Source organism: Somniosus microcephalus, chromosome 9 (genome assembly GCF_052327205.1).
Source record: "Somniosus microcephalus isolate GS21.2 chromosome 9, FLI_Smic_1.0, whole genome shotgun sequence".
NCBI classification, from domain to species: domain Eukaryota; kingdom Metazoa; phylum Chordata; class Chondrichthyes; order Squaliformes; family Somniosidae; genus Somniosus; species Somniosus microcephalus.
Window position 1 is genome coordinate 214,763,789 of NC_140995.1, and position 144,179 is coordinate 214,907,967.

Sequence of the window (144,179 nt, forward strand, 5' to 3'; positions counted from 1 at the left end):
TCATTTGCAGGTGGCAGGACTTTGTTGTCTCAGGTCTGGGGCAACTTTTACCAGGCCTAACCACAGCTGTGGAAGTTTGGAGCCTCACACACTTCTCCAGTGTGACCTCCTGCGAGACCCCTCACACAAAAACACACAACTGATGGCATTTTTACAAAAGACACAGCATTTCACCCAAGTGACTACCCTTGTGACTATTTGTGCTTTATTTTCCTCTTACGCGGGCTCCTACGTAGTGTTTCCCCTGTGGCCTCAGCAAATGTGGAGGCCCCTTGCTCACTTTCCTGCTGCTCCTGTCTCGACACCTTTGGCGGGCGTCCTCTGGGATGGCGAGCCTGTGAGGGCTCGTCGGCAGTCTGCTGCTCCTGCGGCTGTGCAGGGGTTGAGACGTCTATCTCCGTTGGGTGTGGACTCCAGCGGGGCTCTGACCGAGGGCTCTGCAGTGGCATGGAAGTGTGAGTGCTTGGAGAGGAGCCCCCACTTCCTTGAGGTCTGCCACCAATCTCCCTCTCATGGGCCAGGTCCCCCTCAGTGCCTGCAAGTGGCTTGAGAGCAGCTTGCTGCACATCCGGGGAGCCTTGGGGACCCGTATCTACAATGGCAGTCCTACTCAGAAGGACTTCCATGAAGGTCTGGTTTCTCTGTTCAATAGATGCCCATCACTCCTCAAGAGATGTCATTCTATTCTGAACACTCACCATGTTTACCATACCCTGGCGACTAACCTCCTCCATGGCCGTAGCCCTCCTCTCCTCTACTGTAGCCAGCCTTACCACGGAGGCAGCAATCGTTTCCACGTAGGTAGCCATCCTTTCAGTGTTGATGCGTTCATGCGCCACTGACTCCACAAAGGCTCTGCTCATGTTCACTATGGACTCCTCCATTCGCTCCACACTCGCAACGACCCTGGAGACAAAACCTACCAGAGACTCCTGCATCTGTGCATGGAGTTCCATCACCTCTGATCTTACGGATGGACCCAGAAGCAGAGGGTCGACATGCAGCTGAACCGAGCTGGCAGAGTCCTGCGCCCTCCGATGAGGACTCTCCACTGCTGTCCCTGTCTCCACAATCTGCTGATGCTCACTTGTGAGCTGTGATACACCAGGTGACAACTCTACTCTATGTCCCGAAGGTCCCACCGAGGTGTGAGTGTCTGCGCTGGTGCTGGGTGCACTTATTTCTGCTGATGCTGCACCCTCAGAGGTTGCAGATTCCTCTGAGGAGTCTGGAAGCTCAGGCTCTTCCTCCTGCACAGTGGGGACGGGGGCTCTCGATGGTCCTGTGGGGGAGTCAAGGAAAAAGTTAGAGATGTGATGCCAAGGTTACATGCACATTGCATTTTGCAGATGATCATAAGTCCATATGATGTAGCTTCAGAATCATTGTCAGCGACTCATGCAATGCCAATGAGAGAGATGGAAAACTATTCTCTCACCAGCTTGCGGGGATGCTCCTGCCTGTCCTTCCCCAATGTCCACATCTCGGTCAGCCCTGGCAATCTCCAGGACGCCTTCCTCCCAGGGGGTGAGCAGGGCTAATGAGGGCGGCCCTCCTCCTGAACTGGCTCGCTCTCTCCAGTTGTGAGCTCTCTTTTCCTGCAATGAGGGAGACAAGTGGAGGTTGAGTGAGAATGAAGGAGTGAGTGCAGAGATTGCATAGCATAGATACTTAGAAGGAGACAAAGATGGAGTGAGGTTGCAATACCAAGGGCCCTCCCTGTGTTGTGTTCAAAGCATCAGAGTGAGAGGGAGTGTGAGGGCTGCATGGTGGCATAGTTCTGTGAATGTGAGCATAGAGAGAGAGGGAATGGGTAAGGGTGCATGGATGTGAGTGTCTAGTGGAATGTGCAGGAAGAGATTGCTAAAGCTGAGTGCTGGTGAGGAAAGGCAATGGGGATCAGATTGAGGGTGATGGAAACATCATACAGTACTTACTTTTCCAGTGCGAAGAAGGTCATGGAATCTTTTCCTGCACTGCAACCACGTTCTTTGTGTAAGCCCCAAGGAGTTGACTTGACCTACCACCTCTAGCCACAAAGCCTTGGTCTGGCTGGGAGGCCTCTTCCTCCCTGAAGAAGGGAAGAGGACCTCCCTGTGGGCCCTAGCACCATCCAGTAATGCCTGTAGTGAAGCCTCATCAAATTTGGGGGCCGATCTGGCCCTCCCGCTGGCCGTTCCTCCTGCAGGCTCCTGTGCCATCTTAATGTTGAAGGTTGGAAGCCTGCAGAGGAAGCAAAGCTTGCTGTGGACCTTAAAAGCAGCAGCAATGATGACGTCATATTCTGTGACTTTCTGACTGGAAATACTCAATTGCCAAGGCTTCCCACACGCTGGAAATCAATTGGCCAATTGAGTTAAAATTACATCAATCTCATAGACCCATTTACAATCGTGTCGGAATCACTAAATTCGGGGAACCCACCAATTTCCCGCACCTGAGATAAAATCGACCCCTTGATGTCTCTAAGCCATAGTCGTACAGAGAAATAAACACAATTAATGTGCATTTCCTCTGGGTAGAGACATGACCATCATCAAACCTTTCGTTCTTGTCTCTCTCTACAAATTGTGAAGGAAAGCTCCCAAGATCATTATAGGCCTCTAGTCATGCACAGTGACCCCCAGAAATGAGATAGTTCCTACAAAAGTTCCAGATGGCCAATCTGTTTACCATTAAGCATGTAACTATTCATCTTAGCCCCATTGTCCGTTTCCTTATCTTAAGACTATCTCGTTTCTTAATGTATTGAAAAAAAGAAATCAACAGGTACGAATCACACATCCTGCACCTCAGCAGAAAATAAGCAGCAGTCAGCTAAATTGTACACTGATACATTAAACCCTAAAGCATCCTGGGAATGAACAATTTAACCATTTCATAATTTCTAACCACAATACAAATCTACAAGCTATTTATAAGTAAAATAAAAAATAAAAACTTTAAATCATATGAGATTAAACCAAATCCTAATCCTACATATATATGTATAGAGTATCTCACAACACGAACTGCAGCCATTCAAGAAGAAGGCCCACCACCATAAGGGCAACCAGGGATGGGAAATAAATGTTGGCCTTACCAGCGATGCCCACATGCAGTGAATTATTTTTTTTAGTAGTAGTTTCCAAACAAACTGGCCAATGGCAATGCAAGAAGAAGTCCTATGCAGAAGTTGATGTTGCTGATTGCAACACTCAGAATGAATAGCTGTTTCTGTTTTTGTTAGATCCGTGTGTTAATGGAGACACAGAATGCAGGAGTTGATTTAACAAGTGTTTACTGAACAAAGTCTGGAGGTGAACTAACAACACAAGGCGCTACACAGGCTTATATACCCGAGTGGTCACTACTGGTACTACAGTATACAGGGGCTTCAAAAACATAGTTCCTCTTAAAGGTACATACACTACAATTCCTCCCCTTTTAGATAAATAGTACATAACATTTTAAGTAATCATTAAATAACATTTTTACAAGAACAATCATATACACATTTGCTGAAGTTACTCAATTACAAATTCCGTCTCTCTGGAGGCTTCCTGACTCGGTCCAGATAACACCTCGATGGTGTAGTAGGTTCTTTTGGCAAGGTCGATTCAGCTTCAATGCTAGTGTTGGGTTCATCTGGTTCCAGTATCACCGGATTGGAGGTAGATACTATGGGTATCTCTGCTTCATCACTAGGCGTATAGAGTTGTGGTGTAGGTTGTCCTTTTTCGGATGACTCTATGATCTGGTCAGCATGGCGCCTTATTATGCTTTCTCCAATGTCCACGGTATACATCAGCGGTCCTAGTCGTGTGCAAATAGTTCCAGGCTGCCATTTCTCGGTACGGTAGTCCCGGGCCAAAACTGGTTGACCTATCTGGAAGGTTCTAGTTGGCCTTTCATTCATGCTTTGAAATTGCCGGTTCTCTACGCCCCTTCTGACGTTTGGCTTGACCAAATCCAGCCGGCATCTTAGTCTTCTATTGAAAAACATCATGGTGGGGGTTTGGTTTGTAACCACATGTGTTGCATTCCAGTATGCAAACAAGAAGTTATCTACCTTATGTTGTAGATTTATGTCTTCATTACCCATGCCCTTTATGGCCTTCTTGAAGGTCTGGACAAACCTTACAGCCAATCCATTTGTGGCGGGATGGTATGGGGCGGACGTGTAGTGCTTAACCCCATTGTTTTTAAGAACTTCCTGAATCCTTCGGATACAAATTGCGGTCCATTATCAGAACAGATCTGTTCAGGCAGCCCATTCCTGGCGAATATGGTCCTTAATACTGTGATGGTTTTTCCCGTGGTGGTGGAGGACATCTTTATTACCTCCGGCCACTTGGAGTGTGCATCCACCGCGATTAAGAACATTGAGTCCATAAATGGACCAGCAAAGTCGATATGTACCCTTTGCCATGGAGATGAGGGCCACTCCCATGGATGTAGAGGGGCTTGTGGTGGGGCGTTTTGGACCTTCTGGCATCCTAGACAGCTCTTGGTCATTTCTTCGATGTCTCCATCGATACCTGGCCACCACACAAACGCTCTGGCTAAGTTCTTCATTTTCACTCCACCCAGATGCCCCTCGTGAAGCTCCTTTAGCACTCTATCCTTGAGTTTGGGTGGAATCACCACTCTGGATCCACACATCAAGGTTCCTCGGCACACTGACAGCTGTTCTCTTCTTTGCGAGAATGCTGGCAACAGTGGTTCGCCATGTGCTGGCCATCCCTTCACCGTTAAATCATAGACTCGTGAGAGAGTCGGGTCATTTCGCGTTTCCTTTTCAATGGTAGAATTTGTCACCGGTAGACATTCCACTATGGTCGAGTGGAATATCTCCACTGTGTCCACTGTAGGCGCCTCTTCCACCGTTGGCAACGGTAGGCGCGATAACCCGTCAGCATTCCCATGCTGTTTTGTTCCTTTGTACTCTATGTCATATTGGTGTGCCCCTAGGAAAAGGGACCACCTCTGTAGCCTTTGCGCTGTCATAATGGGAACACCCTTTTTAGGGTTGAATATGGAGACGAGGGGTTGATGGTCAGTCAACAAGGTAAACTTTTGTCCGTGTAGGCAATGGTTGAATTTCTTCACCCCCCACACCAGGCTGAGTGCCTCCCTGTCGATCTGGGCATAGTTACGCTCAGCTGAGTCCAATGAGCGTGACGCAAAAGCTATCGGCCGCTCCGAGCCATCAGGGAATCTATGCGATAATACCGCTCCCACGCCGTAAGGGGATGCATCGCACGCCAGTCTGATTGGCAGTGATGGGTTGTAATGAGCCAACACTTCCCTGGACGTGATCAAGCCTTTGCATTTATGGAAGGCACGTTTACAGTCTTCGCTCCATTTCCAAACTACTCCCGTTTGTAGCAGTGCGTTAAGCGGGTGCAGAACCGTCGACAAGTTTGGTAAAAATTTATGATAGTAATTTACTAATCCCAGGAACGACCTTAATTGTGAGACATTTTCAGGCGCTGGGGCCTTTACGACCGCTTTAATTTTTTCAGGTGACTTATACAACCCTTCTTCGTTAATGACATGGCCACAATATGATATTTGTTTCTGGAAAAATTTGCATCTGGGGCGATTTGCTCGTAGGCCCCGTTCTCTCAGCCTCGTGAGCACCTGCTCCAAGTTGGCAAGGTGCTCATTGTCGTTTTCTCCTGTTACAAGGATGTCGTCTAGGTAGCATTGAGTCCCCGGAATCCCTTGCAGGACTTGCTCCATAGCTCTTTGCCAGATAGCCGGAGCTGATGCCACTCCGAAAACCAGTCGATTCTACTGGTACAGACCTTTGTGTGTGTTTATCGTGAGATACTTTTTAGAGGCCTCCTCAACCTCCATCTGTAGATATGCCTGTGCTAACTCAATTTTGGTGAAACGTTTCCCTCCGGATAGTGAGGCGAAAATATCTTCTATCCTCGGAAGAGGATACTGTACCATGTGAAGAACCGGGTTTACAGTCACCTTGAAGTCCCCACAGATGCGAATTTTTCTCTGTTCTTCAGATTTATCATTATTCAACGTTTTCTTCATGACCGGGATGATGGGTGTTGCCCACTCGCTCCAATCTACCTTGGATAACACGCCTGCTTTTTCCAAATTCTCCAGCTCTGCCTCGACGGCTGGACGAATTGCGTATGGCACCGGCCTTGCCTTAAAAAACTTGGGAATTGCCGCATCTTCCACTTTTATTGAGGCGGTGGCGCCTTTCAGGGTTCCTAGTTCCTGTTGAAACACTTCTTTGGCGTTAGCCAAGATTTCTTTTAATCGTCCAGGTATGACGTCATCATCGTTTTTTTTCTTACTGGTCACCGTCAGTGCCTGAATGGAGTGCCAGTCTAAACGTATCTTTCTGATCCATTCACGTCCCAACAACGGTGGACCACCATCTTGCAGAACGTATAAATACAACTTCTGTATTTCCTTGCCGTTGTATACAACAGGCACCCTTATTTTCCCTCTGGGGTATACTTTCTGCCCCGTATATGTCTTCAAGACAATGGATGTGTCTTTCAAAGGTATATGCGGAAATAGCCGCTCGTAATCCCGTCGACTCATGACGGTCAGAGCTGATCCTGTATCTAGCTCCATTTTGACTGGGGACCCCGCTATCGTGAGGGTAACCCAAATGGTCTGGTAATCTTCTTTGGCAATTACATTATGTAATTTGAGACAGCTTAGTCTCTTGTTTCCGGAGTCGCTATCGCTCTTCTGGTCTTCGGAGCTACTGTCCGTCATCATTTGTACCTTTCTGTACTTTTCCTTATTGACCTTTTTACTGTCAGCGGATTTCTTTCCAGATCTGCATACACATGCAATGTGTCCCATCTTTCCGCATTGCCTGCATGCTTTGTCCTTGAACCAGCAGTCCTTCTGGTCATGGGTGCATCTGCCGCAGCAATAACATCTCTCGAAACCCCGTGTCATTTCATGGGTGCCGAAGTCCTGTGGCTTTTGCTGTATCTCTGCAGCTCCTCTTGCTGCTGCTTCGTATGATACAGCCACACTGAAAGCCTTGTTCAGTGTCAAATCTTTCTCAGAAAGTAACCTTTTCTGTGTTCCTTCGCTTAGGAGACCACAGACGAATTTGTCTCGTAGAGAATCTGCCAGTCCTGCCCCGAATTGGCAGTGCTTTGACAGCTTTTGTAATTCGGTGAGGTAATCAGCGTTACTTTCATTCTTGTGCTGATTCCTCCTGAAGAATTTGAATCATTCCGCTATCAGCAGCGGTGTTAGGTTTAAGTGCTCCTGTAAGGTATCAACAAACTCCTTAAAATTCTTGTCCATCGGTTTGGCTGGAGTGATCAAGTTTCGTAACAGCCCGTATGTCCTTGCGCCCATCAGATTTAGAAGTACCGATGCCTTTTTATCATCCGCTAATCATTCGCCTTGCAATATACCTCCACTCTTTCCACATATGTGGTCCAATCTTCTATATCACTATCGAAAGCAGTAATATTGCCAGTCTTCGGCATCTTGAAAATCTAAAATGGCGCTTCCCGCGCTTTTCTTTCTTCCCCGCGAGTTAAGATGGCGCCTCCCGTGCTTTCCCGCCGCTGCCGCTGCTGTTCTCCGCGGTTCCCGTTGCGACCTGCAGCTTTTCGCGGTAATTCTATTTTTTTTTTTATATATCGCTTCAATAGTTTCTCCGTTACTTGGAGAACCGTTCCCGTCGTGGAGCGGACCCTCTGGGACTTTCCCCTCCCTCTGCTCGGTCCGAACGCCGACCTGCTTTGCAGCACCGGCTGCGCCCTGAGTGCTCCACCCTCTCTCTCTCTTTGCTTCTGCTTCCCGACTCGCTGCCCGGCCCCGTTGCAGAGCCACCCGATCGAGCTCTAGCCCGCCGCAGCCCAGGAAGGATCAGTGCACTACCTGCCACCAGCCCATTTAGCTGGGGAAACCACAGACTGGAGACCAAGCCTGGCCCTCGTTTTCGAGCTTCTTCGAGTTATTATTATTTTTTTTTTCTTGCTTCTGGCTTCGACCTTCACCTGAGGAATCAATCCCCTTGAGGTGCTGCCGAATTGCAGGTAAGTTCGTTTCTAACTCGTCGCCACTGTTAGATCCGTGTGTTAATGGAGACACGGAATGCAGGAGTTGATTTAACAAGTGTTTACTGAACAAAGTCTGGAGGTGAATGATATACCTATCAATTCATTCCATGAAAAGCGACGAGTTAAGATAGTAACTATAGGTTTTTATTGGCTAAATAACAGAGCCCACCCTCGTGAGTGATCGGTTCCAACAAGGAAGAATACTAGCCAATCAGTCACCTTTATACCTGGGCAAGCAGGCGGAGCCATGGGCGGAGTCAGCTGAGGTATGCCTAGGTATAACAGCGTGCGTGGCAAGAGGTAACCTTGTGTAGTGATAACAACAGTGTAAACAGTGATAACAACAGTGTAACAATAGTGAACGGTTGTGAACGATAACAGTGGTTTACCACATTCACCCCTTGTTTAAAATTGAGTCCAGTGGGGTGAAGTGTACTACCAGTTCGTGTATGTCAGTCTATCAGGAGGCCTCGTAAGCCTTTCTGATCGGCGCAGCAGCGGCGGCGGTGGTGCAGTATCCGATGTTAGTGCTGGTGTCTGCGTGGTCAATGAAGGCTCCTGGGGTTCCGGCATGCCGCCTACAGGAGCTGGATTTGGGGGAGTGGTGGGGGATAATGGTGGTATCTCAGGGGTGCCCGAGGGTGCGAGGTCTCGCAAGGAGACTGTGTCCTCCCGCCCGTCTGGGTATGCCACATAGGCATACTGGGGGTTGGCGTGCAGGAGGTTCACCCTCTCGACCAGGAGGTCCATTTTATGGGTCCTCAAGTGCTTCCGCAGCAGGACGGGCCCCGGAGAAGTCAGCCATGTTGGTAGCGAGGTTCCCGTAGTCGACTTCCTGGGGAAAACAAACATTTGCTCATGAGGGGTGGCGTTAATGGCAGTACAAAGCAGTGACCGGATGGAATGGAGCGCTGCCGGGAGGACTTCCTGCCAGCGAGAGGTTGGGAGGCCCTTAGACTTTAGGGCTAAGAGGACGGCCTTCCAAACTGTCGCGTTCTCTCTTTCCACCTGGCCGTTCCCCCGGGGGTTGTAGCTGATGGTCCTGCTTGCAGCAATACCTCTCGCGAGCAGGAACTGGCGAAGTTCCTCGCTCATGAAGGATGAGCCCCGGTCGCTATGTATATAGTTCGGGAACCCGAACAAGGCGAAGAGGTCGTTCAGGCATTTGATGACCGTGGTACTGGTCATGTCTGGGCAGGGAATGGCAAAGGGGAAATGGGAGTACTCATCAATAATGTTGAGGAAGTACACATTACGGTCAGAGGACGGGAGGGGCCCCTTAAAATCGATGCTCAAGCGCTCGAAGGGGCGGGTGGCCTTGATCAGGCTTGCTCTGTCCGGCCTATAGAAATGCGGTTTGCATTCGGCACAGGCTTGGCAGTTCCTGGTCATGGTCCTGACCTCCTCGATGGAGTAGGGCAGGTTGCGGGCCTTAATGAAGTGGTAAAGTCTAGTGACCCCGGGGTGGCAGAGGTCGTTGTGGAGGGTCCGCAGTCTATCAACTTGCGCGTTGGCGCATGTACCTCGTGATAGAGCATCTGGGGGCTCGTTGAGTTTACCAGGCCGGTACAAGATATCGTAATCGTAGGTGGAGAGCTCAATTCTCCACCTCAAGATCTTGTCGTTCTTGATTTTGCCCCTCAGCTTGTTATTAAACATAAAAGCAACCGAACGCTGGTCGGTGAGGAGGGTAAATCGTTTGCCTGCCAGGTAATGCCTCCAGCGTCGTACCGCTTCCACAATCGCCTGGGCCTCCTTCTCGACAGAAGAGTGTCGGATCTCAGGGCCCTGGAGGGTCCTTGAGAAGAAGGCCACAGGTCTCCCCGCCTGGTTAAGGGTTGCAGCTAGGGCGAAGTCGGATGCATCGCTCTCCACTTGGAAAGGGATGGACTCATCCACTGCGTGCATTGTGGCCTTCGCAATGTCTCCTTTTATGAGGGAGAAGGCTGCGCATGCTTCTGCTGTCAGGGGGAAGGAGGTGGATTTCATGAGGGGTCTGGCTTTGTCCGCATAATTGGGCACCCATTGGGCATAGTAAGCGAAGAGCCCCAGGGTTCTCTTCAGTGCCTTTTGACAGTGGGGAAGGGGAAGCTCCATGAGGGGGCGCATTCTTTCGGGGTCGGGGCCGATGACTCCATTCTCTACTACGCAGCCGAGGATGGCAAGGCGCGAGGTGTTAAACATACATTTCTCCTTATTGTAAGTGAGATTCAGCCGTTGGGCCGTACGGAGGAATTTCTCCAGATTAACATCATGGTCCTGCTGGTCGTGGCCGCAGATGGTGACGTTATCTAGATAAGGAAACATGGCCTGCAGCGCGTTCTGGTCAACCATCCGGTCCATCTCCCTTTGGAAGACCGAAACCCCGTTGGTGACGCCGAAGGGAACCCTAAGGAAGTGGTAGAGGCGGCCATTCGCCTCGAAGGCGGTATACTGGTGGTCCTCAGGGCGGATAGGGAGTTGGTGATAGGCCGACTTAAGGTCGATGGTGGAGAATACCCGGTACTGTGCAATCTGGTTGACCATATCAGATCTGCGGGGAAGGGGGTATGCGTCCAGCTGGGTGTACCGGTTTATGGTTTGGCTGTAGTCGATGACCAGGCGGTGTTTATTGCCGGTCTTAACGACTACGACCTGGGCACGCCAGGGGCTGGTGCTCCCCTCGATGATGCCCTCTTTCAGGAGTCGCTGCACCTCAGAGCTAATAAAAGCTCTGTCCCCGGCGCTGTACCGCCTGCTCTTGGTAGCGACGGGTTTACAGTCGCGGGTGAGGTTAGCGAACAAGGAGGGGGGCGGGACTTTGAGAGTGGAGAGGCCGCAGGTGGTACGCGGCGGGCGGTTTAAAAACTGCTGGTTGTAGACTGTGAGTGGGGGGAGGGATCCACCGTATGCCAAAGTGACACTTTGAAGGTGGCATTGGAAATCCAGCCCTAGTAGGACGGCAGCGCAGAGCTGGGGCAGGACAAGAAGTTTAAAGTTTTTATATTCCGTGCCCCTAACCGACAGGGTCACCACACAGTAGCCGCTGACGTCTGTTGAATGGGACTTCGACGCCATCGAGATCCGATGGCGCGTTGGCCGGACAGTGAGGGAGTAGCAGCGCACCGTGTCTGGGTGAATAAAACTCTCCGTGCTCCCGCTGTCGAACAGGCAGGTCGTGGCGTGGCCGTTTACTTCGATGTCCATCATGGACCTGGACAGATGATGCAGGAGAGCTTGGTCAAGCGTGACGGAGGCCAGTGTATGGCTGAGTGAGCTGCTGTAGTCGGCAGGTGAGGCGGTGGTCGGGTCTGGAGACAAAATGGCGGCCGAGTGCGGCGAACAAAATGGCGGCGCCCATGACGCGGATCCCCACGAGGTCGAAGTTGGACAAAATGGCGGAGAAGATGGCCGCCCCCACGGCTCACATGAGGCACTGCTGGCATCTGTGGCCTTGATCAAAGATGGCCGCCCCCACGACTCACATGAGGCACTGCTGGCGTCTGTGGCTTTCCCCCTGCAGGCGTTTGCGAAGTGGCCTTTTTTTCCGCATCCGGAGCAGGTCGCGTTCCTTGCAGGGCAGCGCGCCCTTTGATGTCTCGCCTGGCCACAGAATTAGCAGCTGGCGGCCCGATCGCGGGGCTCCGCTGCCGCAGCAGGTCCCGAGGGTGGCGGTCCCGATCGATTCCGGGACACCGACGCCGTAGTAGGTCCCAGGGGCGGTGGTGCGAGGGGTATTGCGGCCGAAGTCGGGCCCGAGTCCCAGGGTCGCGCAGCACTGTACCCAGAGTACGCCTCGAGGTCCCGATGGGCCACTTCCAGGGAGCGAGCGAGGGCTGCAGCTGCTTTCAAGCCGAGGTCCTTTGATTCGAGCAGTCTTTGCCGTGAGTAGTCGGACCGAAGGCCTTTCACGAAGGCATCACGGATATTTCCTTCAGCATGTTGTGCAGCCGATACAGCTTTAACGTCACAGTCCCTGCCGAGTGTTTGTAGCGCCTGTAAAAATTCATCTACAGACTCTCCTGGCTGTTGCGAGCGGGATCTTAGGAGATGCCTGGCATACATTGAATTTACTGGGCTCCGGTACTGCTCTTTTAGCAGGTCGAGGGCCTCCTCGTATGTAGCAAGGTCCCGGATGAGTGCAAATACTTTAGGGCGCACCTGGGCGGTCAGAACTCTTAGTTTGTCGGTTTCCGATGGCACGCCGGAAGCTACCAGGTAGGATTCAAAGCAGCTCAGCCAGTGATCGAAGTCGAGGGCTGAATTCGCTGCCTGTGGATTTAGATCCAGGTACGGCGGTCGGAGGGCTCGCAGCCAAGTCGGCTGCTGGGGCTGTTGTAGCTGGCCGTTTGGCTGGTTGTTTGGCTGCTCCAGTCCATTCATTTCAAAATTTAGCCAATAAAATTGATATACCTATCAATTCATTCCATGAAAAGCGACGAGTTAAGATAGTAACTATAGGTTTTTATTGGCTAAATAACAGAGCCCACCCTCGTGAGTGATCGGTTCCAACAAGGAAGAATACTAGCCAATCAGTCACCTTTATACCTGGGCAAGCAGGCGGAGCCATGGGCGGAGTCAGCTGAGGTATGCCTAGGTATAACAGCGTGCGTGGCAAGAGGTAACCTTGTGTAATGATAACAACAGTGTAAACAGTGATAACAACAGTGTAACAATAGTGAACGGTTGTGAATGATAACAGTGGTTTACCACAGTGAACTAACAACACAAGACGCTACACAGGCTTATATACCTGAGTGGTCACTACTGGTACTACAGTATACAGGGGCTTCAAAAACATAGTTCCTCTTAAAGGTACATACACTACAGTTTTCACTAAGATTATATCATGATGAGAGGCTCTAGATGTAAGAAACTTGGCATTTTTCACTCCAGCACAGAAGGAGACTGTTTAGCTCACTGGACCTGCAATGCCTCTTCCAAAGATTTAACCACCTAATCCCCTTTCCGCACAGCCTTTTAATTTTTTTCTTTTTCAAATATTTTTCAGCTTCCTTTTTAAAAGCTATTCTGAATTCTGAATTCATGTCTTAACATCCTTCTGCATAGAAAAACTTTGAATAATTATCTCCTTGTTCTTCTGCTGATGTTAAATTTATATGGCTGGATTTTAATTCAGGGGCGGGCTGGGGTCATGTAATCCGCATTTCATGTTATCCACACGAATGTAAATCGATGTGGGAAATTGATGCGAATTTAACTTAATTGTCCAATTGAGTTCCAACATGTGGGAACCAATGGCAAATGAGTTTTTCCAGTCTCAAAGTCGCCTCCGATGACGCCATCATTGCTGCTGCATTTAAGGTCTACAGCAAGCCTTGCATCTTCTGCAGACTGCCAACCTTTTTGGCCTTTGGTGTGGGAGGGACCTGGAGGCACCATGAGCAGTGGGAGAACTAAGTCTGCTCCCAGATTCGATGATGTGGCCCTGCAGGCATTAGTTGATGGAGCTAGAGCACATAAGAATGTGCTCTTCCCTTCTACAGGAAGGAAGAAGCCTCCCCAGCAGACCAAGGCCGTGTGGATACAGGTGGCAGAGGAGGTCAACTCCTTAGCAAAGACCCGCAGAACCTGGATACAGTGTAGGAAGAGATTTCATGACCTTCAGCACACTGGAAAAGTGAGTATGATTTTCCCATCACCCTCAATCTGATCCCCATTGCCTTTCCTCACCAGCACTCAGCTTTAGCAATCTCTTCCTCCACATCCCACTTGACACTGACATCCATGCACCCTTACCCATTCCCTTTCTCTCTATGGTCACATTCACCTAACTATTCGACTATGCAGCCCTCACACTCCCTATCACTGTGATGCTATGCAGACAACTGACAACACACAGGGAGGGCCCTTGGTCTTGCCACCATACTCCATCTTTGTCTCCTTCTAAGTATCGATGCTATGGAATCTCTACACTCACTCTTTCATTCTCACTCAACCTCCACTTGTCTCCCTCATTGCAGGAAAAGAGAGCTCACAATAAAAGAGAAAGAGCGAGGGCAGGAGGAGGGACACCCTCACTAGCCCACCTCACCCCCTGGGAGGAGGCGGTCCTGGAAATCGTTGGAGTTGAGGAAGATGCGCAAGTGGGGGATGGACAGACGGGTGCAACACAGCAAGCTGGTGACAGAATAGTTTACCATCTCTCTCATTGGCATTCCATGAGTCGCTGATAATGATTCTGATGCTCCAACAGATGGACTTATGAGCATCTGCAATATGCAATGTGCATGTAACCTTGGCATCACATCTCTGACTCTTTCCTTTACTCCCCCACAGGACCATCGCAAGCAGCCGTCCCCACTAGCCAGGAGGAACAGCCTGAGCAGCCAGACTCCTCAGAGGAAGCTGCAACCTCTGAGGGTGCAGCGTCAACAGAATTCAGCGCAACCAGCACCAGCGCAGACACTCACACCTCGGTGGGACCTTCGGGACATAGGGTAGTGTTGTCACCTGGTGTATCACAGCTCACAAGTGAGCATCAGCAGATTGTGGAGACAGGGACAGCAGTGGAGAGTCCTAGCCGGCTCAGCTGCATGTCAACCCTCTGCCTCTGGGTCCATCCATAAGCTCAGCGGTGCTGGAACTCCAGGAACAGATGCAGAAGTCTGTGGCAGGTTTTGTCTCCAGGGTCGCTGCGAGTGCGGAGCGAATGGCGGAGTCCATAGCGAACATGAGCAGAGCCTTCGTGGAGTCATTGGCGCATGAACGCATCACCACGGAAAGGATGGCAAACTCCGTGCAAATGATGACAACCTCCGTCGAAAGGATGGCTACAGTAGACGAGAGGATGGCTGCGGCCATGGAGGAGATAAGTCGCCAGAGTGCAGAAAACATGGTGAGTGTTCAGAATAGAATGACATCTCTGGAGGAGCGATGGTCATCTATTGCACAGAGAAACCAGACCTTCATGGAAGTCGTTCTGAGTAGGACTGCCAGTGCAGATATGGGTCCCCTGATGTGCAACAAGGTGCTCTCAAGTCACTTGCAGGCGCTGAGGGGGACCTGACCCATGAGAGGGAAGTTGGTGGGCTCCTCTCCAAGCGCTCACACTTCCATGCCACTGCAGAGCGCTCGGTCAGAGACCCCAGAGTCCACATCCAACTGAGATAGCTGTCTCAACCCCTGCACAGCCGCAGGAGCAGCAGACTGTTGATGAGCCCTCACATGCTTGCAACCCCAGAGGACGCCCGCCAAAGGTGTCGAGACAGGAGCAGCAGGAAAGTGAGCAAGGGGCCTCCACATCTGCTGAAGCCACAGGGGAAGCACCACGTAGGAACACGCGTAAGAGAAAGATACTGCACAAATAGTCACAAGGGTAGTCACTTGGGTGAAATTTGATGTATTGTTAGAAAAAGCCATCAGATTAATAATGTTAATAAAAATTCTGATGGCTACTGCTGTAGTTGTGGCGTGTGTCATTTCGCGAATGGGACTTTCACATTGAGGGCTTAGGATTACTTGCAATTGTCAGTATGCTGGTCAAATAGCTAGGAATCCGCAGAGTCTTGGCCATTGTCGACGCTCAGGTAAGAAGCTGTGAGGCAAAAGTGCTTGATCGGCTAGGCTAAGCAAAACTGGCCAAGATGAGTGCGTTCCTTGCATCCTGGGCAGCAATGTTCCCGCATAATACTGCCGCTGGTTAATGAGCCTCTGCAAGATGTTCATTTTCACTTTCCTCCTCCTCCTCCTCATCTGAAGAGGATATGTCAGGAGACACTTGGTCCTCAGGAATCTGAAAGCCACGATGCTGTGCCATGTTGTGAAGTGCACAGCAAACCACGACAATTCTGGAGACCCTGGCCACTGAGTACTGCAGGGCTCCACCGAATCTATCCAGGCATCTGAAGCGCATCTTCAGTAAACCAATGGTTTGCTCGATTATGGCTCTGGTGGACATGTGGCTGGAGTTGTAGCTCTCCTCTGCTTTGTTGGATAGGCTCTTCAACGGCGCCATTAGCCACGTCCTCAGGGGATAGCCCTTGTCTCCAAGTAGCCATCCGTTAAGTTGGTCTGGCGGACTGAATAGCAGAGGCACACTAGACTGGCGCAATATGAAGGAATCATAGCAACTGCCAGGGTACTTGGCACAAACATGCAAAATTTCCTTCTTGTGGTCACACACCAGCTGAACGTTAAGGGAGTGGAAGCCCTTGCGGTTGACAAAAATACCTGGATTGCGATGGGGTGCCTTAAGGGCCACATGTGTGCAGTCAACGACACCCTGCACCCTTGGAAAGCCTGCCAGATTAGCTGATCCAACCGCACGCGCCGTGACACTTGCTTGATCCTTGGTGAAATGGATGTGATTGTGCGCGATGGCAAAGAGGGCATCAGTTACCTGCATGATGTAAGTGTGTGTGGCCACCTGGGAAATGCCACTGATGTCTGCTGCTGATCCCTGGAATGAGCCTGAGGCAAAAAAATTGAGTGCGGTGGTGATTTTGACGGCCACTGGTAAGGCTTGTCCACCTGGTCCTCTGGGCTGCAGGTATTGTTGCAACATTGCGCAGATGTCACTTACTACCTCTCGCCAAAGTCGGAGCCGCCTTTGGCACTGCTGCTCACTCATGTTGAGGTAGCTGACCCTGTGTCTGTAGACCCTGTTTGGGGGGTATCTCCTGCGCCAACGGGCTTCCATGCGCTGGCCCCTTCTGGCCTGTGCAGCTTCAGGTGGGTGAGCAGCAGCTTGGCGCTCCTGTTGTTGCTGCTGCTGTTGGTGCTGCTGTTGTTACTGGTTCGGCTGCTGCCGTGGCTGGTCTTCGTCCTCATCTAATGTCCAGAAGGGAAGGAAATAAATGGCTCCCATGCTTCTGGTATATGGCTGTTGAGGAAGCGCTCAGTGAAGGTGGCGAGAGGGGTTTCCCAGGAGGTCACACTGGAGATGGGTGTCAGGCTCCAACCCTCCACAGCTATAAGTTTCCCCAGAGCTGAGACAACAAATTCCTGCCACCTGCAAATGATGGCTGATCAAATCTCCTCTTTAATGGTTGACCTGCAGCTGATAGTCAGCAATCCAATTGTGCTACCGCCAGGTTTCACCGTCGTGTTTCAGAACAGGTGTGTTTCACGTGGGACAAGGGTTAAACTCACAAAGGCCTTTCAAAATGGCATTATAGAGGCAATTTAGTGCTTGTTAAGGGCCTTAACGGCCTATCCCGTCTCTTGGAGGCGGGACGGAGACGGGACCATTAGACACGAATGAATTAAAATTGCTCAGAGGCGGGATGGAGGCGGGGATGGTTCCACCCGCCAGTTTTCGCAATTTTAACCCCCCACACGCCTCCAATCCCGCCTCCACGGCTCAATGAAAATCCTGCCCATGGTCTCCAGTTAGCGAGTCAGCAACTGGTGGAAATAGTTAACAAAGCTCCAAAAGAGGCAATCGAAATTCTGAAGGATTTTGATAAGGAATACTAGAGAATTTAGGCTCGATTAAGGTACTGTAAGTAGACTTCTGTTTAAAGCCTATGTTGGGAGAAAAAGCGAGTGGCATATTTAGTATGTTTACCTATCGAGGTGTGTAGAGAAATGTATATTGCACTGTTACTCTGTTTATTGTTCATTCATTGCTTTATGTAAGTAAGTCACTAGTTGGTCCATAGCCTGAAATCTCAATAAGTGCATATCCAGACCATCATTTGATGAGAAGGGTGTCATGTATTTATTGTTGTCAAGTTGTTGTTGTTGCTGTATTGCACTATATATTCCAGTATCCAGTGTACGAGTTCTCTGTAACGACCCTGATTAAAGGCACGCAATCTTTTTAATGCCTCTATGACTTTTCTCCCGGATTGCTCCTTTGCAGTGTCCGGGAGCTTAATCTTCAAATTCCGGAAGACTCTCGGCCAACCTTGGAGGGCTGACAACTTTACCAATGCTCCCAGAACCAATTTCTGCAGTGTTTTTGTCAACAATAATTTGCAATTATAACGGCACCAGTTGGAAATCCTGGGCACAAGCCCCACAATTTCCTCCGGGACACAAAATATGCGAAACCTGCTACAATTGCAACATCTCTGAAACTTGGCCCATCCTGCACCAGTACAATAGCCCCACCGCTGAATGGACCCTCAGCCCCGACCACATGGACCCTGTGTGCTGCATTCTGGGAGCCGCAGTTTCCGTAAAACTACAACTCGCTGTTGTCCTCCTCAAATTCGGCTGCCCTCAAAAGTTTGTCACTATCCTCCGCCTGCTTCGTGACAACATGCAAGCCGTGATCCTGACCAACTGTTCCACCACAGACCCAATTCATGTACGAACCGGGGTCAAGCAAGGCTGTGTCATCGCACCAACGCTCTTCTCAATCTTCCTTGCTGCAATGCTCCATCTCACCCTCAATAAGCTCCCCACTGGAGTGGAGCTAATTTACAGAACAAACGGGAGTTTGCACATTCTCCCCGTGTTTGCGTGGGTTTTCTCCGGGTGCTCCGGTTTCCTCCCACAATTCAAAGATGTGCGGGTTAGGTTGATTGGCCATGATAAAAAAAAAAATTGACCCTTAGTGTTAGGGGGGATTAAATACGTGTGGTTACGGGGTTACGGGGATAGGGCTTGGGTGGGATGGCTGTCGGTGTAGGGACCGGGTGCTAGGGTTTGGATGGTCAGCCATGATCTCGTTGAATGGCGGAGCAGGCTCGAGGGGCTGAATGGCCTGCTCCTGCTCCTATCTTCTATGTTTCTATGAAACTGTTCAACCTCCATCACCTCCAGTCCAGATCCAAGGTTGTCCCATCCTCTGTCGTCGAATTACAGTATGCAGACGATGCTTGCGTCTGCGCTCACTCGGAGGTCGAACTCCAAACCATCGTAAACACCTTCACCGAAGCATACGAGAGCATGGGCCTTACGCTAAACATCCGTAAGACAAAGGTCCTCTACCAACCTGCCCCCGCCACACAGTGCTGCCCCCCAATTATCAAAATCCACGACAAGGCCTTAGACAACATGGACCACTTTCCATGCCTCGGTAGCCTACTGTCAACAAGGGCAGATGTCGACGACGAAGTCCAACACCGCCTTCAGTGTGCCAGTGCAGCCTTCGGTCGCCTGAGGAAGAGAGTGTTTGAAGACCAGGACCTCAAACCCGGCACTAAGCTCATGGTCTACAGAGCAGCAGTGATACCTGCCCTGCTGTATGCCTCAGAGACATGGACCATGTACAGCAGGCACCTCAAAGCACTGGAGAGGTATCACCAACACTGCCTCCGCAAGATCCTGCAAATCCATTGGCAGAATAGGCGCACCAACGTCAGTGTTCTTGCTCAGGCTAACATCCCCAGCATCGAAGCTCTGATCACGCTCAGTCAGCTCCGATGGATGGGTCACGTTGTCCGCATGCCCGATACGAGACTCCCAAAACAAGCGCTCTACTCGGAGCTCCGGCACGGCAAGAGAGCCCCAGGTGGGCAGAGGAAACGTTTCAATGACACTCTCAAAGCCTCCTTGAAAAAGTGTAACATCCCCACCGACACCTGGGAATCCCTGGCCCAAGACCGCACAAAGTGGAGGAGAAGCATCCGGGAAGGCGCCGAACACCTCGAGTCTCTTCGCCGGGAGCAAGCGGAAGCCAAGCGCAGGCAGTGCAAGGAGCGAACGTCAACCCAAGCACCCCACCCACCCACCCCTTCAACCACCGTCTGCCCCACCTGTGACAGAGACTGTAGATCCCGCATTGGACTCATCAGTCACCTGAGAACTCATTTTTAATGTGGAAACAAGTCATCCTCGGTTCCGAGGGACTGCCTAAGAAGAAGAAGAAGAAGAAAACTACAACTACCAGAATGCTTTGGGCGGGCGACACCAACACGCGTGCGCAATGCCACTTCTCCCTCCCTCCCCGAGGTCAGATCGATGTGAAGGCGTCAGCTGCGGCGAGAAGAATGAAGCTGAGATCGGGGAGAGGAGGAGAAGAAGCAGCAGTCCGAGCCCAGTAGGGTCAGGCCATGCGGTGCTGAGAATGGCACCGCCAGCAGCTGCCGCCGCCCCGCCCACACCCGACCCCCGGCACTAGCCCCCGAGAGCGGGCCGCACGGCAGCAACTCCGCAAACAAAGAGGAGTCAGCAAACCAAAGAGAAGACCCCCCCCCCCTCCTCCTCCTCCTCCCCTCGCCTTGCCCCGGAGGAGGTGCGCTACTCCTCCCATTGCCCCGAGCCCGATAGTGTCGGCGCTGCCGGCCTCTGCCACAGAGCTCAGTGCGAGGGAGCCTTGCCCTCGGCTGCTAGTGGTGCGGCAGAGGGGGTGCCAGCCACTGCCCAGTGGGGTGGGTGCCTGTTGTGGGGTGTTGCTACTTGTTAGTTAGTGCCCGGTAGGGTCGCTACTTGCCAGTTAGTGCCCGGTAGGGTCGCTACTTGCCAGTTAGTGCCCGGTAGGGTCGCTGCTTGCCAGTTAGTGCCCGGTAGGGTCGCTACTTGCTAGTTAGTGCCCGGTAGGGTTGCTCGTTAGTGCCCAGTGTGAGAGTGGCCGGAGGTACCCGGTGGGTGTGGAGGTGCCAGGTCTCTTCCCGTTTTTATTATGTACACGTTTGTGGTCCGGGATCGGAACAGCTCCATCTACGCCGAAGTGGGTGAAATGTTGATCTCCACGGGACAATGGCGGAGACTCAAGAGGGACAACCCCAGGTTCAACCTGATGCTGGGGGAGAGGAACAAGCTGCCTTTCGGGACCCTGGGTAAGATACGAGGGAGGGATTGTGTGCATCTTCCTGTTTTGTTTATGTGGTTGGAGATGATTTTTAAAAAATGTTACGTGTGTCTCTTTATTGGGAGGGAGTTATGATCTGTCATCTCTAGATCGGTGCGGGTTTGCACTGCAGATCTGGGCGGTGTCCTGCTCTCTCGAGCACATCTCAGTGGGGTGGCCTTAATGTTTATCTAATGTATTCTATTACATTATCCATAACCGGGACCCAGGGGATTTAAACCTTCATTGCACCAAATCTACTGGATCAAGCTCTCCGCAATTAAAAGTATTTGGCTCTAGAATTTTCTTTAGTTTTTTTCTAAAACGTTTAGTAAAATATTTATTCAATGGGAATTAACTGGGAATAAAAAGGAGCAACCAGATTTGTTGTTAAGACTTTATATAACTTAAAGCAATTTGGAACAGTTTTACGATTTTCTTAATTCTATCTCTGCTGTACAATTACAGCAAGTCATGCAGTGATATCTCCTGAACTTTTGTTTCCCCATGGTGAGCCTCCAGAACCAATCTGTTTTCGATTAACATTTTTCTGTATACCATTTGTGCTGAGCAATTCAGTATCATTTTTTTTTTGCCAATTTTCTTCCCCCTCTTCTGAAAGCTTTGACTTCTCACTGGGATATAGTTGAACAAGTGCCAGTTGCCCGCCAATGTCTTGCTCAAGTGCCACTTCATGTAGGAGCTTCGATGGTGAGTGTCTGCAGGCTGTTGCAGGGGCACGACAGCCCCTCCCCCCTACCAAATGTCAGGTACCATTGGCCCTTAAAAATCACTCCTTTCCAGGACCGTATCTTGTACATTCAGGTCACTTTAAGCATCGTCACTACCAGTATTTATGGTAGAAGATGGAAAGATGAAAGTGCTGCTTCGTTTCTTTCCCCCCCCCTATAGATTAGGTCTCTTTTAGCTTTGCTAGAGGGTTTAAAAGGTACAACTTCACAAGCTCTTGAATTCTGATTATGGATAATGTAATCGAATAATTAACATTAACGGGGTTGTGAAGAATGAAAGTTTATAATAAAAGCTGGAACTATGCCACATGTCATTTGGCATCTGAAAGACAGACAGAGCAGTTAACATTTCGGGCACAGCTCTTCAAGCAGACACAGTGCAAATTCATACTTGTGCTGTAGAATTGAACACTGACAGCCCTAGCAGGTACACGATGCCGAACCTATGCTTTTGTCGAAGAGGTACTGAAACATTGTGCGAGTGTGGTTTTGTGCCGGGGGCTTCAGTAACCTCCTACTTGCCCTGCTGCATGTGAATTGATAGTGGCAGATGTTTAAATATTGCAAAGCATGCATTGCAGTGCGCCAAGATGCCGGGTCAGGGCTGGCCAGCATTTTACCATGAATATGGAATGGTAGTGCACCCGTGGTTCACAAGATCGATGACATCCGTCCCTTTGTTGCTACTTCCTAGCTTGGCGACCGGTAGGGAATGGTGCTGGAAGAGACCCATGTTCCCCTCATGGGTGGGGCAGAGTGGTGATGCTGCATTGCACTCTGACGGGATTGGTGGGACTTGGCTTTTAATCTTCCGAGTACCCACACAGCACATTTCTGATCTTGACTCTCTTGTTGAGGGTGGGGGGAGGGAGGGAGGGAGAGAAGGAAGTTGCTTGTCCAGAGAAGCGAAATAAAGAACAGAAGGGTGAGTTAACATTGACTGCACGTCCTAGCAGTCGACTCATGCAGCACTGAGGAAGTCTAGGAGTGGGTCAACTCCCCAAGCTATTACAGCGTTTCCTGCAATTTAAGAAAGGAGGAGTTGATATGTAAGTGACTATTTTAAAAGGAGACAAAATGATACCAACTGATGGATCCTGCACCTATATGCTAGAATTCCTTATGTCAAACTTTCTCTCTTTCCCCCCCCATCAACCACCACCCCCCCCCCCCCCGCACCAAATAATCTAGGACAAAAAAACCATTTTAGGTGAGATGTCCTCTCAATTAGCATAGTTATTGCCAATATGACATGTGAGGGATGGAATATAAGCATACAGATTCCGCCCTGGCTGTACTGCCCTGACCACCTCCTGAAACACTGCACTCCACCGCATCCCTCTATATAGGGTCAGGAAGGACAGGCAAAAAGGAAAAGGAGGTGGGGTAGCATTGTTGGTTAAAGAGGAGATTAACACAATAGTAAGGAAGGATATTAGCTCTGATGATGTGGAATATGTATGGGTAGAGCTGAGAAATACCGAGGGGCAGAAAACGTTGGTGGGAGTTGTATACAGACCCCCAAACAGTAATGCTGAGGTTGGGGATGGCATTAAACGGGAAATTAGAGATGCGTGCAATAAGGGCACAGCAGTTATCATGGGTGACTTTAATCTACATATAGATTGGGCTAACCAAATTAGTAACAATACCGTGGAAGAGGAATTCCTAGAGTGTATACGGGATGGTTGCCTGGACCAATATGTCGAGGAACCAACTAGAAATAAGGCCATCTTAGACTGGGTGTTAATGAGAAAGGATTAATTAGCAATCTTGTGCGAGGCCCCTTGGGGAGGAGCGATCATAATATGATAGAATTCTTCATTTAAGATGGAGAGTGAAGTAGTAGACTCAGAGACTAGGGTCCTGAAATTAAATAAAGGAAACTATGATGGTATGAGGTTCGAGTTGGCTAGGATGGATTGGGGAACGTTACTTAAAAGGTTGACGGTGGATAGGCAATGGCAAACATTTAAAGATCGCATGGATGAACTACAGAATTTGTTCATCCCTGTTTGACATAAAAATAAAACAAAAAGGTGACTCAACCGTGGCTAACAAGGGAAATTGGGGAAAGCATAAGATCCAAGGAGAGGACATATAAATTGGCCAGAGAAAGCAGCAAACCGGAGGATTGGGAGCAGTTTAGGATTCAGCAAAGGAGGACAAAGGGATTAATTAAGAGGGGGAAAATAGAGTATGAGAGTAAGCTTGCAGGGAACATAAAAACTGACTGTAAAAGCTTCTATAGATATGTGAAGTGAAAAAGATTGCTGAAGTCAAGCGTAGGTCCCTTGCAGTCAGAATCAGGGGAATTTATAATGGGGAACAAAGAAATGGCTGACCAATTACAGGAAACTTTGGTTTATCCGGAGGTTATATGTCCGGAATACTCGATCTAACGGCAAAAATCAGGAGCCGTTTTCTATAAGTTTTTTTAGTTCTCGTTGCTTTTTTTTCCCCCAGTCAGGCACTGCAAGGTCTGTAGCTATAGCAACAGCTTCAGCTACAGATGCTTGCAGCTGCAGCCGACTGTTTTGAAGCTGCAACCGGGTTTGTTGATTCACACGGAGCTTTTCAGTTCCGTATGTTTCAACATTAACGCTGGTATGTCCAGCACTTTTGATAGGACCGAGCTGGTGCCGTACCGTCAGTGCCGGATATCAGAAAGTTTCCTGTAAATACATCCTTTGGTTCTGTCTTCACAAAGGAGGACACAAATAACCTCCCAGAGATGTCGGTGAACATAGAGTCTAATGAGAGGGAGGAACTGAATGAAATCAGTGTTTGTAGGGAAATGGTGTTAAGGAAATTGATGGGATTGAAGGCCGATAAATCCCCAGGGCCTGATAATCTACATCCTAGGGTACTTAAGGAAGTGGCCCTAGAAATAGTAGATGCATTGCTGGTCATCTTCCAAAATTCTATAGACTCTGGAAGAGTTCCCATGGATTGGAGGGTAGCTAAGGTAACCCCACTATTTAAAAAAGGTGGTAGAGAGAAAACAGGGAATTATAGACCGGTAAGCCTGACATCAGTAGTGGGGAAAATGCTAGAGTCCATTATAAAAGAGCACTTGGAAAACAGTGACAGGATCGGACAAAGTCAACATGGATTTACAAAAGGTAAATCGTGCTTGACTAATCTACTCGAAGTTTTTGAGGATGTAATTGGTAGAATAGATAAGGGAGAACCAGTGGATGTGTATTTGGACTTTCAGAAGGCTTTCGATAAGGTCCCGCATAAGAGATTAGCGTGCAAAGTTAAAGCACATGGGATTGGGGGGTAAGGTACTGACTTGGATAGAGAACTGGTTGGCAGACAGGAAGCAGAGTTGGAATAAACGGGTCCTTTTCCGAGTGGCAGGCAGTGACTAGTGGGGTACCGCAGGGATCGGTGCTAGGACCCCAGCTATTCACAATATATATTAATGATCTAGATGAGGGAACTAAATGTAATATCTCCAAGTTTGCAGATGATACAAAGCTGGGTGGGCGTGTGTGCTGTGAGGAGGATGCCGAGAAACTCCAATATGATTTGGACAGGTTGGGTGATTGGGCAGATGCATGACAGATGCAGTATAATGTGGATAAATGCGAGGTTATCCACTTTGGTGGCAAAAACAAGAAGGCAGATTATTATCTGAACGGGAATAGATTGGGAGAAGGTGAAGTGCAACGAGACCTGGGTGTACTTGTGCACCAGTTGCTGAAGGTAAGCATGCAGGTGCAGCAGGCGGTTAAGAAGGCAAATGGTATGTTGGCCTTCATGGTGAGAGGATTCGAGTGCAGGAGCAAGGATGTCTTACTGCAGTTGTACAGGGCCTTGATGAGACCACATCTTGAGTATTGTGTGCAGTTTTGGTTGCCTTATCTGAGGAAGGATGTTCTTGCCATGGAGGGAGTGCAGGGAAGATTCACCAGACTGATACCTGGGATGGCAGGAATGACTTATGCGGAGAGATTGGGTCAATTGGGCTTATATTCGCTGGAGTTTAGAAGAATGAGAGGGGATCTCATTGAAACTTATAAAATTCTAACAGGACTATACAGACTAGATGCAGGAAGGATGTTCCCAATGGCCAGGGAGTCCAGAACCAGGAGTCACAGTCTAAGGATAAGGGGTAAGCCATTTAGGACTGAGATGAGGAGGAATTTCTTCACTCAGAGAGTGGTGAACCTGTGGAATTCTCTACTGCAGAAGGCAGTGGAGGCCAATTCATTAAATATATTCAAGAAGGAGTTAGATATATTTCTTAAAGCTAAAGGGATCAAGGGATATGGGGAGAAAGCAGGGACAGGGTACTGAATTTGGATGATCAGCCATGATCTCATTAAATGTCGGAGCAGGCTCGAGGGGCCGAATGGCCTACTCCTGCTCCTATCTTCTATGTTTCTATGTTTAGCAGTCATGTAGTTCCAGAGTGCATTGACCCTGAGTCTGGCAGTCTCAGTAATTCTGTGCATACCTGGGATGTTTAGAATTCAGTGCAAACTGTTTGCAGCCACTAATTTAAGAAAGAACGTACAGGAAACTTTCGATTTACCGGCACCTAAATAACCAGAAATCTCGGTTAACCGGCAAAATTCAGGAGTAGGTTCAAGTAAGTTTTACTTCATATTGTACTTGCCTTCCTCGATCTGTTGCTGTGCAAGGGTGTGGCTGCAGCTGTTGCTAAGCTACAGAGACCCTTGGAACTTGTGGCCATTGTTCTGAACCTGTTGCTAAGCAACAGGGTTTGTTGCTTTATACGGAGCTGTCAGCTCTCCCTATCTTTTACTATAGCTTTCGGTTATCCGGAATTTTTGATGAACCGGCACCACGTCGGTCCCGTCCGTGCCAGATAAAAAAAAGTTTCCTGTATTAGTAAAGTCGACTGATTTTCTCAGCATTTCTAAAGTACAGTTACTTTGTATTTGTGTAAATGAGATAGTAAAATAAATTACGGATGAAGAAGTTGGTAAACCATGGCCCCGTCTGCTCAGGTGGAGGTAAAAGATCCCATGGCACTGTTTCAAAGGAAGAGCAGGGAAGTTATCCCCGGTCTCCAGGCCAATATTTATCCCTCAACCAACATTATTAACAGATTATCTGGTCAGTATCACATTGCTGCTTGTGGGACCTTGCTGTGTACAAAGTGGCTGCTGCGTTTCCTACATTACAATACTGACAGCACTTCAAAAAAATACTTCACTTTGGGGCATCCTGAGGTCATGAAAAGCGCTATATAAATGCAAGTCTTTCTTTCTTTCTACACAGAGCTTATATTTCACCGTACAGTTTTCTATGAAGCATCTCACAGATCATTCAACCCATTAACCTCCTTTCTCTGTTTTCACTTCTGACAAAGGGTTATAGCTGAAAGGTTAACGTCTTTTCTCTTTATGGATATTGACTGATCTGTGTATTTGTAGCATTTTCTGTTTCTGATTCCCAACACTTGCAATCCCCTCTCTTTTCTCTCTCCCCAACCACCCCAAAAAATGTTATTTATAGTATCCCCATTGGTGCCCTGGCTGAGATTAGGAAACTCCGCTGAGAACTAGAATGGAACTCGGGATCTTCCTGGCTTGTATGGCTCAGTGCCACACGAAGACATTCGGTGCCCACTGAACCACCTATAGATACAAGGTGACCCCTTTAAGTAAGGGTGAGTTATGGATTTTCTGCACTAAGTCCAACAATTCATGCTCTAATAATAGCACTTCTGCTGGTTATTTACAGGTCATGAACCAGGACTCGCACAGCTTGTGAACTATTATAGGGGCGCTGACAAACTGTGCCGCAAGGCTTCGTTAGTCAAGTAAGTGGAATACTTCCTTATTTAAATTTACCAATCCAGGCTATTGTACTGTGGACACAAATCACAGAACTTTCTGGAACTTTTTTCTTTCGGCACATGCTTTTCATTCTGGGAGTTGAGGGTGTTGAGGAAAACACTGTAGGGGAAAAAAGTTTGGCCTGCTGAGTGCTTCCAGCATTTTCTGTTGTTATGTAGATGTTGTCTGATAATTCTCATCACCTCAAACCCTTTATTATTGTGTTATATACAGCCTCAAAGCTAGTAAGCATGTTTATTATTGCGTTGTATACAGCTTCGATGCTCATAAGCATTCTGGAAGGGTTGCCAGTATTAACAGGAACTAATGGTGACTATCTTAGCTATTTTAGAAAAGTTTGCCGTCAAATTAAAAGATTCCTCATTTTTGCCAAAACTTTAAAGTTTGCAAACAAACCAACAGTTACCCAACAGCTTTTGGTTACTGTGATATTGTAACTCAAGTCTAGCACAGTAGCACAAATATAACTTGATGCATGTGGCTGTCCTAGATGCATTCATTTTATTAAATTGGCGTCGCACATTATACAACACAAGTTGCATTGTACCCATAGGTGGTCTGAACAAAAGGAATGTCTTTCCCTGTTTGTAAACCTTTACAACAGCTGAGGAAGAGATTGAGTGTTACTGTAGCTGTCAGGGAAAGGTCTTTGAAAACGTGTAATAAGCCGACTGGAACTGCCTTGTCTTGTTAAGCTTTTGCAAACAGTCTGCCATGTGATCTTTGCATAGTGCAATCTGGCCAGTAATTTCTCATCCAGCCTTCACTGTTCTTGCAGAAATTATGTTTCATTTTTTTCTCTCTTTCTCCCCCACCCCTCCCCTCCGCATGACACTGTTGTTAAATGGACTGTCCAATGTGGAAGTAAAGGATGCAGGTTTGATAACATAGAGTCATAACGGCACAGAAGGAGGCCATTTGGCCCATCGAGTCTGTGCCAGCTCTCTGTAGAGCAATCGAGTCAGTCCCATTCCCTATTCTATCCCCGTAGCCCTGCAAGTTTATTTCCCTCAAGTGCCTATCCAGTGTCCCCTTGAAAACATTGAGTGTGTCCGCTTCCACCATTTCCGTCAGCAGCGGGTTCCAGGTCCTCGCCACTCGCTGCGTAAAAAAGTTTTTCCTCGCATCCCCCCTGTATCTTTTGCCCAAAACCTTAAATCCTTGTACCATCAACTAGTGGGAACAACCTTTCCCCGTCTAGCCTATCCAAAATCGTCATAATCTTGTACAAGGCAATCAAATCACCCCGCAACCTCCTTTGCTCTAATGAAAACAAATCCAGCTTCGATCCCTGGTTTGTGCTGAGTTAGCTGGAACAACAGTAGGAGTGCTACAACTGCCCTGCATGCCTGTGGGTTGGGGAAGGCTGTATTCCTGCTCCCAAGTGCTATCCAGTGAATATTGCCAGAAGGTTTGTGTGTGTCTCGGTGTTTGTGCATGTGTATCGTTTTGGCTGAGCACCATGGCTGCGATGCCTGCACAGTCAAAGGAGGCAGTGGTGGGCTGCTCTGAAGGCATTAAGACTCAACCATGTAGTAGGGGACTGGAGTCACCTAGATCAGACTTGGTAGGGGTGGCAGGTGTGAACCAGTTAGGTTTTTGACCGCTTTCATGATCAATTTTTTGACATTCGCTCACAAAATACCAGATTTATTGAATTCCACTTCACAACTTGCCGCAGTGGAATTTGAACTGGTGACCTTTGGGTTGCTGGTCCAGGACCATAACCACCAGAGTCTGCATAGGAAAGGTTACATACCTTGTGCATTTCTTGAGTAAACATCTTGAGTTACTCGTTTGGTTTTTATTTCCAACTTGCGCATCATCCCAATTAAGTCTTTCTTTTTTTGGTAAAGGTATTGTAGAAACGTTTTTCAGATTGTACCCCAGCAAGAAGTCAACACTTGTCAGGAGAGATGGGGAGAAATGTGTCAAAAAAAAGTTAATGTTGTAGAACTTTGGATTTATTCAGCGAGTAAGTGTCAATTGAGATTAATTTGTTTGTTGAATGAAGACTGTTTTGTGATGAGAATGATAAATGTGTTGACTCTTAAGAATTTGGTTGCGTTTGTGCTGCCTAAGGGGTTTATTGAAAGTTTCTCTTTCTAAAGTGCTCACAGTTCACTGTTTTTCAATGAATCAACTTACCTTTTCTAAAATAGACTCATCAAGTCAATCCCAGAACTGATGGAATCGTGCACCTGGTTTCCTGAATCTTATGTGATCTATCCCACGGGTCTCCCCACCATGGTGATACCTGTGAAGAATGGCATCAAAGCGCAAAGAAATAATGTGAGGACAGATGATCGGGAAGCATTCCTGGCATCCTACCACAAGAGACAAGCGAACGGGAAAAAAAATGTATGGATAGCCAAATCTTCTGCAGGTGCCAAAGGTATGGACTATATTTGCTGCCTGCGTGTTTAATCGGCAAATCGGCGAAACCGAACCTCAAACCCACCGTGGACGCGCCTACTTGCGGTTTAACCGTGGCGGGTTTGGGGGCGTCTGAGTTACCGGCTCTGGAGAGGTGGGTCAGTGATTATAATATGTTAAAGAGGCTCCGTTCCTCCAATTTTTGGCAGCCATTTGAATTTAACAGCTGGCTGGCCGGGTTTCCCAGGGCTCGGGAAACCTGTCAGCTAAAAGTAGGCGGGAGCAGCCGGATACAGCGGGTAAGTGCTTTCTATAGCATTGCTTGTGGGCCAGGAGGAGCAGGAGTGCTTCCCCCTGCTCCCTTGAGCAAATTTTCTGCCACGATCGGCCAAACCCCCTCTTTTTCAACCCCCCCTTCCCAAAACCCTACTGTCTCTCCTGGTCCCCCTTTTGTCCCGATTGCCAATCCAACTCCCACTCAGCAACTTGCGATGTTTTCCTGTTGCCGGGGACCCCAGTGGTCCCCTGCTGCGGCCTTCTACCGCTGGCTTTCCGTCCCGGCAGCTGGCCAACTTCTCAATCTGACCGGCTGCCGGGTGGGAAACGGGGTTAAAAAAAATGATAACGTCCTGCCGTTAAATTTGGCCAGACCTCCGTGTCCCCGGTTTTTCTGGGTTCATCCGCCCCTCAAACGCGCACCCCTGCTCCCTCACTGCCTCCTCATAGATATCGAGGCCAATGTGTTTGCAGTAGTGCGCCACAACTAGACTGGCTGTCTTTATCTATATACTTGATTCATTCGACATTTCAGTCAATTCTGGTGCATTCATTAGTAAAGCCTTGGGGATTATCGTATTGAATAATAATGATGGATTTTTAATGTATCTGCTACATAAGAACGGTGTCTTGGTGCAGTGTGCAGAACAATCTCCTCAATCTCTGGGATCAGAGTCCAGATTCAACTGAGACGATAAGATGAAAGCAGCCTCTCTGCAGGCTGTAAGGAGCTTGAGCCATGTCTTGGTTTTATCAGTCTCAATTCAGTTCCTGGTAGATGTCAGCCCACAGCACAAAATGATCCCTAATTTGGCAAACTTACTCAGAGAAGGCAAAAGGATAGCTGGTGCGGGAGTTGGAAAATTGCTGTTTTGAGAGGGAATGGATTTAGCAAATATAGAGAGAGGTTTACTCTGAATTTAAAGAACCGCAGACCACTGAGCCTAATGTCTGTTACAGATGTTCGAAGCATTCTGATAATAAAACGCCTAGATAGGCGTGATATGGTTATGGTCTGAGTTGATTTAAATGTCTTGATTCAAGAGCCCCAAGTCCCTGCTTGGACCCTCTACTCTTCCAACCTAGGTCTACTGTGCATTCTTCTCTCCTTGCACTGCATAATTGGTGGTAGACCCTGCAGCCATTTACCCCCACACTCTGGAACCTCACCCGTGTCTGCAATCCCTCTGTCTGGCTTAGGGTTGCAAAATTCTGGGAATTTTTAAAAGAGGAAACTTTCCATGGGAATTTATGGGAATTTTGAGTTTTTTTGCACACTGATGGTTTTTGTCTCTGACCCTTATATTATCTTTGTCGTCAAAATAGACATACTGTTCCATACAAATAAAAACAGGCTTTCAAAACTTTAATTAGGTTATAATTTTGAACTTTATTGAACCCCCCACAAAAAAGACCCATCTAAAATAAAATAAAAAGAGCGTCAGCTTATTTAGCCTGTAATTTGTCCTTATTTTGTCCCTTTGAGTCTTCTATTCCTCATTGCTCCTCCTGATTCTCTGACTCTGGCTCTGACGTGTCCATTTCCTCCTCTGTGTCAGTGTCTAGCTGTGTGGTGGACACTTCTGTATCTGGCTCAATAAGTTGTAGGTTCGCCCAGAGAGCCACCAGTTTCTCCACTCTCTTGTTCGTCAGCCTGTTGCGCACATTTGTATGCGTATTCCCAAAAAGTGACCAGTTTCGTTCAGAGGCCGCTGATGAAGGTGGGATTTGGAGTATCACCGATGCAATAGGTGACAGGGCCTCAGATGCACAAAGTCCCTTCCACCAAGTATGTGCACTGATATGCTTGCATGATTCCCATATCCCATCCCCATTCCAAAGACCTTGCTTGGTAGAGAACTTTGCCAGACTTCCCAGAACTTTGCCCACATCCAGATTGAGATGGTGAGAGGGTAGAAATCACACTGGAAGCGCTGTTGATCTGTTCTCCAGAAAGTATTGGTCTCCCAACATGCTTTGGGTCCAGCATGTATGCTGCAGCATGAATCGGCTTGACACAAAATTCTTGACGCGTCTGTATGAATTGAACAATTGCCTTCTCCTCTGCTTTGAGCAGCAGGGATGTGGGTAGGGCAATGCTGATTTGTTCTGTTAAATCAGTAAAAAGCCTGAGAACATCTGACAAGACAGCATCATCTCCTTCAATCTGAGCAATTGCAGATGCTACTGGTGAGAGTAGTTTAAGGCTGCTAACCACTCTCTCCCAAAACACATCATCCAGCAGTATTTTCTTGATGGTGGTTTCCATATCCCCAGACTGGGATATTGCCATTTCTTGCAGCGACTCCTTACCCTCCAGAAGGCTGTTGTACATTATGACAACACCACCCCATCTAGTGTTGTTGGGCAGCTTCAGTGTGGTGTTCTTGTTCTTTGTCATTTGCTTGGAGTTGTAGGTTGCTGCAACTACCTGTTTTCCCCTGACATACTTAACAACTTGCTTGGCTCTCTTGTACAGTGCTTCCATAGTTCTCAAACCCATGATGTCCTTGAGCAGGTTAAGCCCATGAGCTGCGCACCCAATAGACGTAATATGAGGGTAGGCCTCCTCCACTTGAGCCCAAGCAGCCTTCATATTCGCAGCATTGTCAGTAACTACTGCAAAGACCTTTTGTGATCCAAGATCGTTGATGACCGCTTTCAGCTCATCAGCAATGTATGTGCCTGTGTGTCTGTTGTCCTTCGTGTCTGTGCTCTTGAAGAACACTGGGAGAGGAGTGGAGACGATGTAGTTTATGATGCCCTCCCCTCGTACATTTGACCACAACTCCAAGCAAATGACAAAGAACAAGAACACCACACTGAAGCTGCCCAACAACACTAGATGGGGTGGTGTTGTCATAATGTACAACAGCCTTCTGGAGGGTAAGGAGTCGCTGCAAGAGATGGCAATATCCCAGTCTGGGGATATGGAAACCACCATCAAGCAACACAGTCTGCCATCGCTATCGTTTCTTTGAGCTTTCCTTGGACTCTTATACTCAGCCTCCAGCAAATAAGTAGACAAAGCATGTCTGGTGGGAGGACAGTATGCAGGGCGAATAACATTGAAAAATCTCTTCCAGTACACATTGGTTGTGAGCATGAGGGGTGAGCCTGTTGCATATACAGCTCGAGCAAGGCACTCATCTGCATTCTTCTGGCTATGGTTATCCATTGTATCAAAGAACCTTCCAAGTGGGCCAGGAGTTGCTGATGATAAGGAGCCTGATGCTGAATGAGAACCATCATCTTCTTGAATGGAAGCAGAGGAACTCTGGGCTGACTGCTGTGAGCTTTGAGTGAAGTTGTTGCATTTGGATAAATGCTGCTGCATCTTTGTGGCATTCTTTACATATGGCTTTCTACAGTGTTTGCACATGTACACAGTCTTTCCATCTTTAATGCCTGGGGTAAAATGCTTCCACACATCCGACGGTAAACGTGGCATTGTTCTATGCAGAGAAATAAAGGGCATTCATCTCTGTGTCGAACTGCGGTCGATCAGCATGATTGCAACAGGGTGAGTACATTTTTGCTGATGCTCCATGTGATGGAAGCATGACCTGTACACACACGACGCTACATCACCAATAGTGTATTATTTTGTATATTTTAAATTGAAGGACAACAGAGTTCAACAAGTAACTGGTTTATTTGGTATAAAGTCTGATTTACTTACTGCATCATCACACCATCAGCAGAAAACAAAATGACTTCCCTCAGGACCCCTAACCTGGATCTTAAAAAAAACTATAGCAGTCTTACAGATGCCTGCAGGCCAATCACAATTCGATATGCAAATATTACAAATAGAGGGAGCTAATCGCTCATCCACTCATCCAACCAATCAGGACACATTTGTTCACAGTCACACACAAAACTTGTAATTATTAAAACAAGCCAAGTAAGAAGATAAACATATATTGATTAAGAAATTCCTTAATAATTAAGATTCCATCTCTGTTAGTAATTTTAAGAGAGGACCTGTGGGGGGGGGGGGGGGGTGGGAAAGAAAGAAATACAAAAAAAACAATATTATGCTAGCATGTGCCTTTTTTGGGCAAAATTCCCAAGCTAAACTTTCCGTGGAAAATTTCCACCCCTTTGCAACCCTAGTCTGGCTACATCTCTCCTCCTTAAAAATTCTTAAAATCTAACTCTTGGCCAGGATCCATCTCCCCTACTCCTCCACCTTGGCCTGACCCCCAACTGTGAAGTGCCGTGGGACTTTTTTTTACTGTGTTAAAGGTGTTCTATAAATGTTGTTTGTCCAACATTCACACCGGTGCATTAATGAGTAGGAGTCACTGATTAGTGATGAGCAATACTTTCCTCTCTCAAGCCCCTGGGGCACTGAGGCTAATTGTAGGTGAGATCAGCGAACTGTGCATCAGACCGTGAAACTTCCTGGCCTGTATAGCTCAGTGCCATAACTGACGGTGTGTAAACCTACTGAGTCATCATTTTCTGTTTTAACTGTAGGACTTTTCAGTTTGAAATACTGTTGAATGATTTGATGCTGTGTTTTAATCTTGGCAGAGTTCCACTGAAGCATCTTGCTGTCTACTGTGGCCTTTCTTTTGAGAAGATAAATGTCACGTAGTAGTCGTAGGTTTGTTTTCGTGCCCTGTTTCGAAAGGGATGTAATGAAGAATTTATGCTCCGTGCTGTTTGTTTTCACTCGTATGTAGCTATGGGATGCAAACAGTAACGTACAATCTCTTAAGTGTCAGCATGGCTCAGTTCGCAGCACCTTTATCTCTGAGAAGCTTGTAGGTTCATGCACCACCTCAGATTTAAGCGTATAATCTAGACTGACACCTCAGTGCATTGCTGACGGAGTGCTGCATTGTTGAAGGTCCCATCAGATAAGACTTTAAACGGGGGGTCTCTTTGACTTTGTTGTGCGTAAGTTGGGTGCCACATCATCGCTGACTATACTCTTTTAATTATTTGGATGTGGATTGTTTTGAGAAGTCCCAAGGCCATAATCAAAGGTCTAAATAAGTACAAGTTATTTCTTTACCTGGTCAGAACGGTAGAGATTCTGACCCTACACCCAACATATGTTTCCAGTTGAGTTTATACGTTGATGTCTCTTTTTCAGGTGCTGGGATTTTTATTTCCTCTGATGCCAATGAATTGGTGGACTATATAGATAATCAAGGTCAAGTTCATGTGATTCAGAAATACCTTGAGAGACCTTTACTGTTAGAACCAGGACATCGCAAATTTGACATCAGGTAAAAGGAGCCAGTTTCTGATCTCTGAAATCTTTTTTTCCTGTCTTCCTTCCTTCCTTTCCATTGCTCTGATCCAGCACGTTGAGTAGGAAGTGAGAAACCACCTTCATGTATTTACAGGGAAATCATCATCTTCTTGGGCAGTCCCTCGGAACTGAGGATGACTTGCTTCCATACTAAAAATTAATTCTTGGGTGACTGATGAGTCCAATGCGGGACCTACAGTCTCTGTCACAGGTGGGGCAGACGGTGGTTGAAGGGGCGGGTGGGTGGGGTGCTTGTTTGCGCTTGGCTTCCGCTTGCTCCTGGCGAAGAGACTGGAGGTGTTCGGCGCCTTCCCGGATGCTTCTCCTCCACTTTGTGCGGTCTTGGGCCAGGTGTCGGTACTTAATAGCTCGTGATCACACTATTGTGGGAGTGATCCTTCTTCAAGTTCCAGTAACCTTTTCTCTCTTTGGTGGTTTCATAGCAGTTCCCATGAACAGACCTTGTCCCCTGTGATCCAGGAACTGATTTTTAACATGATCTGCCCTTGTGATTACGTAATCTGGAGTTAACTATTACCCTAATTACAGTAAAATGTTTACCAGAATTTACATTGGGTTGTTCTAAATTTTCAGTCAACTTTTTAGATGGAATACCACCACCCATTTCAGAGCTTTTAAAGACCAAAAACAACAGTATTTACTTATAATTTCAAAACCACAAAGTGTAGGAAACAGGACTAAGATTAGACAATTTTGGATAGTGCAATACTCAGTCCCAGGTATTTTTTTGCAGCAAAGTTCATGAAAGGTTATTGTATTGTCTTAAGGGTCCTGTTCTCACGGAACTTGGAAAAGTGTCTGTTTAAATCACAAGCAGTCCATCAAATACTCCTCTAGTACTGCATTCCCCATTCTTGAACTGTCCCTCTTCCAGGGTCCTGCACTGGGGGGGGTCTCCAACTGCAAAAAATCTTCCCATTCATAAAGTGTACATTTCCCTTTGATCTCTGCATTTACCATGACATCTGATTTATGTTTTTAGACGTATAGTTAACAGTGAAGTTAGATGATCAGAGAGACAAATGTGCTTCGAGTACATTGTGATAACAAGTAATGATGTTTGATGTACTTCAAACAAGAAAAAACATTCTTTCTTGATGCATTTCAACAGAATCTTGCCAGATCCTCATATCAACTCTTAGTCAAAGGACACCTTCATATCACTGAATATATTTAAGATCACTGAATATATTTAAGAAGGAGATAGATAGATTTCTAGACACAAAAGGCATCAAGGGGTATGGGGAGAGAGCGGGAATATGGTATTGAGATAGAGGATCAGCCATGATCATATTGAATGGCAGAGCAGGCTCGAAGGGCCGAATGGCCTACTCCTGCTCCTATTTTTCTATGTTTTCTATCTGCGTGCAAAGGAGTCACACCGTGATGATGTAATTCAACGAACATAACTGCCTGGGTTCAACACTTTGCACATCAAATGAAAGGTCTTAACCAGACACAAGATCAAAGACCAGTTTAATTGGGATTCTGGATGGGTTGCTATTTTGGGTTTTAAATAGACAGTACTGAACATATGTTAACTCTGGTTAAGGTGGATTTTAAAAATATATACACAACTGTAACAAGACATTATTTCATTATATGTCATGCCCTCCTCAAACAGTATAACCGTGCTTTAACTTCCTATCACACCAAGTGGTAGTGTAGATATGTGTTTGGTAGTCATTGAGCTCCCAACATGAACCTTGCCCTCGAGCCCCCTTCTCCCCAGGTCATGCTTTCTATACACATGGACACTTTCAAGCTGATTCTTCATTTAACATGTAAATTATTTGGAAAAACTTACCAACAGAGAAATGTAGATTGGCAGTGAATCTTTTTGAAGTTGCAGTTAAAATTAAAAAGTGGTGCTGAGTAACTGAAGCCCGTTTGTATTTCCCAGAGGAGCTACTCGCATTACACGTTTATAATACAATGTAGTGTCTTGCCAGTAGGAGTGACGAGTTATTTATGGAAAGGTAAGGTTATAGGTGGTAACATCACGGGCTGTGGCGTCCTGTCCGCCATCCTCCGGAGGCGGTATCGAGCTGATGAATCCTGGCGGTTCTCTTGCACCTCCTAGCCGTCCGTTCTCGACAACTTGGTTGTCCGTGTTTTTGCCCATGAAATGGTCTGGCATATGGAAAGAGCAAAGGTGGCAGATTGTCTTGAGAGCTGAGAAGCAGCTGATGATGACCGAGGGGGGGGGAGGGATGGAGAAATAGGAGAGAAGTAAAAAAAACAATAAGAAAGGCAAAAAGGAACATAAAACAAAATAGTAAAGATTTTACAGGCACATAAATAAAAAAAGGAAAGTCAGGATGGGAATAGGGCCACTACGGGATGGACAGGATAATATCACAGGCAGCGACAGAGAGATGGCAGAAATATTAAATAAATACTTTGCTTCGGTATTTACCAGGGAGATAGAACAGGTGCACATGACATCGGATGATGAGATTAATAATGAGATAACTGCATTTAAAATAAAAAGAGGAGAAATATTAAATAAACTAATCAAGCTCAAAGAGGATAAACCCCTGGTCCAGAAGGATTACATCCACACATTTTAAAAGAATCTAGGGACAAGATAGCTGAGGCATTACGACACAAACTTAATAGTTCATTAGAATAAGGTGTAGTGCCAGAGGACTGGCAGATAGCTAACGTAATACCTTTATTCAAGAGGGGAGATAGAACATGTCCAGAGGACTATAGACCAGTCAGATAACATCGGTGGTTGGAAAAATAATGCAATCCCCACTAAAGGAGAAATTAGACAAACATCTAGAAACCAAAAATATAATAATGAATAGTCAGCATGGATTTCAAATTGGAAAGTCTTGCTTGACCAAACTCATTGATTTTTTTGAAGAGGGAACAGAGAGCATAGACGAGGGTAATGGAATAGATGTAATTTATCTAGCTTTTCAAAAGGTATTAGTTTTTTTAATTTATAAGGTACCACATAATAGACTGATGAACAAAGTCAGAGCATATGCTTCTAATGCTGAATAGAAAGCAGTTGGTGAAGGAAGGGTACGGCTGATGATGTCTGTACCTGTAGCCATCCAAAGACTGCACAGCGAAGCTATGTGAAATAAAAACAGAAAATGCTGGAAATACTCAGCAGGTCGGGCAGCATCTGTGGAGAGAGAAACAGAGTTAACGTTTCAGGCCGACGACCCTTCATCAGAACTGAAAAAAGCTGGAGATGGAACAGGTTTTTAAGCAAGTGTAGGGGCAGGGAAAGGGGGGGAGGGGAGGAAAGAACAAAAGGGACGGTCTGTGATAGGGTGGAAGGCAGGAGAGATTAAGAGACAAAAGGGATGATGGTACAAGACAAAAGGAGATGGTAATGGGACAAGTTAAGAAACAAAAGATGACTCTAGATGAAGTATAAATGGCACTGGCAGAATGAAAGACAGCTGCCATGTGAGAAAAACACTGTGAGCGTGATTATTTAAGTAGATTCTGAGCCTTCAAACTCGGCATTAGCCATTTAGGTCCTTCAGGCAACAACAGCAACTTGCTTTTGTATAATACCTTTAACATAGGAAAAAGTCCCAAGGCGACTCACAGAGGCGTAATCAGACAAAATGGACGTAAAGCCAAAGAAGGAGAGATTAGGAGGAGTGACCAAAAGCTTGGTCAAAGAGGTAGGTGTTAAGGAAGGTCTTAAAGGAGGAGGAGGAGAACAGATTATCTATAAAACTCAAATATTTAAAACCGTTCAGGTGGCTAAGGAGATTCTGAAGGAGACTGCATGTCAAACTACATCTTTAATCATGGCTGCTGGATTGGTTATTTTAAAGTGCACTGGTTTACATATTGATGCGGTTGCACGTTTACAGGAGCATATGCCAATGTTCCTTCACATTTTTTCCCTGCACGGGCCCTTTAAATTTGCTGCGCGGTATCTCTTCCAGTGGCAGCAGCTGGTGAGCGGCCTGCGGGGGACGTCGTGATTGATGCGCGGCCTTGCACCTTCGAGGAACATTGGTATACGCTGATAATAATTTCTTGAGCAAAAACTGACAAAGGGCTAAACCTAGATGTTAACCCTTTATAGATACTGACTCACCTGATGTGAATTCCCACCATTTTCTGTTTTCGTTTCAGAGTTCCAACACTTATTTTTAACTGAGCTATACAGACCTAGAAGGTCCCAGGTTTGTTCACTGCTCTGGTCTTAGTTAACTCATCTTGGGCGGCAGTGATGGAAGCGCTAAAGTTTGACTTCTGGTCTGGGCAGAGTGAACTAACCTTATCCAAGGCAGTGGTGGGACCAGTAGACTTGACTTCAGTGCCCCAGAGTAGGAAGGGGAAATAATGGTCAGGGTTCCTGCTCTAGATTTCTGTGCAGTGACTCTTGCTGGAAAAGTGTGCATCAATTGAGCTTGGGATTGGGCTTGGGCCCGACTAGCATACTGCCTGCAGTTAAACAGCTTGCTGTCGTGCACTGGTTAAGCTTGCACATGAAGAATGGTACCCGTGGAACTGTACTTTAGTGAAAGTTACTGCCTTCTGTCAGTCATGGCTCAATGGTTGCAATGGTTAGAAGGTTGTGGGTTCAAGTCCCACTCCAGAAACTTGAGCACAAGATCTAGACTGACATTTCAGTGCAGTACTGAGGGACCTCTGACAGTGCAGCACTCCCTCGGCCCCGCCTGCCCTCTTAGATGGACGCAGAGAGATCCCATGGCACAATTTGAAGAAGAGCAGGGGAGTTCTCCTCAGTGTCCTGGCCAATATTTATCCCTCAACCAACATCACTAAAACAGATTATCTGGTCATTATCTTATTACTGTTTGTGGGACCTTGCCGTGCGTAAAATTATCTGCCACATTACAACACTTCAAAAGTATTTCATTGGCTGCAAAGTGTTTTTGGATGTCCTGAGGTCATGAAAAGTGCAATATAAAGTCCTTATTTCTGGAGAAATTGAAGAGCAGTAAAATTGAAATCATTGTGCCTTAAACTGGGAACGGTAAGAGTGGCAGATAGCTTGTTTTGTATTGTTTGCCTCTGTTCTGATATACCAAGTCCTTACAGTGTGTTTTCTTCCCTTGTGTTTCTAGAAGCTGGGTACTCCTTGACCATCAGTATAACATTTACCTCTACAAGGAAGGTGTATTGCGGACTTCCTCCGATCCATACAATAGCACTGATTTTCAAGACAAAACTAGTCACCTGACAAATCATTGTATTCAGAAAGAATACTCCAAGAATTACGGGAAATATGAAGAAGGCAATGAAATGTTCTTTGAGGAATTCAATCAGTATTTAATAAACACTCACAATGTTAACTTGGAAAACAGTATTTTACCACAAATCAAGCAAATCATAAGGTGCAGTTTGGACTTTTCTCAACTCCGGCATGAATCAGATCTTATGTGGGCTCACTTATCATTTTTCTTTTCATTGGCAATCTGTTAATTTAAATTAATGGTCAGAAAACCACATGCAGTGTGCCCCCAAGTTTCTGATGCGTGCTCCCAGCTGTGAGCACTAGGTCAGAAAATGGCCTCTTGATATATGGTTAATATTGACCATTGACTTAAAGCACAAATCTTGGCCTGTTGTAGATTTAGCAGTGTTACTAATTTTTTGTCGAGGATCACAATCATGAGCAGCATCATCTTTGAGAGCCACTCAGGATTGTTGCAGCTTATCTGGACATGGGAGATGCCAGAGGTCTGCACCCGTGGTCCTACACGTGATGAGTTCCTGATGTCCGCGAGTCATTGTGGGCAATTTGTCAAGTGGCCCTTTCACTTGTATTGTGGGTGCTGGGATAGCGCTGCTTCCTAGTGGCATTCTGACTGTCGCCCTTTGCTGGAGAGCAACAAAAGAAGTGGGAAATGCACTGAATCCAAGTCCGAGCAATATCCCACTGCTGAGTGGGCCATGAATAGAGGCCCAGAGGCACATATCTGCTGAGTGTTAGGGGGTAGTGGGCTGCCCGTTGCTGCTGGACTATATTGTGAGTGTCATTGGGTGTTAACAGATTTGTGTGCCTCTTATTTTTCTTGCCATGAGTTCCTGCACTCAGTTGGGTCATTTGGTGGGGTGGGGGGTGTTGGGGGGAGCATAGAGAGAGAGAGAGAGAGAGAGTGAGGAAACTGGACAGATGGATTACTATGGGTTGCTTTTTTTTTTGCATCTTTTTAGCAACTGGTTGCGGAGTGGCAGGTGTCTGTGAGCAGACTGCCATCACACCAGACAATGATGCACTGGAGAAGGAGAGTAAAAGTTTGCAAAGGGGATTTAATTCCTTTTAGAAGACCCCAAGGAGAGTTGCCCCCATTATTGAATGCAGTGGGTAAATGTACTGCTCAGTATGGAGCCATACAGACCAGTAAGATCTCAGGTTTGTTCCTGGTGAGTTGTCTCCTAATAACTAATTCAGGGTCCTCATTTTCAATCAAAGTCATGGTGGGGCTTTCATCATAGACAATACTTCCCAGGAACTTATCAGTCATTTGATGTAATAGTTAGTAACCCATTGAAAACATCAGGTTAACTCATGTTTATTGGAAATAGCAGGCACATTTTTTTAGGAACATAGGAACAGGAGTAGGCCATTCAGCCCCTCGAGCCTGTTCCGCCATTCAATGAGATCATGGCTGATCTGCGACCTAACTCCATATACCCGCCTTTGGCCCATATCCCTTAATACCTTTGGTTAACAAAAAGCTGACAGATAATCTCAGATTAAAATTAACAATTGACCCAGCACCAATTGCCATTTGTGGAAGAGTGTTCCAAATTCTACCACCCTTTGTGTGTAGAAGTGTTTCCTAATTTCACTCCTGTAAGGTCTGGCTCTAATTTCTAGACTATGCCCCCTAGTCCTAGAATCCCCAACCAGCGGAAATAGTTTTTCTCTATCAACCCTATCTGTTCCCCTTAATATCTTGAAAACTTCGATCAGATCACCCCTTAACCTTCTAAATTCTGGGGAATACAACTCTAATTTGTGTAATCTTTCCTCGTAACTTCACCCTTGAAATCCGGGCATCATTCTGGTTATCCTACACTGCACTCCCTCCAAGGCCAATATATCCTTCCTAAGGTGTGGTGCCCAGAACTGCTCACAGTACCCCAGGTGTGGTCTAACCAGGGTTTTGTACAGCTGCAGCATAACTTCTACCCCCCTTGTACTCCAGTCCTCTAGATATAAAGGCCAGCATTCCATTAGTCTTTGATTATTTTCTGTACCTAGTCATGACATTTTAATAATTTATGTACCTGAACCCCCAAGTCTGTTTGGACATCCACTGTTTTTAGCTTTTCACCATTTAGAAAATACCCTGTTCTATCCTTTTTAGGTCCAAAGTGGATGACCTCACACTTGCTTACATTGAAATCCATTTTCCACAGTTTGGCCCATTCAGTTAATCTATCAATATCCCTTTGTAATTTTATGCTTTCATCTACAGTGCCGCCTATCTTTGTGTTATCAGCAAATTTGGATATATGACTTTCTATGCCATCATTTAAGTCGTTAATAAATATTGTGAATAGTTGAGGCCCCAACACAAATCCCTGCGGGACACCACTAGTCACATCCTGCCAATTTGAGTACCTACCCATTATCCCTACTCTCTGTCTCCTGCCGCTCAGCCAATTTCCTAACCAGGTCAATAATTTGTCCTCAATTCCATAGGCTTCTACCTTAGTTAACAGTCTCTTATGTGGGTCTTTATCAAATGCCTTCTGGAAGTCCATATAAATAACATCCATAGACATTCCCCTGTCCACTACTTTAGTCACTTCTTCAAAAAATTCTATCTGGTTTGTCGGGCATGACCTACCTTTCACAAATCCACGCTGGCTCTCTCTGATCAACAGAAAATTTTCGAGGTGTTCAGTCACCCTATCCTTAATATAGACTCTCGCAATTTCCTGACAACAGATGTTAGGCTAACTGGTCTACAATTCCCTGGTTTCCCTCTCTCGCCATTCTTAAAAAGTGGAGTGACATGCACAATTTTTCAATCTAAATGAACGATTCCTGAATCGAGAGAACTTTGGAAGATTATAGTTAGAGCATCTACAATGTGCTCACCTATTTCCTTTAAAACCCTGGGATGGAAACCATCTGGTCCTGAGGATTTGTCACTAGTGCCATTATTTTCTTCATTACTGTTATTTTACTTGCGTTAATTTTATTGAGCCCCTGTCCCCGATTCAATATTAGCTTCCTTGGGATTTTCGGCATGCTGTCCTCTTCTACGGTAAATACTGACACAAAGTAATTATTCAACATCTCTGCCATTTCTTTATTATCATTGACATTATCATCGCTTTCAGTTTTTAAGGGGCCAATATTGCTCCTGACTACCCTCTTTTTTTCCTAATGTAATTGTAAAAGTTCTTTGTATTTTTTGTTTTAAGTTATAGAAAAGTTTCCAATACCTTTTATATGTAAGCACCCATTGCTCTTAAAACTGTGGCAAATTTATTGTAAATTGAAAATAAGGAATTCTTATACCATCAATCCCATGCGGTATGACTTGATATAATATGGATTTGGAAGGGGAAAAATAACTCCTCATCATTATTCACTGATGTGTTGAGTGAAGGCAGATTCAGGCTCAGATGTAATTCTCCTAACAGTCGACCAGGTAGTTACGTTCACTGTCTAGGGTCAGACATGAAGAATCGTCTCTTGGAATAGGCACTGGAAAGAGGCTCTAGCTTGTGGAACTACCCCAGCATGATTCAATGCCTTCAGGATAGGAAACATTTGAGGAGGCAGGTGGAATGGAAAAAATAAATCATTCTTTTTGTCCGTTTCTCTCCTGTAATTATGGGGTCAATTTAACTTGGGATCATGCGGTCAACATAACACTGGTTTGCGTGGTTGCTCTTTGGGAGAGGGCTATTTCCTCCTCAACCACAATATAAGGGTGGAGACCAGTTACCTGTCCTATTTGCCAAAGTTTGTGGCTGAGGGAATGCATAACGATTGAACCCGAGAAGAGTTTGAGAATGTACATTCCTATTCCTTGGGCCAAAATTTATACCCTAGTATACAGTGACTGTGCTTCCCTTGGGCTATGAGCTTCATGATGGTACACTCATTACAGCACAAACTTTCATCCCATTGTGGTAGCTCTTCAATTGAGATTCTCTATTCTAGAATCATAGATTGGTTACAGCACAGACGAGGCCATTCGGCCCGTCGAGCCCGTGCCGGCTCTCTGCAAGAGCACTTCAACTAGTCCCACTCCCCCGCCCTTTCCCCGTAGCGCTGCAATTTTTTTTCCTTTAGGTGCTTATCCACCTCCCTTTTGAAAGCCATGATTGAATCTGCCTCCACCACCCTTTCAGGCAGTGCATTCCAGATCCTAACCACTAGCTGCGTAAAAAGGTTTTTCCTCATGTCGCCTTTGGTCCTTCTGCCAATCACCTTAAATCTGTGTCCTCGCTTCTAATCCTATTTTCCCGCCCTTTCTCTGATCCTTTTATATTCTTTCATTCCTGCTTCAATAACCACTTGTAAAACATTCCACGTCCTAATAACCCTCTGTGGGGAAAACATTCTTCTGAATTGTTCTACTAGTGATGTTTCTCAGTCTATACCCCCTTGTTACTGATTCACCAACCTGTGGAAACAATCTTTAACTCTTTACTTTCATAATTTTGAAAACCTGTTAGATCGCCCTTAACCCCTCTCTATGATGGCATTTAAAAGATCCACTCATAGCTGTATGAGTGGGAGTAATCCTGGCAAGGGATGAGAGTAGGCATTTAAAACAGGGTGCACTTAGAAATGTTCAGCAGATGCCCTTCTTTGGAATAACCAGCTAAATGATGTTGGGTTAGTATTGTCTTCAGCTAGCTTTCTTCTTCAGACGCTGTGCTTGAAAACCATCCAGAACAGATCTGGCCAAGCCCCAGTTTTCAATCAGTATTGACTATACACAATGAGATAACATGATCTTTGTATCATATAGACTCGAGCATAGTTGGAGAACTCAAGCAGTGTACAATGAGTTTTGGCTTTGATCTTTGTTATATTTACTAACCACTCTAGGTACCCCCCCCCCCCCCCCCCAAGGTCTTTTACTTCATTTTGCCTTTGATGGAGCTGAGGGAGGGTTTCCATGAAATAATTTACAAGAGATGCAATTCCTGCGGCTGAAGTCAAATTATGAACAACTTGTCCCCAATGCGATTGGCAACTTCCTCCACCGGTGGTCTGGGTAGGGTTGTTAATTCTGGTCGGGTGTATTCCAAGGAGGTTTCATCTCATGACCGCCAACCTTGAGCCACCCCTCCCCCACACACCCGCCATTCGTCCATCCTCTGGGTGCATCGCCTTCCTACACCAATCGGAAAGGGAACAGACACTTTGTTACCCAATTGGATTAATCTTGACTGTTGGTGAAACAGCCTTTCCACACCACCCCCCCCCCCCCCCCACCAACTAATAAATTAAAGCATTCAAAGAAAATGAAAAAAAACACTTTTATTTTAATGCCCCTATGATTTTTCTCCCGAGTTGCTTGCAGCATGTCCTGGAGAGTAATCTTCACTTTCTGGAGAAGGGTTGGCAACCTTAGATCTGGTTGAGAACTTGCCAAACGCCATTCCGCTGGTGAAATTATTAATTGGGCAACTTAAGTATGTAAAATGTGTGACCATCTTTTCTAAAAGTCACACGTTTACTTCTAGGTCATGAAGGGGTGTGTGTGTCTGCTTTAAAAACTTGTTGGCTCGTACTTTCCGATGCCTGCGGGTGTGTACGAGGTGTGTACCCACCCGTAGGGACATCGGAAATGCCGGTTTCAGGCATGCGAATCGCATGCGCTGAAAACCGGCATTTCCAATCTGTCAAGAATGCGCTTAACAGATCGGACGCCTGCCCGAGAGAAGGGCCTCTGAGGGGAGAGTTCCGCTTTCTGCAGAACCTCCATCCGCAGAAAACCCTTAGAAATCTTACGCCTGGTGAAAGCAGGCATAAGGCCTGTTTTTACCAGCATAAGAGTTGAAAAAAAAAAAATTTCACTCATTTTATAATTTAAAAATACTTTTAAAAAAGGTAAGTTTATTTTTAGCCCCGTAAAAATTATTTTTTTCAAAAAATTAAACTTCTGTTTAAAATATTTAATTTAATGTCATTTTAACTCATTTTAATAACGTGATGGTTTTTTAAAAATGTATTTAATGTTTTGGTGTCTTTTTGGGGTGATCTCCATTCATATATTTGACAGGTCTATCTGTCAAAAGTATGAAGGGAGATTCCCTTCTCCTATTGGCTGACCTGGCCCACATGATCCCAGGGACGCTTGCGAACTGCCTGCACCCCTGGGATACCTGGGCCCTGCGCATTTCGACTGTGGAGAGGCCCAGGAACGGAAGTGTCCAGACCTCGGGAGCAATCAGGTAAGTTCGTAGATTTTTGTTCCGATATGAGGCATCCGCACGCAGGAAGCCTCCTATCGGAAATTACCGGCAATGTCTGTTTTCTGGTTCCCATTTTCCCTTGAAAGTGAATTGTGTTAACTTGTGAATGCTACAATTCCTGTCTTTATTTTCTCTTTAGAAGCTGCCTCATGTGTATAGAGCCTGCAATTGGCACTAAGCTGCTCCCATACCATAGCTTTCAACTGTTTGGGTTTGACTTTATGGTTGATGAAGATCTCAAAGTCTGGCTAATTGAAGTGAATGGAGCTCCAGCCTGTGCACAGTAAGTTATAGATTTGCTAAGTAAGGTTTCCCTTAAGTCACTGCTGCTTCCTGGTGTTTTATGTGGTAGTTCATCAAATACTATGGCATGGCTTAGCTTATTGTGTTTATAACCGTGTTTCAATATCATGCTTTGAATAATTTAGTGCTCTATTTGCTAGGTTATTCTGAAAGGTCCTAAGTAAATGTGGATTCACACTATAGAACATTTCACAAGATAGATGATGTGTTTTAAATCTGATAAATAGAAGGTTATACTGATGGGGGTGAGATGAAGAGGGGTGGGGCTTGTATGGAGCATAACCCATGGACCAAATGGCCTGTTTCTGTGCTGTACATTCTGTGTAAACCTTTTACAGTGTCAGCTGTGGCTCAGTGGGTAGCACACTCACCTCTGAGTCCGAAGGTTGTGGGTTCAAGTCCCACTCCAGGCTAAATCTAGGCTGACACTCCAGCGCAGTGCTGAGGGAGTGCTGTACTGTCGGAAGTGCCATCTTTCGGATGAGACGTTAAACCGAGGCCCCGTCTGCTCTCTCAGGTGGACGTAAAAGATCCCAAGGCACTATTTCGAAGAAGAGCAGGGGAGTTATCCCCGGTGTCCTGGCCAATATTTATCCCTCAAACAACATAACAAAAACGATTATCTGGTCATTATCACATTGCTGTTTGTGGGACCTTGCTGTGCGCAAATTGGCTGCCGCGTTTCCCACATTACAACAGTGACTACACTCCAAAAAAGTACTTCATTGGCTGTAAAGCGCTTTGAGACGTCCGGTGGTCGTGAAAGGCTCTATATAAATGTAAGTCTTTGTTTCTTAAAAATTCTTAAGAATATGCCATAAGTTATCCAATTAAAGAGGCTACATTTTGTTTCCGTGGACTTTTTCCACAGTGGTGGTACTTGTTGCTCAGTAACTATGGGGAACACTTCCTCTGAGCAACTTGTGCATATGCATTGAAATTCATAAACAGGGCTGTTCCGTGTAGTGCACAGCGGAAATGACATTACATGGTAATTACAGCACAGAAATAGGCCATTTGGTCCAACGGGTCTACGCCAGTGTTTATGCTCCACACAAGCCTCCCCCACCTTACTTCATCTCACAATTGGTTCCCCCTTTTTATTAGATGAGCACAAGCCAATGGATCTAACCATGTGGCCATAGCAGAGTCCACCAGTCTTGTTTACCAGTAAACTGCAGCAAAATAAATCAAGACTCAAAAGTAGTAACACTTCAGTGTCAACCCAATCTGCTTTTTTTTTAATGTGCAATGATTTTATGATTTAAACACCAATTTTTAGTATCGAGGTTTTCCACTTTTGGGTCTTTGACACTAAAATGTTCTCTTGGGTTCAGTGTTACTGACCATTTTCCATAAGTGGACCTGCGAATGGGAGTGAGCCTTTACCTGCCCAATTTCTAGATAAATGTAGTGAGGCCAGGGAATCAAACAGAAAACCATCGTTACTGAAATATATTATATGATTCTGACAGCCAGTATATTTACAATAATTACAAACTAAATGTCAAAAAAGGTAAAAATGCTTCTTCCGCTCTAACCTTCAACATAAAATTGATTCTTGAAACCTAATGGCTCACTTCTTGCATAGTGAAACCCCACTATTAACTTTGTGCACTTAGCGGCCTCAGACTGACTGCTAACTGAGGTGAAAGTCCGCCTCGGAGATGTTCCATTTAGAATCTTTTGTCGATGTACTGAAACAAACTTTAAAAAAAAAACTGTAATTTGCTCAACTAGGAGAGGGACAGCTGTTGACAGGTTGTCAATTACATAGTCTGAATTGAGTCGACTTATTGGGCCATATGTTCTGAATGACCAGTTAGATGGGTCCCAATCCAAGCATGATGACAGCAATCAAGTTACGCCTGACCTCCGACAGACTGCTGATGGGCGAAAGTCACCCTCCGATGTGTAGCATTTAGAATCCTTTGTAGATATGCTGAACTGCTCACCTCTGCCTCATCCTGAGGTTTGAATACCAGCCAGACTGTTCAGTTTATTCTGCGTAGAAAGAAAAAGCTTGCACTTCCAAAGCACCTTTCACGATGTCTGGACGTCCCAAAGCACTTTACAGCCAATGAAGTACTTTTGAAGTGCAGTCACTGTGGTCATGTAGCTTGAAAAGTCAGCTCACAGTACCTAACTTTAACCCCCTGTGTACTGTGGCCAGCAAGAAAGAATCTAATGAAGGTAGTGACGCAGGATGCATGCACAAAACTCTGTTTCCCGGGTGGATAATTGTGGATTTTGGAGATAAGCTACACCTACCCACCTTCTCACCCTGTGCCTTGGGAGTCTTGGTTTGCTGTGGCACAGTGGGTAGCACTCTCGCCTCTGAGTCAGAAGGTTGTGGGTTCAAGTCTCACTCCAGGGACTTGAGCACATAAAGCTAGGCTGACACTCCAGTGCTGAGGGAGCGCTGCACTGTCGGAGGTGCCATCTTTCGGATGAGACGTTAAACTGAAGCCCCGTCTGCCCTCTCAGGTTGATGTAAAAGATCCCGTGGCACTATTTCGAAGAAGAGCAGGGGAGTTATCCCTGGTGTCCTGGCCAATATTTATCCCTCAACCAACATAACAAAAACAGATTATCTGATCATTATCATACTTCTGTTTGTGGGACCTTGCTGTACACAAATTGGCTGCCTCATTTCCTACATTACAACAGTGACTCCACTTCAAAAGTACTTCTTTGGCTGTAAAGCACTTTGAGACGTCCGGTGGTCATGAAAGGCGCTATATAAATGTAAGTCTTTCTTTCTTTATGATAGTCAAAAGACTTAAAAACTTTTTTTCAATAAAGTTCTTAGGAGGTTTCAAATGCAAACTCAGACTTAGGCCTAGAGATCTACTGCACACATTGTGAAGCCCAAGTGTTGTGAGACCGCCTACTATAGGCCGTTTTACAGTTATCGCCGCTCTACAGTTATCGCTTTCATGCTTTAGGGAATCCAATCACCAACCTGAGTTGTACTGCCACTTTTATATCACAATATCTGGAACAGTCTCACATAGACATTGATGTAGCAGTATGGCTGCACCCGTACTCATGATTAGCTCATTCCTCAGTGTTTCTTGATGCTTACATAATCTTTGCAATTCTAAAAAAGCAATGATAAAGAATTGCAACTACTTGTGTGATCTAAACTGCTTCAAGTACAAGAAGTATCATTTGGATAAATCACCATTTCAGTAACTGGAACTTGGCCGTGAAAGCTTTCACATTAGAACACTTTTTCTCAAACCTAAAGAAAAGTGGGATAGGAGCAGAAATGCAATTCCGTTGCTAACATTTGAAAGGTAATGACATATTTCTCTATCCCCCGCCCACATCCTTACAAAACACTCTCACTCCCTTTCCATTGCGTATTATTCTTGCAAGTCAAGCAAGAGTTAAACTTACGAGGCAAAGGTATGGCGGTGTGACTGGGACTGTGTCGCTGTCTTGACAGCATCTTTCATTTTTTTTTGTCTTTGCTGTTTTCAGGAAACTCTATGCTGAACTTTGTCAAGGAATAGTGGATGTAGCCATTTCCTGTGTCTTTCCATTGAGTGACTCACCACAGAAACCAAGCCAACAGTCCGTCTTCATCAAATTGGGAAGTTAACAGAGTGCCGCCTTCTACTCCTGTTCTTCCCAACTCCATTTCATTTCACAATCCGATGAGGTGTATGCTTCAGTATCAACGGAGTGCTGTAAATTGTGTAGATAAACTCTATACATAGCTCTCAAAGGTCTATTTAAAGGCCACTGCAGACACGATGAATAGTAATTATGAAAACTGTGGAATTATTAGATAAGGTGGATCACTTGTATAAATCAGCAGCTTACTAGATGCACAGCTTTAAGAGATTTTTGTTGGAAAATTACAATCAAAGCCTGACGGTGGGAGTTGCTGTAAACTGGTACATGTTGCTTCACACTCTGCAGAAATGCTGGAAGAATGTGCTCTATTTATTACAAATGGTTAGCAGGTATCGTGTGGTAGTTATCTCGACATAATCTCTTTGTGGATTATGAAATTAGAATTACTGCTTTGGATCAGTTTTATTGAAGTACTCAACAGTACTTCAGCTTAAATACTGAAATTATGGTACTGCACTTGGAGCAAATAAAAAGTGTAGGCATCTTTGATAGTGTGCTGTTTTCTGCCAATATCATTCATACAGTGGTGCATAGAAATGGATATCACTGTGACCCTGAACGGCCTAAACCAACTCCTTAATCCACGTCTCATAATGTGTACACTGGTGTGTTTCACCTATTGTGAACGTCAAGCGCTTCAGAAACCGTGAAGGAAGGTTATCGTGCACTGCTTTCATTCAAATTACCTACACTGTGGAACTCTTCTTTGAAATGCAGCTGCTATTGTGGACATGAAGAAAGCAAAGATTTCTGCTTTTATTATATTGCAAACACTCGATCCTCTGAGAGGAGTTGCGGGGGGACGAATGGAATTTTAAAGATGCCAATTTTATGACGGGTGGGGTGGGTGGTGGGGGAGAAGAATCATCTTTTCCCTTTTCTGCTTTTTTTTTCCTTTGTTTCCAAATTACTGTTGTTGCCATTTGTGTTCGGTTCTCTGCAGAATGAAATGCACTATTACAAGCTTTAGTTCATTCTGTTTGCAGCCTATAAAAGCCTGCATACAGCTGATGAGGATTATGACACAAATTGGAAAATGGTTGCATGCACTAAATGCATTTTGTCCTGATTCGCAGATTGTGTATGTTCATAACAGGAACTGACCTCCTTTCTGAAAGTAATTAATCTTTTGTTTAGTAAGTTAGGAAATATCAAAATTATTTTTCTATGTGTGGTTTTCAGTTTTCTTTTCCTGCCAAGCCGACCGTCCAGGCTGTTGCTATCATTTTATTGTGTGTCCTGCCATCTGCATGATTTTGTTTACAGGTCAAATATTTTGTTCCTCTAGTATTTATGGTTCTACTTCCTTTCTATGGGTAAAATTCTGTGCACTACTGAAATGGAGGCCAGTTCCTGTCTAAAGTGTTAACTATCAGGATAGAAGCATTGAACAACCTGGGTGTCACTCCAGTGTATTTGGGGAGTGCAGTTCTAATCAAGTTCCCCACCCCCCACCCCCAGAATATTCCCTACAGTTTCTCTACGGAGTTCACTGTAGAGAGTTATCCTGTGTTGCACTCACCACAGGCAGATTATTGTGATGACATGTTGCTATTTAGTGCATGTTTCTCGGTATCTAACTTCAAAACACTATCATGAGGAATAAACAGAATAACCAACCATCTCCCGTTTGCATTTGTGAATCTCTCCTGTGTTGATTCTTGATTATACTTGGAAAATAACATTTTTGAGAGCCATGTCACCGTGGTCTTGTGTACTACAATAGGGGTGCTCTTGATCTCATTGTGGGTTATAAGGGGAGAAATCAAAATCGCAACATTGAAACAAAAAACCTCTTCACAGAAACTTCATCAAACAAATAAGAAACTGTGAGCTAAACACAACCAGAGGAGACTTTCATCCCATCATTTGAATCCAGGTCCCAGAGATAAATAGCCAGTATCTAACCCAGTGCAAAACCTAGTTCCCCATTGAAGGTATTCAACCTGCAAACAGTCTGAAGGGCTGTGTGTAAACAATCTAATGTTTCATTAAAATTTATCTTTTTAAAAAATAAATAAATAAATTTAAAAAAATCACAACTTGGCTTTCAGATATTACCGAACAAAATCAGAGGACTTGTACTATAGCAAGTTAGGGAGAGGCTAGATGCAGGTTCTCCCAATGGCTAAGTGTGCTTGTCTCTTGGAGTAGTTGAGACATCAAAAACCAGGAAGGTTCCAGTCCAATCCTAGCTCTCTGTTGTGTTGCCTAATCTCACTGTCGAGGCTCATGTGTGAGGTACTGGAGGGAGCTTATGGAATAAGACTCCCTTCAGACCAGGAAAGGGGAGAGTAGAAATTTGCGGACAAAAGTGGGAGGGAAAAACATTGAAAATAATTACTTTAAACTGCAGCAAGGTACCTGTTTTAAATGGTTCCATATACAAGCAGTTTAAGAGGCTCAAGAAAGCGAATGCTAACCAAGTGACTGTTAATTCAGCACTGTCTACTTTCTGAAGTGTGTGCATCATCCCTCCTTGTCACCTGAAAGTGTGCACACCTTGCTGGGTTTCTGTTATACAGGTTCCGATTGCTCTCCTGCACCTCAGCGAGTGGTCATCTTTCTGGTGTAAGCCTTGACGGTCAGTGTCAGCTGGCTATTTAACCATGGGGGGAAGAAAGGAGTGAGCAATCACTGCCTAGGCTGGTCCTGTCCTTGTTGCTGCCAACACATGCATTCTTCCATCAGAACTCTGGCTAACAGGACCAGGAAACCTGGCTGATTTTGCCTTTCATAATCCAGGGACGCGGAGGCTAGCTAACACCTTTAACTCCCAGCCTGACTAAGTCCGCTAACTCAACACAGATCAAACTTGGAACCTCCCTGGTATGTATGGCTGAGGTAATCGCTGCATAAGGTTCACAATGCATATGTGTGAATGCACATAGTATGTTAAATATGATGAGCTGCAGATGCAAATAGCCACTGGGGAATATGATGTGGCAATAACGGAGACCTGGCTCAAAGAAAGGGCAGGATTGGGTACTAACTATTCCTAGATATAAGGTGTTCAGGAAAGAGAGCGAAGGAAAGAAAGGAGGTAGGGTGGCAGTATTGATTAACAACAACAACTTGTATTTACATAGCACCTTTAACGTAGTGAAATGTCCCAAGGTGCTTCACAGGATTATTATAAGATTTGACACCAAGCCACATAAGGAGAAATTAGGGCAGGTGACTAAAAGCTTGGTCAAAGAGGTAGGTTTTAAGGAGTGTCTTAAAGGAGGAAGGAGAGGTAGAGAGGCGGAGCGGTTTAGGCAGGGAATTCCAGAACTTCGGGCCGAGACTACAGAAGGCATGGCCACCAATAAGGTGAATATTACAGTGCTGGAGAGAGAGGATGTTCTGGAGAGGTCAAGGACAGAATCTATTTGGTTAGAGTTGAGAAACAATAGAGGTGCCATTACACTACTAGGTGTATTCTAGATGCCGCCAACCAGTGGGAAGGATATAGAGCAAGTTTGCAGGGAAATTAGAGAGGTGCAAGAACTATAGAGTAGTGATAATGGGGGACTTCAATTATCCTAATATAGACTGAGCTAGTAATAGTATAAAGGGCAGGGAGGGGGAAGAATTTCTGAAGTGTGTTCAGGAGAACTTTCTTGATCAGTACATTTCTGGCCCAACGAGGAAGGAGGCATTGCTGGATCTGGTTCTGGGGAATGAGGTGGGTCAAGTAGAGCAAGTTTCAGTAGGGGAACATTTAGGGAACAGTGATCACAGTATGATGAGGTTTAGATTAGCTATGGAAAAGGACAGGGCGCAATCTAGAGTAAAAATACTTAATTGGAGGAAGACCAATTTCAGTGGTTTGAGAACAGATCTGGCCCGGGTAAATTGGAATCAAAGATTGGCAGGCAAAACTGTAATTGAACAATGGGCTGCCTTTAAAGAGATGTTTTGGGTACAGTCAAGGTGCATTCCTGTGAGGGGGAAAGGTAGGGCAACTAAAGCTAGAGCTCCCTGGCTGACGAAATAGATAGAGAGTAAGATGAAGCAGAAAAAGGGGGCGTATGGCAGATGTCAGGTTGAGAATACAAGTGAGAACCAGGCTGAATATAGAAAGTTCAGCGGGGAACTGAAAAAAGGAAATAAGAGGGGCAAAGAGAGAGTATGAGAATAGATTGACAGCTAACATAAAAGGGAATCCAAAATCTTCTATAGGCATATAAATAGTAAACGGGTAGTAAGAGGAGGGGTGGGGCTGATTAGGGACCAAAATGGAGACCTATGCATGGAGGCAGACGGCATAGTTGAGGTACTAAATGAGTACTTTGTATCTGTCTTTACCAAGGAAGAAGATACTGCCAAAGTCATAGTGAAAGAGGAGGTAGTTGAAATACTGGATGAGATAAAAAAAAATTGATAAAGAGGAGGTACTAGAAAGGCTGGCTGTACTTAAAGTAGGTAAGTCACCAGGACTGGATGGGATGCATCCTAGGATGCTGAGGGAAGTAAAGCTGAAAATTGCAGAAGTACTGGCCATTATCTTCCAATCCTCCTTTGATATGGGGGTGGTGCCAGAGGACTGGAGAATTGCAAATGTTACACACTTGTTCAAAAAAGGGTGTAAGGATAAACCCAGCTACTACAGGCCAGTCAGTTTAACCTTGGTAGTGGGGAAGCTTTTAGAAACAATAATCTGGAACAAAATTAACAGTCACTTGGACAAGTGTGGATTGATTAAGGAAAGCCAGCACAGATTTGTTGAAGGCAAATCATGTTTAACTAACTTGAAGAGAGGGTTAGTGAGGGCAATGCGGTTGATGTGGTGTACGTGGACTTCCAAAAGGCGTTTGATAAAGTATCACATAATAGGCTTTCCAGAAAAGTTGAAGCCCATGGAATAAAAGGGACAGTGGCAGAATGGGTACAAAATTGGCGAAGTGACAGGAAACAGAGAGTAGTGGTGAACGATTGTTTATTGGAGGAAGGTATACAGTGGGGTTCCCCAGGGCTTGGTAATAGGACCACTGCTTTTCTTGATATATATTAATGACCTAGACTTGGGTGTACAGGGCACAGTTTCAAAATTTGCAGATGACACAAAACTTGGAAGTACAGTGAACAGTGAGGATAGTGGTAGACTTCAAGAGGACATAGACAAGCTGGTGGAATGGGTGGACACATGGCAGATAAAATTTAATGAAGAAAAGTGCGAAGTGATACATTTTGGTAGAAAGAATGAGCAGAGGCAATATAAACTAAAGGGTACAATTCTAAAGGGGGTGCATGAACAGAGAGACCTGGGGGTATATGTGCACAAATCATTGAAGGTGGCAGGGCAGGTTGAGAAAGTGGTTAAAAAAGCATACGGGATCCTGGGCTTCATAAATAAAGGCATAGAGTATAAAAGCAAGCAAATTATGATGAACCTGTATAAAACACTGGTTCGGCCTCAACTGGAGTATTGTGTCTAATTCTGGGCACCGCACTTTAGGAAGGATGTGAAGGCCTTAGAGCGGGTGCAAAAAAGATTTACAAGAATGGTTCCAGGAATGAGGGACTTCAGTTACGTGGATAGACTGGAGAAGCTGGGGTTGTTCTCCTTAGAGCAGAGAAGGTTGAGAGGAGATTTGATAGAGGTGTTCAAAATCATGAGGGGTCGAGACAGAGTAGATAGAGAGAAACTGTTCCCATTGGTGGAAGGGTCGAGAACCAGAGGACACAGATTTAAGGTGATTGTCAAAAGAACCAAAGGCGATAGGAGGAGAAACTTTTTTACGCAGCGAGTGGTTAGCATCTGGAATGCACTGCCTGAAAGGGTGGTGGAGGCAGATTCATTCATGGCTTTCAAAAGGGAATTGGATAATATCTGAAGGAAAGAAATTTGCAGGGCTACGGAGAAAGGGCAGTGGAGTGGAACTAGCTGGAGTGCTTTTGCAGAGAGCCAGCATAGGCTCGATGGGCCCAATGGCCTTCTGTGCTGTAACCATGCTATGATTCTATAAACTGAGACATTGGGGACTCAGTCACTTTGTTAACGTAGCCTGATAGTTTCTGTGTCTTTAGTCTACACAAATATGGAAGATCTTCCAAATGTGTAACACAAATTAAAGCAGCAAACCTGCCTATTTCAGCAGCCATGCCTTCAGCTACCTAAGCTCTGGAATTCCCTCCCTATACCTCTCCGCCCCTTTCTTTGCCTTTAAGACACTCCGTAAAACCTATAATGTCCGTGTGTAATTGAGACACGGACTGCAGAAGTTGGTTATAACAGGTGTTTACTGAATGGAGACAAAACTGGAACTACTATACAAAGTTACTACACAGGCTTATATGCAGGGGTGGTCACTACTGGTACTGCAGTATACAGGGGCTGCAGAATATAGTTCCTTCTTCAAGGTACATACACTACAAAACCTACCTCTTTGGCCAAGCTTTTGGTCATCTGTCCTAATATTTCCTGATGTGGCTCGGTGACAAATGTTGTTTGATAATACTCCTGTGAGGCGCCTTGGGACACTTTATTGTGTTAAAGGTGCTGTTGTAGGAGTCTACGTACTCCTAACAAAATATACTGAACTCGGAGAGGTTCAACAGAAAAGGTTTAATTGTTGAGACCACATGTTGAACACAAAAATGGCGTCAGAGACTACACCAAGTCCGACTGTCTTTCATCAGTCCACAGTTTAGACTGCCCCTCCCCCGCTCTGGGCTTAACTATGTTGCAGATCGAGTTTCTTAAAGGTGTGATCCTTCTTAAAGGCATAACGCCTGATTTATAGTCTACGGACCGAAAAGCGGATTGTGTCCTTTCTGTGATCGGTACGCCACACTTTACAAATTCAAGTTGTTCTTGTAGAGCTCCAAATTAAACAATGTTCTCCATAATGCAACAGATACACATTTACAGCAGTTTGTGGGAATTGCAGTGAAACGTCTGCTATCAACCACAGTGAAGGGAATGCAAGAACATAGGAATTAGGAACGGGAGTAGGCCATACGGCCCCTCAAGCCTGCTCCGCCATTCAATAAGATCGTGGCTGATCTTCGATCTCAACTCCACTTTCCTGTCCGATCCCCATATCCCTTGATTCCCCTAGAGTCCAAAAATCTATTGATCTCAGCCTTGAATATACTCTACGATTCAGCATCCACAACCCTTTTGGGGTAGAGAATTCCAAAGCTTCACAACCCTCTGAGTGAAGAAATTCTTCCTCATCTCAGTCTTAAATGGCAGACCCCTTAATCCTGAGACTATGCCCCCTAGTTCTAGTCTCTCCAGACAGGGGAAGCAACCTCTCAGCATCTATCCTGCAAATCCCCCTCAGAATCTTGTATGCTCAATAAGATCACCTCTCATTCTTCTAAACTCCAAAGAATATAGGCCCAATCTACTCAATCTCTCCTCACAGGACAACCTTCTCATCCCAGAAATCAATCTAGTGAACCTTTGTTGCACCGCCTCTAAGGCAAGTATATCCTTCCTTATATTCCACCCCCCACCTCCAGTGCGAATAATTAAAGATCCCCAAATGTTGCTTATACAAATAGCGTGCAGCAATATATAAATTTATCAAGAAAAGATGAAATATAAATGACACAAGAAGGCCTGCTATAAGGTGACATCTGGTGCGAGGATTTATCCATTAAAGATTCTGGTGGATAGTCGGGATGGTGGATAATAGGAGTGTGGATAAGGGAGGATCCACTGTATTCAATACAGTTGATCTAAATGTGGCTCTAACACAAGACAAAACAAATCACCACAGGGGAGTGTACTAGGCAAGAAAGTGGTCTGAACAACAAAACTCCATTTCGCATCTGCAACTACCAGATTTTATTATACACTTTGGCTTGCTTTATTACACTGGAGATAAATTATTTCCAAGGCTGATAAGATTATTGCCAATTCTATCCAGCTGGTTATATTCTGCTTTTCCAATTACACAGGAGACTGTCTTTTAGAGAACCACATGTCCTTCCAGTACAAGTAACATAATAGATGCTGACGTAAGATAGGACATGATAATTCAGTCAGGTTGCCATGATAACATCATAAACTATAAAGTGACACTTGAGTGGGTCATGAGCATTAGCAGAACTATGTGGTTGAATCATTACTTTAAACTTAAGTGCTAGGCAGTTGTTCTTTATATTGTACAATCAGTTTACATTTTAAACTTTATGACCTTTACAAGAAAATAGGAAAAACCAAGGATCAGAAACAGTCATTTGGCTCATCGACGCTCATCTTTCTAGCGCTTTAACTTTCCCATCATGGTACATAATTGTATTTTAAATAACTGCAATGTTTTGCCTCTATTACCTTGTTTGGTAGATTATTTCAAACTCTTTCATCGAGTAAGGAATTTTTTCCTGATACCTGCTCTAAATTAACCCTGATTTCCATTTATGCCCTCTGTTCCCACTTCCTCAGCATACTTTAAAGTAATATTTTTATCTTCTTTGTAACATTTTATGTATTTTGATGAGGGTTCCCCTTTTAACTACCTTCTTCTAGACTGTAAACTTTAATCTTTCTTCATAGCTTATCTCTTTATGCTGGAGATCAGTCTTGTTGCGCTTTTCTGTACCTTTTCTAATGCACATATACTTTTCTTAGTGATATGGTGGTCAAAATTGAGCAGTCTTCCAAATGGAGATGCAGTATCTATATATATAAAGCGGCTCTTCTGTCTGTCCCGATGTCTGTCTGTCTGTTCTCTATACGTTTGAAAGTTACAGAGCGTACCGACGCGCGCGTCGCCTCAAAAGAAAGCTTGCGATTCCGGACCGGTCATAGGCGTATTTACATTTCGGCCGGACAAAAATCCCGCCCGCGGTATCCCAAAAACGTTCAGCGTTCCGCTCATTAGCATCTCATTAGCGACCGTGTGACGTCGAGGTCGACCAATCGGACGGCGGGTTCCTTCCTACAGTTGAGTGTCGAGTGACTCGACGATTGACCAATCCTACGCTTCGGTGACCTGACCGGTCGACCAATCGATGCGTGTGTGGGCGGGCCTTATCCTTCTGAACCGAGGTGAGTGGCCGTCATCTTGATTTTTCACGATTTTTTCCCCACACTTTCAGTGTGTTAGGGAAGTAAGGTAAATATTTGAATTATGTGTTAGGGAATTAATTAACAATTTATTTGAGTTTTATATTGTGTTTAGCAACCCCCCCCCTCCTCCTCACCCTCGCGCAGGGGGGACTCGGGGCCTGAAGCTCAAAAAATTTCTCACTCTCTCTCTCTTTCTTCCCTCCCTCTCTCTCCTTCTCCTCTTCCCTCTCTCTCCTTCTCCTCTTCCCTCTCTCCTCTTCCCTCTCTCTCCTTCTCCTCTTCCCTGTCTGTCTTTCTCTACTTCCCCCTCTCAGGTTTCACGGTGTCGCGGACGGACCGCCCGAAGTTTCCCGCTTGCTAACGGCCGCCAAGCCGCCCTTGCCTGCTCCCTGCGGGCCGCCTCGCGCCGACCGCACTGACCGCGCATGCGCCGCCCGCACTGACCGCGCATGCGCTGCCCGCCCGCAGCGGCCGTCCATCAGCCGCGCCATACGCGGGGGACCTCAGCTCCAGTCCGTCCCGGCCTCAGAACCGGACCTCAGGCGCTAGGCAGGGGCAGGGGCCGGAGAGAGGGACAGAGGGGAGGGGGTGGGTAGGTGTGGGGGTGGGGGAGGGGGGGAGAGAGGGGACGGGAGGGAGAGGAGGGGAGGGAGGGATAGGACAGGGAGAGGACATGACAGGGAGAGGGGGGACACACAGGGGCAGGGAGACCAAGCACCCCAAAATTGCCCTCGCAACGCGGGGCTCCCCAGCTAGTATGTAATATAAGACCTGAGGATTTGTTGCATCACCTAGCTGAACTGTAGTAATACAACTTGTCTGTACTGTAGAACTCCTTATATAAATCTTACTAATATTTCCTGAAAACCCAACGACAGAGAAATGTTAGAGTGAAATATACTGTTTAAGAGTGACCTATGGCAGAAAGAGTCACGTTGATGAGTGAGAGTTGACAGGTCTGAATTTTCATGTAAAAGTCAACGTGTCTTTTTTCCAGATGATCTGTATATATCTGCAACATTTTCTTTTTGTAGATGTGCGTGTGTACACAAATCTTTCTTCTTCTTTTGCAATAATATGCATGAAAACAGGCCACATTTTTTAAAACGAATATGACTTGAGTCGAAAGCTCCGTGCACGCTGAGTTTTAGTTGTTCGGCACGGAGAGAGATCCTGAAGCGGAACTATTGTCGCTGGTGCGGTTGTTCCCCTCCGGTCCCTCTGCCTGGGTTGGACATGGCCGGCAAATGGCGGAGCCTGTGCGGCGAGGAGAGGCTGCGGCCGAGCCTGAAGAACCTGACCGAGCCGGGGCTGAGGGCCGGCCGAGTGCAGCCCGAGCAGCACCAGGCCTTGCAGGAGCTGGTCAGAGCGCACGTACACTCGTTCGACCAGGCGGTGAGCGAGGGGCTGGCGCGAGCCGTGCAGGTGAGAGTGTGGGCCCGGGACACGTGCACCAGGGACCAGCAGCAACAACAACCTGGAACCCAGACCTGAGCAAGCTCTGCAGTAAAAATTACATTTTTGCTTATATTTTATCCACATCTTTGTTTTGGCGCTCCCCCTCCCTCTTTTTTTTCACTCCCACATGGCAGCTGTCTCTCATTCCGCCAGAGCATTTCACACCTAATCTAGAGCCGTCTTTTGTCTCCACTAGTCCTGTCACCATCTCGTCTCGTTTTGAATACTCTTAATGTCTCTTCACTTCTTTTGTTCTCTCCCAGCCCTGCCTTTCGATTTATTTCATTTCCTTTCCAGTTTTGAAAAAGGGTTAGACCCGAAAATGTCGACTCTACTTTCTCTCCACGGATGTTGCCTGGCCTGCTGAGTTTTTCCAGCATTTTCTATTGTTATTTTGGATTTCCAGCATTCGCAGTATTTTGCTATCGTGCAAGCTCTGCAGTAGTTTACTTCAGGTTGGGTTTTATTCAAGAAACGCAGCTCAGTGCAAAAGTCAACCTGTCTCTCCCATCATCTGCAACATTTTCTTTTTGTATATATGTGTGCGCGCGCACAAATTTTTTTGGGGGGAATAATATACGTGAAAACAGACCACACTTTTAAAAACGAATATGAGTGAGCCTCACTCCAATTGACTTGAAAGCTCGGTGCATCGCCCCGCCATTCTTCTCACATTTCTCCCGCATCCCCTTACTCCAGGTTTAGGGTCACAATCACAGTTCCAATAGGCGCTGGGTGCCATCCTGCCTCCTGGTTATACAGAAAGACCAGCGCCTCAGGACGGCCCAAAGCGCTTTACAGCCAATTAAGTAGTTTTTTGTTTTTGAAATGTAGTCACTGTGGTAATGTGGGAAACGCGGCAGCCAATTTGCGCACAAACAGCAATGTGATAATGACCAGATAATCAGTATTTTTCTTAGTGATGTTGGTTGAGGGATACATATCGGCCAGGACACCGGGGAGAACTCCCCTGCTCTTTGAAATAGTGCCATGGGATCATTTACGTCCACCTGAGAGGGCAGACGGGGCATAGGTTTAACGTCTCATCCGAAAGATGGCCCCTCTGGCAGTGCAGCGCTCCCTCAGTACTGCACTGGAGTGAGAGTCTAGATTTTTGTGCTCAAGTCTCTGGAGTGGGACTTGAACCCACAACCTTCTGACTCCGGGGCGAGAGTGCTACCAACGGGATGTGTGAAACCGCTGGCAAGGCTGGCATTTATTGCCCATCCCTGGTTGTCCTGAGCGAAGGTGGTGGTGAGCTGCCTTCTTGAATCGCTGCAGTACATGTGGTGAAGGTACTCCCACCGTTAGGTTGGGAGATCTAAGATTTTGACCCAGTGATAATGAAGGAACAGTGATGTACGTCTGAGTCAGGATGGTGTGTGACTTGGAGGTGATGATGTTCCCTTGCTCTGGAATTCCCTCCTAAACCCCTCTGCCTCCCTCCTCTTTAAAATCCTCCTCTTTGACCAAGCCTTTGGCCCCCCCCTCAATATTTTCTTCTTTAGCTGAGCGATCCGTTTGTTAAATTACACCTCTATGAAGTGATTTGAATTTTTTTTTACATTAAAGGTGCTATATAAATGCAAGTTGCTGCTCCAGCCTTCTTTGGTGGTAGAGATTGCAGAGTTGGGAGGTGCGAGCGGTGAACTTGGTGAATTACTGCAGTGTTGACACTACAGGTTGAGCTCTGATCCAATGGTTCTCTGCCTGAAATGTTGACCAATCATTTCTGTTTTCAGAATCTGATTGACCTGCAGTGCCTTTCCATCATTTCCTATTTATTTACTTTTGTTAATTATTATTTGCGTTTGAGTCTCGCCATTGAGTTGGTAGACTATTTGACCACAGGAGGCATCATCTCCAGGCCCACTCTGCCGTCGCCCATTGGCCAAATATACACACACAGACTTTTCCTTGTAGTCACTCTGCCTATTTGATTTAATTTAAATAATGCCAGCTGCTCATGTTTCATGTCCAACCTGCTGAGCTTGAATTAAAAGCAAAATACAGCAGATGCTGGAAATTTGAAACAAAAACAGAAAATGCTGGAAACACCCAGCATCCATGCAGAGGGAAGACGAGATGTTTTGGGTATGGACACCTCATCCATGCCTTTGTTACCTGTAGCCTTGACTATTCCAATGCTCTCCTGGCCGGCCTCCCATCTTCCATTCTCCATAAACTTAAGCTCATCCAAAACTCTGCTGCCCGTATCCTAACTCGTACCAAGTCCCGTTCACCCATCACCCCTGTGCTCGCTGACCTACATTGGATCCCGGTCCGGCAACCCTTCAATTTTAAAATTCTTATCCTTGCTTTCAAATCCCTCCATGGCCTTGCTCCTTCTTATCTCTGCAACCTCTTCCAGCCCTACAACCTGCCGAGATCTCTGTGCTCCTCCAACCCAGGCTTCTTGCCATTGGCGGCCGTGCCTCCAGCTGCCTACGCCCTAATCTCTGGAATTCCCTCCCTAAACCTCTCCGCTTCTTTACCTCTCTCTTCTCCTTTAAGACGCTCCTTAAAACCTACCTCTTTGACCAAGCTTATGGCCATCTGTCCCAATATGTTCTTATGCGACTCGGTGTCAAATTTTGTTTGATTACGCTCCTGTGGAGCGCCTGGGGATGTTTTATTACGTTAAAGGCGCTATATAATTGCAAGTTGTTTCCTCAGAGCTAAGCTAGCTGCCGAGAGCTTTTTTCTAAAATGTGTGTGATAGTGCTTCATAGAGATGTGACTTCTAAATCTTTCTTCAAAGCTCTTACTGACACATTTGCTTTAAATGTGCTCACTGCAGGCTATTCCTCAGTTGGAGCTCAATTATAAAAATGAGCGCATCAGCCTGGTGTTTGTGGATGCTGTCATCAACCCTCCCATGGTGCCTAAAGGCAGCATCTGCAGTGAGCTGAAAGTCTACCCGGCGGAGTGCAGAGGCCGGCGGAGTACTTACAAGGGCAAGTTAACTGTAAGTATCATTAGTTCTGACCCATAGCTTTCAATATAGGTTAAAAACTGCTGCAGTCACAGTAACCTGCTGCTGGAGTGGGGATTGTTTTGATACTCGGTTAAATATTATTATAGTCTTGTTAGCCCAGATCTTTCCAATTGGTGTTACTTTTAATGCTGGTATAACCAATTTAAAATAACAATGATTGAAAAACCTAGCTTCTGTGTTTACAGCCCCTTGGGTCACCTTGAGCTGATCCTGCCTGGCTGCAAGTTGACGCATAACTGGATTTGTATCCAAAGTTATGTCAACTGTGTGATTTTCCTGCTTTTTAAGCCCAATTTTTTTTAATGTGTTCTTGTGATGCTGGCATTTATTGACAAAATCTATTTGCCCTGAGGGCATTAAAAATTAACCATATAGTGTTGGACTGGAGTCAAGTGAAGGCCAGTATGGGTAGGAGAGCATTACTGACCCAGTTGGGTTTTTAATGACACTCTAGCAGGTTCTTGGTCATTTTTCTGGTGCCAGTCAACAGTTGACCAAATTTGTTGAATTCAATTTCACAATTCTCCATGGTGGGATTTGAACTCTCAACCACAGGTTACTAGTCCAGCTCCATAACCGTTACGCTAGCTGAGAGCAACGACTCACATTGGGGTATGCTTCACTAGGAGTCCCAAGTGGCCATTCTTCATGTGTTATGCTTGTCAGTGAGCATTAGTAAGCAATTCATCCTGTTCACAGCTGTTTCACGATCACGTCTTCAGCCGACATAGTCATAACGGCACAGAAGGAGGCCATTCGGCCCCTCGAGTCTGTGCCGGCTCTCTGTAGAGCAATCCAGTCAGTCCCATTCCCCCGCTCTATCCCCGTAGCCCTGCAAGTTTATTTCCCTCAAGTGCCTATCCAGTCTCCCCTTGAAAACATTCAGTGTGTCCGCTTCCACCACTTCCGTCGGTAGCGAGTTCCAGGTCCTCACCACTCGCTGCGTAAAAAAGTTTTCCCTCACATCCCCCCCCGTATCTCTTGCCCAAAACCTTAAATCTGTGTCCCCTAGTCCTTGTGCCATCAACTAGTGGGAACAGCCTTTCCCCGTCTAGCCTATCCAAACCCATCATAATCTTGTACACTGCTATCAAATTACCCCTCAACCTCCTTTGCTCTAATGAAAACAAATCCAGCTTCTCCAACCTGTCCTTGTAGCTAAGATCCCCCCATCCCCGGAACCATTCTGGTAAATCTCCTCTGCACCCTCTCAAGGGCCTTCACATCCTTCCTAAAGTGTGGTGACCAGAACTGGACGCAATACTCCAGTTGTGGCCTAACCGGGGCTTTATAAAGATGCAGCTTTTTTTCCTGTACCTGTGTACACACTAGTCGGAGGGAGTGGTCATTTGGAGTGGACGCACTGGATGATGTTTCCCCCCTCCCCCGGCCCCATTCCTAATCCAGGGACACTTGAGTTGCATGATTTTAACTCTGAATTACCTTTGGATAAAATGACTGCATGCTGCTGATGTCTGATCACTCAATGTCGTTCAGCGTTACTGGCTGCTCTAGTGTAAACTGGGCATCTGACATGAGCTGAGTTCAGGGTTTCAGTATGATTCAAATGGAGTCTGGTCTGTCATATGTTGTTAAGAGTTCCACCTGTGTCCTGTGTGAGTGCATTTTTAGTTTTAAAAAGGAACAGAGCAAAGTATCCAGTCTTTTTCATCTATGTCAGGGCTTTTGCAAACAGCAATTCTTTAACTTTCTTTTTCCCCCCCCACTTTTTAGGCAGACATTAGCTGGTCAGTGAATGGTGTACCGAAAGGGATTATTAAACAGAGCCTAGGTTTGATCCCTATTATGGTCAAATCAAAACTGTGCAACCTGTACCGCCTCTCTCCTCAAGATCTCATTAAACACCATGAAGAAGCAGAGGTAATGAATTAATACCTTTAGCCTGACTTCCTCCTCTCCTAGTGCGATCTCAGGGGGGTGGCGGCAGCACATTAGGGGAAGGAAGAGAGGAAAGCTTCTATGCAGTCATTCATTTCTGCTGAGAACATGTTTCTTGTAACTTTAATTGCCTTGGTCGCAGTGTACATTGTAAACACGGTGGGAAACTGATTGTTTTTAGCTATGTTATGAGCAATTTTGGTTATAAATTTATTATAAAGAGCGAACTCAGGAAATTGTCCCAGTATGTTTATGATGTCGCTAAAACATAGTGACCAGCGAAAGTCACCCCCCCCCCCCCCAACCCACCCACCCAGATCTGTTCTGTTCTATCCCTGAAGATCCTTTAAAAAACCCACACAAATGCTGCTGGAGAATCTGGTTTAATTTGCTGTTTGTGCGGAATAGACGTACTGGAAGTGGACTTTCTTAGTTGACGTTACGTTAGCACATCTTGTGGGCTTTCAGCATGAGACGGGTGATACAAGACCTCCGTGAATAAGGTTGTGCTTTGAAATATAAGATTTAAAGAGCGAGGTGACCTGTGGGTAATTACCATTGACGGTACTTGCCAAGGAATTATTGCTTTGAGATCAAAATTAAGATCAGTTTGTCAAACTGTGATTTTAGAGAAGGGACAACAGAAACTGATGCATATCTGTTTTTCAACAGGAGATGGGAGGATACTTCATAATAAACGGTATAGAAAAGATCATCCGGATGCTGATCATGCCACGACGAAATTTTCCCGTTGCTATGGTGAGACCCAAGTGGAAGAGCAGAGGCCCTGGCTATACCCAGTATGGTAATTGCAAATTAAAAAAAATAAATTCCGAGCTTGTTTTAATCATGATTGTGATTTTGGGGAACGTGGATTAATAGGACATTAGATCTTGTGTTATTTGCACCAGTGCCAGTAATGGTTGGTTTGGGGAACGTGGATTAATAGGACATTAGATCTTGTGTTATTTGCACCAGTGCCAGTAATGGTTGGTTTGGGGAACGTGGATTAATAGGACATTAGATCTTGTGTTATTTGCACCAGTAATGGTTGGTTTGGGGAATGTGGATTAATAGGACATTAGATTTTGTGTTATTTGCACCAGTGCTAGTAATGGTTGGCTTGTGGAAGGTTTCTCTCTGAATCCTCTGCTTGTTTAATTCCCAAAGCCAGATCACTTCAAGTCCACATGAGTTCCTATTGGTAGAAATCTTTCCCCCCTCTTATTCACCCCCAATTTTCCTCCCTCTGCCTGAAGTGATGACTCCTTCCTAGTTCCATGCGCACAAAGCACCTTTGCCCAACTGGCCCTCATTCATACGTGAGCCATAACAGGAGGTGTTCCATAGCATCATAGACATTTACGGCACAGAAGGAGGCCATTCGGCCTATCGTATCTGTGCCGACCGTAAAAGAGCTGTTCAGCCTAATCCAGCTCTTGGTCCGTAGCCCTGTAGATAACGGCACGTCAAGTGCATATCCAAGTACTTTTTAAATGCGATGCGGGTTTCTGCCTCTACCACCCTTTCAGTGAGTTCCAGGCGCCCACCACTCTCTGAGCGAAGAAAGTTCTCCTCAACTCCCCTTTAATCCTTCTAGCAATTATTTTAAATCTATGGCGACCTAGTTATTGACCTCTCTGCTATGGGAAATAGGTCCTTCCTAGCCACTCTATCTAGGCCCCTCATAATTTTATACACCTCCGTCAAGTCTCCCTTCAGCCTCCTCTGTTCCAAAGGGTGTTCCCAGACTGTCGAACTCATCACAGCCGAACCTGAACCTGTCTTCATCTGACGTCCATCTACATGTACTTCCAGGACGGGTCACTGGATAGCAAGCAGGAGTGAGAACCAGACTTGATGTGGCTTATTTTGTTGTTGCTATTTCCCCTCTCTAATCCTAAACCACTGTAGCCAATTGTAGCACAGACCAGCGATCGAATGTGGGATTTTTTTGGTTTGTATGGTTGTGCTGTTTATCAGATAAAATTGATGAGCCATTTGGAGGCACCAGTAGCTAAGTTTTAAACTGTACTACTCTAAGGTCACCATGCACCCTCTGTCCCGTTCACCTTGTACTCGCTGACCTACATTGGTCCCGGTTCGGCAAACCCTCAATTAAAAAAATTCTCATCCTTGTTTTCAAAACCTTCCATGGCCTCGCCCCTCCCTATCTCTGTTACCTCCTCCAGCCCTACAACCCTCCGAGATATCTGCGCCCCTCCAATTCTGGCTAGGCCCTAAGCTCTGGAATTCCCTCCCTAATCCTCTCCGCCTTTCTACCTCTCTCCTTCTTCAAGACGCTCCTTAAAACCTACCTCCACCTGTCCTAATATCATATGTGGCTCGGTGTCAAATTTTGTCTGGTAACGCTCCTGTGAAGCGACTTGGGATGTTTTACTACGTTAAAGGCACTATATAAATGCAAGTTGTTGCTGTTACTGTCATGTCCACATTCTCTTTCTTGAAAACTACTGTTACAAATGTGTCTCTTGTGGTCCTGGTGGGATACACAACAGTTATCCTACCTTCACATTAAACTCACCAAATCACATGTGACCTCACTGGAGTTCAGCAATTCTGTATTATGGGGTACTCGGCAACCTGCCATGACTTCAGAGTTGGAGGAACGCAGAGATCTTTGGTGGTTGTAGGACTGGAGGAGGTTACAGAGATAAGGAGGGATTTGAACACGAGGATGATCATTTAAAAATCAAAGCATTAGTAGACTGGGACCCAATGTAGATCTGCGAGCACAGGGGTGATGGGTACGAGTTAGGTTATGGGCAGCAAGATTCTGAATAAGCTCAAGTTTGTGGAGAATGGAAGTTGTGAGGCTGACAGAGAGAGCATCGGAATAGTAGAATCTGGAGGTAACAAAGCATGGATGAGGATTTCAGCAGCAGATAAGCTGAGGCAGGGCCGGAGACAGGCGATGTTACGAAGGTGGAAGTGGGCAGTCTGTGATGGAGAGGATATGGGGTCGGAAGCTCCGCTCAGTCAAGTCGGATGCTAAGGTCTCGAACAGTTTGGTTCAGCCTGAGACGTTGGCCGAGGTGGAATTGAGGAGTGGAGAGAAAGTGGAAACGGTAGCAAAGTAACGGAGTTTCTGGCGGGGATTATGGACAATGGCTTTGGTCTTCCCAGTGTGTTTAATTGGAGGAAATTGCGGCTCATCCAAGACTGGCTGTCGGTCAAACAGTCTGACCATACAGAGGCAGCGGAGGGGTCAAGTGAGGTGGTGGGTTGGAACTGGGTGTCGTCACAGTACATGTGGAACCTGATGCCATGTTTTCGGATGATGTCGCTGAGAGGTTGCATGTAGATGAAAATTAGGAGAGGGCCAAGGGTAGGTTGCGGGGGTGGGGAGAGAAGCCATTGTAGGAGTCTCTATGACTACAACTGGATAGGCAAGAGTGAAACCAGGCGGTGGAGGGGGATGGTGTGGTCAACTGTGTCAAAGATTGCAGAGATGTCAAGAGGATGAGGAGGGATAGTTTACCATGGTCACAGTTACGTAGGATGTCATTTGTGACTTTGATTAGGACCATTTCAGTACTGTGGCAGAGGCGTAAACCTGATTGGAGAAATTCAAACATGGAGTTGCAGGAAAGATGGGCACGGATTTGGGAGGCAACAACACATTCAGGGATTTTGGAGAGGAAAGGGCGGTTGGAGATGAGGTGGTAGTTTGCAGGTTAAGCGTGGTTTTTTTGAGGCGGGCATGATGGTCGAAGATTTGAAAGGGAGTGGGTCAGTCACAGTACCTAAAGAGAAGGAACCATTTACAATATCAGCTAGCATGGAGGTCAGGAAGGGAAGTTGGGTGGTCAGCAATTTAGTGCAAATAGAGTCAAGAGAGCATGCGGTGGGTTGCATGGGCAAGATGAGCTCGGAGGGGGCATGAGGAGAGATAGGAGAGAAACTAGAGAAAGATGTAAGTTCAGGGTTAGAGCAGAGGGCATCCTTGGGGAAGTTTGGCTTGGTGGACAAGGGATGCAGCAGAGGCAGCTGAACGGATTGGTCTCAGTCTGCTGGAGGAGAGGGCAGGGGCGAGGGGTTTAAGGAGACGATTGGTAGTGGAGAAGAGAAGCTGGGGTTATCTTTCGATTCCAGGATGATCCTAGAGTTGTGAACTGTTTTGCAGAAGAGAGCAGGACCACATAGTGCTTGATGTAGTCCAGCCAGATCTGGCGATGAAGGGCTAAACCATTTGAGCGCCATATATGTTCAGGTCTGCGCTCCTTGGACTTGAGGGAGCCGTACCAGAGGGAATGACCATGAGGCGATAGAGGTAAGTGTAAGGGTTGGGGCTTCTTTAAACTGGTTTAAAGTAATTTTCCTGGTCTTGCAGCCTTTGCCTGCACTCAGACCAATTTTAAAACAGCGGTTTCGAATCGCTACCCCACCTTCCAGTTCTGACTGCAGGGCTTATAATTATTGATATTAAAACAGACACGTAGTTTGGATGAGAGAAAAAAATCAAGTTTTATTACCTAAATAAACTACAATCAAAAGAATAAACTATACCACACGAACACAGTAATTACAGTAAAACTATATAACGGGGTTGCAGACGGCAAAAACGAGGGATACAATGGCTACAATGTTATTTAAACAATCTTAGCAATTCCCTTAAATCACCATCCCCCAAACTCCTTAACTAGGTTGCTTTGTTGAGGAGTCAGAACACTCTGCTCACCTGTGATCCAGCGAAGTAAGAGAGTGAGATAGCTTCTCAGCCGCTATCTTTATACCTGGTGAGGCCCCTGCCGTTCTGCCTTGCAAGGGCTGTGTGCAAAATTCCCCACCCAAAGGGTCCAATACACAAGAGAAAGCTGTGATTGGCTAACTCAAAGTGGTTAGACTGGGTTAATGTGTCTTCCGGAGCTCCCTGGGCTGAAACAAAGAGAATGCAACAGCCCTATTGTCCAGTGCTGGGTGATTTAAAACCCATTCAATTGTTAAACGTTTCCCATTCAAGGTACAAAAGTCTCTTCTGCAGTTTAGATGTATCCACTCGATATACAAACAAATGCTAATAGCATTCAGTTGCTTTGTAAACAAAGCATTGTCCTTTGTCTTCATCGAACCTTACTTCCAGACACAGAAAGCTGCATTCCAAACCTCTTTTGCCATTCGGCCATGTGGTGCGACTGCCATTTTTATCCCTGGAAATTTAAAAGCACAACGCCCAGGGATTCTTTAATCAAAAAAATGAATCTTCAGAACTGTAAATTATTGCGAATTCTTACAGTAGGGTTTTACTGGAGACAAGGGCATCGAAGGTGAGGGTGTGATTGAGCACATTGGTAGCTGCAGCAATATCATGGTGAGCGGAGGGCCAAAGGCTAGACATTTGGGAGTTTGAAAGTGTGTTGTAAGTGACTTTGGAAAGAGTTTTTTTTCCAGGGGCGGATACCGAAGGAAGTGGGGTTGGAAGGGGGGGGTGTGAGTGGTAAGGGATACAAGGAAGTGATCAGAGACGGCCTTGTCTGTGATTGAAACGATGGGGCTGAAGAGGCCACATGAGATGGCAAGGTCGAGGAAATGGCCGTGGCTATGGGTAGGAGAGTTTATATGGAAGGAAAGGTTGACAGGAGAGCATTGAACTCTGAGGAGAGAGGAGAAGGTGAGTTGAGATGGAGTTTGAAATCAGCGAGGGTGAGATGTCGCACGGTGCAGAGGCTGAGGGCAGTGGGATTCGTGTATGAAGAGCTCGCACGGGTGTGGTTGGGCTGAGTGGCAGCCCCCTGTGCTGTAATTACTATGTACTGATTTGCAGTCCCTATTTTGATCTTTGCTGAGTGCACATGCAGTTGGATTGGTGTCCGATCGAGGCGGTTCCTATTAATACGGAGAGTGTTGTCTCTGCACCAAGAGTTCCCACTTCTGCAGAGTCATAACTAAAGGATTCTAAAGTTGCTCGCTGTTGCTGCATCAGTATTGATTTTAATGTAACTATAGATAGTCACTGCCCAGCACGTCAGCAAGTTTAAACCTCTTGATCCTAGAATCATAGAATGGTTACAGCACAGAAGGAGGCCATTCGGCCCGCCGAGCCCGTGCCAGCTCTCTGCAAGAACACTTCAGCTAGTCCCACTCCCCCGCCCTTTCTCCGTAGCCTTGTAAATGTTTTTCCTGCAGGTGCTTATCCAATTCCCTTTTGAAAGCCACGATTGAGTCTGCCTCCATCAACCTTGCAAGCAGTACATTCCAGATCCTAACCACTCGCTGCGTAAAAAAGTTTTTCCTCATGTCGCCTTTGGACCTTCTGCCAATCACCTTAAATCTGTCTCCTCTGGTTCTCGATCCTTCTGTCGGTGGGAATAGTTTCTCTCTCTCTACTCCGTCTGGGCCCCTCATGGTTTTGCACACCTCTATCATATCGCCTCTCAACCTTCTCTGCTCTAAGGAAAACAATCCCAGCTTCTCTAGTCTATCCACATAACTGAAGTCCCTCATCCCTGAAATCATTTTCGTAAATCTTTTCTGCACCCTCTCTGAGGCCTTCACATCCTTCCTAAAGTGCGGTGCCCAGAATTGGACACAATACTCCAGTTGAGGCCGAACCAGTGATTTATAAAGGTTCATCATAACTTCCTTGCTTTTGTACTCATTGGCCCAGAAATTCGGGTCAGAGGCTTCCCGCGGGTGCAAACCTCTGACCTGCACTTACCTAACGCGCTGGCCGTTGTGCTGTGGGCCCGCGTGGGATTCTGATCCTGGCCTCCTCCAGCTGCCGGCGCGCGGTGCTTGCGTATCCCGGGGCGCAGTTAGTTCGAAGCGTCCCCTGGGATCACGTGGGCCATGGAGAGCCAATCATAATAGGGAATCTCCATTCATAAATTTGACAGGAAGACGTGTCAAATCTATGAATACAGTTCGGCCCCAAAACATAACTAAAACTTCAAATACATTTAAAAAAAAATCACATTTTTAAAATAACTATAAATTACATAAAATAACTTTTTTAAACAATTTAAATTTTTGAAAAAATTAATTTAATGGGGCTAAAAATAAACTTACCTTTCTTTAAAGTATTTAAAAATAATAAAACTGGAAAAAATGTTTTAATTTTACTTAATTCACCACTTACCTTGTTAAAAGCAGGCCTTGCGACTGCATTTTAAACGCACAGCTGCTAGGGAATTACCCTCCCGGGGAAACCTGTAAAAAAAAAATAATAAAATCGGACGTTCCAGGCGTACGCGCTGCCTCTCCGGTGCACGGGTTTGACCTTCGAACCCCTTCCTTTAAGGGAACGGAAGTTCCGGTTTCCAGCGCATGCGCAGTGCATGCACGAAACCGGCACTTTTGTTGGCCCTACGCGTGAGTACACAGCGCGTACTCACTCGTGGGGACCCGAATTTCTGGCCCTATGCCTCTATGAAGCCCAGGATCCCGTATGCTTTTTTAACTGCTTTCTCAACCTGCCCTGCCACCTTCAACGACTTGTGCACATATACCCCCAGGTTTCTCTGTTCATGCACCTCCTTTAGGATTGTACCCTTTAGTTTATATTTCCTCTCCTCATTCTTTCTACCAAAATGTATCACTTTGCACTTTTCTGCATTAAATTTCATCTGCCACGTGTCCACCCACTCCACCAGCCTGTCTATTCCCCACTACTGAGGTTGAACTGACTGGCTTATAGTTGCTGGGTTTATCCTTACACTCTTCTTCTTGAAGTCTATCACTAGCCTCTTCACAGTTCACTATACTTCCAAGTTTTGTGTCATCTGCAAATTTTGAAATTGTACCCTGTACACCCAAGTCCAAGTCATTAATATATATCAAGAAAAGCAGTCCTAGTACCGACCCCGGGGAGCACCACTACATCTTCCTCCTGTCCGAAAAACAACCGTTCACCACTACTCTGTTTCCTGTCACTTAGCCAATTTCATATTCATGCTGTCACTGTCCCTTTTATTCCATGGGCTCCAACTTTTCTAGCAAGCCTATTATGTGGCACTTTCTCAAATGCCTTTTGGAAGTCCATATACACCACGTCAACCGCATTGCCCTCATCAACCCTCCCTGTTGCATCAAGAACCTCAACAATTTAGTTAAACACGATTTGCCTTTAACAAATCTGTGCTGGCTTTCCTTGATTGATCCACACTTGTCCAAGTGACTGTTAACTTTGTCCCTGATTACTGTTTCTAAAAGCTTCCCCACTACTGAGGTTAAACTGACTGGCCTGTAGTTGCTGGGTTTATCCTTGCACCTTTTTTTGAGCCAGGGTGTAACATTTGTAGTTCTCCAGTCCTCTGGCATCACCCCCCATATCTAAGGAGGATTGGAAGATTTTCGTCACCCAGGGAGCTCTGACTTTAGTTAGAATCATAGAATGGTTACAGCACAGAAGGAGCCCGTTGAGCCCTACCTTTCCCCCTCGTTGGAATGTACCTCGACTGTACCCGAACCATCTCCTCTTTAGAGGCAGCCCATTGTTTGATTACAGTTACGCCTGCCAATCTTTGATTCCAATTTACCCGGGCCAGATCCGTTCTCAACCCACTGAAATTCGCCTTCCTCCAATTAAGTATTTTTACTTTAGATTGCTCCCTGTCCTTTTCCATAGCTAGTCTAAACCTTATCATACTATGATCACTGTTCCCTAAATGTCCCCCTACTGAAACTTGCTCTACTTGACCCACCGCATTACCCAGAACCAGATCTAGCAATGCCTCCTTCCTCGTTGGGCCGGAAACGTACTGATCAAGAAAGTTCTCCTGAACACACTTCAGAAGTTCTTCCCCATCTCTGCCCTTTACACGATTACTATCCCAGTCTATATTAGGATAATTGAAGTCCCCTATTATTAGTACTCTATAACTCTTGCACCTCTCTGTAATTTCCCTGCAAATTTGCTCCTCTATATCCTTCCACTAGTTGGCGGCCTATAGAATACACCCAGTAGTGTAATGGCACCTCTATTGTTTCTTAACTCTAACCAAATAGATTCTGTCCTTGACCCCTCCAGGACATCCTCTCTCTCCAGCACTGTAACATGCTCCTTAACCAATACTGCCACCCTGCCTCCTTTCTTTCCTTCCCTATCTTTCCTGAACACCTTACGTCCAGGGATATTTAAAACCCAATTCTCCACCTTTTTGAGCCAGGTCTCCGTTATCGCCACGACATCATATTCCCATGTGTCTATTTGCGCCTGCAGCTCACCAGCCTTATTGACCACGCTTCGTGCGTTTACACACATGCATTGTAAACCTGCTTAGACCTTCTTGTATTCTGTCTTAATCTGACCCCACCTAACACCTCACTATTTCTTACTCTAGTGTTATCTGTCTCTTTCCATCCTTTGTGCACTTTGTTTCTCCTTTCTAATACTACATCCTGGTGCCCATCCCCCTGCCAAATTAGTTTAAACCCAACCCTCCCCTCCCTCCTTCCTATACCCGCAACAATTTTCTAATAAAGGGAATAGTACGGTTCCCTCAATTACTCGCTGAGCTTATCCAGTCAGTCACTGTTCAAAACATGCCAGGAAAATCTCACTATTCATCTCCGTGCTGAGTTAGCTGCGACAGTGGTAGGGAATGCTGCATTAATTAATTAATTATTTTAAAAATTAATTCTCGGGATGTGTTCGTCGCTGGCAAGACTGGCATTTGTTGCCCATCCCTAGTTGCCCTGAGAGTTTAGCACAAACTTCTGACCTCTCCCTGGCTACTATCTCCGGCTGATCCAGACTGTTCGCAACCTCAGTGTCCTCTTCAATCCCGAACTGAGCTTCTGACCCCTCTGTGACAAAGGCCTCCAAAACATTGTCCTCCTCTGCCCCCACCTCAGCCCATCTGCCACTCGAATATTCATTTTTGCCTCAATGTAGTGTAATGGCACCTCTATTATTTCTTAACTCTAACAAATAGATTCTGTCCTTGACCCCTCCAGGACATCCTCTCTAACAGTGCTGGAGAGAGAGGATGTCCTGGAGGGGTCAAGGACTTAACTATTCCCATGTTGTCCTGGCCGGCGTCCCATCTGCTACCCTTTGTAAACACCAGCTTATCTAAAGCTCTGCTGCCCATAATCCTATCTTCACTCCTCGCCCTACATTTGTTCCTGGTCCCTCAACACTACAATTTTAAAATTCTCGTCCTTGTGTTTAAATCCTTCTTGCATCTCGTTCTCCCTTTCTCTGTAACCTTCTCTAGCGTTAGAAGCCCCTCCCGCCCCCACCACCACCCAAAAATCTCAGTTCCTCTGACTTTGGCATCTTGTGCATCCCCCCTCCCTTCGGCAGCCATGCGATCAGCTGTCTAGGCCCCATGCTCAGGAATCCCTTCCTTAAAGTCCTCAGCTCTTTGTCTTCCTTCAACATTTTCCTTAATAACCACGGCCGGAATTTTGATTTGATTTTTTTGACAGCGGGTCGGGACCCCTGCCCAAAGGCCTTTCTCAATGGCGCGTGTGTGATCTCCGATCTGACTTAACCCGCAGAGGTGGGCGACCCAAGTAAACCAATTATTGGGTTGTTGACAGACCCTTATTAATAATAATTGTAACGTAAACTGCTCGGGGACCACGTCTGTGAACCTGAGGTGGGAGTTAAATGGCCATTACTTCAGCTGATTACTTGACAGCTTGAAATGGTCTATAAAAGCTCCCACCTCACAGCTGTTCACTTTCCAAGTACAGAAGCTGTTGCTTACTGCATTTGGAAGACAGATTGAGTTTTATGCAGGCTGCAAGTGTTTGGAGCAAACTCTCCATCCAGTGTCACCTCCTTGGAACAACCTCTCTCACCACTGTCATCTCAACTTCACCTGCCATCTGTTCCACCAGCATGGGTACCGTTTATACTGTTTTACCTTGGTCCTCAGAATCCCACCATGATCAGCCCCAACACCAGGCACACCACCAGCACCAACAACAACAACACCAACCTCCTCCGCAATCACCTGATGCTGCACAGGACAGAGAGCATTAGTACTCTCCCACATTGCTGCCAGGGATGGCCTCACCATGGCCAGATTTACTTCACTTGACGCTGTACACCCCGGCTGTCACATGATGAGCCAGGTTGGCTCCACCCCACACCAGCACAATAAAGCATCCTTATAATGTCCAAGCCATTCCTTTCACACTCACCACCATTGCGGGGGGTACCATTATGTCCCACCATTCACTGTAACTCACTAAACCACTTTCAAAGGTGCACACAAATCTGTGCAAGAATGGAAAGTGTTGAAAATAAAGGTTTCAATGTTTGACAGCACATTAGCAGAAACTTTACATTAACATTGGCTAAAACACCCAAGTGCCTACCCTTGTGTGTTGTTAGTTGGTATGATTGGACTAGGATGAGGGTGGGTATGAGGGGTGGCTAGTGAGATGGGGAAGTGATAATGTAGATAGAGAGGGATGGGTGGAGGTGCAAGGTAAGTTGGTGTGAGTAAGGATGTGCAGGAGTAGGGTCGGGAAGGCAGAGTGATGGGGATGTGATGAGAGGCACAGCAGGATGAAGGTGAGTGCGGCTTTGTACTAATGTTTCGTGATCTAATGAGATCATTGAAAGGTTTGTGCCACTGCAGCCAGGGACTCCTGACGACATCCCTGCTTGTGACCTCCTCTGCAACGTGCAACCAGGCTGTGTTGGCCTCCTGGGGAGGTCTCTTCTGCCCATGGGAAGGGAATAGGACCTCCTTGTGTGCTGTGACTCCCTACATAAGCATATGGAGGGAGTCATGGGAGAACCAGGGTGCAGCCCTGCACCTCTGTTCAGTGCTTGTCAGTGTTTGCAGCACTTCAATGCTGTAGAACACTGACAGCACAAACGTCAAAAGAAAGTTGACCACGGTCCCTATAAGGAAACCAGCTGATGACGCGTCATGAATGACGTCACCAGACCTACTTCCTCTAATTGGCCGGGGAAACGTGCTGGGCGGGCTTAACAGGCCCTATTAACGTAAATTCATTTTAGACAGCGGGATGGAGCCAGCAGCGTCCCTGCAACCCGACACCGCCCGCACTGGACCCGCCGAGGTGAGCAAAATCCCGGCCCACCTCTTTGACCAAGCTTTTGTCACCCCTCCTAATATCTACTTCTTTAGCTGATCATCCATTTTGTTCTGTGAAGTGCTTTTGGACATTTTTCTACATTAAAGGCGCTTATATTAAAGCAAGTTATTGTTGCTGCTCTTGTCCTTCTCTGTGGTAGAGCTCATGGGGCTAGGAACTGCTGCTGAAGTAAGGTGTTTGCGTGGCAATGGACCTCTGAACAACGTGTGGGTCATGTTGAGTGAGGACAGAATGTGGCTTGGCTGTGAAGTCACACTTTCTGCAGCTCACACATAAATAATGGCTACTTGGGAGAGGCACCTATGGAACCATACCCCAGCCAGCATTCAGTGCCTGCAAAAGAAAACCGAGTAATTGGTGAGCAAAGTTTCAAAAGAGGACCATAATATTTAAACTTGTGCCGTAATATTGTGTTCCAGTTTAGGTTTCTTTGGAAGTTGACACACTCGACTGTTTTATTTCAATCACTTGGGGACATTTTTTATGAGGATAAAGTGATGGTGAAATTGTGTACACCTTCCCACTCCCTGAAGTACAACAGCCCGATAGGCTGATACGGCTGTCAGCCCACTGTGCCACACAGTGGTAGACCATTGGTTAATTCCCTCTCGGTGCACTCCCTGCTAATTATGCTGTCAGAATGTTATTGAGGAGGTGCATGGGATCTGGCTGCCTGGCTACATTTTCTCGTTCGTGACGTTGCAAGACTTGACGGGGAGAAAATATTAACTTACAACAAAGTGACATTTAATGAAAGTGATACGCCAGCGTTTTGAAAACTCTTTTGTGTGTTGTGTTTCTTCTGCTAGGTATCAGCATGCACTGCGTGAAGGATGAGCACACTGCAATTAACATGAACCTCCACTATCTGGACAATGGCACTGTAATGGTCAACTTCGTTTACCAGAAGGAACTCTTCTTCATACCGCTCTGCTTTGCACTTAAGGTAAGATGGAATATTGCACTGGCTGAAATTTGGCTGGGATTTTAAAAAACAGGCTGAATCCTTTTGGGGGACATGTTTTGGTATTCAGTCTCCTATCTTCTATGTTTCTATTATATTTCTTAAGGCTAAAGGGATCAAGGGATATGGGGAGAAGGCAGGGACAGGGTACTGAATTTGGATGATCAGCCATGATCTCAGTAAATGGCGGAGCAGGCTCGAGGGGCCGAATGGCCTACTCCTGCTCCTATCTTCTATGTTTTGGGGGACATGTTTTGGTCTTCAGTCTCGGGGGACATGTTTTGGTCTTCAGTCTCGGGGGACATGTTTTGGTCTTCAGTCTTGGGGGACATGTTTTGGTCTTCAGTCTTGGGGGATATGTTTTGGTCTTCAGTCTTGGGGGACATGTTTTGGTCTTCAGTCTTGGGGGACATGTTTTGGTCTTCAGTCTCGGGGGACATGTTTTGGTCTTCAGTCTTGGGGACATGTTTTGGTCTTCAGTCTTGGGGGACATGTTTTGGTCTTCAGTCTCGGGGGACATGTTTTGGTCTTCAGTCTCGGGGGACATGTTTTGGTCTTCAGTCTCGGGGGACATGTTTTGGTCTTCAGTCTCGGGGGACATGTTTTGGTCTTCAGTCTTGGGGGACATGTTTTGGTCTTCAGTCTTGGGGGACATGTTTTGGTCTTCAGTCTTGGGGGACATGTTTTGGTCTTCAGTCTTGCAGCCCATGGTGTTGTTGGTTTGCTTTACTGACGAGAACCTCATCAAACCACTTGAGTTCCGAAGGGAAATGGATTGGTGCTGGACGCTAAGGAATAGAGTTATGCAGTAGAGGACGAGTAAATTCAAACTTTGCTCTTCTCCATTCCTGATCTGAGCTGTGCTGAATGGGAGACACAAAGTGGAAGCTGTGGATAGCTCTATCAAAGAGCTGGCACGGGCACGATGGGTTGAATGACCTCCTCCTGTGCTGTAAGATTCTATGATGCCACCTTTCCCTGCAAGGGAGGGAAGAGTTGGATATGACTGCTTCTACTGCTTCCTGTTGTCTTTTGCAGAGGGCATTGGAGTATACTATCTGGCCTCCTCCTCAGCACTAGTGCAGTCAAGGATGGATAGTCTGAAGATTGGGTTTGGACAGGGAAAATCTACAAACAAATACTAAATAAAAGAATCGGGGGAGATGAGAAGAATTTATTTTTATGCAGCGAATTGTTATGATGCACTGAAAGGATGGTGGAAGCAGATTCAATATTAACTTTTAAAAGGCAATTGTATATATGCTTAAAACGGAAACATTTGCAGGGCTGTGGGGAAAGAGCAGGGGAGTGGGGCTAATTGGAAGGCTCTTTCAAAGAGCCGGCACAGACATGATGGGCTGAATGACCTCCTTCTGTGCTGTTAGATTCTACTACTTGTGGAGGTTATTTTTTTTATTAGTTATTTGGATTATTAGAATTCCAGAGGTGAAGTGAGAGTGACTGCCCTTGACATCAAGGCAGCATTTGACCGAGTGTGGCATCAAGGAGCCCTAGTAAAACTGAAGTCAATGGGAATCGGGGGGAAAACTTTCCACTGGCTGCAATCATACCTAGCACAAAGGAAGATGGTTGTTGTGGTTGGAGGTCAATAATCACAGCCCCAGGACATCGCTGCAAGAGTTCCTCAGGGCAATGTCCTAGACCCAACCACCTTCAGCTGCTTCATCAATTACCTTCCCTCCAACATAAGTTCAGAAATGGGGATGTTTGATGACTGCACAGTGTTCAGTGCCATTTGCAATTCCTCAGATAATGAAGCAGTCCATGCCTGCATGCAACAAAACCTGGACGACGTTCAGGCTTGGGCTGATAAGTGGCAGGCAATGACTATCTCCAACAAGCTAGAGTCTAGCCGCTGCCTCTTGACATTCAACTACATTACCATCGCCGAATTCCCCACCATCAACATCCTGGGGGTCACCATTGACCAGAAACTTAACTGGATCAGTCACATAAATACTGTGGCAACAAGAGCAGGTCAGAGGCTGGGTATTCTGCGGCGAGTGTCTCACCTCCCGACTCCCCAAAGCCTTTCCACCATCTACAAGGCATAAGTAAGGAGTGTGATGGAATACTCTCCACTTGCCTGGATGAGTGCAGCTCCAACAACACTCAAGAAGGTCGACACCATCCAGCCTGCTTGATTGGCAGCCCATCCACCACCTTAAACATTCACTCCCTCCACCACCGGCATACCATGGCTGCAGTGTGTACCATCTGCAAGATGCACTGCAGCAACTCGCCAAGGCTTCGCCTCCCAAACCTGCGACCTCTTCCACCTAGAAGGACAAGGGCAGCAGGCGCATGGGAACACCACCGCCTCCAAGGTCTCCTCCAAGTCACACACCATCCTGACTTAGAAGTATATCGTCAATCCTTCATCGTCGCTGGGTCAAAATCCTGGAACTCCCTCCCTAACAGCACTGTGGGAGTACCTTCACCACACGGACTGCAGCGGTTCAAGAAGGCGGCTCACCACCACCTTCTCGAGAGCAATTAGGGATGGGCAATAAATGCTGGCCTTGCCAGCGACACCCACACCCCATGAACGAATAAAAAAAGCATGGAAAACTGTCAGTGAAATTATGAAAGGAATCATTCCTAATGGTGCAGGTGCCCGTTCTAGAAAGCCATTACCAGGGGCTTTAGATGGAGGTCTATGGCTTGCCCCATAGTTGATGGTGGGAAGAGCCTAAAGTGGTGCAGAAAAATAAATCAGATGGAGGAAAGAAAAGGAAGGAAGATTTTGAAACAGAAACAAGGAGCCCCAAAATACTAATGAAATCTTCAAATCTACATTACATCTTTACTCATGGGATGTTACATGAAACTTAAAAGGAAATCTATTTATGGCTGTAAATCGTACTAGCTGCCCCTTTGTAATAACAGTTAGCGTTTCTGTACTCGGGACCTTTATCTTTGCTTTGGTCAGTCCTATAACCACTTTCTTTTTCAGTTCTCCACCTGAAAGGATAACCTGACTCTCCTCTGTCCAGGTGCTGTCGAACCTGCTATGTATTTGCTGTTTTATTTCATCCTCACCAGTTGTGTTTGTTCCTGTCTTATTTTGCAGGGGATGGTTGATTTCACAGACTACCAGATTTACCAGGAGTTGATTAAAGGAAAAGAAGACAACTCCTTCTTTAAGAGTTGTGTGGCACAGATGTTGAGAATGGTGATGACGGAAGGGTGCACTACAAAGAAGCAAGTCCTGAATTACCTGGGGGAGAGATTCCGTGTGAAGCTTTACCTCCCAGAGTGGTACACGAATGAGCAAGCTGCAGAGTTCCTGCTCGAGTAAGTGATGCTTTTCATGTAGCTGTCTCGTACTTTTATACATTTATGTATGTCCAGGCCTGGAGCCAGACTGGTGAACTGAATTAAACTGATGCCTGGAAGAGAGGCAGCTTGTCCGGGTGAGCAGCGTCAAAAACCACCATGGTGAGAGGGAAGTGGCATTAGGCGGACAGATGGCTGGTGGCGGTCTTGTTTTTCCACACTGCTGCGCATATAGTAGCCCCAGCACAGATTCCTGTGGAACGTCTCTCATCTTTTAAAATGGGAGGAACTTCTTTTTACCCCAACCCTTGGCTTTCTGCCCTCAATGCATAAGGCCACATTTCCCTTCATTCCATGTGCTATTATCTTTGCCCTAAGTCTCTATGTGGCACCTTATCGAATGCATCAAAGAATTCCACAAGGTTGGTTAAATATTACCCGCCTGTTCGGGGCCTGTGCTAACTGCCTTTTATTAATTCTCATTTATACCAACATCTAAAGTAAGACTAACTGGCCTAGAATTTCCAGGATTAGCTCTCTCCCTCTCCTGTTTTGAAAAGGTGTGTTCCTCTCCATCCTCTGATACAATTTTCCATTACAGAGCATTTTGGAAAATTAGTAAGATGAAGTGGATTTGTCTGTCTTAAGATTGAGTGACTTCTTTAGTATCATCTCTACTTGAATAATATCCCTCACCAACTGTGCTACATCCACTCTTGGTAGATCTACAATCTCCATATCCACCTCTGAAATCTGAGGGGGAAAAAGCATGTTATTTCTGCCAGAGGTATACGGTGATTGGAAAAGATTTAGGTATCCACCCAGCTGTCTACTTTTCCAATAACATTGTGTGTAACCAAGAACAAGTCCATTATACGTCTCAAAATACCTTTAACGTGGAAAAAAATTCCTTATTGGTAATTTAATATTAGAATTCATCTTAGCTGTTAATTTCTCTTATTGCAAAGGGGGAATCAGAATTCCTGTTGTCTTGTCTCAGCTGGGGAAGAATTACGCTGAATTACATGACCACAGCCCGTTGAGTCAAATAGTGTTTCACGGGACAGCTAGCTGCAGGTTTCAAAGTTTGTCAAAAAGAAAATATCTAAACTTTATATAATTTGGCAGGATGGGAAATTCATTCGTCATTTTTTTATAGATTGTAGTTTTTTGTATTAAAAAATGTTTCTTCAGTGACTTCGTCGGAAGTAGTTTTGTGATGTCTAAAATTTGGAATTGGGTTGAGAATCCTCAGCTAAGAAGGAAGAAAGTAAGTTCTTGCATTTATATAGCGCCTTATCGTCTCTCCAAAGTATCTGAAAACACTTCACATGCAAGTCAATATTGTACAATTAACAGCCACTGTTATGCATGTGAATATAACAGCCATTTTATGCACAGTAATGTCCCAATGAATGACCAGTCAGGCTGTTTTTTTAGGTTGTGTTGGTTGAGGGAGGAATGTTGGCAGGTTAGCTGTCATTCTTCTTTGACAACTGCATGGGATCTTTAACATCCCCCCTGAACCAATGGAACAGGCAGATGGGGCCACGGTTTAACATCTTAGTGCTGCACTGAAGTGTTATCTTAGATTATGTGCTTAGGATATTTACAGCCAGTGGAAACGAGAAGACATTTTAGTTGTAACAGTAATTTGCCAATTGGTTTGCTTACCTGACCGTTTGAGAAGCCTCTTATTCCGCATAAAGGATGAACCCCTTTGACAACTCAATATTTGGTGTAAATAAACGGAAATTCATTAAGATCTTGTGGGAGAGGAAACATTCAGCCCATCAACTCCGTTATATTTGAACCCAGGGCTCAAAGGTCAAAGGCTAGCGTTCCAATCCATTGTACTACCCAGTCCCTAAACATTTTAATTTTTAAACAATGCCAAGTACTATGTGCTAATATGTAAAGGAACCCCTCTACTAAATTTGTCCATTCACTTCAAAGACCATCATGTTAAGAATTGGTCGACAATACTGTTACTCTGATGCCCAGCTAATGATTTTATTGGTGTGCCTTTGCTACGGTTAATATTTGGAAGATAAGATTGTGCTCTCTCTTTTTCTTCATCTGCAGTCAGTGTCTGTGCATACATCTAAAATCCAATGTGGAGAAGTTTTACTTGCTCTGCTTGATGACCCGGAAGCTGTTTGCATTTGCCAAGGATGAATGTCAGGAAGAGAATCCAGATAGCTTGGTAAATCATGAAGTGTTGGCCCCCGGACAGCTCTATTTGATGTTTTTGAAGGTTAGTCTGCTGCATAATAACTAGGAATGGACTGGTATTCATACATCTGTTAGATCCGTGATTCTGAGAGTATGATGTTTTTCAGTAACCACACGGATGCTATAACTTAACAATCAACAGGTATTTACTGGAGTAGGGTAGTCTCAAGACTGGGGGTACAGAGGCATGCGCAAGGCTTATATACAGGTGTGGTCACTGCCGGTACTACAGTATACAGGAGCTGTAAAAGTAGTTCTCTCTTAAAGGTACATACACTACAATTCCTCCCCTTTTAGATTAGCAATACCCATAATATTCAAATAACAATTAACACTTTAACATGTACATTAAACAACAATAGTCCATTTATAGATTCAGTCTTTGGGGCGGCTTCCTGATTCTTTCCTGAGGTTCTTGTTCTTGGTGCGGAGGCGATTCTGGCCCCTTTTTGTCGGTTAGTTCATCGGTTTCCACTGCTACTGGTTCGGAGGTAGATGCTACCGGTATTTCGGGTTCATCCCCAGGTACGCGAGACATGGGGTTGACTCGTTCCTGTGACGCTAAGATCTGATCGACGTGGCGTCTCACAATGTTCTCCCCGACATCCACTGTGTACATTAATGGCCCCTGCCTTGTGCATATCGTTCCGGGTTGCCATTTCTCTGTTCGGTAGTCACGGGCCAAGACTGGTTGTCTTACGTTGAAGCTTCTTGTCGGCTTCTCATTGATGTGCTGGAATTGTTTATCCTCAACATTTCTTCGCACATTTGGTCTGAGCAAGTCCAGACGAGATCTCAACCTTCGGTTAAAGAACATCATGGCCAGGGTCTGGTTGGTAACTGCATGTGTCGCGTTTCGGTAGGCTAATAAGAAATTGTCCACCTTATGCTGTAGTGGAATTTCATCGTCGCACATGGCCTTTATCGCCTTCTTAAAGGTTTGTACGAACCTCTCAGCCAATCCATTTGTGGCTGGATGATACGGGGCGGATGTGTAATGCCTTACCCCATTCCTTCTCATAAACTTTCGAAACTCTTCGGACACAAACTGTGGTCCATTATCAGAACAAATCTGCTCTGGCAAGCCGTTCCTGGCAAATATGGTCCGTAGGACTGCAATCGTTTTCTCTGTAGTGGTTGAGGACATTTTTATCACCTCAGGCCATTTCGAATGAGCATCCACTGCTATTAAGAACATTGAGTCCATGAATGGACCAGCGAAATCAATATGCACCCGTTGCCATGGGTGTAGAGGGGCATGTGGTGGTGCATTTTGGACCTTCTGGCATCCTGAGCAGCTCTTGGTTAGGTCTTCGATTTGTTGATCGATTCCCGGCCACCACACATAAGCCCTAGCAAGGCTTTTCATTTTCACTCCCCCCAGATGACCTTCATGAAGCTCATTTAGCACTCTCTCCCTTAACTTGGGTGGAATCACCACTCTGGATCCACACATCACTGTCCCCTGGCATACTGACAGCTGTTCTCTTCTGGATGAGAATGCTGGCAACAGTGAGTCGCCATGTGTTGGCCATCCCCTCACCGTCAAATCATATACCCGAGACAGCGTCGGATCATTGCGGGTCTCCTTCTCTATATCCGCGTTCGTTACTGGCAATCGTTCAATTATTGACGAATAAAATATCTCGATAGGGTCCACTGCTGGTGCTTCCTCCACAGTAGGCAGTGGCAGGCGCGATAGCCCATCAGCGTTTCCATGCTGTTTCGTGCCTTTATATTCTATTTCATATTGATTCGCCCCTAGAAACAGGGACCATCTTTGTAACTGTTGTGCAGTCATCACTGGAACGCCCTTCTTGGGATTAAAGATGGAGACAAGTGGTTGGTGGTCAGTCAGCAAGGTGAACTTCTGCCCATGCAGATAGTGGTTGAATTTTTTTACTCCCCATACTAGGCTGGGGGCCTCCCTGTCAATCTGGGCGTAGTTGCGCTCGGCTGAGGTTAGTGACCGAGACGCAAAGGCTACTGGCCTCTCCAACCCGTCTGGGAATTTGTGCGACAGCACCGCTCCAATACCATAGGGTGATGCATCACATGCCAAACGAATTGGTAGTGCTGGGTTGAAATGGGCCAACACCTCTTTTGATGTGATCAATTCTTTACACTTCTGGAAAGCTCGTCTACGTTCGTCATTCCACTTCCATGGTACCCCTGTTTGCAGTAGGGTGTTCAGTGGGTGTAATACCATGGACAAATTTGGTAAGAACTTATGGTAGTAGTTTACCAGCCCGAGGAACGACCTCAGTTGTGACACATTTTCCGGTGCTGGAGCCTTGACTACTGCCTCAATCTTTTCAGGGGACTTATGTAACCCCTCTTCATCGATGACATGGCCACAATACGAGATCTGCTTCTGGAAAAACTCGCACTTGTGGCGATTAGCTCGTAGCCCATATTCCTTTAATCTGGTGAGCACCTTCTCTAAGTTGGCGAGGTGATCACTGTCATTTTCGCCCGTGACCAGGATGTCGTCCAAATAACACTGGGTCCCTGGAATCCCTTGCAGGACTTGATCCATCGCCCTTTGCCAAATAGCCGGAGCCGATGCTACCCCGAACACCAGCCGGTTGTATTGATAGAGACCTTTATGCGTGTTGATCGTAAGGTATTGTTTCGAGGCTTCTTCTACCTCCATTTGCAAGTACGCCTGGGCTAGATCAGTTTTGGTGAAGTGTTTACCTCCAGATAGCGAGGCGAAAATATCCTCAATTCGTGGAAGCGGATATTGTACCGTGTGAAGGACTGGGTTCACTGTCACCTTAAAATCCCCACAGATGCGGACCTTCTTTGTTTCCCCAGGCGTATTACTCAACGACCTCTTCATTACAGGAATGATGGGTGCAGCCCACTCGCTCCAGTCTACTTTGGACAGTACTCCTGAACGTTCCAACCCTTCCAGCTCTGCTTCGACGGCTGGTCTGATCGCATAAGGCACTGGTCTGGCCTTAAGAAACTTTGGGCTTGCATTTTCCTCTATTTTAATCGTTGCTGTTATGCCTTTTAGTGTTCCGAGTCCCTCCTGGAACACTTCTTTTGCGTCAGTTAGCATTTTTGACAGTCGTCCAGGTGTGACGTTGTCATCCTTTTTGGCCTCAACCTTCAGTGCCTATATGGAATGCCAATCTAATTGTATCTTCCGGATCCATTCATGTCCTAGCAGTGGTGGTCCTCCATCTGGCAATACATATATGTCCATTTTAGGTATTTCCTGGCCTTTGTATATCACTTTCACCCTTATTTTTCCTTTGGGGTAGACTTTTTGCCCCGTGTACGTCTTCAAGACAATCTCTGTAGCTTTCAAGGGTATATGTGAAAATAGCCGCTTGTAGTCCCTTTGGTTTATGACTGTTGGGCTGATCCTGTGTCCAATTCCATTTTCACTTGGACTCCGTCTATCTTGAGTGTAACCCAGATAGTCTGGTGATCCTCCATTTTGGTTACCTTATGTAGTTTCAGACAACTCAGCTCCTTGCTTCCGGAGTCTGTGTCACTTTTCTGTTCGTTTGAACTACTGTCCATCACCTTGTGTACCTTTTTGTACTTCTCCTGTGGAGATTTCTTGCTGTTGGTTTTCTTCCCAGACCTGCAGACTCTTGCTATGTGTCCTGCTTTTCCACACTGTCTGCACACTTGGTCCTTGAACCAACAATCCTTCTGGTCGTGTGTTGTTCTGCCACAGCGATAATACTTCCCTGTTCCATAGGACATTTCATTGGTGCCATATTCTTGCGGTCTCCGTTGTATCTCTGCAGCGCCCCTTGCGGCTGCTTCGTGTGATACTGCCATACTGAAAGCCTTGTCCAGCGTAAGATCCTTTTCTGATAGAAGCCGTTTCTGGGTTCCTTCACTTTGCAGCCCACACACAAACTTGTCCCTTAACGTATCTGCTAGTCCCACTCCAAACTGGCAGTGTTTCGATAGCTTGCGCAGTTCCGTTAAGTACTCAGCATTGCTTTCGTCTTTGTGTTGGTTCCTTTTATGGAACTTAAATCATTCTGCTATCAGCAGCGGTGTGGGGTTTAAGTGGTCCTGTAGGATTTCTACTATGCTTTCAAAATTCTTGTTCACAGGCTTCTCTGGGGTTATTAGGTTTCGCAGTAACCCATAAGTTTTTGCACCCATGGAATTTAACAAAACCAGTGCTTTCCTAGCATCTGGCACTTCATTCGCCCTGCAGTACACCTCAATATGTTCCACATATGTCGCCCAATCTTCGACTTCATTGTCGAACGTAGAGATACTGCCACTCTTCGACATCCCTGGGTGTGATTTAACTGTCAAAAATGGCATTTCCCGCGCTCTTCCTTCTCCGTGGCTCAATGGCGTCTCCCGCGCTCTCCCTTCTTCTCCCCACAGACACTGTTCAGCCCTTGTGCTCTGCGCGTTTTTTTTTCTGTGCGCCTTTCCCATTTCCGCCGCTCGGTCCTGAACCCGGCTGCTGCTTTACCCTCTCTCCGTTTTGTTTTTCATCGACGCCGCTCAGTTTTCAACCCCCGGCTGCGCCTGTGCGCTTCACCCTCTGTCTTACCCCGTCGACGTTGCTTGGCTTTTTCTCCGCCGTCAGTCGGCTCCAGCCGCCGCTGTCCGGGAAGGGTCTGCGCTGTACCTGTCGTCAGTCTGTTGCTGATCGTCGTGGCTGGGGAACCAAGCCTGGCTCTCCACAGCCTCCCCTGCGATGTTCACTCTCTGCCGGACGACTGGGCGGTTGCTCGTGGTCGACGCCCGTGCTCCTGGCCTCGACTTTCTTCCACCGCCCTCCCGGAGCGAATCCTCGAAGGGAAATGCAGAGTTGCAGGTAGATTCGAATCGACACTCGTCGCCACTGTTAGATCCGTGCTTCTGAGAGTATGATGTTTTTCAATAACCACACGGATGCTGTAACTTAACAATCAACAGGTATTTACTGGAGTAGGGTAGTCTCAAGACTGGGGGTACAGAGGCATGCTCAAGGCTTATATACAGGTGTGGTCACTGCCGGTACTACAGTATACAGGAGCTGTAAAAGTAGTTCTCTCTTAAAGGTACATACACTACAACATCCATATGTAGATTATATTTGCAAAACCCATACTACTATAATATAACTAAAAACCTTTCTTCCTGATTTTGCTTTTGCAATAATTGCAAAATGATTTTTAATTAACATTTTTTGAGTGAGGAGGGGGATAAAGTGTGAAACTTTTGTCAACTGTGTCTGAGAATGATCTTTTTATCAATTTACACATACAGAATATAACTACAGGCAGCTGTCAGCCTCACCAGAGCTCCAATAGCAATTTTTGACAATAACAATTTTTAAATAGAAAATAAAAGGGCCCCACTGGCAGCTTCTATGTTTTTTTTAAATTTGCATTTTATTTGTTCTGAGGATGTGCCCATCCCGAGTCCCCCCCCCCCCCCGCCCCCCCCGAGAGGCTGACGGCGGTGAATCTTCTTGAATCCGTGATGGTATTAGCTAGGGAATTCCAGGATCTTAATCCGGTGATCATGAAGGAGTGGCGACACATATCCAAGCCAGGATGGCCCGTGACTCGGAGGTGATGGTGTTCCCGTGATCTTAGTGCTCTTGTATTTCTCGGTGGTAGAGATCCCAGAAATGGGGAGGTGCTGTTGAAGCAAGCTTGGTTACTGTTCAGTTGTGCACATCACACTTGCCTGGTAGATTTAAATATTATGAACTAATGCTTTTTTTTTTAGTATATAATGAGTTAATTCAGTGGCAGATGGAGGTCATTTCATGTTAAATTTTAAAGTGCTTTTCACGTCTTACAACTGCACCATACATAATGAGCTTTAGTTTGTAGTGCCCTCTAGTGGTTTATTAAAAAGACAAAAGAAAGACATTAATTAATTTATATACAATGACCTCGCATCTTCCAGAAACATCCCAAAGCACTACACTTTGAAATGCAACCTCTTGTTATGTAGGCAAACGTGGCAGCCATTTTCTGCACAGCCATATCCCACAAACAGCCCAAGATGAATGGCATGTTAATTTGTTTTTGGTTGAGGGAGGAATTTTGGCTCGGTTACCAGGTAAATTCCCTGAATAGTGCCATGGGATTTTGTACTGTCCGGTTGAGCCACTGGTATAGGCAGATGGGGCCTCAGCTTCACGCCTCATCCAAAGGACGAGCCACTTCTAATGATCCAACACTTTCTCAGTACTGCACTGGGCCAAACTGATACTGCTGATAAAGTCATGGAAATTAACTTAAGAGTTAAAACCTTTTCAGTATTCTACTGGTTAGCACGTGTCCTGTCGAGGGAAGTTGTGATGTTAGCTGCTCAAGAGTACCAATATCTGGCTCATACTGAGACTGGGATTGACTTATTTTTTTTGGATTACTTTACAAAGTAGGCTGCAGGCAACTTAACGTGGAACTTTTAATAACTCAAAGTTGTTTCCCATTAGAGTGCTTTCCCGTAACACTGCTATCATATACTCAGCACCGCGGGGAAAATGTCACTTAAGTCGATGTGTTTTAATATTGTGCCCAATATTGTGCTTCATATTTTATGTTCTTAATCCATCACCCCGGATTGCTGTCACTTGTAATGGATGTATAACACCAGTACTTAACCCTGATATTGTGTATAGTACTAGACATCCAAGTTTGATGGGGCTCTAGCAGAATCACTTTTTTTCCACAATTTAATTGGGCATAGTATTAACGTTTCATAAGAACATAAGAAGTAGGAGCAGGAGTAGGCCATACGGCCCCTCGGGCCTGCTCCGCCATTCAATAGGATCATGGCTGATCCGAACCTAGATTCACGTCCACATCACTGCCCGCTCCCCATAACCCTTAATTCCTTTATCAGCTAGGAAACTCTATCTCCGTTTTAAATTTATTTAATGTCGCAGCTTCCACAGCTCTCTGAGGTAGCAAATTCCATAGATTTACTACCCTCTGAACGAAGAAGTTTCTCCTCATCTCAGTATTGAAACGGCAGCCCCTTATTCTAAGATTATGCTCCCTAGTTCTAGTCTAACCCATCAGTGGAAACATCCTCCCCGCATCCACCCGATCAAGCCCACTCACAATCTTATATGTTTCGATAAGATCGCCTCTAATTCTTCTGAATTCCAATGAGTAGAGGCCCAACGTACTCAACCTTTCCTCATAAGTCAACCCCCTCATCTCCGGAATCAACCGAGTGAACCTTCTCTGAACTGCCTCGAAAGCAAGTATATCTTTTCTTAAATATGGAAACCAAAACTGTATGCAGTATTCCAGGTGTGGCCTCACCAGTACCCTGTATAACTGAAGCAAGACTTCCCTGCTGTTATACTCCATCCCCCTTGCAATAAAAGCCAAGATTCCATTGGCCTTCCTGATCACCTGCTGTACCTGCATACTAACCTTCTGTGTTTCATGCACCAGGACCCCCAGATCCCTTTGTACTGTAGCACTTTGCAGTTTCTTTCCATTTAGATAATAACTTGCTCTTTGATTTTTTCTGCCAAAGTGCATAACCTTACACTTTCCAACATTATATTCCATCTGCCAAATTTCTGCCCACTCACTTAGCCTGTCTGTCCTTTTGCAGGTTTTTTATGTCCTCCTCACTCACTGCTTTCCCTCCCATCTTTGTATCGTCGGCAAACTTGGATACGTTGCACTTGGTCCCCTCCTCCAAATCGTTAATATAGATTGTAAAGAGTTGGGGTCCCAGCACTGATCCCTGCGGAACACCACTAGTTACTGATTGCCAACCCGAGAATGAACCATTTATCCCCACTCTCTGTTTTCTGTTAGATAGCCAATCTTCCACCCATGCCAGTATATTACCCCCAATCCTGTGATTTTTTCTTGTGCAGTAATCTTTTGTGTGGCACCTTGTCAAATGCCTTTTGGAAGTCCAAATACACCACATCCACTGGTTCCCATTTATCCACCCTGTATGTTACATCCTCAAAGAATTCGAGCAAATTTGTCAAACATGACTTCCCCTTCATAAAACCATGCTGACTCTGTCCGATTAAATTATGCTTATCCAAATGTCCTGTTACTGCTTCCTTAGTAATGGACTCCAACATTTTACCAACCACAGATGTTAGGCTAACTGGTCTATAGTTTCCAGCCTTTTGTCTACCTCCCTTTTTAAATAAGGCCGTTACATTAGCAGTTTTCCAATCTGCTGAGACCTTTCCTGAATCCAGGGAGTTTTGGAAAATTACCACCAATGCATCCGCAATCCCTACCGCTACTTCTCTCAAGACCCTAGGATGTAAGCCATCAGGTCCAGGGGATTTATCCGCCTTAAGTCCCATTATCTTACCGAGCACCATCTCCTTAGTGATTTTAATCGTGTTTAGCTCCTCCCCCCCCATAGCCCCCTGTTTGTCCAGTGTTGGGATATTTTTAGTGTCCTCTACTGTAAAGACTGATACAAAATATTTGTTCAGCGTATTTGCCATCTCCATATTCCCCACTACTAATTTCCCGGTCTCGTCCTCTAAGGGACCAACACTCACTTTCGCCACCCTTTTTCTTTTTATATAACTGTAGAAACTCTTGCTATCTGTTTTTATATTTTTTGCTAGTTTACTTTCATAATCTATCTTCCCTTTCTTAATTAATCTTTTAGTTATTCTTTGCTGGCTTTTAAATACTTCCCAATCTTCTATCCTCCCACTAGATTTGGCTACTTTATATGCCCTTGTTTTCAGTCGGATACTATCCTTTATTACTTTACTTAGCCACGGATGGCTGTCTTTTCTTTTACGCCCCTTTTTCCTCAGTGGAATATATTTTTCTTGAAAGTTGTGAAATATCTCCTTGAATGTACACCACTGCTCCTGTACCGTCTTACACCTTAATCTATTTTCCCAGTCCACTTTAGTCAACTCTGCTCTCATACCTTCATAGTCTCCTTTATTTAAGCTTAGTATGCTGGTTTGAGATCCAACTCTCTCACCCTCCAACTGAATTTGGAATTCAACCATGTTATGGTCACTCATACCAAAGGGATCCTTTACTAGGACATTTTTTATTAATCCTGTCTCATTACACAGGACCAGATCTAAGATTGCCTGCCCCCTGGTTGGTTCAGTTACATACTGCTCAAGGAACCCATCCCTAATGCACTCTATGAACTCTTCCTCAAGGCTGTCCTGCCCAATTTGATTTGTCCAGTCAATATGAAAGTTAAAATCTCCCATTGATTATAGCTGTTCCCTTATTACAAGCCCCAATTATTTCCTGATTTATACTCCGACCAATAGAGTTGCAACTGTTAGGAGGCCTATAGACTACGCCCACTAGTGACTTTTTCCCCTTATTATTCCTTATCTCCACCCAAACTGTTTCACTATCCTGATCCTTTGACCCAATATCATTTCTCACTATTGCAGTGATTCCATCCTTTATTAACATAGCCACCCCACCTCCCTTTCCTTCCTGTCTGTCCTTCCTAATAGTCAAATACCCCTGGATGTTTAGTTCCCAGTCATGGTCACCTCGCAGCCATGTTTCTGTATGGCCACCAGATCATACCCATGTGTAGTTATTTGTACCGTCAACTCGTCTATTTTGTTACGAATGCTGCGTGCATTCAGATAAAGAACTTTTAAATATGTTTTGTGACAATTTATTCCTGCTTTTACCCCCTTTACTACTTTACCTTTATCTTTATATATTCTGTCCCTTCCTGACACGCTCCGGTTTTTAATTTCCCCACTGCTACTTTGCTCTATTGCCTTCTCCGCTGTCATTTTTATTTTTCGCTCTCTTGAAACCTCCCCCCCCCCCCCCCCCCCACTAATTAGTTTAAAGCCCTCTCTACAGCCCTAGTTATTCAATTCGCCGGGATTCTAGTCCCAGCACTAGCCAAGTGAAGTCCGTCCCAACGGAACAGCTCTCTCCTGTCCCAGTACTGGTGCCAGTGTCCCAAGAAGCAAAACCCATTTCTCCCACACCAGTCTTTGAGCCACGCATTTAACGCTCTGATTTTATTTACCCTAGCCAAATTTGCTCATGGCCACTTTAACTCAAATCCGAATGACGACACCGTTTAATAATTCTTTGTTTTTCTTCTTTTTGCACCCTACACTGCTGTCCCACTGTGTCTAGTTTCCTTCTTCAGTTGGGCGAGCCACAGATTTTTCCTATGTCCGCTGCAATATTGCCTCCATGATGGCAACAGGAGAGTTACACTTCTGTAGGGTAGGTCTGGCCAGCCTAGAGTGCGGTTTGAACTTAACATCGTTTGGAAATCCGGTGCAGGCTGTGCCAGTTCACTGATGTACTTAAAATGTGTTTTTCCCCCCCAATTTGAGAGCTGATCAAGATGAGGGAAGTTAGTGCTGGGGAATGGAGCGCCTTCAGCATCAAGGACTCTCCCAGGTCAGGTATCCATTATGCAGAGAGAAAACAGAAGAATGTTCTGTACTGGACAATTTGCCTTTTTTTTAAAATCCCAAGTTTGGAGCAATTTTGAGCTGTGGGCTTGCTAGGAACTGGATTGAGACTGTCTAAAGGAGGCTAACAATCTCAGACAGGGGAGATTTTCACCCTGAACTTATTTTTAAACTATGTCCCAGAGGTGGGGACAGTATCTATACCTATATAGGCCTATATTCTCTAGAGTTTAGAGGAATGAGAGGTGATCTCATTGAAACATACAAAATTCTTACAGGACTTGACAGGGTAGATCTAGACAGACTGGATGCAGGAAGGATGTTTTCCCTGGCTGGGGGGGGTCTAGAACGAGGGGTCACAGTCTCAGGATACGGGGTAGGACATTTCGGACTGAGATGAGGAGAAATTTCTTCACTCAGAGGGCGGTGAATCTTTGGAATTCTCTACCCCAGAAGGCTGTGAAGGATCAGTCGTTGAGTATATTCAAGACAGAGATCGATAGGTTTTTGAATATTAAGGGAATCGAGGGATATGGGGATAGTGCAGGAAAGTGGAGATGAGGTAGAAGATCAACCATGATCTTATTGAATGGCGGAGCAGGCTTGAAGGGCCAAATGGCCAACTCCTGCTCCTATTTCTTATGTTCTTATCTAGCCCACTACAGAACCTATTGTCCCAAGTTCATGTATATACCATACTAGTGGATCTAACTGTGATGTAGCCTATGGAAAGTCAGGACAAAGTGAATTCCCCTCTGAGTGCATTAGTTTCACTGGCGGTGTGGCCACGGGGACTTGCAGTTTCTGAAGCTATGGAAGCTCTATCTAGCGGTAGAAATGTGCAGCTGCGGGTGTGGCTGTGCGACGGGTAGCTTTATAACAGGAAAATCCTATTAAGACGCCATAACATATATAAAATTTATTATATATTTAATTTTGATTTACAGTAAGTTTAGGTCTTCATTTTTGTTTTTAGACAAATCAGTTCAAGTGTTTAGTAGAGTTTAGTTAGAGATACAGGAAAGGAGAATTACTGCAATATTTGACTGGTTGCTTGTTAACATAGAATTACAGAAAGTGCTGAGTGGATGTACATTTGGATAGACTGTGCAATTTCCCCCCAGGTTATACATTACATTAAGTACAAGTTATATCAAATATAAGTGAGCAATATTAAGCTTGGATTGTGAGTTGGAATTCTGTTCTGTTGGAGGGAAAAATGTAAATTTCAATAGCGTGCTTAGCAAAATTCTCTGCCCAGTGCTATAAATCTCAAATTATTGCTTTAAATATTACATTTCTTCAGAATCATAGGGGATTCCATTGCTTTGCTTGTGTACAGTACTTTCTGGGAAGGTTAACTCACCATGTCTGGTTTTCAAAGTTGCTGCAGTATTTTGCTTTTGGCTAGAGGCGCAATTGCCAGGGTTTGGAAGGGAATTGTCAGCTCCCAATTCCTGACCGTTATCCAGTGACCTTGTGCCAGAGAAGAGGAAAATAATTTTTAAAAATGCTTGTGTAAAAGGGAAAGCTTGGCCTTTGTAAGGGAAAAGGTTGAATTCCTCCTTTTTGATAAAATATTTACAAGCAAATGGACAGTAACAAAGTTCCCTTTATGTGTGAGGAAGAACATGCTTTTATATTTCATTCTCCCAAGTTTTCAGGATGTTGTAAAGTGCTTCACAACCATCAAATTGAAGCCACGGAATTACTTTTGAGGTGGAGTAGTTGTTGTTGTATTTGAGGCAAACGCGGCAGCCAATTTGTGCACAGCAAGGTCCCACAAACAGCAAGTGAGATAAATGACCGGTTAGTCTGTTTGGTTCGCGTTGGCTGACGGGAAGAGCGTTGGCCAGGACGACAAGAAATCTTCCCCGCTCTTCAAAAAAAAAAAAGAGTGCCGTAGAATCTTTTACATCCGTCTGAGCAGTCACACAGGTTTAATGTCTCTTCTGAAAGATGGCACCTCCCTCAGGGCTGTACTGAAGCATCAGCCTAGGTTAGGTGCTCAAAATCCTGGAACGGGGTTTGAACAACCTGGCCCTTAACATCAATAAAGTTGATTATGATTATGAATTGACAACCTTCCGATTCAGTGCTACCAACTGAGCTAAATTCACATTTATGTAATCAGCGTGGGACAATTTTAACTGATCACTCAAGTTCATGTTGGTACAAATTCCAGTTGGTTTTTTTTGGGGTTAAAAAAAAAAATTACTGTGTTCTTTCCCCCTGATTCTTGTTGACAGGAGAAGATGGACTTTTGGTTACAGGCCATAAAATTAGCACTGGACAAAAAGAGCCAAAAAGGAACTATCCAGATTAATTCAGAAAACCTGATGAAAGTGTTTAATTTAGTGCCAGATCTATCGCGACCATTTGAGTATCTTTTGGCCACAGGAAACCTGCGCTCAAAATCGGGTGAGTATTCTGCTTTTACAACGAGATCTCCACGTGCTTGGAGCAGCTCGCAAATGGACAGTTTTAATACAGTTACTTTTGGAAAATCTGACCTGGAAACATCTGTTTGTTTTCTGTCAGTAAGTGTAATTTAAAAAAAAAACACCAGTGGCCTGGTCGGAGGCTTCCCGCGGGGATATGTCTCTGACCCACAAATAAAATGCCCGCGTACCTGGAGGTACGGAGACTCGCGGTCCTGGGCCTCTCCGGGTACCCGCGGGAAGAGGCCCATGTATTCCGGGACGCAGGCGGTTCGCGAGCACCCCTGGGATCACGCGGGCTGGCCCAACGAATGAAAGCAGGGGCTCCCCATTCATTCTTAATCGGGATTCCGCATGTACGGAAACCCCATAAGTAGGAATGGGGAATACAGCTAGACATCAAATAATTTTTTTTTTTTAAATCACATATTTAAAATTAATTAAAATGACATTTAATTAAATATTTAAAACAAAAATTACATTTTTTGAAAAATAAATTTACATGTTTTAAAGGGGCTAAAATAAAACTTACCATACCTCAATGATACAAGTTTTTAATTATATATAAATTAAGTATAAGTTACTGATAAAATTTTATTTTTCTGTTTTTTAAAACGCAACGCTGGTAAAAGCAGGCCTTGCGCTTTTACCAGGCGTAAGAATTTCACGGGCATTCGCTGGGCAGAAGTCTCCGTCCGTGGATGCCCTTTTCCCGAGGATACGGAGAATCTGTCGAGCCTAAACCCGGAACTTGCGCGGCCCTTACGGGCATTGATGTGGGACTGGAGTCACGTACAGGCCAGGCTGAGTAAAGACGGCAGGTTTCCCTCCCTAAAGGACATTAGTGAACCAGTTGGGTTTTTACGACTTTGTGGTACTTTTACCAGATTTTTATTTCCAGATTTAAAAAAAAAACTGGGTTCAAATTCCAACTGCCACGGTGGGATTGGAACTCACATTTCTCTGGATTATTTGTCCAGGCCTCTGGATTACTAGTCCTGTAACATAGAATACAATAATGTAGTGGTTATATCACAATTAGATATTTATACATGCAGGGAGATCCAGCCGGTTTTGGTTAACCAGTTTGTATGAGAAACATTTGTATCTTGGCTGTGCTCATTAACATTGAATGATTCAGACATTCAGATCTGCATCGGGATCCAGCGGAGCCACACTGTGCTGTGACGTGGTGGTGGATTTTAGGATGTAAAACCTCGCTTCCTTAAATTAAGGTGCTTTATTCCCAATCTGGGCTGTACCACAGTAGGATGTGCTGAACAGAGGCAAGGGAATTCAGTTCGCAGTCCTCCCGCGAGCGGAGAGCTGCGATTTGGAAAAATCTCCGCCTGGACCGGAGGGCCCCCGGGAGGCACAGAGTTCCGTTGCTGTGCCTCTTCAAACTGCCGGTGTGCAGGGCACACGTATCCCAGGGGCGCAGGTAGTTCGCAGCGTCCCTGCGACCACGTGGGCCATGGGGAGCCAACCAGAGCAGGGAATCTCCATTCATAGATTTGACCGGAAGACCCGTCAAATCTATGAATAGAGATCAGCCCCAAAACATAACTAAAACTTCAAATAATTTTTTAAAAAATCACATTTTAAAAGTGACTATAAATTACATTAAATTAACTATTTTAAACAAAAATTAAATTTTTGTAAAAAATAATTAAAGTATTTAACAAGGCTAAAAATAAACTTACCTTTCTTTAAAGTATTTTAAAATGATAAATCAGTGGTAAAAATTATTTATTTTTACTTTCAACTCTTAGCCTGGTAAAAGCAGGCCTTGCGCAAGATTTGTAAGTGTTTTCTGCGGGTGGAGGGTCTCCAAAAAACGGAACTCTCCACCCTCAGAGGCCCTGCTCCAGGGCAGGCGTCCGATCTGTCAAGAGCTTTCTTGACAGATCGGAAATGCTGGTTTCCAGCGCATGCGCAGTGCATGCCTGAAACCGGCATTTCCGATGTCCCTACGGGTGAGTACACAGCGCGCACTCACCCACAGGGATCGGAATTTCTGCCTCGCAGTATGATTCAGCACAAGAAGGGAGGGTCATTCTCGCATACCTGCTTATTTGAATCTAAATTTCCAGTGCGAGACCAAGGTCACAAAAATATGGGGGACCAGAGGCTGTACCATGGGTCCAAAAACAAGTCCTCTTTTGGGAGGGAATTTAACGTCTCCCTTGTCGGAGATGTTCAGGGGCTTCACCCTAGGAAAATTGGATTTTTTTTCAGTAAGAATTGAAACATCTTTTACACTAAATCTGCAGTAAATAATTAACGTTGTATTTCTCGGCCATCCACAAGCATTGACGAATTATTACAAATGGGACAGTTGACAATATAAATATACTAGTTCAAAAGAAAATACAGTTTAGATACAGATAATCCTTGATCATTATAGTCTACTTACAGCAGAAAGGATTGTTGGCTGATTTCACCCACACGATGCGCCCTGTATATATCGCTGTCCCGTGATCTCGTGCTATTCTCAGGCGCTAAGGGCCTGGGATAAGTGTCATTGATGCAGACCTGCAAGTAGGTCACCTCTTGGAGACTGAAGTGTAGGTAGATCGAAGGGAAGGAAAATACCTAAAGAGGACATTTTGTCTTTAACTCCAAATAAATACATTGCAGAACCACTGAGCTGCAAAAATGTTTAAAAAAAAACAAAAAAACTGCTTACATAAACAAACTAAAACAAACCTGTGGGTGTTCTTTAATGAATCTTCACAAAAATGAGGCATTATATACAGAATACGCCTGACTAAGTCTCTTGTTGAAATGCAGACACAAACCTGAGGAGATGTGCTGTGCGTCTCGTGATGATCTTGAAGTCGGGTAATCATACGCGTTAATTTTAAATGTATTTCTCTTCGCTGGTCCCAGGTCTGGGAATGCTGCAGGATTCGGGTTTGTGCATTGTGGCGGACAAGCTGAATTTCATCCGTTATCTCTCCCATTTTCGCTGTGTGCACCGAGGGGCTGCTTTTGCTAAGATGAGAACCACCTCTGTACGCAAGTTACTGCCAGAGTCCTGGGGCTTCCTGTGCCCCGTGCACACGCCGGATGGAGAGCCGTGTGGGCTGATGAATCACTTGACTGCCATTTGTGAGATTGTGACCCAGACATCAAGTACAGTTGCTCTGCCAGCTCTGCTTTGTGCACTCGGTAAGTGATGAGGGAGCTATACATACATATGACGATTGCAGAGTAAGCTGCTTATATCAGACTGGTTTGTACATGGCTGTTGTGGTAAACCACTGTTATTGTTACACTGTTGTTATCACCTACACAAGGTTACCTCTTGCCTCGCGCGCTGTTATACCTAGGCATACCTCAGCTGACTCCGCCCATGGCTCCGCCTGCTTGCCCAGGTATAAAGGTAATTGCTTGGCTAGTATTCTTCCTTGCTGGAACCGATCACCCACGAGGGTGGGCTCTGTTATTTAGCCAATAAAAACCTATAGTTACTATCTTAACTCGTCGCTTTCATGGAATGAATTGATAGGTATATCGATTTTATTGGCTCCCTCACACTCCCCCCCCCCCCCCCCCCTCTCCCTCACACTCCCCCCCTCCCTCACCCCCCCCCCCCTCCCTCACACTCCCCCCCCCCCCTCTCCCTCACACTCTGATATTATCCATTATTAGCAGCTGTCCAAAAGTGGGAGAAGATTTAAAGTTTTCTTGCCCGGTGTCTTAATTTTTTTTTAAAACACGTATTGGAGAGACTCCTGATGCAGCCATGATCTGCACGTTGATACGTGCTCCCAAGTCATTCGCAGATTAGCGGTGCGCTGAATGTAAGAATATCTGACAACTGTACCAGCTGTTTGTACACTGAGCATGGGCTGTGCTCATTGTATGAGTGCATTTCAGTGGGCAGCCCATGGGATTAAAGGGCAGTGGCAGCGTGGATACGAAATTGGCTAAGGGGCAGAAAGTAGAGAGTAGTGGTGAACAGTTGTTTTTCAGACTGGAGGGAGTATACAGTGGTGTTCCCCAGGCATCGATATTAGGACCACTGCTACATTTGGTATATAGTAATGACCTGGACTTGGGTATAGGGGGCATAATTTTAAAATTTGCAGATGACATGAAACTCAGAAACGAGGAGGATAGTAATAGACTTCAGGAGGACATAGACAGACTGGTGAAATGGGCAGACACATGGCAGATGAAATTTAACACAGAGATGTGTGAAGTGATTCACTTAGTAGGAAGAATGAGGAGAGGCGATATGAACTAAATGGTACAATTTTAATGAGGGTGCAGGAACAGAGAGACCCGGGGGTTTATGTACACACACCTATGAAGCTAGCAGGGCAAGTTGTAAGGCTGTTAAAAAAGCATATGGGATTAGAAATAGAGGCATAGAGTACAAAAGCAAGAAAGTTATGTTAAACCTTTATAAATCACTGGTTAGGCCCCAGCTGGAGTATTGTGACCAATTCTGGGCAGCACACTTTAGGAAGGATGTCAAGGCCTTGGAGAGGGTGCAGAGGAGATTTGCTGGAATGGTATCGGGGACGTGACTTCAGTTATGTGGAGAAGCTGGGGTTGTTCTCCTCAGAGAAGAGAAGATTAAGGGGAGATTTGATAGAGGTGTTCAAAATCATGAAGCATTTTGATAGAGTAATTAAGGCGAAACTGCTTCCAGTGACAGAAGGGTTGGTAACCAGAGGACACAGATTTGGCGTGGTGTGACATCCCATGGAAAACCTGGCGGAACCATTGTACTTAACCATGTATAGCTTCCGTTTGCTGTGGGAATGCTTGAGTTTTGCATAGGAAGTCCTGAAAGTCCAGAGAAATGAGCAAAAAAAATCACTTGCTATATCAAAGCACGCCCTAGGATTAGGAGCTGGATCCTGGGCACATTATGGCCTATCATGTCGCCAAGTTGCCAGTGTCTTCACGTGTAAAGGAGAAGAATGATTATGCTGTGGTGTGATGGGATGTTTGTCCCACATACCTGCGATCAAAGAAGCGGCAGTATTTCAGGATAGGCGAACATGCTGTTGTTTCAGTAACGATGCTGCTACTGTAGATCTGTAGTGCTGTGTGTTTTATCTTTTTGTTATCAATAGAAGCTTAGCTATGAACTGTTTCTGTTCCACGTGTTTTGTAGGTGTTACACCGGTGGACGGTACACCCAGCAAGCCGTATTCTGAGTGCTACCCTGTTCTCGTGGATGGTGCTGTAGTTGGATGGGTAGAAAAAGAAATGGGACCAAGTGTCGCTGATACGCTGCGCAACTTTAAAGTACGTATCTGTTTTACTTTGTTATTTTCATGTGGTTTCATGTCCATACTTTGGGGTTACCAGAGGGAAAGGTTCCATTTGAAATGAATTAATTTTTTCTTTCCTGTCCCCTCACCCCCCCCCCCCCCTTCCCAATTCAAGACTTGCATTTGTTTTCTTCTTTTCCCCACAGCTGCCAGTTCCATTCTCTAGTCGTACGTTTTCAAATAAGGGGGCTTTAGGAGTTTAGGGGGTTTGAGTGTCCCAGGGAACCACAGGTCAGGAGTTCTGTCCTCCTTGAGCCGGGCACGCTGTGCGCCACAAGCACAGTGTCTGAAGGATCCTGCATTGTGTCTTTTTTTCTGTTGAATTACTAGTGCGTTATTCTTGTTGCTTTATATTGTAATAAAAAGTGTTCCTGGCAATTACAGCACTGAATTCATTTCATTAGCTGGCGGTGTATATTGGAGGTAGGGCTGATGAGAATGTGGCCGTGATTTCGGGAGTGTGTCGATGATTGCAGGGGTGGGGGGTGACACACACGCACGCACACGCACGCACACACGCACCCTCGATGACACCAAACTTGGGGGTTTGGCAAACAGTGATGATGATACCAATCGACTGCAACAGGACATGGAAAGGCTAGCAGAATGGGCAGACAAGTGGCAGATGGAATTTAATAGAGAGAAATATGAGGTGATGCATTTTGGCAGAAGGAACAGGGAGAGGCAATATACACTTAATGGCACAGTTTTAAAGAGTGTGCAGGGACAGAGGGACCTAGGAGTTAATGTGCATAGGTCCCGGAAGGTGGCAGAACATACTGAGAGAGTGGTTAGCAAAGCATATGGGATCTTGGACTTCATAAATAGAGGTATTGAGTACAAAAGTAGAGATGTTATGCTGAACCTTTATAAAGTGCTGGTTAGGCCACAACTGGAGTATTGCGTCCAGTTCTGGTCACCACACTTTAGGAAGGATGTGAAGGCCCTTGAGAGGGTGCAGAGGAGATTTACCAGAATGGTTCCAGGGATGGGGGATCTTAGCTACAAGGACAGGTTGGAGAAGCTGGATTTGTTTTCGTTAGAGCAAAGGAGGTTGAGGGGTGATTTGATAGAGGTGTACAAGATTATGATGGGTTTGGATAGGCTAGACGGGGAAAGGCTGTTCCCACTAGTTGATGGTACAAGGACTAGGGGACATAGATTTAGGCCTAGAAATTGGCCTGAGGCGCCCAAGCGGCACAAAATTCGCCTGGGCGCTGGAATTTGCGCCGCGATCGCCGCATTAGCGATCACCGCAAATTCAGTTTGAAGTGCCCCTAGAGGTAGACGGGGCGCGGCTCGAGGCGCTCCGCGTCCCTCTTAGGGCGCTGAAAGTGAATTTCGCAGCGCTACGTGCCGCAGTGCCACACGCTGTGGCACGGCACGCTGCGGTACTGCAGGCCTTCCTCCCACTGTTAAGCGGGAGGGGCCTGCAACAGCATGAACCCCGATCGCGAGTGCCGGCAAAAGAGCCCGGCACCAAAGAGAAGTGCCGGGCTCTCGGGAAACTGCCGGCAATGCCGCGGTGGGGGGGACCAGGAGGCCGGGGACGGAGGTGCTGGCAGGCGGCCGCCAAAAAAGCGGCCGCCCCGCAGCTCCACCTTAACTTGCGCCTCTGCCGGCTCAGCAAGGCCCCGTGAACCGGGCGCGGGTAGCGAACGGCGCTACAGCGGCACTCGCTACCAAATATCGCGATCGGGGCGCGAATGGGGCGCTGCGCACACCGGTGGCGGCGCAGCGCAAAAGGCTAACGCCACCATTAGCGCCCCTGCTGAATATCGCGGGAGGCGCAGCCAGTGGCGCTACAGCCACTGACTGCCTCTTTAGGCACTAACAGGTGGCGCTACTCACCCAATTTCTCCCCCTTAAGGTTTTGGGCAAGAGATACAGGGGGGGATGTGAGGGAAAACTTTTTTACGCAGCGAGTGGTGAGGACCTGGAACTTGCTGCCGACGGAAGTGATGGAACCGGAGACACTCACTGTTTTCAAAGGGAGACTGGAGAGGCACTTGAGGGAAATAAACTTGCAGGGCTACGGGGGAATGGGACTGACTGAATTGCTCTACAGAGAGCCGGCACGGACTCGATGGGCCGAATGGCCTCCTTCTGTGCCGTTATGACTCTATATGACCTTGCCTAATCGGTACGGTTTTTGCTGCTCGCAGGAAAAGCTCATTGACCGAGACGACATATTTATAATTAATAATGCCAAATACCAGAAGAATAAAATGAATGGACGGTGAGGAGGAAATTTTAATAGTGTTGCCTGTGGTTTGTTTTTCTGATAGGTACTACAGCTGAGAAAAGTCCCTCCGTGGATTGAAATTGTCCTTATTCCGATGCTGGGTAAGCCCAGCATTTACCCAGGATTGTACCTCTTCACCACCATGTGTCGGATGGTGCGGCCCGTGAGAAACCTGGCCTTGGGAAAAGAGGAGCTTATTGGGACACTCGAACAGGTAATAATCTCCCAACACAAAAGCAAAATACTGCGGATGCTGGAAATCTGAAATAAGAACAGAAATTGCTGGAAACACTCAGCAGGTCAGGCAGCATCTGTGGAGAGAGAAACAGAGTTAACGTTTCAGGTCGATGACCCTTTGTCAGAACTGGAAAAAGTTAGAGATGTAACAGGTTTTTAAGCAAGTGTAGGGAAAGGGAGGAGGGGAGGAAAGAACAAAAGGGAAGGTCTGATAGGATGGAAGGCAGGAGAGATTAAAAGACAAAAGGGATGATGGTGCGAGGCAAAAGGAGATGGTAATGGGACAAGTTAAGAAACAAAAGATGACTCTAGTGAAGTATAAATGGCAATGGCAGAATGATCGACAGCTGTCATGTGAGAGAAAAAAAAATCTATAATAATCTATAAAAATAATCTCCCAATACTGGCATTTTTCCCTTGTGAGCTTTGAAAATGTCTAATCCATTGCTCATAAGGTGGTAAAATAGATTTGGATGAAGATGGGCCTTCGGCCTAATTGATCTCCAGCATACTAAACCCTACCGTCTTCTCATCCCAGCATCTAACTGTTCCTTAAATTAGCCCACTTCTTACTAACAAGTGAGACATGTTGCGATGCAAACGATAACATTTTTGGCTGCGCAGAAGTCCTACCAGTTGGGAGGAGTGTGGATACTTGCCAGACGTTACTTTACTTGTGTAATACCAGTGGATAGGCATGTAGCTGCTCCCTGAGCATTCACTTATCTTGTGTCCAGCCCATCCACCGCTCTGTTTAAGTGAAGATGATACAACCCTCTGCAAAGGAGACCCGTGAATTAGTGACTGAGGAAACTAATAACAGGCTAAAGTACCTGAAAGTCATTCTGAGGCAAATACTTAGCGGTTATAATGTCACAGTAATGTTCTCACTTTTTTTTAATATTAATAAAAACAATTTGACTATAATGCTGGGAAAAAAACATGCTGGTGTTTATAATGCATTCTGTTGTCGCTGCAGCTGTACATGAATATTGCTATCACAGAGACGGATATCGTGCCTGGAGTAACCAGCCATCAGGAGCTCTTTCCTCATAGTATGCTGAGTGTAGTGGCTAATTTCATCCCCTACTCTGATCATAACCAAAGTCCTAGGAACATGTATCAGTGTCAGATGGGTAAGTAACTGTACCGCTTTTATTCCAAACTGTTCGAACCAGCTCCTTAACACTGAAGCCCAAAGTGTGCCAGAAATTGGCAGCAGTTACTGCTGGTAAATAGCATCAATGGCTGCAACTGAACAGAATGATTTAGCAGTGAAAGAAAATAGCAATGGAGGAATTGGCTGACTGATTGGACATGATACCGGAGGAGGGTCTGTGCCTGTGGTACCATGCTCCACGGATTTAACGGTGTCAGAAGATGATGAGGAGGGAAAAAAAATGGAATGAGATTATGGTACAATGGATTCTATTCATTTTAATTGGAGGATGAGATTGCAATAACTCACGTGCGTAAAAATGGCAAAGGCATGCAATCTGTTCAAGCGAGTGTGTGATCAGCCTGTTGGGAAGACTGGCATTGAGTTCCCTATCGCGGCTTTGCCGTTACAGGAACAGTAGCAAAGAGGTGTCGGGTGTCTCCATTTAGGAAGGGAAATTCAGGACTGCCACATGTGTCCTCTTTCACCTAGCGCCTTGTTTCAGTAAAAATCCACAAAAACGTTTTTAAAAAGAAGTCATTATCAGTAATTTTGAGGCGTGGTCAGAGTAATTTTTATTTTTGTTAAAAGTTATCTTAAACACTCTGATGTAGAAAGCCCACTTTACACAAACTGAGTCCCGTCCCATAGTTGGCAAAAGGAGCAAGTCACAAAGGCCCAGAAGGTTGCGGATTTGAATATGGTCTGTGCACCGATAGCTGGGCGGCAGTTAAGAGTGATGTAGTTTGACTCGGAGCACCTAGGTTAAGGATGGGTAATCAACCAGCGTTCCCATTCCTGATCGCTATCCAGTGCTCCTTGCCGGAAGTCTGCATGTGCAGATTTTGAGTGATGACAAGATTGCTCTTAGCTTTGAAGTCCTTCTCCCGCAGTTGAATATCTTGCCAGCGCGCACTGTCTAAGCTCGCCCATGAAGAATGGCCATTTAACAAGGTGACCAGTGTCTGTGGTACCGTACTCCAGAAGTCAAGATCTTCAGGAGATGAGGAGGGAAGAAAATTGGCATGGTGGGGTGGGGGAATTAAATCAGTTGAGAAACAAGATTTTTAAAATCATGCCTTTTTGGTCAATGCTAGGTACTGTAATGTAATTATGAACCTATTTCAGTATTTTCCTCCAGTGATATTTTATGTCAGTTTATGACACTATTTTTCAGTCTGCAAAGTATTGCTTATTTCTGTTCAAAAAATAAATAATGCAACTAATATACATGTATAACAAATGCTTGGCTTATTGTTATGTGAATTTGTGACATGGCCTTTTTCTGTGTTGATTATATATTGTAGCCCAACAAATGATTTACTTCCACTCCTTCCTTTTAGGCAAGCAAACAATGGGTTTTCCATTACACACTTACCCAGACAGATCTGATAACAAACTCTATCGTCTTCAAACTCCACAGAGCCCTCTTGTGCGGCCGCACATGTATGACTACTTTAATATGGATAACTATCCCATAGGGACAAATGCTATTGTGGCCGTCATCTCATACACTGGCTATGACATGGAAGATGCTATGGTATGTATTTGCTTCTTGAACTAATCTTAACTCTGCTGAGTCCGCACCCCTACACTCATGACTAGTGTTTTTAATGTTTGAGACAAGTAATGTTCTTTACCTGTTATTAAAGGTCACACATTTCTTCAGTTTTCTTGTTGGTGCTTGAAAGTCCCACCTGGGTTGGCCACCTCTGCTATTGAGAGGGGCAGTCAGCACTTGCTTATAGACCTCTGTCTGCGCTCACTGGGGCCAATTGCCAAGAGGTATGTGATAGCAACCAGTGTGTCCCAACTCCCCTCTCATTCTTATTGCAGGGGATGCTATAGAAACCTGCAACTGTAACTCAAATCAGGAGCAGAGTGTATGGGGATCATATACATATGTTGATCGAGTTAGATGAAGTAAGGTGGGAGGAGGCTAGTGCTGTAAATACTATGTAATGTAATCCTTTCTTCTTGCATGGGGAAACTTATCTTAATGTTTTTTAATTTAAACATTTGCCTGTTCTGATACTGTAGGAAACTCTTCCAATTTCACCAGGTCTTCCTCCTGCTTTTAGAAACCATCAAGTCAAACCAAGGGAAATTAGGGATAGCATAAGATCCAAGGAGAGGACATATAAATTGGCCAGAAAAAACAGTAAACCTGAGGATTGGGAGCAGTTTAGGATTCAACAAAGGAGGTAAATTGCGAGGAGGAAAGCCTCAGGCTACAGGATGATATAAACGGGTTGGTCAGATGGGCGGAAAAGTGGCAAATGGAATTTAACCCTGAAAAGTGCGAGGTGATGCATTTTGGACGGACAAATAAGGCAAGGGAATACACAATGAGTGGTAGGACCCTAGGAAGTACAGAGGGTCAGAGGGACCTTGGTGTACATGTACATAGATACCTGAAGGCAGCGGAACAGGTAGATAAGGTGGTTAAAAAGGCATATGGGATACTTGCCTTCATTAGCCGAGGCATAGAGTATAAGAGCAGGGAGGTTATGATGGAGCTGTACAAAACACTGGTAAGGCCACAGCTGGAGTACTGTGTGCAGTTCTGGTTGCCTCACTATAGGAAGGATGTGATTGCATTGGAGAGGGTGCAGAGGAGATTTACCAGGATGTTACCTGGGCTGGAGCGCCTCAGCTATGAAGAAAGACTAAACAGGCTGGGGTTGTTTTCCTTGGAGCAAAGAAGGCTGAGGGGGGACCTGATTGAGGTGTACAAAATGATGAGGGGCATAGATAGGGTAGATAAAGAGGAACTTTTCCCCTTAGTAGGGGGGTCAATAACAAGGGGGCATAGATTCAAGGTAAGGGGCAGGAGGTTTAGAGGGGATTTGAGGAGGAACTTTTTCACCCAGAGGGTGGTTGGAGTCTGGAACTCACTGCCTGAAAGGGTGGTAGAGGCAGGAACCCTCACAACATTCAAGAAGCATTTGGATGAGCACTTGAAATGCCATTGCATACAAGGCTATGGACCAAATGCTGGAAAATGGGATTAGATTGGACAGGGCTTGATGGACGGCGCAGACACGATGGGCCGAAGGGCCTCTTTCTGTGCTGTATAATTCTATGACTCTATGACAAAGGGATTAATTAAGAAGGGGAAAATAGAATATGAGAGTAAGCTTGCAGGGAACATAAAAACTGACTGTAAATGCTTTTTATAGATATGTGAAGAGAAAAAGATTGGTGAAATCAAGCGTAGGTCCCTTGCAGTCAGAATCAGGGGAATTTATAATGGGGAACAAAGAAATGGCCGACCAATTAAATACATATTTTGGTTCTGTCTTCACAAAGGAAGACACAAATAACTCCCAGAGATGTCGGGGAACATAAGGTCTGATGAAAGGGAGGAACTGAAAGAAATCAGTATTTGTAGGGAAATGGTGTTGGGGAAATTGATGGGATTGAAGGCTGATAAATCCCCAGGGCCTGATAATCTACATCCTAGGGTACTTAAGGAAGTGGCCCTAGAAATAGTAGATGCATTGCTGATCATCTTCCAACATTCGATGGAATCTGGAACAGTACCCATGGATTGGAGGGTAGCTAATGTTACCCCACTATTCAAAAAAGGTGGTAGATAGAAAACGGGGAATTACAGACCGGTAAGCCTGACATCGGTAGTGGGGAAAATGCTAGAGTCCATTATAAAAGATGTAATAGCAGAGCACTTGGAAAACAGTGACAGGATCGGACAAAGTCAACATGGATTTACAAAAGGTAAATCATGCTTGACTAATCTACTGGAATTTTTTGAGGATGTAACTGGTAAAATAGATAAGGGAGAACCAGTGGATGTGGTGTATTTGGACTTTCAAAAGGCTTTCGATAAGGTCCCGCATAAGAGATTAGCGTGTAAAGTTAAGGCACATGGGATTGGGGGCAAGGTATTGACTTGGATAGAGAACTGGTTGGCAGACAGGAAGCAAAGAGTTGGAATAAACGGGTCTTTTTCCAAGTGGCAGGCAGTGACTAGTGGGGTACCACAGGGATCAGTCCTTGGACCCCAGCTATTCACAATATATATTAATGATCTAGACAAGGGAACTAGATGTAATGTCTCCAAATTTGCAGATGACACAAAGCTGGGTGGGCATGTGTGCTGTGAGGAGGATGCCGAGAAACTCCAGGATGATTTGGACCGGTTGGGTGATTGGGCAGAAGCATGGCAGATGCAATATAACGTGGATAAATGTGAGGTTATCCACTTTGGTGGCAAAAACAGGAAGGCAGATTATTATCTGAATGGCAATAGATTGAGAGAAGGGGAAGTGCAACGAGACCTGGGTGTCCTTGTGCACCAGTCGCTGAAGGTAAGCATGCAGGTGCAGCAGGCGGTTAAGAAGGCAAATGGTATGTTGGCCTTCGTAGCGAGAGGGTTTGAGTACAGGAACAAGGATGTCTTGCTGCAGTTGTACAGGGCCTTGGTGAGACCACACCTTGAGTATTGTGTACAGTTTTGGTCGCCTTATCTGAGGAAGGATGTTCTTGCCATGGAAGGAGTTCAGCGAAGATTCACCAGGCTGATACCTGGGATGGCAGGAATGACGTATGAGGAGAGATTGGGTCGATTGGGCTTATACTCGCTGGAGTTTAGAAGAATGAGAGGGGATCTCATTGAAACTTATAATATTCTGACAGGACTGGACAGACTAGATGCAGGAAGGATGTTCCCGATGGTCGGGGAGTCCAGAACCAGGGGTCACAGTCTAAGGATAAGGGGTAAGCCATTTAGGACAGAAATGAGGAGGAATTTCTTCACCCAGAGAGTGGTGAACCTGTGGAATTCTCTACCACAGAAGGCAGTAGAGGCCAATTCATTAAATATATTCAAGAATGAGTTGGATATATTTCTTAAGGCTAAAGGGATCAAGGGGTATGGGGAGAAAGCAGGGACCGGGTACTGAATTTGGATGATCAGCCATGATCGCATTGAATGGCGGAGCGGGCTCGAGGGGCCGAATGGCCTACTCCTGCTCCTATCTTCTATGTTTCTATATGAGAGCAACCTCTCTCTGCCTCCTGTTGTATCACCTGAATTTTATTATGCTTATTTTAATAATTTATGCTTTTCATACAGTATATTCTGTATAGCTCCTCCACGTAATTTGATTCACAAAGTTAAATTATCCAGTTAGACAAGAGCAACTGTTCTACTGGGCAAAGCAGGAGTCGCCAAGCGCTGCGTGTGAAATTAAAACACATGCAAGTTACTGAAGCACAGAATAAACTACACGTAAACGCACAGACCACAGGTGTGCTAAAGGTCCATCAGCTGTCCATAAATTTAATTTTCACGGGACTGTTCTCTTATAATACAACATTAACCAGTGAGTTAGACAGTGGGCTCTGGACCAGGGTTTGAATACAGCTCCGTCTGATGGGATGGAAGTCTCCTCCGATGGCCGGAAGGATCCAATGTGAAAACTGGCACTAAATTAGCAGCATCACTCAAGAGGATTGCTGGTGTAGGAAGTGGAAATTGACACACTGGTTCAGTTTCTGAGTTTTGCATTGTTGGGGCAGTATAGTGGGATTTAGTGTGCATCTAACTGTGCTATATCTGACTTGGGAGTGCTTGATGCTGGCACTGGTTGCATGAAATGGAAATTGTTCCATTCCTCAAACATTCCTTACCTCAATTCGCACATAATTCAAAAACATTGCATAATAAAAAAGGCCCTGTAGTAATTCTGATTATAGCTATTAAGCATTGTTGGTAAAATTATAAAAAGTTTGGGGGAAAATATATTTCCAATAGATGGAATTTAGTTTCGGGAAATGTTTTTATGTGTTAGAACCAGAAATATATACAACTAGTTTAACAGCATGTGTTTTTTTAATATATATATAGATTATCAACAAGGCATCTTGGGAGCGAGGATTTGCCCATGGAAGTATTTATAAGACTGAAATGATAGACCTTGATCAAAAGGTTAAGCAAAGTGATGGTAACTTTGTGTTCGGTGTTAAACCTGGCGATAAGCGAACAGCACAGAAACTCGATGATGATGGACTGCCATCTATTGGAGCCGTACTGGAGTACGGTGATCCGTTTTATAGTTACGTGAATCTCAACACTGGGGATAGTTTTGTGATGTACTACAAGTAAGTAAAAATTGGATCATAATTTTCTGTGACTACTCATGTACATTATTACACTGATAATGTAAAGTGTTGTGGGAAATTTGGTCTGAGTGCATTTGCATTGCTTTTGGCAACAGAGCTGAGCGAAACCTGAGCTTTGAATTTGTTTCCTGTAACTTTGTAGATTGTGCAAGATGACTAGCTGTACTCTTTTGTATTTTTGCCCTCTGCACACTTGCTGACACGCGGATCACATTTTTCTCTCAACGTATAATATATACACAAAGGCACTAACTGTGAATTCATTCTGTTGCCATTTGTGGGATGTTGCTGGTGCAGAATCTGCTGCTTTTGGCTACTTAACGACAGTGACTGCACTTCAAAAAGTCATTTGCTGTATGAAGTACTTTTGAGATGTTTCGATGATGTGATAAAGTGCTATATTAATGCAAATCCTTCCCATTTTCTAATGCATGGGCCCAGAGATGCAGTCAGGAAATTTAACGAGACTTTTTTACAAACAATATTGCATTTTGATCTCCAGAAATTCTGACCGAGCGCGACCACGTCTGACTTGATTATGTTTTGTTTCCAGGTCAGAGTTTAGGCTGTGGGTGAGGTGCTCGTTGTGAAACTTATGGCAACTTTCATAAAATTAACCTCTTCGTGGGTGGGTGCTTGTTAACCAGACACTGAGCTTTAAAGTTTGTGAATAGGTGAAGTATTGATTTAACACTTTTTTTGTTTATTTTTCCACAGGAGCAAAGAAAGCTGTGTCGTGGATAACATCAAAGTCTGCAGCAACGATAATGGAACGGCGCAGTTTAAGCGTGTGTGCATCACTATGAGGGTCCCTCGTAACCCCACTATTGGGGATAAGTTTGCTAGTCGACATGGACAAAAGGGCATCTTGAGCCGACTGTGGCCAGCAGAGGACATGCCGTTCACGGAGAGCGGAATGATGCCAGACATTCTGTTCAATCCCCACGGATTCCCTTCCCGTATGACCATAGGGATGCTGATTGAAAGCATGGCGGGCAAGTCTGCCGCCATGCACGGCCTGTGCCACGATGCCACGCCGTTCACGTTCTCTGAGGAAAATTCTGCCCTGGAATACTTTGGGAAGATGCTGCAGGCCGCTGGTTACAACTACTATGGGACGGAAAGGGTCTACAGCGGCATCAGCGGGGTGGAGCTGGAGGTGGACATTTTCATCGGGGTGGTTTACTACCAGCGCCTGCGTCACATGGTGTCTGACAAGTTCCAAGTTAGAACTACTGGGGCGAGGGATAAGGTGACTAACCAGCCCCTGGGAGGAAGGAACGTCCAAGGCGGCATTCGATTTGGCGAGATGGAACGTGACGCCCTGCTGGCTCACGGGACGTCCTTCTTGCTTCAAGACCGTCTCTTCAATTGCTCCGACCGCTCCATGGCCCACGTGTGCATCAAGTGCGGCAGCCTTCTGTCGCCAGCACTGGAAAAGCCCCCGCCATCGTGGTCTGCCACGCGTCACAGGAAGCAGCATTGCACTATCTGTCGGCAATCCGACACCATCGAGATTGTCTCCGTGCCCTACGTTTTCCGATACTTCGTAGCTGAACTGGCGGCGATGAACATTAATGTTCGACTCAACGTGAGATGATCCGACAGATTCATTCCGGTGGGGTTTTCTTTTTGATAAATGGATTTCACTCGATTTTGTATTTTTTGTGCAGAGGGTGGGGAAAGCTGTACTGTGCTGAAAGATCGGCTCAAACTGATTTGTATTCAGATCTTGCTGTGGACTCTTGGTGGCAGCATTGGTATCTCATGGAATTTATTTGAGAATTATGTTGCTTTCTCCTGGCTGCAAATAATGTATTGGCAGTTGCATTGTCAGAGGAGCTTTTAACATTTTTTTAGTTTAAAGTGAATTGTATACCGTAACGGCAATATTTACATATTTCTTCATAAGTATTCATTTTGTTACTAAAAATTTGCAATCTTAGTGCGCAGTCTGAAGACTAGTTTGTAAAGGTGTGAGAACTGCTGCTGTGGAAATGCCGCATCAGTAAATGACATTTATTTTTCAAGAAAAGTTGCTTTTACTTTTATTCCCAAGCATTTCCTCCCAGCCAATAGGGCTCCTTCATGTCCACTTGTGCCACAGCCTGCTCCCAAATCTCAGCTCTGCTACTTCGAAAGAGATCTTCAGGGTGCAGCGCACCCGTTTGTTGTCCTGGTCTTCATTGCCTTCTCACAGGGAGTCTGTTTGCTTGTTGCCTTTACACCTGTTGCAAAGAATGGGAAAACAAAAGCTTTTGGGAATTTGAACTCGGCTGATGATTCAGGGAATGCTTCACTGCTGAGGGGGCTCTGTCTCTTTATATATGATGTTAAACTGGGGTCCTTTCCGTCTGTCCTAGTTCAGGCGGGCGTTAAAGATCCCGTTTTACTTGGGAGTTCTGGTGTCCTTGTTATAATTTCTCCCTCAACCAACACTAGAAAAAAAACAGCTAAATTTGTCATTCATCTCATCAGTGTTTGTGGGATTTATTATATTTGCCTGCATAATAGCGACTGCATTTTGCTGCCTGTGAAAGGCTGTTAGACATTTCTGGGAGTTGTGATACAAATGCAAGTCTTCAAGTCAGGACTTTTTTTGTTGTAACCTTGCACCTGGTTCACAAGTCTGATTACACCTTGAAGAATCAAATGTTCACACACTTGCGGCTCTCACTATGCAGATGTTTGAGCAGCTTCAAGGGTCTGATAATGAGCTATTATATACAGAAATCGTTAGAAAATGTTCAGCAGACTGCGATGGCTGCTGCTCTTAAATTTCCAAAATGCTACTGTACCTAACTTAAGAGGAAATTCCTGCTAAAAAGTGAAACCGTCACAATATCACAAGAAAACTTGATAATTTTAAATAATACACATTGACACCCCACCTTGAGTGTACTGCGTTCAGTTCTGGTCACTAATACAAGGGAAACATTCAAACATTAGAGGCAGTGTAGAGAAGAGCCACAAGGCTGTTCCCTGGTGTTAGAGGTCTGGGTCTTGAAGAAAGACTGGAGAAACTTGGGCCTTTAAAATAGAGGTGAAAGGTGATCTTATTGAGGTATTTAAAGATTGGTAAGGGTATAGAAAAAGTTAACCCGGAATATTACTTTAAATTGCAGGGGTTTTTAAAAATTTGTTCTTGGGATGTGGGCGTCGCTGGCAAGGCCGGCATTTATTGCCCTTCCTGGTTGCCTTGAGAAGGTGATGGTGAGCCGCTGCCTTGAACTGCTGCAGTCCGTGTGGTGAAGCTGCTCCACAATGCTCTTGCAATTCTTTATAGCAGTCTGATACAACTGAGTGGCTTGCTAGATCACTTCAGAGCGCAGATAAGAGTCAACCATATTGCTGTGGGACTGGAGTCCCATGTTGACCAGACCCCGGTAGGTTGCCTTCCCTAAAGTACATGAGTGAACCATTTATGTTTTAACGACAATCTGACAATTTCATTTTATTTCTAGATTTTTAATGTTAAATTCAAATGGTGGGATTTGAACTCGTTTTCTCTGGCTTTCCAGTCATAACCATGACAAAACTACCTGTAGAACAAGGGAACACAGGTTCAAACTAGTAAAATATTACTTTAGGACTGCTATCAGAACATTTTTAACACAGATAATGATCAATATGTGAAACAGAATCCAAACAGTAGTTGAGGTAGAAACCCTACAATTGGATGCTTCGGAGTTGTTGGGGGGTGTGGATATTAGAATCTCTAGATGGATGAATTAAGATAGGCCACATTGCCTTCCTCATCCGTAATTATCTGATGCAAATCACACACTTGGCACATCAACCATTTTAAATGGGTTGAATTTACCTTCAGCCTGTCAGCTCAGGTTGTAACAGTGACTTACTTTAACATAGTGCACTTCAAAAAAATTCATTCTGGCATGATTACACCACCCATGTCTACACCCTTTCCTACAGATTTTTGTTTTTTTCTATACAGTGGTTTTTGAACACAACATCAAGGTAGGTAGCTCATTGCTGCAGGTTTAAAAAAAAATCAGGTGAAGCAGCCTGCATTTTGAAACCTTTCCCATAATATACATGCACGTTTAATTGTGCGTGAGAAACTGCGGCTTAGGCTATGCCAAAAATTGTGCAATATCTGATTTTAATCTGATCATATATAATGCAGACCAAGACAGCTACTGGTGCCTTTCAGTTACCATGGCGTCACATTTTAAAATACTGCTCCGACAAAAAGCTTTGTGCCACCAATTTATCTTTATTATCTGATTTATGCACTGATTTCATCAACAGCTACGTGCACGTCTGTTCCGAGGTGCATTCTTACCTTTCAATCAACCTGTGGTTATTTAAGATGCACATAACTTCAGAACACCCATTATAATTAGTGAACATTCGTGCCACACAAGTGCCAGGCAATGGCTATCTCCAACAAGAGAGAGTCTAACCACCGCCTCTTGACATTCAACGGCATTACCATCGCTGAATTACCCACCATCACTGTGGTGTATGTGCCTTTAAGAGCCCCAGGTGTGCGTAATGCCGGTAATTGCTACTTGGGCTATATAAGCCTGTGTATTGTGTATATCCTTTAGAAACCCCCCCCCCCGACTTTGCTTAGTAAATACCTATGAACCAACTCCTGTCTTCAGTGTCTTTATCAACACACGGACACTACAATCACCATCCTGGGGGGTCACCATTGACCAGAAACTTAACTGGACCAGCCACAAGAGCAGGTCAGAGCCTGAGTATTTTGCGGCGAGTGTCTCACCTCCTGACTCCCCAAAGCCTTTCCGCCATCTACAAGGCATAAGTCAGGAGTGTGATGGCATACTCCCCACTAGCCTGGATGCATGCAGCTCCAATAACACTCAAGAAGCTCGCCTCCATCCAGGACAAAGCAGCCCACTTGATTGGCACCCCATCCACCACCTTAAACATTCACTCCCTCCACCACTGGCATACCGTGGCTGCAGTGTGCCATCTACAAGATACGCCGCAGCAACTCCCAAACCCGTGACCTCTACCACCTAGAAGGACAGGGGCAGCAGGTGCATGGGAACACCACTACCTCCACGTTCCCCTCCAAGTAACACGTCATCCTGACTTGGGAAATATATCACTGTTCCTTCATCGTTGCTGAGTCAAAATCCTGGAACTCCCTCCCTAACAGCACTGCGGGCGTACCTTCACCACACGGACTTCAAGAAGGTGACTCACCACCACCATCTCAAGGGCAATTAGGGATGGGCAATAAATGCTGGCCTTGCCAGCGACACCCACATCCCAGGATCGAATTTTTAAAAATGTGTGACTTGGATGCAGTGGTTTAATTCTATGAGCATGTGGGAAACCTCAAAGAAATCCGGGCCTCCTTTATCCTATAAAGTTCTAGGGGGAGAAATTCGGTATCGCCCTGTTTGGGGTGCCATTAGCGGCCGTGCGCAAAGTTTAGCGCTTGGTGCTAATTATCGCTTCCGGCGGCAAACGTGGCTTTTATCGCCCCTGGAGGTGATTGGAGCACTAAATCAGGCGCTACACACCTGTCTTAAGGCGCCAAGGAGCGAGGCGCTACCTCAGTGCTGGCGAAGCTCATGTGATGTCAGTCAGCAATGGAACACAGACACACTAACACCGTCCAATTCTTAAAGGAGAGTTCTGACGAATGGTCATTGACCTGAAACGTTAACTCTGTTTCTCTCTTCACAGATGCTGCTTGACCTGCTGAGTTTCTCCTGCATTTTCTGTTTTTATTTTAAAGGGGAGGGTTGATCTTGCTCTCCATCCACATCCTGCTCATTGCAGCCTTGAATCTTGGCCTGAATCTCAGCCTGGAGAGACCTGTACATCCAATCTGCTGGAAAGAACAATGGAGAGAACCAGGGAAAGAGCTCACAGTGCAGCCCCCATAGTCTCTTCTAAATCGATACAAGGAAGGGCAAATCAAAATCAACCTGCAAAGTGCTGCTCAGTACCCAAAACTCCTTCACACAGCATTGAATCCAGAAGTCTCTCTCAGAATGCGTGGTGCAAAAATGTCACTGACAAAAAAAGGCAGGGCGGTAAGGCAGGGGGCGCCACTCAATTTCCGGTCCGGGGCGCTAACGGGGCGTTGCGCACTCGACTGACGTCACAATCTGCCGGCGCAGGAGATCGTGGCGGTATTATTTAGCGCCGCCACAAAATGTCTAGTTAATTTCACGAGCGGCGCAAACATCGCTGCGCCCGGGCGCTAGTTGCTTTGCGCCCCAATAGCGCCCTCTTAAGGCGCTAACGGGAGGCGCAAACAACTGAATTTTCCCCCGCTAATGTTTTTAAACTAGGACTATGTGGAAAAGCAGCTGAAATGATTTGGTTAGAGTATGATCACGCTATTGGGGGTATTCTATAGGCCTCCAAATAGTGAGAGGGAGGTAGAGGAGCAAATCTGCAGGAAAATCGCAGAGATATGCAGGAGCTATAGAGTAGTGAGATTGGGGGACTTTAATTACCCAAATATCGATTGGGATAATGCTAGGGTAAAGGGAAAGGAGGGGGAGGAATTTCTGAAATGTGTTCAGGAGAATTTCCATGACCAGTATGTTCCTGGCCCAACTAGGAAGGAGGCATTGCTGGATCTGGTGCTGGGGAATGAGGTAGGCCAGGTCGACCAAGTGTCTGTAGGAGAACATTTAGGTACGAGTGATCATCATATCATAACAACAACAACTTGTATTTATATAGCGCCTTTAACATAGTAAAATGTCCCAAGGTGCTGCACAGGAGTATTTTAAGACAAAAAAAATTTGATACCGATCCACATAAGGATAAATTAGGGCAGGTGACCAAAAGCTTGATCAAAGAGGTAGGTTTTAAGGAGCATCTTAAAGGAGGAAAGAGAGGTAGCGAGGCAGACAGGTTTAGGCAGGGAATTTACAGAGCTTAGGGCCTAGGCAACAGAAGGCATGGTCACCAAAGGTTGAGCGATTATAATCAGGGATGCTCAAGAGGGCAGAATTAGATATATCGGGGGGTTGTGGGGCTGAAGGAGATTACAGAGACAGGAAAGGGCAAGGCCAGGGAGGGATTTGAAAACAAGGATGAGAATTTTGAAATCGAGGCGCTGCTTAACTGGGCGCCAATGTAGGTCAGCGAGCACAGGGGTGATGGGCGAACAGGACTTGGTGTGAGTTAGAACATGGGCAGCCGAGTTTTGGATGACCTCAAGTTTATGTAAGATTTACATTAGCAATGGAGAGGAGCAAGGAACAATCTGGAGTGGAACTTCTAAACTGGAATAGGGCTAACTTCAATGGGATGCGAAAGGATCTAGCCAGGGTAAAATGGAACCAAAGGCTGACAGGAAAAACTGTGATGGAACAATGGGTGATCTTTAAGGAGGAGATGTTCCAAGAACAGGCTAGGTACATTCCAACAAGAGGAAAGGGTATGGGAACCAAAGCAAGAGCTCCTTGGATGACGAGGGAGATAGAGAAGATGATAAAACCAAAGAAGAGGGTGTATGATGAATGTCAGGTGAATTCTTCAAGGGAGAACCAGACCAAATACAATAAGTTGAGAGGGGAAGTGAAGATGAAAATAAGATTGGCAAAGAGAGAATATGAGAGTGGAGTGGCGGTTAACATAAAAGGGAACCAAAAAATCTTCTAGCGGCATGTAAACAGTAAGCGAGGTGGGGCCTATTAGGGACAAAGAAGGTGATATATGCTTAGAGGCGCAGGGCAAGGCTAGAATACTCAATGAGTACTTTGTATCGGTGTTTACTAAGGAGGTGGATGTTGACAAAATATCGGTAGAAGTGGAAAAGGTAGAAGCAATGGAAGGGGTGAAAATTGATTGACAGGATGTACTAGAAAGGCTGAGTATGCTTAGAGTGGATAAGTCGCCTGGTCCAGATGGCTTGCATCCCAGGTTGCTAAGGGAATTGGGGGAGGAGATAGCGGAAGGACTTGCCATAATTTTCCAATCTTCCCTAGATGTGGGGGAGGTGCCTGAGGATTGGAAAGTGGCAAATGTGACATCATTGTTCAAGAAAGGGTGTAAGGACAATCTTAGTAACTAAAGGCCGGTCAGTTTAACATCAGTGGTGGGTAAAGGTTTAGAAACAATATTCAAGGAAAATCTTAATGGGCACTTGGAGAGGTTTAAGCTAATTAAGGAGAGCCAACACAGATTTGTAAAAGGCAAATCATGTTTGACTAATCAAATCGATATTTTTGATGAAGTAACAGGGAGGATTGATGAAGGGAATGCAATGGATGTTGTCTACATGGATTTTAGGAATGCGTTTGACAAAGTACCACATAGAAGGCTGGTTAACAAAATTGAGGCTCATGGAATAAGTGGGTCAGTGGCAGCTTGGATAAGGAATTGGCTTAAGGACAGAAAACAGTGAGTTGTGGTAAATGGCTGTTTTTCAGACTGGAGGATGGTAAACAGTGGTGTTCCCTAAGGGTCAGTGCTGGGGCTACTGCTTTTTTGATGTATATAAATGACCTGGATATTGGAATACAGAGTAGAATTTCTAAATTTGCCAATGACACCAAACTTGGGGGTGTGGTGAACAGTGATGATGATACCAATCGACTGCAACAGGACATAGAAAGGCTAGCAGAATGGGCAGACAAGTGGCAGATGGAATTAATACAGAGAATGTGAGGTGATGCATTTTGGCAGAAGGAACAGGGAGAGGCAATATACACTTAATGGCATGGTGGCATAGTGGTTAGCACTGTTGCCTCACAGCGCCAGGGACCCGGGTTCAAATCCGGCCTCGGGTGACTGTCTGTGTGGAGTTTGCACATTCTCCCCGTGTTTGCGTGGGTTTCCTCCGGGTGCTCCGGTTTCCTCCCACAGTCCAAAGATGTGCGGGTTAGGTTGATTGGCCATGATAAAAAAAAATTGGCCCTTAGTGTTAGGGGGGATTAAATACGTGGGGTTACGGGGATAGGGCTTGGGTGGGATGGCTGTCGGTGTAGGGACCGGGTGCTAGGGTTTGGATGATCAGCCATGATCTCGTTGAATGGTGGAGCAGGCTCGAAGGGCCGAATGGCCTACTCCTGCTCCTAGTTTCTATGTTTCTATGGCACAGTTTTAAAGAGTGTGCAGAGACAGGGGGACCTGGGAGTTAATGTGCATAGGTCCCTGAAGGTGGCAGGACATATTGAGAGAGTGGTTAGCAAAGCATATGGGATCTTGGGCTTCATAAATAGAGATATTGGGCCCGATTTTGTGGATTGTGTGGGAAATGGTCAGATTCCCCCAAATGTGGGGTTCTGACACACAAAAAAATGGGTCAGCCAGCTACACGCAATTTTCCCTCAAGTGGCCAATTAATTTCCAGCGTGTGGACTGCCTTGCTAATTGTCCATTTCCAGTCAGGAAGCCCCACAGTATGATGTCATCATTCGTGGTGCTTTCAAGGTCCACAGCAAGCATTGCTTCCTCTGTTGGCTTCCAAATGAACCATACAGGATGGCAGAGGAGCCTGCAGCAGTTGTGGCCAGTGCCAGACCCCGAGCTGCCTCCAAATTCGACGAAGCTTCACTGCAGGCATTATTGGATGGGGTTAGGGCCCACAGGGAGGTCTTCTTCCCTAGGTCAGGCAGGAAGAGGCCTCCCACTGAGACCAAGGCTGCATGGATGCAGGTGTCAGCAGATGTCAACTCGAATGTGCATGTAACCTTGGCATCACATCTCTAACTCCTTCCTCTACTCCCCCACAGGACCATCCAGAGCCCCCGTCCCCACTGTGGAGGAGGAAGAGGCTGTGCAGCCAGAAGCTCCAACCTCTGAGGGCACAGCGTCAGCAGAAGTAAGCGCACCCAGCACCAGCGCAGACACTCACAATTCGGGGGGACCTTCGGGACATAGAGTAGTGTTGTCACCTGGTGTTTCACAGCTCACAAGTGAGCCTCAGCAGATTCTGGAGACAGGGACAGCAGTGGAGAGTCCGCGTTGGAGGGCGCAGGACTCTGCCAGCTCAGCTCAGCTGCGCTGCATGTCGACCCTCTGCCTCTGGGTCCATCCGCAAGAGAAGAGGTGATGGATCTCCATGCACAGATGCAGGAGTCTCTGGCAGGTTTTGTCTCCAGGGTCGCTGCGAGTGTGGAGCGAATGGAGGAGTCCATAGCGACCATGAGCAGAGCCTTTGTGGAGTCATTGGTGCAGGAACGCATCACCATGGAAAGGTTGGCAACCTCCATGGAGGAGATAACTCGCCAGGGTACGGAAAACATGGTGAGTGCTCATAAGAGAATGACATCTCTTGAGGAGCGTTGGCCATCTGTTGAACAGAGAAACCAGACCTTCATGGAAGTCCTTCTGAGTAGGACTGCCAGTGCAGATACGGGTCCGCTTGGCCCCCTAAAGCGCAGCAAGGTGCTCTCAAGCCACTTCCAAGCGCTGGCCCCTTCTGGCCTGTGCAGCTTCAGGTGAGTGAGCAGCAGCCTGGTGCTCCTGGTGCTCATCATGCTGTTCCTGGTTCTGCTGCTGCCGCCTCTGCTGCTGGAGATCCTCTAATGGCAAGAAGGGAAGGAAAAAAAGGCGTCCCATGCTTCTGGTAGATGCCTCCGCTGAGGAAGCGCTGACTGAGGGGGCTGAGCGGTGCTTCCCAGGAGATCGCATTGGAGAAGTGTGTGAGGCTCCAACCTTCCACAGCTGTGCCTAAGCCTTGAAGAAGTAGCCCCAAACCTGTAACAACAAGGTCCTTCACCAAACAAATGCTGTCCCTTTAAATCGCAGCTTTCCCGAATGACCTGCAACCGAGAGCAAGCAAGCCGGCAAGCTTCACGCCAGGTTTCATCAGCGGGGTTCCCCGCAGGCGTGTTTAGCATCGGGAACCCCTGAAAATCGCAAGGGCACCCTAAAATGGCATTAAACATGCCAATAATTGGTGATCAGGGCGGGACTGATTCAGGTCGCGGAGAAACGGCGGTCCGAAAGTCAGACGGGTTGGGGAATCAGGTGGAGGGGGGTGGGGGCGGGGGGGGTCGTTGCGACCCCCTTTTTCGGTCCCCGCCCGACGGCTGGCAGAAAATCGGGGCCATTGAGTACAAAAGTAGAGAAGTTATGCTGAACCTTTATAAAGTGCTGGTTAGGCCACAACTGGAGTATTGCATCCAGTTCTGGCCACCACACTTTAGGAAGGATGTGAAGGCACATGAGAGGGTGCATAGGAGATTTACCAGAATGGTTCCTTGGATGGGGGATCTTAGCTACAAGGGCAGGTTAGAGAAGCTGGATTTGTTTTCATTAGAGCAAAGGAGGTTGAGGGGCGATTTGATGGAGGTGTCCATGATTATGACGGGTATGGATAGGGTAGACGGGGAAAGGCTGTTCCCACTAGTTGATGGTACAAGGACTAGGGGACACAGATTTAAGGTCTTGGGCAAGAGATACGGGGGATGTGAGGAAATTTTTTTTTATGCAGCGAGTGGTGAGGACCTGGAACTCGCTGCTGATGGAAGTGGTGGAAGCGGAGACACTCAATGTTTTCAAGGGGAGACTGGATAGGCACTTGAGGGAAATAAACTTGCAGGACTATGGGGATAGAGCGGGGGAATGGGACTGACCGGATTGCTCTACAGAGAGCCGGTGCGGACTTGATGGGCCGAATGGCCTCCTTCTGTGCCGTTATGACACTATGGGCTGGATTTTCATTCAGGAGTCGGGTTGGAGGCGGGACTACAACTTTTGGGGTTGTAGTCCCGCCTCCATCGAGATGCGGCCAATCCACGCGATTTTAACTTGATTGACCTTGTTGGGCCCGCTCAGCAGGCCAATTAAGGGCCACCCGGCAACAGGTGATGTCACAGACTGAAATTTCATCTGTCAAGAGGTTTTGACAGATGAAATATCAGTGTTTCACAGCTGTTTGAAGCTGTCAAACATTGACAGTCTTACTTCTAACCTGAGTCCTTCTCCACAGACTCAGTTAGAAATCTCTCCTGCACAGAAAGCTGAAGGCTGTCACTTTTGACAGTTCGCAGCCATTCTGCTTTCTGTGCTAGTGAGATGAGGGACTCCCGGAACCTAAAGGAAGGAAGGCTGAAAAGGTAAGAAAAGGTATGTAAAACTTATTTAATCACTTTAGACACACCAAACACAGTTACCTTTACACTCATGCATACATTACTCACCTGAACACTGACATCTCGACCCCTCCAAGTCCTTCAACCCGACGGCCCGACTCCTCTAACTTGGCATGGTTTGGAGCCATCGGGAATCCCACACTTCAACATCAAAAATAGGGATTAGGCTAAAAACTACCTGTTAACAGGCAGTTAATTGGCATTAATCCCTTCCCGCCTCGGGTAGGCAGGTCCCAGTGTGGGGCGGGTACCCACCTCCTTTGAAACTGGCATGGAGGCGGGTTGGGTGCGGGAAGGGGTCGGGACCCCTGATTTGGGGATTTTAACCCCCCGTATGCCTCCAATCCCGACTCCACGACACAATGAAAATCCTGCCCTATGACTCTATGTTATGACTCTATGAACTCCTTTCTGTTGAGGTTGACTTTAGGAGCACAGTAGTGAACATTTGAACTTGTAAATTTGATTTACTGAGGACGTTTGGTGGACCTAGAATTTCTGTAATAAATCCTTCGAGCCCAACCTTATTTCCCCCTATGTTAAAGGAGTTTTATAAGTGCAAGTTGTCATCATCCAGAAGAGAATGAGAGCGAGTTGCAGGTGATTGTAAATTCCCAGCCAAGGAGCAGCGATGGAGAAAGGTTTTTTTTTAGTTTGGATACGCCTGTTTTTATACTTGGTGCCCTCCTTCCAGGAGGCATTGTAAATGCACTGGTGCTGCTGGGTTTGCCTGATGTCAGCCCATTAGCTTGAAAAAAAGAAGAAATCTGGAGAAACTATAAATTGTGGCAGGGATGCCAAGTTCAAGGGTGTTAATGAAAATAAAATGTGCGCAGTAGTAAAAAGTGAGTATGGGCTTGTGCACCATGTTTGGTTTGGCAGAAATAACTATTGAGATATATGTTGACTGCTTAGTAACAGGCTCATATTTTCTTTTTAATTGATCAAGGTGAAAGCCACTCATTTGCCAATTGTCATTTCAACGGCGGAAAAGGGGGCGGAGAGCTGTTAAGACATGCTCGTGCCACAGCTTCACTACTCCAGAATTTCCCAGATGGGGGAATACCAGGCCTGCACCTGCAACAGGCACAGGCCTAGTGTAATCATTGAAATGAGGAGGGAGGGGGGTATTCTAGGTCTCCCACCTCACATTTCTCAATGTCCGATCTCCGGGTGCCCAGAGAAAGCAGGTGTCGGAGCCAGTGCCAGAATCAGATCCACAGGGACATCCTGATGATTTTGGCTGGCAAGTTTTCTTATTTTAACCCCCTCACCCCACTCCCACCCCCAGGTGATCTTTGGACCAGTGGCCAGAACGGCAGTCCTCTCAGGCTTGCATTGTTTCCTATCACATGATTTATGAGCACATGACATTTTCTCACTGTTTGTAAATGTTGTTGCATTTACCTTAGTTGAGTGGCTCAGTATCACCAAGGGCTGAATAAAATACTTCAATCTTTTTGTTTTGTAGAATACAAAGATTTCAGTGAACTGAATTACAATATAATTTATAAATCAAAGCAAGAACACAGAGGAATAGAGTTAAAGCTAAGTAACATTTAAATAAAAACTCTGATGTTTCTAAGTATCAACAACAATTTGCATTTATGGAGCGTTTAATGGAGGAGGTGCTTCGCAGAAGAGTAATCAGACAAAAGACATTGAGCCAAAGAAGGAGATATTAGGATGGGTGACTATTGGTGTGGTCAAATTAGGAGGTTTTAAGGAGAGAGATGTGGAGAAGTTTAGTGAGGTTATTTCAGAGCTTAGGGCCTAGATGGCTGAAGGCACAGCTACCAATGGTGGGGCGATGGAAATGGAGGATGCACAGGAGACCAGAGTGCTTGGAGGAACGCAGAGTTCTTGGATGGTTGTAGAGCTGGAGCAGGTTACAGAGATAGGGAGGAAGGAGACCATGGAGGGATTTGAACGCAAGGTCGAGAATTTTAACTTGGACTGGGAACCAATATAGGTCAGTGACCACAGCGGTGATGTGTGAGCGGGACGGTGCAAGTTAGGATACAAGCAGCAGCGTTTTGGACAACTCGAGTTTATGGATGGTGGAAGAGGGGAGGCCAGCCAGGTGAGCATTGGAATAGCTGAGGCTGGAGGTAACAAATGGGTTTAAGTAACAGATAAGCTGAGACAGGGGTTAGGATGGGTAATGCTACAGAGGTGGAAGTAGGTGGTCTTCGTGATGGAGAGCATCTGAGGTCGGAAGCTCAGCTTAGTGTCAAATAGTATCCATTGTAATGAGACACACCAAGTAAATTCCACTGATACTGCGTAAACATCATCGATAAAAGTAACCTCACTGAAGATTTCTTGCAATTTTATGACTTTTTACAATATACAGCAAGTTATAAAAATAGTCAAGAAAACCAAACCTAATTCAATTCACTGACTCTCACATCCCACCGCAGCAACCCAGCTTCAGGGAGGTGAGACTCAGTCCCCCGACAGGTACTACCCCTCTCCCACAGGTCGGGTTAGTCCGCCCAGGAGCTGCACTGCCGCCGGTGGCTCCTCTCTTTCTTTCAGTCATTGGAGACCGGGTTACAGTTAAAGGACACAACTTCCACTTCCGCCACCGCGCTCTTCGACATTCAACAGTCACAGGCTGGTTAGATAGAGAGAACGTATTTTAAATGATCACAATTGATAGCAGGCAGAGAATTCCCTGGTGGTTGATCCCACTGTACACTATAACTTTGATGGAAGTAAAATGGTGACGGGTTCACGGTGAGGTTAGAGACAGGCTGACGCGAAGTTCCAGGAACGCAAAGTACTCTTCTCCTGGGTTGTTAGAACTGGTGCAGATAATACTAAGAGTGTCAGGACTGTAGACGATGCTCATCTGCTTCAGGCGGCTCTTAATGCATTGGGAGATTGGGCTCATGACTGACAAATAATATATAACTTGGATAAGTGCAGTGTTGTGCATGTGGGCAGGGCAAATGCTCAACATTCATACACCCTTCAGGGAAAAGCATTAAAGAAGATAGAGCTAGAAAGAGATTTGGCCATTCTAGTGCAAACATCTTTAAAGGTACATGAGCAATACTGTGTCGTGATAGCTAGAGCAAATAGGGTGTTGGGGTGTATCCATAGGACAATTGACTGCAAGACGAGGCATACTATTTGGCCTTGCACAAGACCTTGGTTAGGCCCCACTTGGAACACTGTGTGTAGCTTTGGTGGTCTCACATGGTGGGTGATATTGAGGTTTTGGAAAGGGTACAGAGGAGGGCCACTAGACTAATTCCAGTTTAAAACATCTTAATTATCAAGATAGGCTAAAAGAGTTGGGACTCTACACTTTAGAGAGACATAGACTTAAAGTTGATCTTATTGAGGTTTGTAAGAATTAGAGGCAGGAGCAGGCTGCTCCGCCATTCAATAAGATCATGGTTGATCTTTGACCTTAACGCCACTGTCCCGCCCGATCCCCATATCCCTTGATTCCCCTAGAGTCCAAATTTTTTTCTCGGCCTTGAATATACTCAATGATGATTCAGCATCCACAGCCATTTCGGGTAGATAATTCCAAAGGTTCATAACCATCTGAGTGAAGAAATTCCTCCTTATCTCAGTTTTAAATGGCTGACCCCTTATCCTGAGACTCTCCCGCCAGGGGAAATAACCTCTCAGTATCTACCCTGTCAATCCCCCACAGAATCATATGTTTCAATGAGATCACCTCTCATTCTTTTAAACTCTACAGAGTATAGGCCCATTCTACACACTCTCTCCTCATAGGACAGCCCTCTCATCCCAGGGATCAATCTCATGAACCTCTGTTTCACCGCCTCTAAGGCAAGTATATCCTTCCTCAGATAAGGAGACCAAAACTGTGTACAGTACTCCAGGACTGTGGTCTCACCAAGGCCCTGTACAATTGTAGCAAGACTTCCTTACTCTTGTATTCCAGCCCCCTTGCAATAAAGGCCAACATGCCAGTTGCCTTCCTAATTGCTTGCTGTACCTGCATGCTAACTTTCTGTGTTTCCTGTACGAGGACACCTAAATCTCCCTGAACATCAACATTTAATAGTTTCTCACCATTTAAAAGTATTCTGTTTTTCTATAACTTCACATTTACCCACATTATACACCATCTGCCACCGTATTGCCCACTCACAACCTGTCTATATCCCTTCCAAGGTTCTTTGTGTCCTCCTCACAGCTTACTTTCCCACCTAGCTTTGTATCGTCAACAAAGTTGGATACATTGCACTCGGTCCCTTCATCTAAGTCATTAGTATAGATTGTAAATAACTGAGGCCCAAGCACTGATCCTTGCGGCACCCCACTAGCTGCAGCCTGCCAACCGGAAAATGACCCATTTATCCCTACTCTCTGTTTTCTGTCTGTTAACCAATCCTCTATCCATGCTAATACATTACCCCCAACCCCATGAGCCCTTATCTTGCATAGCACCCTTTTATGTGGCACCTTATTGAATGCCTTTTGGAAATCCAAATATACTACATTCACTGGTTCGCCTTTATCTACCCTGCAAGTTACATCCTCAAAAAACTCTAATAAATTTGTTTCACACGATTTCCCTTTCATAAAACCATGTTGACTCTGCCAAATCATGATTTTCTTAGTGCCCTGTTACCACTTCCTTAATAATGAATTCCAGCATTTTCCCGATGTCAGGCTAGCTGACCTGTAGTTCCGTTTTCTCTCCTTTCTTGAATAGTGGGGTTACATTTGGTACCTTCCAATCTGCCGGGACCATTCTAGAATCTAGGGAATTTTGGAAGATCACAACCAATGCATCCACTATCTCTGCAGCCACCTCTTTTTAAAACCCTAGGACGCAGGCCATCAGGTCCAGGGGATTTGTCAGCTTTTAGTCCCATTAGTTTCTCAAGTACTTTTTCTCTACTGGTATTAATTACTTCAAGTTCTTCCCTCTTCTAAGTCCCTTGGTTCCCCACTATTTTTGGTATGCGTTTTGTGTCTTCCACTGTGAAGATAGAATCAAAGTATTTGTTTAAAGTCTGTCATTTCCTTATTTCCCATTATAATTTCTCCTGTCTCAGCCTCTAAGGGACCAATGTTTACTTTTTATACTCTCTTCCTTTTTACATACTTGTAGAAGCTCTTACAATCTGTTTTTGTATTTCTTGCCAGTTTACTCTTTTATCAATTTTTTGGTTATCCTTTGCTGATTTCTAAAACTCTCCCAATCCTCAGGCTTACTACTATTCTTCACAACATTATAAGCCTCTTTTAATCTACTGTAATACTAACTTTTACTTCTTTAGTTAGCCATGGATGGATCATTTTTCCCATGGAGTTTTTATTTCTTAATGGAATGTATATTCGTTGAGAATTTTGGAATATTTCTTTAAATGTTTGCCATTATAAGATAATGAAGGGAATAGATTGTGTTCCAGTTGAGTTTGTTTCAATTAAATAGGTTAGGGAGGCCCAGGGGTCACAAATTTAAGTGATATAAAGCCAGATCTAGGTTAGATGTTCGGAGGTGATTCTTTCCCCAGAGAACCGTGGACCTCTGGAACACGCTGCCATCTTGTGTGATGGACGCTGATTTGCTGAATTCCTTCAAGCGAGAGCTGGCCCTGTTTCTGGCTGGGGCAGAAATCACCTCTTACAGAAGGTGGGTACTGCAGGGAATTCAGAGCCAGAGTGATCTCCAGGACTAGTTTCGATCACCGAGATGGGTCAGAGTTTTCCAGATTTTTTTCTCCCCGAATTGGCCTTGGTTTTTGCCTCTCCCAGGAAATTGCATGGTTTCGGATGAGGTGGAAAGTATGACATACAAGATATCACAATTGTGTGGGGCAGGCTGCATGGACCAGAGGGTCTTTACCTGTCTGTAATTGTTCGTATGTACCCGGGAGAGCAAACCTCATTCCCAGCAGACTCCCCGACAATCCGGGAGGGTTGTCAACCCTACCTGGTTTCCGGTGCTAGGTCCAACCAAGGGCTGGGCCTGTGCTAAAGTGCACCTGGGCCTCTTTCCTAACAGCTGAAGCGTGCCACAGATATGTTGTGCCCATCAGACTGCCAGCAAGGCCACACCAGAGGAAAATCTACCCCCGTGTGTGTATGTGTATGTATGGGACGTGGGGGAGAAGAAATTAGTACAAGAGATGCTGAGCATTTTCCTTAATATGGTCTTCAGCAGAAATAAATGGTTAAAGTGACATTTTAATTTATTGAAAGTACCTTCATAGTTGATTTTTTAAAATGTGTCTTACTGAAATAATCTATTTAGCTTCTTCTTTAAGTAAACGTAAACTGGAAACAATTCCTGGAGCGAGTTTATAAAAAAGTCATCACACTTGTGGAAATATTTAATTGTCTGTGTCAAAGGGATACAATGAATGAAAAACTTTAATTTGTGTTTCAGACTCAAACATCTGACAGTTTTATTGTACATCATAATTACTAGAGAGACTGGATCCAGAAATTCAACACAAACACTTTAATCTGGCTGTTTTTTCCCCTGAAATAACTGCATTAAGTGATTTCCAGATGAATAAAATTGAGAAATTAGTGCAATAAAAGCCTTTTGATTTAAACTTCACATTTCATTTGCGATACAGTACACTGATAATCCAACATAAATATAAACACCCTGAACAAGTCATTTCAAGTTTTTTTTTAAATAAACCCCTCCACTAAGAGAACTAAAAGGTAGAGTAGGCCGATAATCCCATTTGGATACCATACTTACGCATTATTTTTTACCCCAGCCATTACAAGTTTATGTTTCCCCTCCTCACAATGTAGTATCGTTGTTCTATATTTCATGATTTTTCGTGAACCTTATAACCCATCAGTCAATCATTAGGGAGCCTGAATCCACCTGAAATAATTCTGTGTGAAACTGTACTCCATCTTTCACAGTTTTGGGGAGATTTAAAAAAAATGTCTCCCTTTTACCCCGAGTGCCTATTTATGATTTGTGGGTCTGGACAATAAGTGTTGGCAGGTGATTCAACCAGGGACATTACCATAGGCAATCTCAATCCTGTTCTCAAATGGAGGAGGAGCTGCTGGCTAACTTGGCCCCACCTTCCTGTGCCCAAGGACCCACTGTCCAACCCTTGGTCTGACTGGCATGAGCTTGAATCTGGTGCCTCTTAGTCTATGGCTTGGCACCAGATCACAGTTACTCTGCTGGGGAGAACTGCGAAGGGAGAAGATTTTTCAGTTATCACCATGCTGCGGCTTAAAATTTTGAATACTGGAACACTGGAGGTTTTAAAATAGAAATTAAAACAATTTTGCATAATCTTTCACAACCCGATCAAAACTCAGATCATACCAAATAAAACGTGAATAACTTCCATTCTGCTCTGACGTATATACGAATGACGTATGAGGAGAGATTGGGTCGACTGGGCTTATACTCGCTGGAGTTTAGAAGAATGAGAGGGGATCTCATTGAAACTTATAAAATTCTAACAGGACTAGACAGACTAGGTGCAGGAAGGATGTTCCCGATGGCGGAGGAGTCCAGAACCAGGGGTCACAGTCTAAGGATAAGGGGTAAGTCATTTAGGACTGAGATGACGAGGAATTTCTTCACCCAGAGAGTGGTGAACCTGTGGAATTCTCTACCACAGAAGACAGTTGAGACCAATGTATTAAATATATTCAAGAAGGAGTTAGATATATTTCTTAAGGCTAAAGGGATCAAGGGATATGGAGAGAAGGCAGGGACAGGGTACTGAATTTGGATGATCAGCCATGATCTCATTGAATGGCGGAGCAGGCTCGAGGGGCCGAATGGCCTACTCCTGCTCCTATCTTCTATGTTTCTATGCTCTGCTCTGCTCTGCTCTGCTCTATCTGGACATTGTATTTGGACTGTGTATTGCATTTCCTGACAATTGGTACAAATTAATTGCTGCCGGACGATACATTCTAGAGACAAAATGAATGCTCCGAAGAGCTAAAATAACTTCACTGTCTCTCTTCTAGTTGATTTTTTTGTGTTAAATTGACTATTAGCCTTGATATCAGAAATAACACAGTTCTACACATTTTTAAAAATGTTTAAAACATTTGTAAAGCTTCCACCACTAAAATTTAAAAAAAGTCTAAAGCACTTGTATACCTTCCACCATTAAGTTTTAAAATTTAACAGATTTTAGGACCCACTATGTTTTTAGATTCTGTTTTTGGAAAAAGTTAATTTACTTATCATCTGTTTTGCGTAATATTATTATGTTCTTGTAAACATTAGATGTCTTCCCCCTCGCCGCCCCCCGCTAATTAAGATGGAAAGTCTAGAGTACACCCGTAAACTTTTATTTCTAAACATTTTCCCCATTAAACTTGTGCAAAGAACACAAACAGGAGGAGACTACTATATCAAGTTAAACTTTAGATTTAATATTTTCCAAAATATCCAGAACATCTAGTACAGACTTCACAGTGTAGTCAGGCACTGCACCTTCTCCTTCAGACTTTAGATTAGTACTGTTTATCCAAATAGTTGCACTAAGGCCAGCATTCACCCCGCCTTTAATGTCTGTCTTTAGAGTGTCGCCGACCATCACGCAGACCTCAGGCTTCACTCCCAAGAGCCTGAAGCATTCCTGGAATATAGAGAGCGCTGGTTTCTGCTCCTGGTGTTCACCGCCTACGACTATTGCGTCAAAGTATTGCTGGCACTGGCAAATATTAATCTTCTCCCGTTGCACCGTGGCGCTCCCATTGGTTAATAAAAGCAACTTGTAGGACTGACGCAGCGTCCTCAGCATGGCCTTCACCTCATCTGGGATGCGGATGTGTCGAAGCCTTGTGGTCTTCCACAGAAAATAACATTCAGCAGCCAAACCATTATCTGGCTCACGCCCGCATGTTTCTTGTATAGCCTGTTCCCAAAGTGATGTGCGCTCTTCATCGACATTTATCTCCGTAGAGGAACCAAAATGCTCCTCTAACTTTGTATTAAACTTTTCAATAACCAGGTCAGCAGCAGACTCTTCATAACCATATTGCGATTTCAATAAATCCTTCACCTATTTTTTGGGGGAGGAAGGAAATCCGTGTAAACTCAAACATACAAGTTTTCACGTTCTAAATAATCTTGAACAGTTCTATTCATTTTCTTTGTCACTCTTCTTAAACCTGGACTGCAAGGCTTCCACATATAAACCCACAAATTACTTTCATTAACCACAATCCTTAAAGTCTATGGGGAAATGTATTATCTTATTCAAAGTTTCCCCAATTTTTACATAAAGATATTTAATTTTTTTTTAAATATCAACTATTTACCGACCATGAAGATTCCCCCTACCCCTGCAAGGCTGCTTACCAATAAAGAACATTCAAGAGTGGCTCCATTGAAAGCCGAGACTGTGGGCTGGCCCGAGAGCTGCCTAACCCCAGAAAAGCTCGCTCCCAGCTGGGAACGCAGCAGCTTTACACCCCGTTTATATAGTGTGCTTTCACTGCTGCCTCCAGAAGTCAGTGCTACCTTCGCCTCCAATGTAAATGCCAAGTCAGCATGCCGTCCGAGGCAGAAGCAGCCAGCAGACCAAATAACTGAAATGCTCCAGAGTCTCCGTGCAGGCTGCCATTGTGAAAGGGGCCAGAAGCAAAGAAATCGGAAAACAGGAATATAGAGTACCATAAAAAAAACTGGCCTGTGACAAAGTCTTTGGGGGTGAGTCACCACTGACCAGTTGAATAGAACCAGCCATTTTAAAATTGTGGCTACAAGAGCAGGGCAGAGGCTGGTTATTTTGTGATAAGTGGTTGATTCCTCACCACTCACCTGGATCGGTACAGGAGCAACAACATTCAAGGAGTTGTACACCATCTGTTCTACTGAACTCGATGTCCATCCCCTCCATCACTAGTGGACCGTGGCTGCAGTATGTACTCAATATCCAGTGCAGCAACTCATGAAGGTTTCCCTGAATAGCACCTCCCAGACCAGCAGCCCCTACCACCACGAAGGATGAGAGCAGCAATGTTGTGGAAAAACCATCACCTCCAAGTTCCAATCCAAGTGTCTCACCATCCTGATGGACATATATCCCCATTCCTTCATCGTCGCTGGGCCAGAATCCTGGAATTTCCTACCCAACACCATCATGGGAGAACTATCAACACAAGGACTTGCATCGATCGGTTCAACTAGGCCCACCACCACTGTCTCAAGGTAACTAGGGATGGACAATAACTGCGGCCTTGCCGGCTTTACCCACATCCTGAGAACAAGGAACTGGATTCTGACAAAAGGATCCGACCCAAGACCTTAACCAACCTTTCCAGGTGCTGACCAACCTGCTGCCTGTCTCAGAAGAAGGGGAAGGGCATGAGGCCCAATGTCACCCAACCATTATGAAAGGTTTTGATACCGTAGACAGTGTGTTTCCATTTGTGGGGAAGAGCAAAACTAGAGGCCATCAATATATAAGATAGTCACCAAGGTTGTATCAAGCCTTGGTTAGACTACACTTGGTGTACTGTGTGCAGTTCTGGTTGCCATATTATAAAAAGGATATAGAGGCACTGGAGAGGGTGCAAAAAAGATTTACAAGGATGGTATCAGAAATGTGAGGTTATACCTATCAGGAAAGGATGAACAAGCTGGGTCTCTTTCTCTTGAAAAGTGAAGACTGAGGAGTGACCTGATAGAGGTCTTTAAGATTATAAAAGGGTTTGATAGGGTAGACGTAGAGAAGATGTTTCCACTTGTGGGCGAGACCAGAACTAGATAGTCACTAACAAATCCAGTAGGCAATTCAGGAGAAGCTTCTTTACCCAGAAAGTGGTGAGAATGTGAAACTCGCTACCACAGGGAGTGGTTGAAGCAAATAGTATTGATGCATTTAAGGGGAAGCGAGACAAGCATATGAGGGAGAAGGGAATAGAGGGTTATACTGATAGAGTTAGATGAGGAAAGATGGGAGGAATCTCCAGTGCAGCATAAACGCCGGCATGGACTGGTTGGGCCGAATGGCCTGTTTCTGTGTCCTATATCCTGTGTAAGTCTATGCAAGACTGCAGGTTATTCAACCTCCCTTCCTCATTCCATTACAACTGCAGATCATTCTTTGAGTGAGGAAGCACTTCCCCTCTGCTCCCACCCTCTACCTACCCCATCTCCTCCCCCTCCTGTACCTGTCGCTCCGCTTGCCGGCTGGCGCCCGCCGTGTCAATCAGCGTGTTGTCTAAGTCGAAGAGCAGCGCGCGGATCCCGGCTCCCGCAGCCGCCATCTCACCGCCTACGTCATGGGGTGGGGGAGCCGCGCGCGCGTTCCCTGGGCAACGGGTTCCGGCGGCCCCGCGCGTGCTCTCCCTGGGCAACGGGTTCCGGAGGCCCCGCGCGCCCTCTCCCTGGGCAACGGGTTCCGGCGGCCCCACGCGCGCTCTTCCTGGGCAACGCGATTCCGGAGGATTTTCAAGAAGTATATTCAGTATATGCTCCCACACACGCCGTGCCCATTGATTGAAATACTGAAATGAACGCTGCTGGTTGGTGGGTGAGGAATGGACGCATTATTTAGAGAATGCATCAGTGCAGTGCTGAGGGAGCGCTGCACTGTTGGAGGGGCCGTCTTTCCGATGAGACGTTAAACCGAGGCCCGGTTATTTATCCCTCAACCGACATAACAAAAACAGATTATCAGGTCATTATCACATTGCTGTTTGTGGGAGCTTGCTGTGCGCAAATTGGCTGCCGCGTTTCCCACTTTACAACAGTCACTACACTTCAAAAAATACTTAATTGGCGGTTAAGTGCTTTGCGACGTCCTGAGATTGTGAAAGGCGCGATAGAAATGCAAAGATTTAATTTCTTTAGAATGTGCTTGGAACCCACCTGGTATCTCCAGCCAGGTGTTTCCGGTTGCCTGGAAAACTGCTTCCGCTCAATGTGGTTTCTGTAGAGACAGAAGAGTTGGTATAAATCCCCTTTCCCCTCCGTATGTTGAGTTTCTATCAGTCTTATGCTTTGAAATGATCCCTATCATTAGCCCCTCTTTAAATTGTTGACCTGATTCTTTTTGTGCTTGTGTGGCTGGTAGAAACACAACAAACATAGAATTTAACCCATACAATTCCAACTCACCTATTACCTCTTTACTGGTATATGTTGTATCAAACAAAAAAATAAAACAGGTTTCTGACAACCTAAAGTTTCTGGGGGCAGAAGCAGCCTTAATTCCCAGAATGGCTTCATCCTTGCTTTGGGTTCGAAGGTTGGCCAACTTGAAAACTTTTTATTTGTGCAACAAGGGATTTTAATTCAATGATTGGCATGTGACATATATTGAACCACCTGCCACCAAAGACCATGCTTCTCCCTGGTTCACAATGTTAGGTCAAACCAGTGGAGGTAAATACAGTGTAACCATGTGAGAAGGCCTGGTTGCTGTCCATATCTTCCTTCAACAGGTTATCTATTTTGCATTGAGCTTATGAATCCAGGTCATTTATGTAAATTAGAATGCACAGTGATCCCAATACTGAGCCCTGGGGCACCTCACTGCAACATTCAATCTTATGTTCTTATGTAAGAGAAGTTGGGGATATTTGTACAATATGTTTATCACCTGCTAGATTGTGCATTTTCTTACACTGATTAAAATTCAGTAGTTACTGGCAGGTCTTGTTCATTCCAACTCACCCCCATCTCCCATAGGTGTCTATCTTGCTTATTAAAGAGCACATCTGTATAGACTTTCAAATGGGATTGTCACTTTTGACCAAGTTAAAAGCGGAGGAAGGGATAGGATTGAGTGTTGCAGTGAGGTGCCCCAAGGCTCAGTATTGGGATCACTACGTATTCTAATTTATATAAATGACCTGGATTCATAAGCTCAGTGCAAAATAGCCACCAACTAGGTGGGATGGTGGAATATGAGGAGGCAGCTCAGAAATTGCAGTAAGTATTGGACAAAATATGTATATAGAGAAGAAAATTTATACATAGGAAGAACGAATAGGCAAAACTAGGAGTCTTAATAAACCAATGCAGAGCAGCAATCAGCAAAGCCACTAGAATGTTGAACGACATAACCAAAACAGTGGAATATAAGTCAGAGTAAATTGTGAAGCAACTGTACTGTGCTCTGTTCAGGTCACACCTTGAATACTATGTCCATTTCTGATCAGCAAGACACAAAACAGCGCAGAGAAGAGCCATGGGACTGATGCCTAATGTCAAAGGTCTGAGTTATGAAGAAAACCTGGAGAAATTGGGCTTTTCAGCTTGGAAAGGAGACTTTCAAGAGCTGATGTTATAGAAGTATATAAGAGAATGAAAAGGTAATTGTAAAATATTACTTTAAATTAAATTGTGAGAGTAGGACACAGTTATACAAGTTTAAACATGGAAAAAAAGACATTTAAGACTAATATCAGGAAATTTGTGATGAACAATGGAATAAACTTCAGATAGAGTAGTGGAGGGAAAACCCCTGGAAGCATTTAAGAAACAGTTGGCTCCTTCTTCTTCTTAGGCAGTCCCTCGGAACCGAGGATGACTTGCTTCCACATTAAAAATGAGTTTGCAGGTGACTGATGAGTCCAATGCGGGACCTACAGTCTCTGTCACAGGTGGGGTAGACGGTGGTTGAAGGGGCAGGTGGGTGGGGTGCTTGGGTTGACGTGCGCTCCTTGCGCTGCCTGCGCTTGGCTTCCGCTCGCTCTGGGCGAAGAGATTCGAGGTGTTCGGCGCCTTCCCGGATGCTTCTCCTCCACTTTGTGCAGTCTTGGGCCAGGGATTCCCAGGTGTCGGTGGGGATGTTACACTTTTTTCAAGGAGGCTTTGAGGGTGTCCTTGAAGCGTTTCCTCTGCCCACCTGGGGCTCTCTTGCCGTGCCGGAGCTCCGAGTAGAGCGCTTGTTTTGGGAGTCTCGAATCGGGCATGCGGACAATGTGACCCGTCCATCGGAGCTGATCGAGCGTGGTCAGAGCTTCAATGCTGGGGATGTTAGCCTGAGCAAGAACACTGACGTTGGTGCGCCTATCCATTGGCAGGCAGTTGGCTATTGCATTGGGGAACCTTAGGATCTTTATTATTAATATAAATGGGCCTCTTATGACTAAGGACTATTAGGTATTTGACTTTCAAGGATTTAAGCTAAAAATATCTTCCATGATATGATCTCAGGTTTAGGACTTTTAAGGGTTAGTTCTCAAGCATCCAGTATCCTTCCTGTCCCCTTGACAAAGGCAGATTGCTGTCACTGAGACCAAGAGGAGAGTTGTAGGTTAATGAGTTCGGCTGCGAGTTAATGAGCCAGACATTGAAACTGCCATACATAACAATCTGAGACAATAGGTCATTTGTTATCTCGTTTCAGGCACTTCTTGTAGGCAAGTCACAAATGAGAAGGTGGGAGATTCTTGTGTGTACAGTTTGGGGGTTTCTGTTCGAGGCTCACTCTTGAAAGGGTGGTAGCTGATTTAATTGGCACTCTTACAGGTCAAACCACTCAGACAGGGAGGAGAGCTGGAGATCAAGTTGCCAACTTCTTATCCAGAGGGTGTACACGGGAACAAGGATCCACATGTTCAAGATCGGTTGGTAAAACCTCCTGCGAGAGGTCGGTAAGGCCTAAACCAGTCTATCTTAAGAAAAGGGCCTACCAGGCCACGAGCTAGCTTCAGTCTAATTCAGTGATAGGGGCTGACAAAAAGCAAATGTTTACTTAGCCCACCAACCAGGACAGGGTAGCACAGTTTAATATTTTTCTTATTTATGAAGTGGGACCAAAGCTAAGTTGAAGTAAGGTGAGATTTATTATAATTATTAATCTTTATATTCACTTACTGACTATAAAATAAAACAGCCTAACCATCAATTTCTGGATTAATCTCTCAAGTGTTAATCACAATTGGAGGAACACATGAGAGTATGCATGAGGATCATGATATCTAGTTCACATTACGAGTGTTTTATTGTTACACCCCATGCATTATACTATCGTATTACTAAATATTAGGCAGTATGTACGAGCTGTGCAGACCCACATGGGACTGATCAGTGCTGCTAAACCCTGAGAGAATATCTAAGGCAGACCTGAAATTCGTAACGGGGCCAAATGGCCTTCCTCATTCTTCCCTATCTTTTAATTTTGTGGTTTCCTTTTCAGGTGATGGGTTTTGAGGTTTTCAATGAATGAATACCTGTACATTATAAGACACAGAAGGAAGTGGAAAAATAATCTGTTTTGAAATTGGACTTTTGACGTCTGGTATACATGTTATAAATTTCCTGGCAACTCGTTCAAAAACTGGGCTCTCCGGTCTAAAACCAGCCAGGTACCAATCCTAGTTTAAAAGGACCAAAACCCTAATTTTTTTGTATATACTTTAAAAATGTTTGGCATTTTTTTGTGTTAAAGGGTTAAATTCAAAAAATGCAAATCATGTAGAAATGTGCCAGTGCATTGTGAAAATGTTCTCGCAATGGAAATGATGTAAACCTGTTTTTTTATTCATTCACGGGATGTGGGCGTCACTGGCAAGGCCAGCATTTATTGCCCATCCCTAATTGCCCTCGAGAAGGTGGTGGTGAGCCGCCTTCTTGAACTGCTGCAGTCCATCGTTTTTAATACAGGTAGACTATCTGATATGCCTATCAATTAGTCCAATAAAAGGCGACGAGTTAAGAACGTAACTGAAGGTTTTTATTGGCTAAATAACAGAGCCCACCCTCGTGGGTGATCCGATCCAACAGGGAGGAATACTAGCCAGTCAGCTACCTTTATACCTGGGCAGGTAATGGGCGGAGTCGGAGGTGGTCAGCCCAGGTATAACAGTGCGACAAGAGGCGACCTCGTGTAGTGATGTGACAGTGAGAACAGTGAGAACAATATACAGTGATAACTATAACAGTGGTTTACCACATTCACCCCTTGTTTAGATTAGAGTCCGGCGGGGTGAAGTGTATTACCAGCTCTGGTATGTCAGTCTGTCCGGAGGCTTCGTTAGCCTCTCCGATCGTCGCAGCGGCGGTGTTACATTATCCGGTGTTAAAGCTGGTGTCTGCGTAGTCGGCAAAGGCTCGTGGGGTTCCGGCATGCCGTCTACCTCGGCTGGACTCGGGGGGTTGGGAGGGGGGGGTGAGGGTGCGAGGTCTCGTAAGGAGACAGTGTCCTCCCGTCCGTCTGGGTAAGCCACATAGGCGTACTGGGGGTTGGCGTGCAGGAGGTTCACCTTCTCGACCAGGGGGTCCGTTTTATGGGCCCTCACGTGCTTTCGCAGCAAGACGGGTCCCGGAGAGGTCAGCCAGGTTGGTAGGGTGGTTCCCGTAGTCGACTTCCTGGGGAAGACAAACATTCGGGCATGGGGGGTGGTGTTAATGGCAGTGCAAAGTAGTGACCGGATGGAGTGCAGCGCAATCGGGAGGACCTCTTGCCAGCGGGAGGTTGGGAGGCCCTTAGACTTTAAGGCTAAGAGGGTGGCCTTCCATACCGTCGCGTTCTCTCTTTCCACCTGGCCGTTCCCTCGGGGGTTGTAGCTGGTGGTCCTGCTTGCTGCAATACCCCTCTCCAATAGGAACTGACGGAGTTCCTCGCTCATGAAGGAGGCGCCCCGGTCACTATGTATATAGTTCGGGAACCTGAACAAGGCGAAGAGTTTGTTCAGGCATTTAATGACCGTGTTACTGGTCATGTCTGGGCAGGGGAAGGCAAAGGGGAAACGGGAGTACTCATCAACGATGTTGAGGAAGTACACATTACGGTCGGATGACGGTAGGGGCCCCTTGAAGTCGATGCTCAGACGCTCGAAGGGGCGGGTGGCCTTGATCAGGCTTGCTCTGTCCGGCTTATAGAAGTGCGGTTTGCACTCAGCACAGATCTGGCAGTTCCTGGTCATGGTCCTGACCTCCTCGATGGAGTATGGCAGGTTGCGGGCCTTAATGAAATGGTAGAGTCTGGTGACTCCGGGGTGGCAGAGGTCATTGTGGAGGGTCTGAAGTCTATCACTTTGCGCGCTGGCGCATGTAATGCGTGAAAGAGCATCAGGGGGGTCGTTCAGTTTACCGGGCCGGTACAAGATCTCATAATCATAGGTGGAAAGCTCGATTCTCCACCTCAAGATTTTGTCGTTCTTGATCTTGCCCCTCAGCTTGTTATTAAACATGAAGGCAACCGAGCGTTGGTCGGTGAGGAGGGTAAATCGTTTGCCTGCCAAGTAGTGCCTCCAGCGCCGTACTGCCTCCACAATTGCCTGGGCTTCCTTCTCGACCGACGAGTGTCGGGTCTCGGGGCCCTGTAGGGTCCTTGAGAAGAAGGCTACCGGCCTACCCTCCTGGTTAAGGGTAGCGGCTAGGGCGAAGTCGGATGCATCGCTCTCCACTTGGAAGGGGATTGACTCATCCACTGCGTGCATTGTGGCCTTGGCTATGTCTCCCTTAATGAGGGAGAAGGCCGCGCACGCCTCTTCCGTGAGGGGGAAGGATGTGGTTTTCAGGAGGGGTCTGGCTTTGTCCGCATAATTGGGTACCCATTGGGCATAGTAGGCGAAAAGCCCCAGGGTTCTCCTAAGTGCTTTTGGACAGTGGGGGAGGGGTAGCTCCATGAGGGGGCGCATTCTTTCGGGGTCGGGGCCGATGACTCCGTTCTCTACTACACAGCCAAGGATGGCAAGGCGCGCTGTGTTAAACACGCATTTCTCCTTATTGTAGGTGAGGTTCAGCCGTTGGGCCGTACGGAGGAATTTCTCCAGATTCACGTCGTGGTCCTGCCGGTCGCGGCCGCAGATGGTGACGTTATCTAGGTAGGGGAATGTGGCCTGCAGTCCGTTCTGGTCAACCATCCGGTCCATCTCCCTTTGGAAGACCGAGACCCCGTTGGTGACACCGAAGGGGACCCTAAGGAAGTGGTATAGGCGCCCATTCGCCTCGAAGGCGGTGTACTGGCGGTCCTCGGGGTGGATAGGGAGTTGGTGGTAGGCCGACTTAAGGTCGATGGTCGAGAATACGCGGTATTGTGCAATCTGATTGACCATGTCAGATATGCGGGGAAGGGGGTATGCGTCCAGCTGGGTGTATCTGTTTATGGTCTGGCTGTAGTCGATGACCAGGCGATTTTTATCGCCGGTCTTAACGACCACGACCTGGGCACGCCAGGGGCTGTTGCTCCCCTCGATGATGCCCTCCTTCAGGAGACGCTGCACCTCAGAGCTAATGAAAGCTCTGTCCCCAGCGCTGTACCGCCTGCTCTTGGTAGCGACGGGTTTGCAGTCGGGGGTGAGGTTAGCGAACAGGGAAGGTGGCGGCACCTTGAGGGTGGATAGGCTGCAGGTGTTACGCGGTGGGCGGTTTAACCTTCGCTGGTTGTCGACTGTGAGTGGGGGGAGGGGTCCACCGTATGCTAGGGTTACACTTTGGAGGTGGGATTGGAAGTCCAGCCCTAGTAGGACGGCAGCGCAGAGCTGGGGGAGGACGAGGAGTTTAAAGTTTTTATACTCTGTACCCTTAACCGACAAGGTCACAGCACAGTAGCCGCTAATGTCCGTGGCGTGGGACCTCGATGCCATCGAGATTCGGTTGCGCGTTGGCAGGACAGGGAGGGAGTAGTGGCTCACCGTGTCTGGGTGGATGAAGCTCTCCGTGCTTCCGCTGTCGAACAGGCAGGTCGTGGCGTGGCCGTTTACTTTGATGTCCATCATCGACTTGGACAGGTGGTGTGGGCGGGCTTGATCCAGAGTGACGGAGGCTAGCGTGTAGGTAAGCGAGTCGTTGTCGTCTGCGGGCGAGGCGGTCGTCGGGTCCGGGGGCCCGGTGGCAGTCGGGCGTGGTGTGTAAAATGGCGTCTCCCACGAGGTAGGACAAAATGGCGGAGAAGATGGCTGCCCCCATAACTCACATGAGGCACTATTGGGGTCGGTTGCCTTGATCAAAGATGGCCGCCCCCATGACTCACGTGTGGGGATACTGGCCTCAGTTGCCGTGAAAGAAGATGGCCGCCCCCACAGTTCGCATGAGGCACTGCTGGCCTCTGAAGATCCGCTCCTGCAGGCCTTAGAGAAGTGGCCTTTCTTCCTGCAGGTTGTGCAGGTAGAGTTCCTGGCTGGGCAGCGCGACCTCGGGTGCTTCTCCTGGCCGCAAAAGAAGCAGCCGGCGGCCCGATCGCGGGTGCCCGATGTCGGAGCCGGTACCGGGGGTGGCGGGCCCGGTCGGGTCCGGGACGCCGACGCTGAGGTAGGTCCCGGGGGCGGCGCTGCGAAGGGTATTGCGGTAGGGGTCGGGCCCGAGTCCCAGGGTCGCGAGCAGTACCTGGAAAACGCCTCCTGGTCCTGATGGGCCACCTCCAGGGAGAGAGCGAGGGCTTCAGCTTTGTCCAGGTCGAGGTCTTTAGCTTCAAGCAGTCTTTGCCGTGAGTAGTCGGACCGTAGGCCTTTCACAAAGGCATCGCGGATATTATCTTCCGTATTTTCAACAGCCGTCACCGCTTTAAAGTCACAGTTCCTGCCGAGTGCTCTTAGCGCCCGTAAAAATTCAGCTACAGACTCTCCTGGCTGTTGCGGGCGGGATCTTAGGAGGTGCCTGGTGTACATGTAATTTACCGGGCTGCGGTACTGCTGTTTCAGTAGGTTGATAGCGGCCTCGTACGTAGTCGTGTCCTGTATGAGTGCGTATACTCTCGGGCTCGCTTG

At 45.8% G+C, this 144,179-nt stretch overlaps 3 protein-coding genes across 7 annotated transcripts; 2 read left to right on the forward strand and 1 right to left on the reverse strand.

Moving 5' to 3' along the window:
- Positions 1–19,878: 19,878 nt before the first annotated feature.
- Positions 19,879–52,271, forward strand: ttl (tubulin tyrosine ligase). Of its 2 annotated transcripts, none has more exons than XM_085997882.1 (7): positions 19,879–20,731; positions 27,219–27,297; positions 29,497–29,729; positions 35,097–35,232; positions 40,361–40,630; positions 46,840–46,983; positions 50,493–52,271. In XM_085997882.1, the coding sequence occupies exons 1-7, from the start codon at positions 20,575–20,577 to the stop codon at positions 50,611–50,613; spliced, it is 1,140 nt and encodes a 379-aa protein (XP_085854008.1). In that variant the 5' UTR covers positions 19,879–20,574; the 3' UTR covers positions 50,614–52,271. The 2 variants fall into 2 exon arrangements, with proteins under 2 accessions (XP_085854008.1, XP_085854009.1); XM_085997883.1 differs by lacking the exon at positions 19,879–20,731 and adding an exon at positions 21,365–21,453.
- Positions 52,272–60,806: 8,535 nt separating this feature from the next.
- On the forward strand, positions 60,807–114,133 carry polr1b (RNA polymerase I subunit B). 2 transcript variants are annotated; one of them, XM_085997884.1, is made up of 15 exons: positions 60,807–61,089; positions 63,923–64,090; positions 65,855–66,001; positions 66,692–66,824; positions 78,877–79,013; positions 82,126–82,349; positions 84,417–84,588; positions 97,203–97,374; positions 100,287–100,568; positions 102,532–102,665; positions 104,980–105,150; positions 106,153–106,309; positions 107,676–107,872; positions 112,205–112,458; positions 113,197–114,133. In XM_085997884.1, the coding sequence occupies exons 1-15, from the start codon at positions 60,901–60,903 to the stop codon at positions 114,077–114,079; spliced, it is 3,420 nt and encodes a 1,139-aa protein (XP_085854010.1). In that variant the 5' UTR covers positions 60,807–60,900; the 3' UTR covers positions 114,080–114,133. The 2 variants fall into 2 exon arrangements, with proteins under 2 accessions (XP_085854010.1, XP_085854011.1); XM_085997885.1 differs by having other exon boundaries at positions 61,082–61,170.
- Positions 114,134–132,917: 18,784 nt separating this feature from the next.
- Positions 132,918–136,017, reverse strand: nanp (N-acetylneuraminic acid phosphatase). 3 transcript variants are annotated; one of them, XM_085997887.1, is made up of 2 exons: positions 135,687–136,017; positions 132,918–133,570 (listed from the first exon to the last, which is right to left on the reverse strand). In XM_085997887.1, the coding sequence occupies exons 1-2, from the start codon at positions 135,780–135,782 to the stop codon at positions 132,923–132,925; spliced, it is 744 nt and encodes a 247-aa protein (XP_085854013.1). In that variant the 5' UTR covers positions 135,783–136,017; the 3' UTR covers positions 132,918–132,922. The 3 variants fall into 3 exon arrangements, with proteins under 3 accessions (XP_085854013.1, XP_085854014.1, XP_085854012.1); XM_085997888.1 differs by lacking the exon at positions 135,687–136,017 and adding an exon at positions 134,332–135,648; XM_085997886.1 differs by lacking the exon at positions 135,687–136,017 and adding an exon at positions 133,870–134,319.
- Positions 136,018–144,179: the final 8,162 nt, after the last annotated feature.

Bases quoted from the DNA above. Each gene is read 5' to 3' on its own strand.
- ttl (XM_085997882.1), top strand. From the start codon at position 20,575: ATGTACACGTTTGTGGTCCGGGATCGGAACAGCTCCATCTACGCCGAA. The intron at 20,732-27,218 runs GTAAGATACGAG...GGTTATTTACAG, and splicing joins GCTGCCTTTCGGGACCCTGG to GTCATGAACCAGGACTCGCA. The intron at 35,233-40,360 runs GTAAAAGGAGCC...TTGTGTTTCTAG, and splicing joins CATCGCAAATTTGACATCAG to AAGCTGGGTACTCCTTGACC.
- polr1b (XM_085997884.1), top strand. From the start codon at position 60,901: ATGGCCGGCAAATGGCGGAGCCTGTGCGGCGAGGAGAGGCTGCGGCCG. The intron at 64,091-65,854 runs GTAAGTATCATT...CCCACTTTTTAG, and splicing joins CTTACAAGGGCAAGTTAACT to GCAGACATTAGCTGGTCAGT. The intron at 100,569-102,531 runs GTAAGTGATGAG...CGTGTTTTGTAG, and splicing joins AGCTCTGCTTTGTGCACTCG to GTGTTACACCGGTGGACGGT.
- nanp (XM_085997886.1), bottom strand. From the start codon at position 134,187: ATGGTACTCTATATTCCTGTTTTCCGATTTCTTTGCTTCTGGCCCCTT. The intron at 133,571-133,869 runs GTAAGCAGCCTT...CCCAAAAAATAG, and splicing joins CTCTTGAATGTTCTTTATTG to GTGAAGGATTTATTGAAATC.